At 38.6% G+C, this 144,179-nt stretch overlaps 1 protein-coding gene and 1 pseudogene across 2 annotated transcripts; both read left to right on the top strand.

Annotated features, from left to right (window-relative positions):
* Window positions 1-57,702: 57,702 nt before the first annotated feature.
* Window positions 57,703-143,510, top strand: LOC126971102 (transient receptor potential cation channel subfamily V member 5). 2 transcript variants are annotated; one of them, XM_050817250.1, is made up of 16 exons: window positions 57,703-57,793; window positions 81,115-81,293; window positions 85,932-86,060; window positions 87,795-87,933; window positions 89,938-90,127; window positions 90,683-90,836; window positions 92,866-93,120; window positions 102,797-103,034; window positions 103,689-103,820; window positions 103,924-104,018; window positions 105,299-105,423; window positions 120,447-120,581; window positions 121,826-121,935; window positions 127,388-127,569; window positions 140,120-140,362; window positions 142,883-143,510. In XM_050817250.1, exons 1-16 carry the CDS (start codon window positions 57,703-57,705, stop codon window positions 143,027-143,029), a joined length of 2,544 nt encoding a protein of 847 aa, XP_050673207.1. In that variant the 3' UTR covers window positions 143,030-143,510. The 2 variants fall into 2 exon arrangements, with proteins under 2 accessions (XP_050673207.1, XP_050673208.1); XM_050817251.1 differs by lacking the exon at window positions 103,689-103,820.
* LOC126971123 (uncharacterized) lies at window positions 114,397-117,610 on the top strand (annotated as a pseudogene).
* Window positions 143,511-144,179: the final 669 nt, after the last annotated feature.

The following is a 144,179-nucleotide window of genomic DNA, read 5'->3' as shown; positions in this document are numbered from 1 at the left end:
AAATCGTTCTCAGCACCCTCGAGAACCTCGGAAACGATACCCATAATGTAGTTATCATACTTTTGAGCGGCGGACATCTGCGATTTGAAAAATGATCACAAAATCGTTCTCTGCACCCTCGAGAACCTCGGAAACGATACCCATAATGTAGTTATAATAATTTTGAGCGGCGGCCATCTTGGATTTGAAAAATGATCACAAAATCGTTCCCAGCACCCTCGAGAACCTCGGATACGATACCCATATTTTTATGATCATAATCTTGCACGGCGGCCATCTTGGATTTGAAAAATGATCACAAAATCGTTCTCAGCACCCTCGAGAACCTCGGATACGATACCCATAATGTAGTTATCATACTTTTGAGCGGCGGACATCTGCGATTTGAAAAATGATCACAAAATCTTTCTCTTCACCCTCGAGAACCTCGGATACGATACCCATAATGTAGTTATAATAATTTTGAGCGGCGGCCATCTTGGATTTGAAAAATGATCACAAAATCGTTCTCAGCACCCTCGAGAACCTCGGATACGATACCCATATTTTTATGATCATAATCTTGCACGGCGGCCATCTTGATTTTTGAAAAATGATCACAAAATCGTTCTCAGCACCCTCGAGAAACTCGGACACGATATCCATATTGCTAAAATCACAATTTAGTGCGGCTGCCATCTTTGATTTGAAAAATGATCACCAAATCGTTCTCTGCACCCTCGAGAACCTCGGGTACGATATCCATATTGCTGAAATCATTATTTTGTGCGGCGGCCATCTTGGATTTGAAAAATGATCACAAAATCGTTCTCAGTATCCTCGAGAACCTCGGATACGATACCCATTCAAATTCAAATTCAAATATTTTTATTCAAAATAGGATTTATAATCACTTATTTAACGTCAAAATCTACCACCCATTCAAAAGAGACTGCCTCAGACCTGTGGAGAATGGGCGAAAGAAACTCAGCGGGCTTTTTTTTTATAAAAAATATGGATTACAATGTAATATCGCACAATAAACATTAATAATTAAAGAGCCTGAGGGTGTTCGCTTTAATCCCAGTCCGTGGTGTCATTAAGAAAATCGTTTATGCTATAATATTGTTTCCCACACAAACGTTTTTTAACAATTCTTTTAAATTTCGTAACACATTTGTTTTGTACATTTTCTGGGATCATATTGTAGAAGCATATACATCGCCCAACAAAAGACTTACTAACTCGACCCAACCGAGTAGTAGGCATAACAAGTTTATGTTTGTTCCTCGTGTTAACATTATGAATGTCACAGTTTCTAGAAAATTCCTCAATGTGCTTATGAACATACAAAACATTATCAAAAATGTATTGAGAAGCAACAGTCAAAATGTTTATTTCTTTAAATTTTTATTTCTTAATGATTCTTTAGGACCTAGGTTATAAATCGCGCGAATAGCCCTCTTCTGCAGCACAAACATAGTATTAATATCGGCCGCACTGCCCCATAACAATATACCATAGGACATAATACTATGAAAATAACTAAAGTATACTAATCTCGCCGTATCTATGTCAGTTAACCGTCTGATTTTCTTAACCGCATATGCTGCAGAACTACCCCACTGAAATTTGGAATCAAGAGTAATGCCAAGAAATATAGCAGATTCCACTGGTTTTACCTCCTCTCCATTTAATAAAATATTCGCATCTACATTTTTGACATGACACATAATGTAGTTATCATACTTTTGAGCGGCGGCCAACTTGGATTTGATAAATGATCACAAAATCGTTCTCTGCACCCTCGAGAACCTCTGATACGATACCCATAATGTAGTTATCAAAATTTTGAGCGGCGGCCATCTCGGATTTAAAAATGATCCCAAAATTGTTTTCTGCATCCTCGAGAACCTAGGACACGATATCCATATTGCTAACATCATAACTTTGAGCGGCGGCCATCTTGGATTTGAAAAATGATCACAAAATCGTTCTCTACACCCTCGAGAACCTCGGATACGATACCCATAATGTAGTTATCATAATTTTGAGCGGCGGCCACCTTGGATTTCAAAAATGATCACAAAATCGTTCTCTGCACCCTCGAGAACCTCGGATACGATACCCATAATGTAGTTATCATAATTTTGAGCGGCGGCCATCTTTGATTTACAAAATAATCACAAAATCGTTCTCAGCACCCTCGAGAACCTCGGATACGATACCCATAATGTAGTTATCATACTTCTGAGCGGCGGCCATCTTGGATTTAAAAATGATCCCAAAATTATTTTCTGCACCCTCGAGAAGTTCAGACACGATATCCATATTGCTAAAAACATTATTGTTTGCGGCAGCCCTCTTGGATTTCAAAAATGATCACAGAATTGTTCTCTGCACCCTCGAGAACCTCGGACACGATATCCATAGTGCTAAAATCATAATTTTGTGCGGCGGCCATCTTGGATTTGAAAAATGATCACCAAATCGTTCTATGCTTCCTCAAAAACCTCGGGTACGTTATCCATATTGCTGAAATTATAATTTTGTGCGGCGGCCATCTAGGATTTGAAAAATGATCACAAAATCGTTCTCAGCACCCTCGAGAACCTCGGATACGATACCCATAATGTAGTTATCATACTTTTGAGCGGCGGCCATCTTCGATTTGAAAAATGATCACAAAATCGTTCTCTGCACCCTCGAGAACCTCGGATACGATACCCATAATGTAGTTATCATAATTTTGAGCGGACACCCCATACCGACTAAAACCTCCTCTGTGCTGTTAGCAGCCCTGGCTTTCACAGCGAAGTAGGACGTGGGCCGTGGAGGCCGCAAAGACTACGCAACAACAGTCGCGGGGCGTCTCCTAAGGAGACTCGAACCTTAGACCGGCTGTGTGCTTGTGGGAAGGAGAGAGAATGAAAATGAAGATGAAATGAAGATGAAAGATGAAAAGGTGATAAGAATACACTCGCCGGCGAGTGTGGTGATGTTTTGTGTAATGTATGTAAGTGTGTATGTATGTGTTTATGATTGTGTGTATGTGTGTTTGTATGTATGTACGTAGTGTAAATGTTTGTGTGCATGTAAGTTTGTGTTTGTGTCTGTTTGTGGAGTGTGTTTGTGGTGTGTGTTTGTGATTGTGTAAGTGGTGTATGTCAGTCCGTCAGTCAGTCCGTGTGTGAGTGAGTGTAGTGAAGCGATTACAGGACGAGGACTAACGTCTCGTCGGGTATCAAAACAATGTGTGGTGTATCTAGGGTGCGGGCCGCTGGCCATCGTCAGAGCGACGAGTGCCAGTGGTTTGCGGTGGTTGACCGCGCCTACGCCTGCGATGGCGGTGTGTGCGTGTCTGTGTCGGTGTTTGTGTGGGTGTCGCGTTCGCGATGGTGATGTTGTCATCCGGGTCTACCGTTACGTGTCTGGGACGTCTTATTGGGTTGAGACTATGGTGAAGGGTGGTGTACCCGCATGCCTTCCTAACCAAGATGTTGGGATGGTTAGGCGCCTTGTCAAAGAAGCGTCGCAAGATCTCTTTAAAGTGTTGAGCTATCGTCGGAAGCTCTAGGTCGCGGTGAAGGTCAACGTTTCGGATGAACCACGGAGCTCCGGTTGCCATGCGCGTGAATTTATTTTGAACTACTTGCAAACGACGTAAGTAGCTCGGTCGGGTGTGCGCGAAAACGACGCTTGCGTATGACAGTATGGGCCGTACGATGGTTTTGTACAGCGTCACTTTGTGTTTGAGCGGAAGTTTGCTTCGCCCACACACAAGTGGATAAAGGCGACTGAGGACAAATCGGGCTCTATTGCATACCGTATCAATATGTTTCTTGAAGTTCATATTGCTGTTGAACGTGACTCCTAAGTATTTGTAATCCTTCACCCATGGTATGGGTGTTTCATACAATTTAATGACGTCGGTCGGTCGTTTTTTAGCGCGGATGCTATTCGCGTTACCGAAGAGTACCGCTGCACTCTTGGTGGGGTTCACTTCAATCCGCCTTTTCTGAACCAGTTGCCTAGTTCATCGACGGCGGCTTGAAGCACTTTAATGTTCCTGCTCAATGTTGAGCGGTTCAATAGAGCGGAGCCAAAGTAGAGTGCCGTATCGTCAGCGTACTGAGCGAGCTGGACACTCAGAAACTTGGGAATTTCGCTCGTGAAGAGCGAAAAAAGAGTGGGAGAGAGGACTGAACCTTGTGGCACGCCAGACCTGATGGGTCTGGGTGAGGATAGGGTGCCCTCTACTCGATATCGGAAGGAGCGATCAGTAAGGTAGGCTCGTATGATGCGCACGAGCCTGTCTGGCACTCCCAATTGATACAGCTTGAATACTAAGCCGTTGTGCCATACCTTGTCGAATGCCTTCGCGACATCGAAAAACACGGCTGCCGTGGTAGCGTGAAGTTGACGCCGTACGAGAATGTACTCGGTGAGTCGGTGAGCCTGCTGGGGACACGAGTGAGCGGTTCTGAATCCGAACTGTATGTCGGGTATCAGGTTGAGCTCCGCGATGTAATGATTAAGACGCGCGAGAATTAATCTTTCGTAAAGTTTCCCGATCGAGTTATTTAAGCTTATAGGCCTATAGCTACTCGGATTAGCTTTAGGTTTATTGGGTTTTGGGATACCGATAACAATGGAATCCTTCCATTGTTCGGGGAACGCGCTGTTAGACAATAGAATATTAAAAATGGTAACCAATAAAGTAATAAGAGTCGAGGGTAGGATTTTAAGAACCCTATTGTTTATTGCCCCTTAAACCCCTCTCGAAAAAAAAAATTAAAGTTGGTTATGAGGAAATATTTGCTAGTTTGCTCTTTTGAAAACTTTAAATGTCTTTATGACAAGATTTGTTGATGCTAATGCTATTTGTATTTATCACGGACACTTTATCATATTTACTATGTACAAGTAACTATACTTCAAACTTAATACAATAACACTGTTGCACTAATATTACTTATATTTTATATATATTATTCTTTTTTTATAACTTTTCTTATTGTTTCTTATATATGTATGATAATCCAAATAAAACTAATAACAATTAAGTTTAGTTAGGTAAATAATTCATAAGATTAAAATTTTAGATTAAATTAGAAAACTTCAATATTTTATTTTTTAACAATTGGGCCGAGGACTTTTGGACAGCCCTAGCACAGGCTTAGGTCTAATTGGGCTGCCAGTTGCAATCACCAGCCTTAAGTTTTAGTCTAATGCTTTGGTCTATAAATTATGGTGTAAATGGTTTTCACTTTTTTAAGTCTCTAAATAAATAAATAAAAAAAAAACAACCGCATCCCAATCGCTAACTACGACACGCTAAAAACTTGGATATCATCTGAGAAATTTTGTGCCACATGGAAACTGTGGAATGATCTTCCTTGCGCGATGTCTGACCTCGCAGGACGATACGACATGCTTCTCTTACATACAATGAGTTAGTTATAGATGTGGCCGACTCCACTTGATTGTGGTGTGGATGAGGACAGCTGTTAGTTACTTAGGAGATGTATTGTTATCTATAATAATGTAATATTATATATTGGTAAGATTGTGTAAGATTTAGTCACATAGAGTACGAACTGTTGATGTGTGCCCAATTTAATACAAGAAAAAGTGTAAAATGTATACCTAATAGGAATGTAATTATATACCTACTACTACTTATAGTGTCGGGCCCCGGGGCCTTCTTGGAGTTAAGCTCCTTAATGATTAGCTTCACCTCTTCGTAAGAGGTGGGTTTTATTACATCGCCTGAAGGGCTCAGGGCGGAGCGACGTTCAACTTCACGATCAACTTCGTCAACGTGTGTCGGGTCGGCTGCTGCATTTGGAGAGCACTGACTCTCGAGACTATCGGCGAGGCATTCAGCCTTCTCATCGTCATCGAGCGCCGGCTGCAGTCCCGGTCTGTCCAAAGGAGGCATGACAGTGGGCAGCTCCTGTTTGAACGCGCGAGGCAGCTTCCAGAAAGCCACATGTGATGGCTTAAGGTTGCCGAGCAAGCGGTCCCAACGTTCGCCGCGGAGTTCCGCGATACGTTCCCGTACCACCCGCTGTAGGTAGCGGAGGTGGCGCCTTTTCTCGACCGACGGATACCTGTCGTAAAGTCTAGTGGCTCTGTGCTTCTGTGTGAGTAAGTTCCTGACCTCTGGAGGCAGGTTTAGGCGATGCGGTTGCATCGTCGGAACCTACCTGGAGCAGGCCTTGATCCTATTCTGTATATGTGACGTCACATGAGAGATAGCACTGTGAGCCGTGTCGACCGAGTCGATGACGTCCGGTATAAGGTCAAGGTCGTCGGACTTGATAGACTCGAGTTCCTTTTCCAGCCGTTGCCAGTCGATCACTGTTTTCGTTGGTGGTTGAAAGTTAACCGGTGGGCCTAGATTTAGGACGACGGGCCGGTGGTCTGACTCTAATTCGTGAAAAACCTCGATTGAATTTACATTGAGCGTTACGTTCTTAAGTAACGCAACGTCTAGAATGTCGGGTCGGTGCGCGACGTTATCCGGATAATGTGTTGGTTCGTCGGGTGCTATTACTGAAAAGTTCAGCGTGTCTGTCAGCGAATCTAATAAGATTCCGTTTCTATTTGTGGCTCTACTGTTCCAGCTGGAGTGTTTGGCGTTAAGATCGCCGCCCACTATGACTGTGGCCCCGTGGCCGAGTAATGCTTCTATATCTGTGTATAATACTTGTTTGTTGGGCGGAAGATAAGCTGAAATAACAGTGATCGGCTGGTGATTCGCCATACTGACCCGGATGGCAGAGGCCTCGATGTTAGTGAGGACCGGAGGATCTATAGGTATACAGTGTAGAGACCTTTTAAAATAAATGAGGGTGCCGCCCATACGGGTGGTGTGATCATTCCTGACTAAGTTATAATTAGCGATACGCGGATCGCGTATACGTGGTTTTAGAAATGTCTCTTGCACTTGTGCGCGGCACGAGAAAACGTCGTTAGAAAGAGTAGGACAAGATTATCCCTCAGCAGCGCGACATCGAAGAGCTCAATGAATACATCGACGCTCACTGATAGAACCCGAAGACTCGCGCAACGTACCAAAAGGCAAGCAGCAGCAGCCGAAGTACAAACTAAACAACGACAATGCTCTCAAGCGGCAACAGGGTTAAGTGGGAAAGAGCCAACACTAGAACCAGTGGCAACTGTTACTCAACAGACGACTCCTTGTGACAAATCCGACCGAAACGGGAGTGGTGGGCCACGAAATTTGGTGGTGAGAGCTAAAACGCCAGAATTGGATTCTGTCGAGGATTTGAGTGATGGAAAGTGGGAGCAACCGCGACACCACAAGCGTAATCCAAAACGTCAACTGTTAAAGTAGGAACTGGTAGCAATAATAGTGAACTTCAATCGGTTGAACGTTTGAAATACATTCAAGCTTGGTCATTTAAACCAGAAACTACAGAAGCTCAAATCCACAACCACATAAATAAAATTCAACCATCAAGTGATTATTTTGTTGAAAAAAGAAATATTAAGACCGAAAGGCACGCCGCTTTTGTTATCGGAATGCCAGAATGTTTATACCCGCTATTAACCGCGCCGACTTCGTGGCCGCCGGGGATCCACTATTCAAACTGGTTTCGAGCCCGTCCCCGCAGCGAGCGGGGCAACCACGCAGCTTCGGCAATCATCGACAGCCAGTGAGTACTTGCCGCCGGCCGTGGCAACACATGCGACGATCACTTATGATGCAAGTGTATGTATGACAAACACCACACACAAGAATACCCTGACTCAAAAACGTACTGATTTCGTACTATGTGTACAAAATATTCAATCCCTAAATTCTAAAACACAGCGACTTGAAGTATTATTGGAAAGTGACCTTAGATGTGATGTGTTAGCAATAACCGAGCATTGGCTAAAAAGTGACGAACTACGTTATGTGCATATTTGTAACTATACTTTAATATCTAGCTACTGTCGCGCGAACATGGAACGCGGAGGTTCTTGCTTGTTTGTGAAATCACACATAAAAGCAGTAGAAAACGTAAGGATTTGCAATTTATCGGTGGAACGCGTCTGTGAAATCTCCGCGGTAGAATTAGTAGATTATCAAATTTCAGTTATTTGTTTTTATCGATCCAATCATCACACGATAAAGGATTCAGACTTTTTAAATGTATTAGAACGAGTACTCAATTTAGTTAATGAAATGGAACTTGATTGTATTATAACTGGCGATGCCAACATCGACAGCTTGGTGACTAGTCCGGGACGTAAACAACTAGAGGATTTGCTTATCGCTCATAACTTTCATAACGAAGTTACATTTCCTACCCGCGTTACACCTACCTCTTCGTCGTCAATCGACCACATTTATACAAACATAGTTTGTAAAAACGTGTTGCCAGTAAAATCTAAATTATGCGACCATTATGCGGTCACTGGCTACTTTGAGTGGGAATCACCTACACCTAGCCGTCAGGTATCAGTTGTTAAAAGATGTTACACAACGGCCGCTCGTTATGACTTCATTTATGCCATTAATAGTATTGATTGGAATAAGTTATGTGAAAATCAGCCAGACACAAATGACTTTGCGAAAGCTATTATTAATTTAATCATACAAAAAATTGACATATGCTTCCAGCTTAAAAAAATTCAAACGAAAAAGTATAAAAATTGGATAGATGATAAAATATTTAACTTTAAAGTATTGCTTCATGACCTTATTGACATTCGAGACAAATTCCCAAATGACATCTATATTAAGAGTAAAGTTGACGAATATTCCGATTATTATAATAAATTATTGCGTAACAAGAGGACCTCATTCTATACGCAGATTATTGAGAGTAGCCCCAACACTAATAAAACGATGTGGGGCATCGTGAACACAGAAATGTGTAAAAGCAACAAGTCCAACATAGATTTTACCGACATTATAAAAAAACCTGATGGTACTTGTTTTGCATCAAAAAAAGAATTGGTTAATTGCTTAAACAAACAATTCGTGACGGCGGCGGATCAATGCGGCGCTCCGATTGCAAACTCACAATTGTATACTCTTTATCTTAAGCATACTACACCATCTGCTGACCGTTCAATAAAATTACCCTGGTTCACACCTAACGAGGTGTACAATATTATTATGAAAAAAGTCGCTAATAAACCCACAAAAGACATTTACGAAATATCGGTAGAGTTGCTGCGATCAATTGCTGACCCACTATGCACTCCGTTAGCTATATTGTTTAATAGGTGCATAAGAGACGGAATATATCCGGAATACTTCAAAAAAGTAAGAGTCGTTCCTCTTTATAAGGGTAAAGGCAAAAAGACGGATTCCAACTGCTATAGACCTATTTCAATAATACCAGCTGTTGCAAAAATATTCGAAAATGGTCTCACCTCTCGAATAACAAATTATCTTAGCAGCGTGGCAGCTATCTCAGATCGGCAATATGCGTATCGCGCGGGTCATTCAACCACCATGTTGACTCGTAAAGTAGTCGAATGCATTTTAAATGCCCGCGAGAAAGGGCTAGAGGTCGCACTGCTTTTCTGTGACCTGTCTAAGGCATTTGACGTAGCCGATCATTGCGTACTAGCTACTAAGTTTCAGCACTACGGTATTGATCACCGAACGTTAAAACTTATGTTAGATTTCATGAGCAATAGAGTTCAATACGTTACGGGTAGCGGGTGTGAATTAAAGTCAGACGGTCTCTATACGACTGTAGGAGTACCTCAGGGTTCCTCATTGTCTAATCTCGCCTTCTCTATTCTGCTGAACGACTTACCGAGAATCGTAGAGAACGCCGAAGTATACATGTACGCTGATGATGTGGCTACTGTGATAACTGCGCCGGGACTAGATGCTCTCGAACAAAAGCTCAACTCGGTAATAAATCAATTGGCTGAATGGTTCCGCGGAAACGGTCTGGTGTTAAATCTTACAAAGACCCAATTTATATGTTTCGATCTCTCTGGTCGGACTCGGCGGCAGCTGGTTGTAAATATCAATGATGTTCGTTTACAACAGGTTAAAGCAGCGTCCTTCCTCGGTTTTCATTTAGATCAAACTTTGTCATGGGATCACCACATCGAAAATCTATCTGGTAGATTAGCCCGTAGCTGTTTCGCACTAAGTAGACTTTCCTCGACATTGTCAAAGAAAGCGCTACGTACCTGTTACTTCGCAACCTTTCAGTCACAGGTACAATATGGAGTTGAATTTTGGGGACGCGCCGCGGACTTTGAACGAGTTTGTCGCCTGCAAAGGCGAGCCGTTCGCATACTAGCTGGTATACCGTCGGACCAATGCGTAAGACCTTTCTTCGTTTCTCTAAAAATATTAACAATACCAAGACTCCTGATACTACAGGTAGGCTTATACGCCCGAGCTCAGTTACACCAGTATAAAAAAAGAGGCGACACCAGCCAGTACCAGCTGCGACACGCAAATCGCCTAAATACAGTCCCACATAGCCTGGAAAAAGCTTTCCGCACAATACATGCTATGAGCCCTCGGGTTTATAATAAACTCCCGGACTATATCACAAGCGTGTCAAATTGTAACACTTTTAAATATAAACTCAAAAGGTGGCTCATTGAGCGCTCGTTTTACTCATATAATGAATTTATAAATTAATAATTGAATTATTATGTTAAGTATGATATAATTATAGTATGACGTGTAATAGTATTTACGAATAAAAACTTGAACTTGAACTTGAACTTGAACTAAGAATAGGTCTAATTGATGTTCGTGAGCGAACTCCGTCACCAAGTCTAGTTGAGGCTTAAGGCCTTGGGCGTTAAAATACGCTATACGGAGCGTATGTGGTTTAACCCGTCCGCTTACGTAATTAGGCATCGCGAATGTTTTTATACTTTCGCCCTATATCGGTGAGGGCACGGAATATTTTGCCGTTGTCTGCCATAACTTGCAGGAGCGACGGCGGGTCGTCCCGGACAGCCTCGAGCCTGCTGGCCAGGGCTATGATTTCATCTATGTCGAACAGCTCTGACAGTTTGAACATGAAGGCAAAGGTGCTGCCGCCTTTGTTACCTGTTGCCGCGGACGCGGGCGCCGGTGGCCTCGGTCGCGGGACAGACGCCGCCGGGCGGGACGCTAGCGGTGGCCGGAGGGGCGCGGGGGCCGCGAGAGTGGCCTCTGTGGCAGCGTTGGCAGCCGGAGGAGACCTCGCCCAGGCGTTTACCTTCGGAGGCGGCGCAGGTTTGAAGATCGGAATGAACTCCACCTTCTCTGCTCTGCCTTGCGGCTGGCGGCGCCCTGGGTGACGCTTGTGTTTGGGTGCCTTGGGACACCCGCGATAGCTCGCGGGGTGCCCCTTCTCCCCGCACAAGACGCAGGCCGGGGGCTCCGCGCATTGCGCTGGTCGAGGGCACTCCGGCGTGCCGTGTTTGCCGAGGCACTTCACACACCTCGGGGTGTGTTCGCAGTTGCGTGCCGAGTGCCCGTATAACTGGAATCTGTGACACTGACCAGGCCCCCCGCGGTTGCGAGGAGCTTCGGCCCGGATGCCCTGAAGGGAACAAACCGATTTTATGTTAAAAATTTCATTTCCCTCTTGCGTGAGGTCGAGGACGACGAGAACCATGTTAAATGGTTGTTTGTTTGTGGTTCCGCGCATACGGTGCACCTCGTGTGCAGGGTAACCCTGCTCTTTGAGGTCCGACAGAATGTCGGCCTCGTCTAACTCTCTGGGGACGTTCCTAATAACAACCCTCAGACGCTTCTCCTCGGGCAGGGCATACGTGTGGAAACCCACACTCAGCTCTCTAAGAAGGGATGTCAAGGCGCGGTGGTCCGCTACCTCTTTGGTCTCTAATTTGATGAGAGATTGGTACGCCCTCGCCTGGAAGGAGAGCGTCTTCGGGGTCCTATTTTTGATAACCAACCAGCGGCCTCGGTCTCCTATAAAAATAGGAGGCGGGCGCTTGGTCGGAGGCGGTACGCGGGCTTTAGCGGGCGCGGGCGCGGGCGCGGGAGTGGAGCCAGTCGTGGCCGCGGCTTTCTTGGCGGGTGTGCCATCAAGAGAAGGCGATTCGCGACCGCGCTTCTTCTTGCGACTGACGGTGATGAAGCCGTCAGCATCTGACGCAACACTCTCCGCTCTCGACGGTAGAGCGGTTTCGGGCTGGGCCGGTGAAGCACTAGAAGCCTGAGGGGCTTCCGTGCGGTCAGGACTGACCACGGAGACCTTAGGGGTCACCTGCGCGTCAAAGAACGCCAGAAGGAAAGGCGGACGGGCTGATCGGGTGATCACTTTCCTTGGTTTGACCGAAGCTACGGAGGTTGCGTCGGAGTCATTACCTAGTTCCATTTCGGATTCCCCGTCGGAACCCGAAACGTCAGACGATGAGTTATATTTGTTGGATTTCGCTTTGACAGCGGCATCCACTGTCTCGTTGATTGTTACTTTCATTAGCGGAGCGATCTTCTCCGAGAAATAACCTATCTAAGAGAGCGCTGAAGAAGCTCTCGTCGGGAACCAATGGTGAAACCATGGTTGTCATATTTATTAACTAGGTTGGGCGGGCAACAACCCCCGCTGCCCGGGTCAGGCAGAGGGGGAATATAATAATTAAGTGGACAACTATAGTTAAGTTGTACACTTGCACATTAACAAATAATATTAATAATAATAAAATATGCAAAAATTAAAAGAAATTAATAATAATAATTAAGCCTAAGACTAAGCTTTTGGATGAAGACTGGCTGGGCCGGAACCCCGATGCACGCTGTGCAGGCCCCCGCAGAGAAGACACACACGGCACGAACTGCAACTCACAAACACACACGATTAGCGTGCAGAATCAAGAACACAGCACAGGTGATAACTAACACGATCGTAAAACCGGGTAATTAACACAGATAATAACTAAGCTACGTTCCGCGAAGGAACGTAACAGGTGCGAGACTCAAAGAGTCCCGAACAATAGCGCGCGATAACAATAGCTAGCCCAGGTGGCCTGAGCAGATAGTGCGATAACGCAGGTAATAAAAATATTCGAAGGAGGACAGATAACGCGGCACGTGTGCTCGCGTTGCCTGCCTGAATCGAACTGACCTCTGGTAAGATACGCATAATGTAGTTATCATACTTTTGAGCCGCGGCCATCTTGGATTTGAAAAATGATTACAAAATCGTTCTCTGCACCCTCGAGAACCTCGGATACGATACCCATAATGTAGTTATCATAATTTTGAGCGGCGGCCATCTTGGATTTCAAAAATGATCAAAAAATCGTTCTCTGCACCCTCGAAAACCTCAGATACGATACCCATAATGTAGTTATCATAATTTTGAGCGGCGGCCATCTTGGATTTGAAAAATGATCACAAAATCGTTCTCAGCACCCTCGAGAACCTCGGATACGATACCCATATTTTTATGATCATAATCTTGCACGGCGGCCATCTTGGATTTGAAAAATGATCACAAAATCGTTCTCTGCACCCTCGAGAACCTCGGAGACGATACCCATAATGTAGTTATCATTATTTTGAGCGGCGGCCATCTTGGATTTCAAAAATGATCACAAAATCGTTCTCAGCACCCTCGAGAAACTCGGATACGATACCCATAATCTAGTTATCATACTTTTGAGCGGTGGCCATCTCGGATTTAAAAATGATCCCAAAATTGTTTTCTGCACCCTCGAGAACCTCGGACACGATATCCATATTGCTGACAACATAATTGTTTGCGGCAGCCCTCTCGGATTTCAAAAATGATCACAGAATTTTTCTCTGCACCCTCGAGAACCTCGGGCACGATATCCATATTGCTAAAATCATAATTTTGTGCGGCGGCCATCTTGGATTTGAAAAATGATTACCAAATCGTTCTCTGCACCCTCGAGAATCTTGGACAAGATATCCATATTGCTGAAATCATAATTTTGTGCGGCGGCCATCTTGGATTTGAAAAATGATCACAAAATCGTTCTCAGCACCCTCGAGAACCTCGGATACGATACCCATAATGTAGTTATCATACTTTTGAGCGGCGGCCATCTTCGATTTGAAAAATGATCACAAAATCGTTCTCTGCACCCTCGAGAACCTCGGACAAGATATCAATATTGCTGACAACATAATTGTTTGCGACAGCCCTCTTGGATTTCAAAAATGATTACAGAATTGTTCTCTGCACCCTCGAGAACCTCGGACACGATATCCATATTGCTAAAATCATAATTTTTTGCGGCGGCCATCTTGGATTTGAAAATGATTACCAAATCGTTCTCTGCACCCTCGAGAATCTTGAACACGATATCCATATTGCTGAAATCATAATTTTGTGCGGCGGCCATCTTGGATTTGAAAAATGATCACAAAATCGTTCTCAGCACCCTCGAGAACCTCTGGTACGATACCCATAATGTAGTTATCATACTTTTGAGCCGCGGCCATCTTGGATTTGAAAAATGATCACAAAATCATTCTCTGCACCCTCGAGAACCTCGGATACGATACCCATAATATAGTTATCATAATTTTGAGCGGCGGCCATCTTGGATTTCAAAAATAATCACAAAATCGTTCTCTGCACCCTCGAGAACCTCGGACACGATATCCATATTGTTAAAATCATAATTTTTTGCGGCGGCCATCTTGGATTTGAAAATGATTACCAAATCGTTCTCTGCACCCTCGAGAATCTTGGACACGATATCCATATTGCTGAAATCATAATTTTGTGCGGCGGCCATCTTGGAATTGAAAAATGATCACAAAATCGTTCTCAGCACACTCGAGAACATCTGGTACGATACCCATAATGTAGTTATCATAATTTTGAGCGGCGGCCATCTTGGGTTTGAAAAATGAACAAAAAATCGTTCTCAGCACCCTCGAGAACCTCGGATACGATTCCCCTTATTTTTATGATCATAATCTTGCACGGCGGCCATCATGGATTTGAAAAATGATCACAAAATCGTTCTCTGCACCCTCGAGAACCTACTAGATACGATACCCATAATCTAGTTATTATACTTTTGAGCAGCGGCCATCTCGGATTTAAAAATGATCCCAAAATTGTTTTCTGCACCCACGAAAACCTCGGCGACGATATCCATATTGCTGAAAACATAATATTGTGTGGCGGCCATCTTGGATTAGAAAAATGATCACAAAATCGTTCTCAGCACCCTCGAGAACCTCGGATACGATACCCATAATGTAGTTATCATACTTTTGAGCGGCGGCCATCTCGGATTTAAAAATGATCCCAAAATTGTTCTCTGCACACTCGAGAACCTTGGACACGATATCCATATTGCTAAAATCATAATTTTGTGCGGCGGCCATCTTGGATTTGAAAAATGATCACCAAATCGTTCTCTGCACCCTCGAGAATCTTGGACACGATATCCATATTGCTGAAATCATAATTTTGTGCGGCGGCCATCTTGGATTTGAAAAATGATCACAAAATCGTTCTCAGCACCCTCGAAAACCTCGGATACGATAGCCATAATGTAGTTATCATACTTTTGAGCGGCGGCCATCTTCGATTTGAAAAATGATCACAAAATCGTTCTCTGCACCCTCGAGAACCTCTGGTACGATACCCATAATGTAGTTATCATACTTTTGAGCCGCGGCCATCTTGGATTTGAATAATGATCACAAAATCGTTCTCTGCACCCTCGAGAACCTCGGATACGATACCCATAATGTAGTTATCATACTTTTGAGCGGCGGCCATCTCGGATTTAAAAATGATCCCAAAATTGTTCTCTGCACACTCGAGAACCTCGGACAGGATATCCATATTGCTAAAATCATAATTTTGTGCGGCGGCCATCTTGGATTTGAAAAATGATCACCAAATCGTTCTCTGCACCCTCGAGAATCTTGGACACGATATCCATATTGCTGAAATCATAATTTTGTGCGGCGGCCATCTTGGATTTGAAAAATGATCACAAAATCGTTCTCAGCACCCTCGAAAACCTCGGATACGATAGCCATAATGTAGTTATCATACTTTTGAGCGGCGGCCATCTTCGATTTGAAAAATGATCACAAAATCGTTCTCTGCACCCTCGAGAACCTCTGGTACGATACCCATAATGTAGTTATCATACTTTTGAGCCGCGGCCATCTTGGATTTGAATAATGATCACAAAATCGTTCTCTGCACCCTCGAGAACCTCGGATACGATACCCATAATGTAGTTATCATACTTTCGAGTGGCGGCCATCTTGGATTTGAAAAATGATCACAAAATCGTTCTCTGCACTCTCGAGAACCTCGGAAACGATACCCATATTCTTGTGATCATAATCAAGCACGGCGGCCCTCTTGGATTTTAAAAATGATCACAAAATCGTTCTCTGCACTCTCGAGAACCTTGGATACGATACCCATATTTTTATGATCATAATCTTGCACGGCGGCCATCTTGGATTTGAAAAATGATCACAAAATCGTTCTCAGCACCCTCGAGAAACTCGGATACGATACCCATAATGTAGTTATCATACTTTTGAAGGGCGGCCATCTTGGATTTGAAAACTGATCACAAAATCGTTCTCTGCACCCTTGAGAACCTCGGATACGATAACCATAATCTAGTTATCATACTTTTGAGCGGCGGCCATCTCGGATTTAAAAATGACCCCAAAATTGTTTTCTGCACCCTCGAGAACCTCGGACACGATATCCATATTGCTGAAAACATAATTGCTTGCGGCAGCTCTCTTGGACGTAAAAAATGATCACAGAATTGTTCTCTGCACCCTCGAGAACCTACTAGATACGATACCCATAATCTAGTTATTATACTTTTGAGCGGCGGCCATCTCGGATTTAAAAATGATCCCAAAATTGTTTTCTGCACCCACGAGAACCTCGGCGACGATATCCATATTGCTGAAAACATAATATTGTGTGGCGGCCATCTTGGATTAGAAAAATGATCACAAAATCGTTTTCAGCACCCCCGAGAACCTCGGATACGATACCCATAATGTAGTTATCATACTTTTGAGCGGCGGCCATCTTGGATTTGAATAATGATCACAAAATCGTTCTCTGCACCCTCGAGAAACTCGGATACGATACCCATAATGTAGTTATCATACTTTTGAGTGGCGGCCATCTTGGATTTGAAAAATGATCACAAAATCGTTCTCTGCACTCTCGAGAACCTCGGATACGATACCCATATTTTTGTGATCATAATCTTGCACGGTGGCCCTCTTGGATTTTAAAAATAATCACAAAATCGTTCTCTGCACTCTCGAGAACCTTGGATACGATACCCATATTTTTATGATCATAATCTTGCACGGTGGCCATCTTGGATTTGAAAAATGATCACAAAATTGTTCTCAGCACCCTCGAGAAACTCGGATACGATACCCATAATGTAGTTATCATACTTTTGAGCGGCGGCCATCTTGGATTTGAAAAATGATCACAAATTCGTTCTCTGCACTCTCGAGAACCTAGAATACGATACCCATAATCTAGTTATCATACTTTTGAGCGGCGGCCATCTCGGATTTAAAAATGATCCCAAAATTGTTTTCTGCACCCACGAGAACCTCGGCGACGATATCCATATTGCTGAAAACATAATATTGTGTGGCGGCCATCTTGGATTAGAAAAATGATCACAAAATCGTTCTCAGCACCCCCGAGAACCTCGGATACGATACCCATAATGTAGTTATCATACTTTTGAGCGGCGGCCATCTTGGATTTGACAACTGATCACAAAATCGTTCTCAGCACCCTCGAGAACCTCGGATACGATACCCATAATCTAGTTATCATACTTTTGAGCGGCGGCCATCTCGGATTTAAAAATGATCCCAAAATTGTTCTCTGCACCCTCGAGAACCTCGGACACGATATCCATATTGCTAAAATCATAATTTTGTGCGGCGGCCATCTTGGATTTGAAAAATGATCACCAAATCGTTCTCTGCACACTCGAGAATCTTGGACACGATATCCATATTGCTGAAATCATAATTTTGTGCGGCGGCCATCTTGGATTTGAAAAATGATCACAAAATCGTTCTCAGCACCCTCGAAAACCTCGGATACGATAGCCATAATTTAGTTATCATAATTTTGTGCGGCGGCCATCTTGGATTTGAAAAATGATCACAAAATCGTTCTCAGCACCCTCGAAAACCTCGGATACGATAGCCATAATGTAGTTATCATACTTTTGAGCGGCGGCCATCTTCGATTTGAAAAATGATCACAAAATCGTTCTCTGCACCCTCGAGAAACTCGGATACGATACCCATAATGTAGTTATCATACTTTTCAGTGGCGGCCATCTTGGTGTTGAAAAATGATCACAAAATCGTTCTCTGCACTCTCGAGAACCTCGGATACGATACCCATATTTTTGTGATCATAATCTTGCACGGTGGCCCTCTTGGATTTTAAAAATGATCACAAAATCGTTCTCTGCACTCTCGAGAACCTTGGATACGATACCCATATTTTTATGATCATAATCTTGCACGGTGGCCATCTTGGATTTGAAAAATGATCACAAAATCTATCTCAGCACCCTCGAGAAACTCGGATACGATACCCATAATGTAGTTATCATACTTTTGAGCGGCGGCCATCTTGGATTTGAAAAATGATCACAAATTCGTTCTCTGCACTCTCGAGAACCTAGGATACGATACCCATAATCTAGTTATCATACTTTTGAGCGGCGGCCATCTCGGATTTAAAAATGATCCCAAAATTGTTTTCTGCACCCACGAGAACCTCGGCGACGATATCCATATTGCTGAAAACATAATATTGTGTGGCGGCCATCTTGGATTAGAAAAATGATCACAAAATCGTTCTCAGCACCCCCGAGAACCTCGGATACGATACCCATAATGTAGTTATCATACTTTTGAGCGGCGGCCATCTTGGATTTGACAAATGATCACAAAATCGTTCTCAGCACCCTCGAGAACCTCGGATACGATACCCATAATGTAGTTATCATACTTTTGAGCGGCGGCCATCTCGGATTTAAAAATGATCCCAAAATTGTTCTCTGCACCCTCGAGAACCTCGGACACGATATCCATATTGCTAAAATCATAATTTTGTGCGGCGGCCATCTTGGATTTGAAAAATGATCACCAAATCGTTCTCTGCACACTCGAGAATCTTGGACACGATATCCATATTGCTGAAATCATAATTTTGTGCGGCGGCCATCTTGGATTTGAAAAATGATCACAAAATCGTTCTCAGCTCCCTCGAAAACCTCGGATACGATAGCCATAATGTAGTTATCATACTTTTGAGCGGCGGCCATCTTCGATTTGAAAAATGATCACAAAATCGTTCTCTGCACCCTCGAGAACCTCTGGTACGATACCCATAATGTAGTTATCATACTTTTGAGCCGCGGCCATCTTGGATTTGAATAATGATCACAAAATCGTTCTCTGCACCCGCGAGAACCTCGGATACGATAGCCATAATGTAGTTATCATACTTTTGAGCGGCGGCCATCTTCGATTTGAAAAATGATCACAAAATCGTTCTCTGCACACTCGAGAACCTCTGGTACGATACCCATAATGTAGTTATCATACTTTTGAGCCGCGGCCATCTTGGATTTGAATAATGATCACAAAATCGTTCTCTGCACTCTCGAGAACCTCGGAAACGATACCCATATTTTTGTGATCATAATCTTGCACGGCGGCCCTCTTGGATTTTAAAAATGATCACAAAATCGTTCTCTGCACTCTCGAGAACTTTGGATACGATACCCATATTTTTATGATCATAATCTTGCACGGCGGCCATCTTGGATTTGAAAAATGATCACAAAATCGTTCTCAGCACCCTCGAGAAACTCGGATACGATACCCATAATGTAGTTATCATACTTTTGAAGGGCGGCCATCTTGGATTTGAAAACTGATAACAAAATCGTTCTCTGCACCCTTGAGAACCTCGGATACGATACCCATAATCTAGTTATCATACTTTTGAGCGGCGGCCATCTCGGATTTAAAAATGACCCCAAAATTGTTTTTTGCACCCTCGAGAACCTCGGACACGATATCCATATTGCTGAAAACATAATTGCGTGCGGCAGCTCTCTTGGACGTAAAAAATGATCACAGAATTGTTCTCTGCACCCTCGAGAACCTCGGACACGATACCCATAATGTAGTTATCATACTTTTGAGCCGCGGCCATCTTGGATTTGAATAATGATCACAAAATCGTTCTCTGCACCCGCGAGAACCTCGGATACGATACCCATAATGTAGTTATCATACTTTTGAAGGGCGGCCATCTTGGATTTGAAAACTGATCACAAAATCGTTCTCTGCACCCTTGAGAACCTCGGATACGATACCCATAATCTAGTTATCATACTTTTGAGCGGCGGCCATCTCGGATTTAAAAATGACCCCAAAATTGTTTTCTGCACCCTCGAGAACCTCGGACACGATATCCATATTGCTAAAATCATAATTTTGTGCGGCGGCCATCTTGGATTTGAAAAATGATCACCAAATCGTTCTCTGCACACTCGAGAATCTTGGACACGATATCCATATTGCTGAAATCATAATTTTGTGCGGCGGCCATCTTGGATTTGAAAAATGATCACAAAATCGTTCTCAGCACCCTCGAAAACCTCGGATACGATAGCCATAATGTAGTTATCATACTTTTGAGCGGCGGCCATCTTCGATTTGAAAAATGATCACAAAATCGTTCTCTGCACCCTCGAGAACCTCTGGTACGATACCCATAATGTAGTTATCATACTTTTGAGCCGCGGCCATCTTGGATTTGAATAATGATCACAAAATCGTTCTCTGCACCCGCGAGAACCTCGGATACGATACCCATAATGTAGTTATCATACTTTCGAGTGGCGGCCATCTTGGATTTGAAAAATGATCACAAAATCGTTCTCTGCACTCTCGAGAACCTCGGAAACGATACCCATATTTTTGTGATCATAATCTTGCACGGCGGCCCTCTTGGATTTTAAAAATGATCACAAAATCGTTCTCTGCACTCTCGAGAACTTTGGATACGATACCCATATTTTTATGATCATAATCTTGCACGGCGGCCATCTTGGATTTGAAAAATGATCACAAAATCGTTCTCAGCACCCTCGAGAAACTCGGATACGATACCCATAATGTAGTTATCATACTTTTGAAGGGCGGCCATCTTGGATTTGAAAACTGATAACAAAATCGTTCTCTGCACCCTTGAGAACCTCGGATACGATGCCCATAATCTAGTTATCATACTTTTGAGCGGCGGCCATCTCGGATTTAAAAATGACCCCAAAATTGTTTTTTGCACCCTCGAGAACCTCGGACACGATATCCATATTGCTGAAAACATAATTGCGTGCGGCAGCTCTCTTGGACGTAAAAAATGATCACAGAATTGTTCTCTGCACCCTCGAGAACCTCGGACACGATACCCATAATGTAGTTATCATACTTTTGAGCCGCGGCCATCTTGGATTTGAATAATGATCACAAAATCGTTCTCTGCACCCGCGAGAACCTCGGATACGATACCCATAATGTAGTTATCATACTTTTGAAGGGCGGCCATCTTGGATTTGAAAACTGATCACAAAATCGTTCTCTGCACCCTTGAGAACCTCGGATACGATACCCATAATCTAGTTATCATACTTTTGAGCGGCGGCCATCTCGGATTTAAAAATGACCCCAAAATTGTTTTTTGCACCCTCGAGAACCTCGGACACGATATCCATATTGCTGAAAACATAATTGCGTGCGGCAGCTCTCTTGGACGTAAAAAATGATCACAAAGTCGTTCTCTGCACCCTCGAGAACCTCTGGTACGATACCCATAATGTAGTTATCATACTTTTGAGCCGCGGCCATCTTGGATTTGAATAATGATCACAAAATCGTTCTCTGCACCCGCGAGAACCTCGGATACGATACCCATAATGTAGTTATCATACTTTCTAGTGGCGGCCATCTTGGATTTGAAAAATGATCACAAAATCGTTCTCTGCACTCTCGAGAACCTCGGATACGATACCCATATTTTTGTGATCATAATCTTGCACGGTGGCCCTCTTGGATTTTAAAAATGATCACAAAATCGTTCTCTGCACTCTCGAGAACCTTGGATACGATACCCATATTTTTATGATCATAATCTTGCACGGTGGCCATCTTGGATTTGAAAAATGATCACAAAATCTTTCTCAGCACCCTCGAGAAACTCGGATACGATACCCATAATGTAGTTATCATACTTTTGAGCGGCGGCCATCTTGGATTTGAAAACTGATCACAAAATCGTTCTCTGCACCCTTGAGAACCTCGGAAACGATACCCATAATCTAGTTATCATACTTTTGAGCGGCGGCCATCTCGGATTTAAAAATGACCCCAAAATTGTTTTTTGCACCCTCGAGAACCTCGGACACGATATCCATATTGCTGAAAACATAATTGCGTGCGGCAGCTCTCTTGGACGTAAAAAATGATCACAAAATCGTTCTCTGCACCCTCGAGAACCTCTGGTACGATACCCATAATGTAGTTATCATACTTTTGAGCCGCGGCCATCTTGGATTTGAATAATGATCACAAAATCGTTCTCTGCACCCGCGAGAACCTCGGATACGATACCCATAATGTAGTTATCATACTTTCGAGTGGCGGCCATATTGGATTTGAAAAATGATCACAAAATCGTTCTCTGCACTCTCGAGAACCTCGGATACGATACCCATATTTTTGTGATCATAATCTTGCACGGTGGCCCTCTTGGATTTTAAAAATGATCACAAAATCGTTCTCTGCACTCTCGAGAACCTTGGATACGATACCCATATTTTTATGATCATAATCTTGCACGGTGGCCATCTTGGATTTGAAAAATTATCACAAAATCTTTCTCAGCACCCTCGAGAAACTCGGATACGATACCCATAATGTAGTTATCATACTTTTGAGCGGCGGCCATCTTGGATTTGAAAAATGATCACAAATTCGTTCTCTGCACTCTCGAGAACCTAGGATACGATACCCATAATCTAGTTATCATACTTTTGAGCGGCGGCCATCTCGGATTTAAAAATGATCCCAAAATTGTTTTCTGCACCCACGAGAACCTCGGCGACGATATCCATATTGCTGAAAACATAATATTGTGTGGCGGCCATCTTGGATTAGAAAAATGATCACAAAATCGTTCTCAGCACCCCCGAGAACCTCGGATACGATACCCATAATGTAGTTATCATACTTTTGAGCGGCGGCCATCTTGGATTTGACAAATGATCACAAAATCGTTCTCAGCACCCTCGAGAACCTCGGATACGATACCCATAATGTAGTTATCATACTTTTGAGCGGCGGCCATCTCGGATTTAAAAATGATCCCAAAATTGTTCTCTGCACCCTCGAGAACCTCGGACACGATATCCATATTGCTAAAATCATAATTTTGTGCGGCGGCCATCTTGGATTTGAAAAATGATCACCAAATCGTTCTCTGCACACTCGAGAATCTTGGACACGATATCCATATTGCTGAAATCATAATTTTGTGCGGCGGCCATCTTGGATTTGAAAAATGATCACAAAATCGTTCTCAGCACCCTCGAAAACCTCGGATACGATAGCCATAATGTAGTTATCATACTTTTGAGCGGCGGCCATCTTCGATTTGAAAAATGATCACAAAATCGTTCTCTGCACCCTCGAGAACCTCTGGTACGATACCCATAATGTAGTTATCATACTTTTGAGCCGCGGCCATCTTGGATTTGAATAATGATCACAAAATCGTTCTCTGCACCCGCGAGAACCTCGGATACGATACCCATAATGTAGTTATCATACTTTAGAGTGGCGGCCATCTTGGATTTGAAAAATGATCACAAAATCGTTCTCTGCACTCTCGAGAACCTCGGAAACGATACCCATATTTTTGTGATCATAATCTTGCACGGCGGCCCTCTTGGATTTTAAAAATAATCACAAAATCGTTCTCTGCACTCTCGAGAACTTTGGATACGATACCCATATTTTTATGATCATAATCTTGCACGGCGGCCATCTTGGATTTGAAAAATGATCACAAAATCGTTCTCAGCACCCTCGAGAAACTCGGATACGATACCCATAATGTAGTTATCATACTTTTGAAGGACGGCCATCTTGGATTTGAAAACTGATCACAAAATCGTTCTCTGCACCCTTGAGAACCTAGGATACGATACCCATAATCTAGTTATCATACTTTTGAGCGGCGGCCATCTCGGATTTAAAAATGATCCCAAAATTGTTTTCTGCACCCTCGAGAACCTCGGACACGATATCCATATTGCTGATAACATAATTTTGCGCGGCGGCCATCTTGGATTAGAAAAATGATCACAAAATCGTTCTCTGCACCCTCGAGAACCTCTGGTACGATACCCATTATGTAGTTATCATACTTTTGAGCCGCGGCCATCTTGGATTTGAATAATGATCACAAAATCGTTCTCTGCACCCTCGAGAAACTCGGATACGATACCCATAATGTAGTTATCATACTTTTGAGTGGCGGCCATCTTGGATTTGAAAAATGATCACAAAATCGTTCTCTGCACTCTCGAGAACCTCGGATACGATACCCATATTTTTGTGATCATAATCTTGCACGGTGGCCCTCTTGGATTTTAAAAATGATCACAAAATCGTTCTCTGCATTCTCGAGAACCTTGGATACGATACCCATATTTTTATGATCATAATCTTGCACGGCGGCCATCTTGGATTTGAAAAATGATCACCAAATCGTTCTCTGCACACTCGAGAATCTTGGACACGATATCCATATTGCTGAAATCATAATTTTGTGCGGCGGCCATCTTGGATTTGAAAAATGATCACAAAATCGTTCTCTGCACCCTCGAGAACCTCGGACACGATATCCATAATGTAGTTATCATACTTTTGAGCGGCGGCCATCTCGGATTTAAAAATGATTCCAAAATTGTTTTCTGCACCCTCGAGAACCTCGGACACGATATCCATATTGCTGAGAACATAATTTTGTGCGGCGGCCATCTTGGATTAGAAAAATGATCACAAAATCGTTCTCAGCACCCTCGAGAACCTCGCATACGATACCCATAATGTAGTTATCATACTTTTGAGCGGCGGCCATCTTGGATTTGAAAACTGATCACAAAATCGTTCTCTGTACCCTCGAGAACCTAGGATACGATACCCATAATCTAGTTATCATACTTTTGAGCGGCGGCCATCTTGGATTTGAAAAATGATCACAAAATCGTTCTCTGCACTCTCGAGAACCTCGGATACGAAACCCATATTTTTGTGATCATAATCTTGCACGGCGGCCATCTCGGATTTGAAAATGATCCCAAAATTATTTTCTGCACCCTCGAGAAGTTCAGACACGATATCCATATTGCTGAAAACATTATTGTTTCAAAAATGATCCCAAAATTGTTTTCTGCACCCTCGAGAACCTCGGACACGATATCCATAATGTAGTTATCATACTTTTGAGCGGCGGCCATCTTGGATTTCAAAATGATCCCAAAATTATTTTTTGCACCCTCGAGAAGTTCAGACACGATATCCATATTGCTGAAAACATTATTGTTTGCGGCAGCCCTCTTGGATTTCAAAAATGATCCCGAAATTGTTTTCTGCACCCTCGGTTATCTTGGATTTGAAAAATGATCACAAAATCGTTCTCTGCACCCTTGAGAACCTCGGATACGATACCCATAATGTAGTTATCATTATTTTGAGCGGCGGCCATCTTGGATTTCAAAAATGATCACAAAATCGTTCTCAGCACCCTCGAGAAACTCGGATACGATACCCATAATCTAGTTATCATACTTTTGAGCGGCGGCCATCTCGGATTTAAAAATGATCCCAAAATTGTTTTCTGCACCCTCGAGAACCTCGGACACGATATCCATATTGCTGACAACATAATTGTTTGCGGCAGCCCTCTCGGATTTCAAAAATGATCACAGAATTTTTCTCTGCACCCTCGAGAACCTCGGGCACGATATCCATATTGCTAAAATCATAATTTTGTGCGGCGGCCATCTTGGATTTGAAAAATGATTACCAAATCGTTCTCTGCACCCTCGAGAATCTTGGACACGATATACATATTGCTGAAATCATAATTTTGTGCGGCGGCCATCTTGGATTTGAAAAATGATCACAAAATCGTTCTCAGCACCCTCGACAACCTCGGATACGATACCCATAATGTAGTTATCATACTTTTGAGCGGCGGCCATCTTCGATTTGAAAAATGATCACAAAATCGTTCTCTGCACCCTCGAGAACCTCGGACAAGATATCAATATTGCTGACAACATAATTGTTTGCGACAGCCTTCTTGGATTTCAAAAATGATTACAGAATTGTTCTCTGCACCCTCGAGAACCTCGGACACGATATCCATATTGCTAAAATCATAATTTTTTGCGGCGGCCATCTTGGATTTGAAAATGATTACCAAATCGTTCTCTGCACCCTCGACAATCTTGGACACGATATCCATATTGCTGAAATCATAATTTTGTGCGGCGGCCATCTTGGATTTGAAAAATGATCACAAAATCGTTCTCAGCACCCTCGAGAACCTCTGGTACGATACCCATAATGTAGTTATCATACTTTTGAGCCGCGGCCATCTTGGATTTGAAAAATGATCACAAAATCGTTCTCTGCACCCTCGAGAACCTCGGATACGATACCCATAATATAGTTATCATAATTTTGAGCGGCGGCCATCTTGGATTTCAAAAATAGTCACAAAATCGTTCTCTGCACCCTCGAGAACCTCGGACACGATATCCATATTGCTAAAATCATAATTTTTTGCGGCGGCCTTCTTGGATTTGAAAATGATTACCAAATCGTTCTCTGCACCCTCGAGAATCTTGGACACGATATCCATATTGCTGAAATCATAATTTTGTGCGGCGGCCATCTTGGATTTGAAAAATGATCACAAAATCGTTCTCAGCACCCTCGAGAACCTCTGGTACGATACCCATAATGTAGTTATCATACTTTTGAGCCGCGGCCATCTTGGATTTGAAAAATGATCACAAAATCGTTCTCTGCACCCTCGAGAACCTCGGATACGATACCCATAATATAGTTATCATAATTTTGAGCGGCGGCCATCTTGGATTTCAAAAATAGTCACAAAATCGTTCTCTGCACCCTCGAGAACCTCGGACACGATATCCATATTGCTAAAATCATAATTTTTTGCGGCGGCCATCTCGGATTTAAAAATGATCCCAAAATTGTTTTCTGCACCCACGAGAACCTCGGCGACGATATCCATATTGCTGAAAACATAATATTGTGTGGCGGCCATCTTGGATTAGAAAAATGATCACAAAATCGTTCTCTGCACCCTCGAGAACCTCTGGTACGATACCCATAATGTAGTTATCATACTTTTGAGCCGCGGCCATCTTGGATTTGAATAATGATCACAAAATCGTTCTCTGCACCCTCGAGAACCTCGGATACGATACCCATAATGTAGTTATCATACTTTTGAGCGGCGGCCATCTCGGATTTAAAAATGATCCCAAAATTGTTCTCTGTGTTGAAGCTATTGCTTAAATGTAAACGCAACCTAAAAGTTTATTTTGTCTGTGCTCAGTGTGACATATGTAATGTCAAATAGACGTCAGCCCTTTAACTTCCTGTTCTCTGCTAATGGTCATTGGTAATGTACGTACTTGTCTTGTTTGTTATCGCTCATAGTATTAAAATCAAGTGTAATCTCATCGCAGTGTTTTTATTCCTATCATTTTTCCTAACATGGTAGCAGAGCGTGGTTGGGAGAATAGGAAAAAATATTTATTTCGGCGAGATTACGCGTACCAATTTTTCATCACGCACGCGTTACTTCGTTGCTTCGGTGAACAACATGGCGTCCCCGCTTGCACAAGGTATGGAGAAACTAAAAGGGGCAGAAAACTACTCCACTTGGAAGTTTACTATGCGCATGCTATTAATTCACGAGGAATTGTGGGACTTCGTTGAAACCAATAACGAAAGCGACAAAAATAAAGGTGAGAAAGCGTTGGCGAGGATCGCGCTCTCTGTGGCACCGACGGTAATACCGTACATCCGTTCTGCCAAAACCGCGTTTGAGGCGTGGAACATACTGAAAAAGGCTTATGAAGGACGTGGTCTGAGCAGAAGATTGGGCCTGCTGCGGAGTCTTTTCAGCACCAAGTTGAGTGAAAATCCCTCGATGGAGTCATACCTACACAAAATTAAGGAGATTTCTCACCAACTGGAGGAAATAGAATCACCTCTGGATGATGAATTTGTTGCAGTGATAATGTTGAGTGGACTCACAGAAGACTACGACCCGCTCATCATGGCAATTGAGAATTCTAGTTCCAAGTTGACGACCGATACCATCTCCTCTAAACTATTACAAGAGGTACAAAGGCGTGAAGACAAGAACGAAGGTGGTACAGCCTTAGTCACCACACACACACAGAAACAATTCAAATGTTTTAAGTGCAACGGCAAAGGACACCTTTCTCGGAACTGTCCGGAGAGAAAGATTGCAACTGCAAGCAACTACAGTAGCAGCCTGGGAACGAGGCATCCACCGAGGAGCTCGCAGAAGAAGGTTCCTGTTAAAAACAAGGCGCTTGTGACGGCTCTCTCTGTGAATGTGAATAGTAACAAGTGGTACATTGATTCCGGAGCCACTAATCATATGTGTAACAGTGCAAAAGTGATGGTAGGATGTGATCCGAAAAAAACAGTGGATGTGTGCATTGCAAACGGTGCAAAGCTATCCACTGCGGGGTTAGGTCAAGTAAAAGTGCAGCTGAAAGACTGTGTAAGGACAATAAGTGATACTTATTATGTTCCTAATTTAAGTACTAATTTGTTGTCAGTCAGTGCCATGACCAAAAAAGGTTATATTGTTACTTTTGATAGTACATCATGTACTATCTATGATAATAACGAGATTTTAGCTACAGGTACCCATGTCAATGGTGTCTATCAGCTAGATACTGTGTCTGATAGCGTTTGTACTGCAGAGGAACAGGAGTGCAGTATGATGGCATCAGCTGCGGCAGACTTGAAATCCCAGGAAGTGTGGCACAAGCGGCTCGGTCACCTTAATCTAAGAAGTATGCAACTTTTGCAAAAAGGTATGGCAATTGGCGTTCATTTTAATACTTCTGATTTTCAGCAATGTGTGTCTTGTGTTGAAGGAAAGCAAAGTAGACTCCCTTTTCCTAAGAAATCAAGTAGTAGAGCGACAGAAGTGCTGGGTTTAATACATACAGACTTATGTGGTCCCATACAGGTTCCCTCTATAAGTGGTGCTAGGTACATACTTAGTTTCATCGATGACTACACAAGAAAGCAGTTTGTCTATTTTTTGAAATCAAAAAATGAAACTTTTGCTAATTTCAAAAAATTCAAAGCCCTTGTGGAGAATGAAACTGGGAAGAAGTTAAAAGTTCTTAGAAGTGATAGAGGCGGAGAATATATGAGTTCTAAATTTAAGGAATACCTAAAGACCTGCGGGATCAAACACCAGAAGACCATCCCCGACTGCCCACAACAAAATGGCGTCGCGGAACGGGCCAATAGGACGGTGATGGAGAAGGTTAGATGCATGCTGCGTGACGCTGGACTGGAAAAGAAATTCTGGGCAGAGGCAGTGAACACAGCAGTCTACTTAAAGAACCGCAGTCCTACCAAGGCCGTTCCTGGTGAAACCCCCGAGGAGAAGTGGACAAACAAGAAGGTAAATCTAAACCATTTAAGAATTTTTGGTTGTGTAGCTTATTCTATGGTAAAGAATAGGAGGAAACTTGATCCTAAAAGCAAACCATATATTTTTGTGGGATACAATGAAGAGTCGAAAGGCTACCGACTAATAGATACTGAGAACCACAGAAACTGTGTCAATTCTCGCAATGTTGTGTTCATAGAAAATAAATTTTGGAACAAAGACATGTCACATGATGATAGTTTCAAGCAACATCCTATTGTTGACATCAACAGTCTGATTTCTAATGAAATTCAGCAATCAGAATCATCCACTGTGAGTTCTGATCAATCTGATGACATGAGATTATCACAGAGAGAGGAACAGAGGATCAGCATGATCACACTGTATGATTCTGAGAGCGATAACACAAGTTCTGAAACGGAGAACTGTTTGGATTATACTTACGTTCCAGGAGATGACACGCTGGCTCAAGCAGAGCAGGAAGACACCTCCTACGAAGAAGCTGATGGGTCCTGCCTAATTGCTAATTTTGTGGCACTGGCTGATGGTTACCCTGATGATCCGCAGACTGCAACCGAAGCACTGAAGGGACCGGATTCAGACAGTTGGCGGAGGGCAATGACAGATGAGTATAATTCATTCATTAAGAACAAATGTTGGACTTTGACAAAACGTAAACCTGGCCATAAGCCCGTTCAATGTAAATGGATTTTTAAAAGGAAATATGGTGCTAATGGTGAGCTCATAAAATTTAAAGCTCGTTTGGTTGCCAAAGGTTATACCCAGAAATATGGTATAGATTACCAGGATACTTTTTCACCTGTAGTAAGGTACTCCACAATAAGAATGCTTCTTGCTCTAGCAGCAGAATACAACTTGGATTTGGAACATCTTGATGTGAAAACTGCTTTTCTCAATGGAGATCTTGAGGAAACAGTATACATGGAGCAACCAGAGTGTTTCAAGGTTAAAGGGAGCGAAGATATGGTATATAAGCTCGACAAGGCTGTGTACGGCCTTAAACAAGCTTCCAAGTCTTGGTACGATAAAATTACTAAGGTGCTCTGTGACAAATTAAAGTTCTGCCGCTTGACTTCTGAGCCATGCGTATTCTTTAAGTGTGAAAATGGATCAATGATGATCATAGCGTTGTATGTGGACGACTTGATTGTATTTTCATCACCAGATTTTCAAGGAAAGGATAAAATAAAGAAGGAACTACAGGAGGAATTCGAAATCACTGATCTAGGGCCAGCTCAGCATGTACTTGGCATGAAGCTGATGAGGGAAGATAACAAAATTTACCTAAATCAGTCGAACTACATCCAGAAGGTACTGAAAAAGTTTCGCATGGAGGACTGCAAACCAGCTGCAACACCCATGGAGACAGGTCTTAAACTTACCAAAGAACCCAAGCAGTACGAGACCTACGACTACAGAGGTTTGATTGGTTCTTTGATGTATGTGGCAGTTTGCACCAGACCTGACATCAGTCATGCAGTTAGCTACCTCAGTCATTTCAATGATTGTTTCGGCGAAACTCACTGGAAAGCTGCCAAAAGAATACTACGTTATTTGAAAGGTACAATTAATTTTAACCTTGTATTTTCCAAATCAGGTTTGAACATTTCAGCCTACGCAGATGCTGACTGGGCGTCAGACAACATCGACCGTAGATCGTTTACTGGCTTCATTTTTACCGTGGGCAAGTCCGTTGTTGCTTGGGAGAGCCGCAAGCAGCGCACTGTTGCTCTGTCAAGCACTGAAGCAGAGTACATGGCGTTGTCAGACACATGTAAGGAAGCTTTATTTATTAGAAAATTTTTATTTGAAGTTTTTGGTACCATGGCTAAAATCACGATTTATAATGACAATCAATCTGCTATTATGTTATGTAAAAGTTTTGTATTTCATTCCAGAACAAAGCACATTGATATACGTCATCATTTTATTAAAGAAATTGTTAATAAAGGTGTTGTTGAAATAAAATACTTGTCAACTGCAAATATGTTAGCAGACATATTAACTAAAGCACTTTGTAAAGAAAAGCATAATTATTTCACAAGTCAGTTGCTAACAAGTTCATAGGTTAACTTATAATGTTTGTGTTTTAACTGAACTAAGTTAGAATGTAACTTTGTTAAGTTGTAGTTTATGTTTAGCTTGCGTTTAAGGGCCAGTGTTGAAGCTATTGCTTAAATGTAAACGCAACCTAAAAGTTTATTTTGTCTGTGCTCAGTGTGACATATGTAATGTCAAATAGACGTCAGCCCTTTAACTTCCTGTTCTCTGCTAATGGTCATTGGTAATGTACGTACTTGTCTTGTTTGTTATCGCTCATAGTATTAAAATCAAGTGTAATCTCATCGCAGTGTTTTTATTCCTATCATTTTTCCTAACACTCTGCACACTCGAGAACCTTGGACACGATATCCATATTGCTAAAATCATAATTTTGTGCGGCGGCCATCTTGGATTTGAAAAATGATCACCAAATCGTTCTCTGCACCCTCGAGAATCTTGGACACGATATCCATATTGCTGAAATCATAATTTTGTGCGGCGGCCATCTTGGATTTGAAAAATGATCACAAAATCGTTCTCAGCACCCTCGAAAACCTCGGATACGATAGCCATAATGTAGTTATCATACTTTTGAGCGGCGGCCATCTTCGATTTGAAAAATGATCACAAAATCGTTCTCTGCACCCTCGAGAACCTCTGGTACGATACCCATAATGTAGTTATCATACTTTTGAGCCGCGGCCATCTTGGATTTGAATAATGATCACAAAATCGTTCTCTGCACCCTCGAGAACCTCGGATACGATACCCATAATGTAGTTATCATACTTTCGAGTGGCGGCCATCTTGGATTTGAAAAATGATCACAAAATCGTTCTCTGCACTCTCGAGAACCTCGGAAACGATACCCATATTCTTGTGATCATAATCTTGCACGGCGGCCCTCTTGGATTTTAAAAATGATCACAAAATCGTTCTCTGCACTCTCGAGAACCTTGGATACGATACCCATATTTTTATGATCATAATCTTGCACGGCGGCCATCTTGGATTTGAAAAATGATCACAAAATCGTTCTCAGCACCCTCGAGAAACTCGGATACGATACCCATAATGTAGTTATCATACTTTTGAAGGGTGGCCATCTTGGATTTGAAAACTGATCACAAAATCGTTCTCTGCACCCTTGAGAACCTCGGATACGATACCCATAATCTAGTTATCATACTTTTGAGCGGCGGCCATCTCGGATTTAAAAATGACCCCAAAATTGTTTTCTGCACCCTCGAGAACCTCGGACACGATATCCATATTGCTGAAAACATAATTGCGTGCGGCAGCTCTCTTGGACGTAAAAATGATCACAGAATTGTTCTCTGCACCCTCGAGAACCTCGGACACGATATCCATACTGCTAAAATCATAATTTTGTGCGGCGGCCATCTTGGATTTGAAAAATGATCACAAATTCGTTCTCTGCACTCTCGAGAACCTAGGATACGATACCCATAATCTAGTTATCATACTTTTGAGCGGCGGCCATCTCGGATTTAAAAATGATCCCAAAATTGTTTTCTGCACCCTCGAGAACCTCGGACACGATATCCATATTGCTGATAACATAATTTTGCGCGGCGGCCATCTTGGATTAGAAAAATGATCACAAAATCGTTCTCTGCACCCTCGAGAACCTCTGGTACGATACCCATTATGTAGTTATCATACTTTTGAAGGGCGGCCATCTTGGATTGAAAACTGATCACAAAATCGTTCTCTGCACCCTTGAGAACCTCGGATACGATACCCATAATTTAGTTATCATACTCTTGAGCGGCGGCCATCTCGGATTTAAAAATGACCCCAAAATTGTTTTCTGCACCCTCGAGAACCTCGGACACGATATCCATATTGCTGAAAACATAATTGCTTGAGGCAGCTCTCTTGGACGAAAAAAATGATCACAGAATTGTTCTCTGCACCCTCGAGAACCTCGGACACGATATCCATAATGTAGTTATCATACTTTTGAGCGGCGGCCATCTCGGATTTAAAAATGATTCCAAAATTGTTTTCTGCACCCTCGAGAACCTCGGACACGATATTCATATTGCTGAGAACATAATTTTGTGCGGCGGCCATCTTGGATTAGAAAAATGATCACAAAATCGTTCTCAGCACCCTCGAGAACCTCGCACACGATACCCATAATGTAGTTATCATACTTTTGAGCGGCGGCCATCTTGGATTTGAAAACTGATCACAAAATCGTTCTCTGTACCCTCGAGAACCTAGGATACGATACCCATAATCTAGTTATCATACTTTTGAGCGGCGGCCATCTCGGATTTAAAAATGATCCCAAAATTGTTTTCTGCACCCTCGAGAACCTCGGACACGATATCCATATTGCTGATAACATAATTTTGCGCGGCGGCCATCTTGGATTAGAAAAATGATCACAAAATCGTTCTCTGCACCCTCGAGAACCTCTGGTACGATACCCATTATGTAGTTATCATACTTTTGAGCCGCGGCCATCTTGGATTTGAATAATGATCACAAAACCGTTCTCTGCACCCTCGAGAAACTCGGATACGATACCCATAATGTAGTTATCATACTTTTGAGTGGCGGCCATCTTGGATTTGAAAAATGATCACAAAATCGTTCTCTGCACTCTCGAGAACCTCGGATACGATACCCATATTTTTGTGATCATAATCTTGCACGGTGGCCCTCTTGGATTTTAAAAATGATCACAAAATCGTTGTCTGCACTCTCGAGAACCTTGGATACGATACCCATATTTTTATGATCATAATCTTGCACGGCGGCCATCTTGGATTTGAAAAATGATCACAAAATCGTTCTCAGCACCCTCGAGAAACTCGGATACGATACCCATAATGTAGTTATCATACTTTTGAAGGGCGGCCATCTTGGATTTGAAAACTGATCACAAAATCGTTCTCTGCACCCTTGAGAACCTCGGATACGATACCCATAATCTAGTTATCATACTCTTGAGCGGCGGCCATCTCGGATTTAAAAATGACCCCAAAATTGTTTTCTGCACCCTCGAGAACCTCGGACACGATATCCATATTGCTGAAAACATAATTGCTTGCGGCAGCTCTCTTGGACGTAAAAAATGATCACAGAATTGTTCTCTGCACCCTCGAGAACCTCGGACACGATATCCATAATGTAGTTATCATACTTTTGAGCGGCGGCCATCTCGGATTTAAAAATGATCCCAAAATTGTTTTCTGCACCCACGAGAACCTCGGCGACGATATCCATATTGCTGAAAACATAATATTGTGTGGCGGCCATCTTGGATTTGAAAAATGATCACAAATTCGTTCTCTGCACTCTCGAGAACCTAGGATACGATACCCATAATCTAGTTATCATACTTTTGAGCGGCGGCCATCTCGGATTTAAAAATGATCCCAAAATTGTTTTCTGCACCCACGAGAACCTCGGCGACGATATCCATATTGCTGAAAACATAATATTGTGTGGCGGCCATCTTGGATTAGAAAAATGATCACAAAATCGTTCTCAGCACCCCCGAGAACCTCGGATACGATACCCATAATGTAGTTATCATACTTTTGAGCGGCGGCCATCTTGGATTTGACAAATGATCACAAAATCGTTCTCAGCACCCTCGAGAACCTCGGATACGATACCCATAATGTAGTTATCATACTTTTGAGCGGCGGCCATCTCGGATTTAAAAATGATCCCAAAATTGTTCTCTGCACCCTCGAGAACCTCGGACACGATATCCATATTGCTAAAATCATAATTTTGTGCGGCGGCCATCTTGGATTTGAAAAATGATCACCAAATCGTTCTCTGCACACTCGAGAATCTTGGACACGATATCCATATTGCTGAAATCATAATTTTGTGCGGCGGCCATCTTGGATTTGAAAAATGATCACAAAATCGTTCTCAGCACCCTCGAAAACCTCGGATACGATAGCCATAATGTAGTTATCATACTTTTGAGCGGCGGCCATCTTCGATTTGAAAAATGATCACAAAATCGTTCTCTGCACCCTCGAGAACCTCTGGTACGATACCCATAATGTAGTTATCATACTTTTGAGCCGCGGCCATCTTGGATTTGAATAATGATCACAAAATCGTTCTCTGCACCCGCGAGAACCTCGGATACGATACCCATAATGTAGTTATCATACTTTCGAGTGGCGGCCATCTTGGATTTGAAAAATGATCACAAAATCGTTCTCTGCACTCTCGAGAACCTCGGAAACGATACCCATATTTTTGTGATCATAATCTTGCACGGCGGCCCTCTTGGATTTTAAAAATGATCACAAAATCGTTCTCTGCACTCTCGAGAACTTTGGATACGATACCCATATTTTTATGATCATAATCTTGCACGGCGGCCATCTTGGATTTGAAAAATGATCACAAAATCGTTCTCAGCACCCTCGAGAAACTCGGATACGATACCCATAATGTAGTTATCATACTTTTGAAGGGCGGCCATCTTGGATTTGAAAACTGATCACAAAATCGTTCTCTGCACCCTTGAGAACCTAGGATACGATACCCATAATCTAGTTATCATACTTTTGAGCGGCGGCCATCTCGGATTTAAAAATGATCCCAAAATTGTTTTCTGCACCCTCGAGAACCTCGGACACGATATCCATATTGCTGATAACATAATTTTGCGCGGCGGCCATCTTGGATTAGAAAAATGATCACAAAATCGTTCTCTGCACCCTCGAGAACCTCTGGTACGATACCCATTATGTAGTTATCATACTTTTGAGCCGCGGCCATCTTGGATTTGAATAATGATCACAAAATCGTTCTCTGCACCCTCGAGAAACTCGGATACGATACCCATAATGTAGTTATCATACTTTTGAGTGGCGGCCATCTTGGATTTGAAAAATGATCACAAAATCGTTCTCTGCACTCTCGAGAACCTCGGATACGATACCCATATTTTTGTGATCATAATCTTGCACGGTGGCCCTCTTGGAGTTTAAAAATGATCACAAAATCGTTCTCTGCATTCTCGAGAACCTTGGATACGATACCCATATTTTTATGATCATAATCTTGCACGGCGGCCATCTTGGATTTGAAAAATGATCACCAAATCGTTCTCTGCACACTCGAGAATCTTGGACACGATATCCATATTGCTGAAATCATAATTTTGTGCGGCGGCCATCTTGGATTTGAAAAATGATCACAAAATCGTTCTCTGCACCCTCGAGAACCTCGGACACGATATCCATAATGTAGTTATCATACTTTTGAGCGGCAGCCATCTCGGATTTAAAAATGATTCCAAAATTGTTTTCTGCACCCTCGAGAACCTCGGACACGATATCCATATTGCTGAGAACATAATTTTGTGCGGCGGCCATCTTGGATTAGAAAAATGATCACAAAATCGTTCTCAGCACCCTCGAGAACCTCGCATACGATACCCATAATGTAGTTATCATACTTTTGAGCGGCGGCCATCTTGGATTTGAAAACTGATCACAAAATCGTTCTCTGTACCCTCGAGAACCTAGGATACGATACCCATAATCTAGTTATCATACTTTTGAGCGGCAGCCATCTTGGATTTGAAAAATGATCACAAAATCGTTCTCTGCACTCTCGAGAACCTCGGATACGAAACCCATATTTTTGTGATCATAATCTTGCACGGCGGCCATCTCGGATTTGAAAATGATCCCAAAATTATTTTCTGCACCCTCGAGAAGTTCAGACACGATATCCATATTGCTGAAAACATTATTGTTTCAAAAATGATCCCAAAATTGTTTTCTGCACCCTCGAGAACCTCGGACACGATATCCATAATGTAGTTATCATACTTTTGAGCGGCGGCCATCTTGGATTTCAAAATGATCCCAAAATTATTTTTTGCACCCTCGAGAAGTTCAGACACGATATCCATATTGCTGAAAACATTATTGTTTGCGGCAGCCCTCTTGGATTTCAAAAATGATCCCGAAATTGTTTTCTGCACCCTCGGTTATCTTGGATTTGAAAAATGATCACAAAATCGTTCTCTGCACCCTTGAGAACCTCGGATACGATACCCATAATGTAGTTATCATTATTTTGAGCGGCGGCCATCTTGGATTTGAAAATGATTACCAAATCGTTCTCTGCACCCTCGAGAATCTTGGACACGATATCCATATTGCTGAAATCATAATTTTGTGCGGCGGCCATCTTGGATTTGAAAAATGATAACAAAATCGTTCTCAGCACACTCGAGAACCTCTGGTACGATACCCATAATGTAGTTATCATAATTTTGAGCGGCGGCCATCTTGGGTTTGAAAAATGAACAAAAAATCGTTCTCAGCACCCTCGAGAACCTGGGATACGATTCCCCTTATTTTTATGATCATAATCTTGCACGGCGGCCATCATGGATTTGAAAAATGATCACAAAATCGTTCTCTGCACCCTCGAGAACCTACTAGATACGATACCCATAATCTAGTTATTATACTTTTGAGCAGCGGCCATCTCGGATTTAAAAATGATCCCAAAATTGTTTTCTGCACCCACGAGAACCTCGGCGACGATATCCATATTGCTGAAAACATAATATTGTGTGGCGGCCATCTTGGATTAGAAAAATGATCACAAAATCGTTCTCTGCACCCTCGAGAACCTCTGGTACGATACCCATAATGTAGTTATCATACTTTTGAGCCGCGGCCATCTTGGATTTGAATAATGATCACAAAATCGTTCTCTGCACCCTCGAGAACCTCGGATACGATACCCATAATGTAGTTATCATACTTTTGAGCGGCGGCCATCTCGGATTTAAAAATGATCCCAAAATTGTTCTCTGCACACTCGAGAACCTTGGACACGATATCCATATTGCTAAAATCATAATTTTGTGCGGCGGCCATCTTGGATTTGAAAAATGATCACCAAATCGTTCTCTGCACCCTCGAGAATCTTGGACACGATATCCATATTGCTGAAATCATAATTTTGTGCGGCGGCCATCTTGGATTTGAAAAATGATCACAAAATCGTTCTCAGCACCCTCGAAAACCTCGGATACGATAGCCATAATGTAGTTATCATACTTTTGAGCGGCGGCCATCTTCGATTTGAAAAATGATCACAAAATCGTTCTCTGCACCCTCGAGAACCTCTGGTACGATACCCATAATGTAGTTATCATACTTTTGAGCCGCGGCCATCTTGGATTTGAAAAATGATCACAAAATCGTTCTCTGCACCCTCGAGAACCTCGGATACGATACCCATAATGTAGTTATCATACTTTCGAGTGGCGGCCATCTTGGATTTGAAAAATGATCACAAAATCGTTCTCTGCACTCTCGAGAACCTCGGAAACGATACCCATATTCTTGTGATCATAATCTTGCACGGCGGCCCTCTTGGATTTTAAAAATGATCACAAAATCGTTCTCTGCACTCTCGAGAACCTTGGATACGATACCCATATTTTTATGATCATAATCTTGCACGGCGGCCATCTTGGATTTGAAAAATGATCACAAAATCGTTCTCAGCACCCTCGAGAAACTCGGATACGATACCCATAATGTAGTTATCATACTTTTGAAGGGTGGCCATCTTGGATTTGAAAACTGATCACAAAATCGTTCTCTGCACCCTTGAGAACCTCGGATACGATACCCATAATCTAGTTATCATACTTTTGAGCGGCGGCCATCTCGGATTTAAAAATGACCCCAAAATTGTTTTCTGCACCCTCGAAAACCTCGAACACGATATCCATATTGCTGAAAACATAATTGCGTGCGGCAGCTCTCTTGGACGTAAAAAATGATCACAGAATTGTTCTCTGCACCCTCAAGAACCTCGGACACGATATCCATACTGCTAAAATCATAATTTTGTGCGGCGGCCATCTTGGATTTGAAAAATGATCACAAATTCGTTCTCTGCACTCTCGAGAACCTAGGATACGATACCCATAATCTAGTTATCATACTTTTGAGCGGCGGCCATCTCGGATTTAAAAATGATCCCAAAATTGTTTTCTGCACCCTCGAGAACCTCGGACACGATATCCATATTGCTGATAACATAATTTTGCGCGGCGGCCATCTTGGATTAGAAAAATGATCACAAAATCGTTCTCTGCACCCTCGAGAACCTCTGGTACGATACCCATTTTGTAGTTATCATACTTTTGAGCCGCGGCCATCTTGGATTTGAATAATGATCACAAAATCGTTCTCTGCACCCTCGAGAAACTCGGATACGATACCCATAATGTAGTTATCATACTTTTGAGTGGCGGCCATCTTGGATTTGAAAAATGATCACAAAATCGTTCTCTGCACTCTCGAGAACCTCGGATACGATACCCATATTTTTGTGATCATAATCTTGCACGGTGGACCTCTTGGATTTTAAAAATGATCACAAAATCGTTGTCTGCACTCTCGAGAACCTTGGATACGATACCCATATTTTTATGATCATAATCTTGCACGGCGGCCATCTTGGATTTGAAAAATGATCACAAAATCGTTCTCAGCACCCTCGAGAAACTCGGATACGATACCCATAATGTAGTTATCATACTTTTGAAGGGCGGCCATCTTGGATTGAAAACTGATCACAAAATCGTTCTCTGCACCCTTGAGAACCTCGGATACGATACCCATAATTTAGTTATCATACTCTTGAGCGGCGGCCATCTCGGAATTAAAAATGACCCCAAAATTGTTTTCTGCACCCTCGAGAACCTCGGACACGATATCCATATTGCTGAAAACATAATTGCTTGCGGCAGCTCTCTTGGACGTAAAAAATGATCACAGAATTGTTCTCTGCACCCTCGAGAACCTCGGACACGATATCCATAATGTAGTTATCATACTTTTGAGCGGCGGCCATCTCGGATTTAAAAATGATTCCAAAATTGTTTTCTGCACCCTCGAGAACCTCGGACACGATATTCATATTGCTGAGAACATAATTTTGTGCGGCGGCCATCTTGGATTAGAAAAATGATCACAAAATCGTTCTCAGCACCCTCGAGAACCTCGCACACGATACCCATAATGTAGTTATCATACTTTTGAGCGGCGGCCATCTTGGATTTGAAAACTGATCACAAAATCGTTCTCTGTACCCTCGAGAACCTAGGATACGATACCCATAATCTAGTTATCATACTTTTGAGCGGCGGCCATCTCGGATTTAAAAATGATCCCAAAATTGTTTTCTGCACCCTCGAGAACCTCGGACACGATATCCATATTGCTGATAACATAATTTTGCGCGGCGGCCATCTTGGATTAGAAAAATGATCACAAAATCGTTCTCTGCACCCTCGAGAACCTCTGGTACGATACCCATTATGTAGTTATCATACTTTTGAGCCGCGGCCATCTTGGATTTGAATAATGATCACAAAATCGTTCTCTGCACCCTCGAGAAACTCGGATACGATACCCATAATGTAGTTATCATACTTTTGAGTGGCGGCCATCTTGGATTTGAAAAATGATCACAAAATCGTTCTCTGCACTCTCGAGAACCTCGGATACGATACCCATATTTTTGTGATCATAATCTTGCACGGTGGCCCTCTTGGATTTTAAAAATGATCACAAAATCGTTGTCTGCACTCTCGAGAACCTTGGATACGATACCCATATTTTTATGATCATAATCTTGCACGGCGGCCATCTTGGATTTGAAAAATGATCACAAAATCGTTCTCAGCACCCTCGAGAAACTCGGATACGATACCCATAATGTAGTTATCATACTTTTGAAGGGCGGCCATCTTGGATTTGAAAACTGATCACAAAATCGTTCTCTGCACCCTTGAGAACCTCGGATACGATACCCATAATCTAGTTATCATACTCTTGAGCGGCGGCCATCTCGGATTTAAAAATGACCCCAAAATTGTTTTCTGCACCCTCGAGAACCTCGGACACGATATCCATATTGCTGAAAACATAATTGCTTGCGGCAGCTCTCTTGGACGTAAAAAATGATCACAGAATTGTTCTCTGCACCCTCGAGAACCTCGGACACGATATCCATAATGTAGTTATCATACTTTTGAGCGGCGGCCATCTCGGATTTAAAAATGATTCCAAAATTGTTTTCTGCACCCTCGAGAACCTCGGACACGATATCCATAATGTAGTTATCATACTTTTGAGCGGCGGCCATCTTGGATTTCAAAATGATCCCAAAATTATTTTTTGCACCCTCGAGAAGTTCAGACACGATATCCATATTGCTGAAAACATTATTGTTTGCGGCAGCCCTCTTGGATTTCAAAAATGATCCCGAAATTGTTTTCTGCACCCTCGAGAACCTCGGACACGATATCCATATTGCTAACATCATAATTTTGAGCAGCGGTTATCTTGGATTTGAAAAATGATCACAAAATCGTTCTCTGCACCCTTGAGAACCTCGGATACGATACCCATAATGTAGTTATCATAATTTTGAGCGGCGGCCATCTTGGATTTCAAAAATGATCACAAAATCGTTCTCTGCACCCTCGAGAACCTCGGATACGATACCCATAATGTTGTTATCATAATTTTGAGCGGCGGCAATCTCGGATTTAAAAATGATCCCAAAATTATTTTCTGCACCCTCGAGAACCTCGGACACGATATCCATATTGCTGAAAACATTATTGTTTGCTCTTGGATTTCAAAAATGATGATGAAATTGATGAATTATACATTTTTTTATGTTTTAAAAATATGTCTACCGCATTGCAAACAGAATTAAACAACCATAGAATAACGTGGCGGAATATTCCTGCACGCGCACCTCACTTTGGAGGACTGTGGGAGAGCAACATAAAAAGCATAAAAACTCATTTATATCGCTGCATATGTCAACAGTTGTTATGTTATGAAGAATTGTTGACTTTAATAGTGCAAATTGAATGTCTCTTAAATTCGCGCCCACTGTGCTTAATGTCTGATGAACCACATACTAATCTAACTCCCGCACATTTTTTAAACACGACACCTTTACAGTCTCTGCCCACATATGAAATGGACGAATCTATGAGCCTCTCGAACAGAAAGAGACTCTTAGATAGTTTAGTTCATAGTTATTGGAAACGTTGGTATGTAGATTACCTACACACATTGCAACATAGACAAAAATGGAACACTCCAGATACTCTTGTTCTCATTCACCAAGATAATACACCACCATTGCGCTGGCCTACGGGTATTATTGAACAAGTATTCCCCGGAAAAGACGGAGTTGTTCGCGTTGCATTAGTACGCACTGCTACTGGAACTTTAAAGCGTCCAGTAGTTAAGCTGTGTCCGCTTCCATCACAATATTTTTTTCCGTAACTATTACATTTATTAATAATATAGCTTCTTAAGCATTTTTTTTTTGTATTCGCATTTAATTTATCGCATCACCGCTTCTCATATTATATATTATGCACCGCATTTTTTTAATATTAGTATGTTCATGCAAAATTTTCTGATCATAACCCTCACCTACTTTCTTACACCTTTTCCTTACCCGCGTTTTTCCTTTGAAAATCCCTTGGATTTCTAAGCCGGGGAGAATGTTTGCGCCGTTATTGTTCGCATTTAATAGCATAAAGCGCCACCTGGGGGGCTGATGTATAATCCAAGCATTGGCATCACCCTGGTCTTTGCATCGGGCACTGAACGACTCTCTGGGCGCTTACAACGCGACACTTGCCGATTGACCTTGTTCGAGTGGACACCGCTGACCACGCACGCTCCGCGTTACGCATTCGAGCATCATTGTCGCACGTGGTTTTTATACTACTTCTTTCGCATCATCGTAGTGCCAAGTGAAGTGCTTGTCTGAGGATAGGGCTGACCAGTATCAGGTGAGTACTTCAGCCACTTGGCGTTTTATGTTTATTGATTGTGAACAGGCCAAACCAGATTACCCGCAACATCACTCAACCTAGACATCTAGCATTACACCGCACCCCATTTTGACTCCCTCGCATCATCAATACCCTTGGAGGTCGTCAGCATAAATATGATATTTACAGTTCCGGAAACTACTTGTTATATCCGTGCAATACAAATTAAAAAGGATTGGACCCAGAATTGAGCCTTGCGGCACTCCTCTAGTAACCGAAGAAGCTCTGGAATAATGTTTAGCACCAGAGGAATCAGTGATTTCGATCCGTTGAGAACGCCCACTTAAGTAACTGGAAAACCATTTTAATGTGGCGCTGTCGACACCGTAGTAAGCTAGCTTGGAAAGAAGTATTGGATGGCTTACAGTTATAACGCGCGAGAAAAGTCTAGTAACGCAAGAAGAGTTCCCTCCCCCACATCCTGCCCCGCCAGAATATCATCAACTACATCCAAAAGTGCAGTAGCTGTACTCCGGCCTGCCCGGAACCCCGATTGTTTTTGAGGCAAGATATTATTATTACATAAAAATTCTGACAATTACATGCAGACTACCTTTTCAACAATTTTGGATATAAAACATAGGATACTTATTAAAGTCAAAGTCTTTAGATCTTTAGGTGCAGTTGGATGATTAATTTTAGGGAGAGGTTTGACCAAAGCTTCCTTCCAAATGTCCAGAAAAACACCAGATTTAATGGACTTATTCACGATAGCAATAATTCCTAAAGTACGTGGTAAAGTCAACAAGATCATAATTCAAGCATTGTATCTTCCGTTAGCATATATTATCAGAATGCCCTGACATTCTGATAATATATGCTATGTCTTAATACAAAAGTAACTGAATTTTATAATAATGTAAGCATGAACGATTATGATGTAATTGTACTCACTGAGACATGGCTCCATGATGGAGTTTTTAGCACAGAACTCTTTGACGATAGGTACGTTGTCTACAGGCAGGATCGCTTTACATCTGGTTTTCATAAGCACAAGGGCGGAGGTGGTGTTCTCATAGCAATTATTTATTTATTTATTTAAGGAAAACCAACAGTTAACAAAAGTATCAAATCAAGGCAATTTAAAAATTACAAAAGTGATTGTGAAGACTTATGGGTAGGCCTAGATATCGTTGCTAATTGAAAAAAAGAACAACTTTTAATTTGTGCAGTTTACTTGCCACCGCCAGTTCAAAGTCAAATTCTGGACCAATTTATGACAAATGCGAATAAATCGCTTGATGATGCTAAGCATAAGTTAATATTGGGGGACTTTAACTTAAGTGGAATAAAATGGAATGACAATTCATCGACCCCTTATTCAAGCTCAATTCTGTGCAACATGTTACTCGACTTTGAGCACTTGCATGACCTTAAGCAATGTAATAATATTGTCAACAGTAAGTCAAGAATCTTAGACTTCGTATTGAGCAACGTATCTACTAGCGACATGTCTGATAACCCTAATGTTTTAACCTATATTGATCCGTTCCATCCGCCATTAGAGTTTTCCATTAAAATTTCAAGAGAAAGAGTGTCGGCACCAGTACATACTAGACCGAATTTTTTTAAAGCAGATTATATAAGAATTATTAATGAACTTATATGATAGATTGGAATAACAAATTTAGTGGTAATTTATCAGTGGATGAAATGTTGGATATTTTCTATGGTATACTAGACAATCTGATACGTCAATATGTCCCAATGTCAAGATCATGCTATAAAAAGTATCCACCTTGGTTTTCTAAAGACTTAATACGGCTATTAAAAGAGAAGTATACCTGGCATCTTAAAGTTAAAAAATACAAAAATCCATTCGATATCATATCAAATCGTTGCTCTAAGCTTCAAAATATCTGTAACAAATCTTTAGATTTACAGATTCAAGGTTATTTTAGAAGCTATTTCTAGTGGCCATAAAATTGATGCTGAAAAATATGACAAGTATGCGACACAGCAAAATTGTACGTAGAATAGTATGGCTGGCACCCAATGACGCCTACTATGCACAAGATATTGGTACATGGAAGCCAAATCATAAAAAGTTCGCTGCTTCCAATTGGACAGCTATCGGAAGAAGCTGCAGAAGCCCGGAACAAGCATTTCCAATCATACCGGCTAAACTTTGCCAGAAAGTTTTCTAGGGAAGAATGTAACTTAGATGTATATTATAGGCTTTTGTTAAGTTCAGATCCCTTCATTAGTTGCTTAAGACAAACAAGAAAACCTTCACGTAACGCATTTCTACCTGAAACGGTTAAATTTTTATTACCTGCTGACCCAAACACAGAGTCAGTAGAGACATCTGGACCTGAAAATACCGATTTTTAACGTAATTTTATATTTAAAGAAAACTTGTTGAATTCTGTTTCCATTCATTTGTATTTTTTTGTGAATATAGCTCTGTTATATATTACTGTTCTTTATAACCTGATAAATATTTGTATGTTTTTATAAATATATATATTTTCTTTATTTAAATTGTACTTAGAACTAAAATAACGACGAAAATAATTTTGGCCGTCTAAAACATTAAAATCTATGTATGTGCGTCGGGAATTGGAAATAGCCTTCTTAGATGGTTCAGTTCATACCTTGCAAATAGATCTGGTATAGTGGCAGTAAATGGATTCAACTCATCCACATATTCAATGACAACTGGTGTACCACAAGGCTCCCATCTCGGTCCTATTTTATTTAATTTGTTTATTAATGACCTAAGTACAAATATCCATCATTCAGAATGTTACTTATTTCGGACGATTTAAAAATTGCCAGATGTGTGAATTCTATAAGCGACTCTGAAAAGCTTCAGGAAGATTTAAATAGATTAGCTTACTGGTGTAAATGAAACCTTATGGTATTAAATGCTGAGAAATGTTTTCATCTGAGATTTTCAAGAAAAAGGCTAAATAGCTGTAAAGATATAGTGTACAAAATAAGTGATACACCTCTTAAGCAAGTTGAGCAGATTCGGGATCTTGGAGTGATTTTGGATAGCAACCTAAGATTTGACCAACACATTAATAACATTACTTCCAAGGCTTTTAAGATGCTCGGGTTTGTTCTGCGGAATACCAAGGAATTTAAAAATTCTGAAACAATGATTGTACTGTATCATGCGCTGGTGAGAAGTTGCCTTGAGTATTGTTCTGTTGTTTGGAACCCTTACTATAACAAATATATACAACGCGTTGAGAGTATCCAAAAAAAAATTCTAAAAATTATTAGCTTTCGCCTAAAAACGAGACATCTCGACAGCTATAGTAGCAGGCTAGCAAATTATAAAATGATATCCTTGGAGGATCGTAGGCAAATCCATGAACAGATATTTTTATATAAAATCATTAATGGGATGTTGGATTGCCCGCAGCTATTGATCAAGATAAATATTCACATGCCAACTAGAGCGCCTCAACTGGCAAATTATAAACCGTTTATAATACCTGATCGAGAAACTCTAATCTCGGATTTAACTCCCCACTGAATAGGCTGTTGCGTCAATACAACACTATAATTTCAAACAAGCGATCTATAGATGTTTTTGGAGATACAATAGCACAATTTAAGAGAAACCTGACACTCTGATTAATAAAATGTAATGACCTAATTTATAATACAAACCGCATTGACAAAATATATTGTACCTATATAGTATTTTAGTGATTATATTGAAGTGACTGTATTGTGGCTTGTAATGATTGGTGGAATTAATTTATCTTTTTATATTGTTTTAACATGTTAGCGTTATAGGATTTCAATTTACTTTTATATAATTAACAACTAAATTGTGTGTATGTTAATGTGCATGATGTGTTCACCTGTAATTGCAGGAACACGATTTTTTTAATTTATGTTACAATCTTATGAATTGTCTTGTGTATTCTGTGTTGGTGGACCTTGAATAAATCAATAAATCAATAAATATCACGTGAAATACAGTCAACACCTTGAGCATTGGTAGAAATTTTTAGAATTATCTTGGAAACTACAAATTTATCCACAGTTTTTAAAGTGAAGGTTGCACGAGAGAAACGACCAAGTAAAGTAGAATCAGAAATACTAACATCAACATTGCCTGGAACAATTAAAAAATGATCATTAATTTGATCAGGATCACTAAGGTTAGTTGCAATTCCGTTTCCGGCTGTCTTACCGTAACATCATAGTTGTGAAGCTCCTTTGTTTATAATTATAATAATGCATCAAACACCACTTTTTATATATATATAAAGATTACAGAACGTAAATTAAAGTACCGCGAGTGTTGTGGAAATATAGATTGCATGTATAGAAGACCTGAATATGGTAGCATTTTGAGCAACAACATATTGCAGAAAAGAGGTTAGAAATAATAGTACCGAATATGCACGACCAATAATTAGCAATTTGACAATAATTAACACCTGTCAAATTTCTTAATCGTTCAGAATGGCAAAGGCAAAGGCAAGGCATTAATTCGGCCAAGTCAAAAGAAGACCATAGACAATAGCGATAATCGTGATAATTGTATTTTATTAAAATATTGCTATTATAATTTAATTAATTAATTATAATTTTATTTTATTAACACAAAATAATATCATTTTATGTTAATGAAACTTGTATTAATAATTATTATTTTTTTTAATTTCTATAAAATCTGAGAGACGAGAAGAAAATAATTAATTTATACATGAGAACTTGAGATGTCGGACGTCAAAATATAGTGAACATCGTGGTTGTGCAGCTCCCGATAGTATTGTGCATTGTAGGGTATTTACGCTCACTTGTTGTTATTACAACATCATCACGTTCCATTATACACAGATAATTTTTTTAACAACAAACACAAAATGGATGATCAATTTCAACTTTTATTTGACAAAATGAAAAATGAAATGCAAAAACAAACCGCGGAGCTACAATTTTTAGTATATTAGTTAAACTCTAGTTAATAGTCAAAATGTGTTTTTAGATAGTAGTCATAAGTAAATTAATTTTAGGCACACGAAACTACTCTGTGTAAAAAATTGTTAACAACAATAAAGGCTTTTTATTTTATTATTATTTATTTTATTACTAAGTTTAGGGGGTAAGTCAGAGTGATTACCTTTAAAGTCAACAACAGTTCGCTTAACGTTCTTCCATAAATCACGAGAGTCCTTACATTTATCATTGATCTTATGTATAAAATAAGCGGCTTTTTCTTGAAACATGGCCCGATTAACAATACTTTTCAGTTCCTTATAATAAATTTTATCTGATTCGAGCTTTGTACCACGACTTTTGGCATATGCTTCGTCCCTTAAGGTCATCATGGACTTTATTGTTTCTGTGATCCATGGATAACTTTGATTTTTAATGTAAGAAGTTTTAATAGGAGCGTATGTATCAAAGATGTTTAAAACGTACGAATTAAAAGACTCAATTAATTGATTCATATCAGTATGAATGTAGAGAAGACGTTCCCAATTTGTGGCCTCAACAACAGAATTAAATTCAACAATATTCATGTTTTTAAGTGGTCTATAAGATATCCATCTAGGTATTGGTTTAGGCTTACTTACTTGAAGCTGGCATGAAATGAAAGCAAGATTGCTAAGAGTAGGGACGTAATCCACGACTGGGTTTAAAACTTTAGAAAAGCTGCAAATAACATCGATCAAAGTGGAAGAATGATCAGTGAAATGCGTCGGTTCCGTTATAAATTGGTGTAAATTAAAAATTTAAAGAAAGGACAATAATCTTTTAGATTTTGAGTCATCTATGTCGGGGAGATTAATATTAAAGTCACCCATAAGTAACACGTGATCAAAAGTAGACAATGAACAGACTGTCTCCGTCAGACCATCGATAAATAGATCAACGTTAAATCAAGGAGGACGATATGCAGCTCTGATTGCAATACTGAGACCATTTACTTTAACACTAAGCCACATTTGCTCAATAGAGTCAGCGATAGGGGGTTCAATTTTACGCCCATTGATACCGCGACGTATATAGAAGCCTACACCGCCGCCCGTCGAGCGTTCGCGAACGCAGCGCGGGACATGCCGCAGCTTGTAGCCGGCCGGGTCTGGAGCGCGCGCCTCTTCGCCAGCGCTTAGCCAGGTTTCATATATGGCCACTATGTCCACTGCGTGCTTTTCCAATGTTACCAAAAACTCTTCATGTTTATGTTTATGATTATTACTAAGTTTTTGAACCCAAGTTATTGAAATAAAAAGTTAAGGCTTAGGTCGAGATTATAGGTAGAAATGTGATAAAAAAACGCACCGAACACTTAGTCTCTTCTGTCTTCTTCTTCTTGACACTTCCACTTTTCACTACTTCTTCTTTTCTTCTTCTTCTTTACACTTTCAAGTCAGAACTAGAACTGCCGTAGGCCACGCTTAGTACGGCTTTTATACCCCCGGATCCGTTCTGTTGTCAAAATGATTCTCCCATTCCATCTTTAAATTTAAATTATACTAGAAAATTGTTTTAACTTATTTTATCCTGCTTACACATTTTCCATCCCTTTTTTTCTGTTCGATTTGATCCTGAACTTACTAGAAATTTCCATTAACTTTACAAAACCCAAAAAATTCCATACACTGGTAGGTGTATCGAACCCGGCGATGACGGTTCTATCACACCATTTTCTTTCATATCCCGAATCATGTCTTCCACTTCTTGTTCGCGTGCAAACGGAATACGTCTTGGTCTCTGCGGTATCGGAACAGTTTCTCCTGTGTCGATTTTGTGTTTCACCAAACCATTTTTTCCGATGTCCCCGGCGTTCTTCGAGAACATCACGGCGTACCGTAGCAGGATATTTTTTACTTTTATCAACTGTAGCTTGGTAAGATTGTCCTTACAGCCATCCAGAATTTTCTGTATGTTCAAATCCTGGCTTGCAGCTACGGTCCTTCTCCCTTCTTCACATTTTCTTAACCAAGCTATCTCCTCACAAGCTCCGATCACTGTTCCCTTCCTAACGATTTGCTTGTCCTCATGAGGATTAATTAACCATCGCAATTTGGGAGTTTCCCATAACAGTCCTGGTTGGAATCCATGTCGTGTCCGATGTCTCTCTTTCTATTATAGCGCATTTACAAGGTCTTCCTCTGTCATCCCTTGGCAGGACTACCGGGACTACGGTCTGCGATATCTGATTTAAGGTAGTCTCTTAAACACAGCACTTTCCCAAAAGTTCCGCCTTTTATTAGAATTTCTTCACCTCCATGCTTCAATACACCATGTTTCATGTCAATTTATCATATACACTGATGATTTCGAAGAAAATCAAACCCAATGATGCAGTAATCTGTGATTTCCGCGATTACCACTTTTTGCCAGTACAACGTATCTCCGATTTTCATGGCCACGATCTTCTCTCCCTGGACCGGTATGCACTGGCCGGTAGCTGTTGTGACTGTTAAGTTTACATTGTCTCGCATATGTCGTCTTCCGATGCTCTCTAGTCTTCTTTGGCTAACGACTGTACGTGAGGCTCCCGTATCCAAAGTGAAATGGCAAGATTTTCCATTTATCATTCCTTCTATAACTAAAGTGTTTCCGTCACATGTCTATTAACGAGGATCCTTGGGGCCATGCTTCTAACGGCCAGCGCCCACCCCACTGCCCTGGCCTTTTCTAGATTTCCTGCTGCTCCAGCGGTGATGTTGAGACCGCCGCATCCTTCCTACCTTGCGTTATGCTCTCACGCCTGGGGCAAGTGCTCCTAATGTGTCCTTGCTCCCCATACCCATAGCATACTGGGTTATATGCTTGCCTTCGGCTGGAATCTGCTGGTACAATTTTGCGGAGTCTCGACGACCGAGAATCGTGGCGAACCGCTTCCACTTCCAACGCATGTGTCACCGCTTCCTTCAAGCTAGTATGATGACTCAATCATACGGCTGCTCTTACTTCGGAGTCCCGTATTCCATCGATGATTTAAATTGTACTAGATTTTTTTTTTAACTATTTTTATCCTGCTTACACATTTTCCATCCTTTTTTTCTGTTTGATTTGATCCTGAACTTACTAGAAATTTCCATTAACTTTACAAAACCCCAAAAATTCCATACACTGGTAGGTGTATCCAACCCGGGTCTACAGCGTCTAAAGTAAACACTTTTACGCTAAAGCTACGAGTATTGCTGACGGAGCTGTTGAAATTATCAATGTCTTGATGTTTGACAACTCTCGTCATGTACGTTGCTGCACGATATGACGTTTGACAACTCTCGTCATATACGTCGAAGCGTTGCTACGCGACACTTGGAGGCCCCGGCGAGATTCGACTCACGATCTCCTGTTTTGAGGTCCTTAAGTTGCGCCCGGTACACATGCTCGAGGTGTTTATCACCATAGTGAGGACACCTCAGGAGCACTTGCCCCAGGCGTGAGCGCAGCACGCAAGGTTGGGAGGATGCGACAATCTCAACGTCACCGCTGGAGCAACAGGAAAAGGCCAGAGCAGTGGGGTGGGCGCTGGCCGGTAAAAGCAAAGCCCCAAGGATTTTCGTAAAGCGGACAAGACATGGATCCCAGCCAGGACTGTTGTGGGACACTCCCAAATTACGATAGTTCCCCGCGTTGAATCCTCATGAAGACAAGCAAATCGTTAGGAGGGGAAAAGTGATCGGACCTTGTGGGGAGGTAGCTTGGTTAAGGAAGTGTGAAGAAGGGAGGAAGACCGTAGTTGCAAGTCAGGATGTGTACATACAGAAACTTTTGGATAGCTGTAAGGACAATATTATCAAGCTACAGTTAATTAAAGCGAGAAATTTCCTGCTACGCTATGCCTGGATGTTCTCGAAGAACGACGCGGTCATCGGAAGAACAGGTTTGGTGAAGCACAAGATCGACACAGGAGACACCGTTCCAATTCGGCAGAGACCAAGACGTATTCCGTTTGCACGCGAACAAGAAGTGGAAGACATGATTCGGGATATGAAAGAAAATGGTGTGATAGAGCCGTCGTCGAGTCCATGGTGTTCTCCAGTGGTTCTGGTGAAGAAGAAGGATGGATCAATTAGATTTTGTGTGGATTATTGGCGTTTGAATGATTAACTAAGAAGGACAGTTATCCATTGCCAAGAATGCAATGAAGGAAGCAATGCAAAGCATGACGTGGTTCTCTACACTGGATTTGAAAAATGGCTACTGGCAAGTCGATCTGGACCCTAAAGACAAGAAGAAGACGGCTTTTTCAACAGGAAAAGGGTTATGGCAGTTAAAAACAATGCCCTTCGGATTATGTAACGCCCCAGCTACTTTCGAGAGGTTGATGGAGCGTGTGCTGGCAGGTATGTTGGGAGAAACCTGCCTTTTCTACTTGGATGACATAATCATTATGGAACGAAATTTCTTCGGTAAAAATTCTTAAAAAAAGTCTTCGCAAAACTGCAGAGTGCCAACTTGAAGTTGAGTCCAAAGAAATGTTCCTTCTTTCAACGACAAGTGAATTACTTGGGGCACGTTATCTCGGAGCAAGGCGCTGCGACGGATCCTGCCAAGATAAGTGCTGTCAAGGACTGGCTGACGCCGACAAAAAAGACACATGTGAGAGCATTTCTAGGACTATGCTCTTATTATCGACGCTTTGTGAAAGGGTTTTCGGATATTGCTAAGCCCTTCCATCGACTGACGGAGGAGAAAAAGAGCCTTTTCCTGGGATGAAGAATGCGAACAAGCTTTCTTAGAGTTCAAGAAACGTGACTATGTGAATCACCTATCCTCGGATATCCTGACACGGAGGGAAGATTCATAGTGGATACTGATGCTAGCAACACCGGAATTGGTGGAGTGCTATCTCAGAAGAGAGGAGATCAAGAAGTTGTAATTGCATACTTTAGCAAATCTTTATCGAAGCCGGAGATAAACTGTGTAACTCGTGGGGAGTTACTGGCTGTGGTAAAGACATTACAACATTTCAAAAAGTACTTGTTGGGTCACAAATTCCTCGTAAGGACTGATCATGCCGCCTTGAAGTGGTTACTAGAATTCAAGAATCCGGAATTACAAGTGACCAGATGGATTGAGCAACTTCAAGAGTATGACTTTGAAATCGAGCATCGAGGAGGAAAAAGTCTTGGAAACACAGATGCGTTATATAGAAGACCTTGTCCGACGGAATGCAAACATTGAAACTCGTACATGTCGATAATCGGCTAAGTACTACGGAAGCAACGATCGGGACGATCATGTCTTGGAAGGGGGCAGTGTCGCGTAGCAACGCTTCGACGTATATGACGAGAGTTGTCAATCGTCATATCGTGCGGCAACGTACATGACGAGAGTTGTCAAACTTCAAGACATTGATTATTTCAACAGCTCCGTCAGCAATACTCGTAGCTTTAGCGTAAAAGTGTTTACTTTAGACGCTGTAGACCCGGGCTCGATACACCTACCAGTGTATGGAATTTTTTGAGTTTTGTAAAGTTAATGAAAATTTCTAGTAAGTTCAGGATCAAATCGAACAGAAAAATAGGGATGGAAAATGTGTAAGCAGGATAAAAATAGTTTTTCTATCAAAAAGAATTTTCTAGTACAATTTAAATTTAAAGATGGAATGGGAGATTCATTTTGAAAATAGAACAGATCCGGGGGTATATAAGCCGTACTAAGCGAAGTAAGTGGTTGCTGTCAACGTTCTCCGACAGCCACGTCTGCTACCACCTCCATTTGATCTACAAATTATTAAATAAACACATAGAATTATATTACGATTAAACAATATTCTTCCATATTATTCCATAAAAAAATCACTAAAACAACTTCAATGTGGTTTCCATTCATGAATTCATTCGTGTTGTGGCAAACTTTAGAAATATTTTGTGCTTGCTTAGTTTCACTTATTTGACTACCAAAAAAATTACTACACTGAAAATTACGCGTGCTAAGTCTCGACCGCTCGTTCGGTGTATATTTTATATTTACTTACAAATACTTATGATATGAAATACTCACTGTTGAATCTGCGACGGTTCGCCGCTGGTGCATTGGCCAACACTCTCTCGACTCTTAGACCTAAAATATTAATACAAAAGTTCAATTCTTAATTATTAATATAATGAATAATCATGCTTTTAATAATTGCAAGTTTGTATCATATGTGAAATTTTAAACATGTTGAATAGTGTTAGTTCATGCTTATTTATTTTATTTTCATTAATAACTTTTTTTCATATAATAATTTTATTTTGTTTTAAAGTAAAACGTAAAAGATTAAAAAAAAATTGTAATGCATAATAATTAATATAAGATGAAGCAATATAAGAAAAGGGTAGACACAATATAAAATAAAATGACCATGATTGACTAAATAATACATGCACAAATCGTGTTTTTTTTGTTTGAACAAACCCTTATTTCAACTTTGTTCAAACGATAAAACGGCCGTTTAGTACGTGCGTATAATATATCTGCGGAATGCACAAGTAAAACGTGAAATACTTGGTTGTCTCAATACATCCAGATTGTTGAATATTATAAACATTATATTTATGATATTTTGTCCCTATTACAAGCAATGATTTACTGTTAATTAATTGGATTACAATAAAAATTTGAGTATCATGAGGATTAATTTCATATATAAAACAAATATAATACGTAATTAAAATATTACTCTTACGTGATACACAAAACACTTCATACACAATTAACAATTCCGCCCGCAAAGCGATTTTCAATAAATTATTTCTCTAAATTTTTACTCGGATACCTGATTTTTAAAAGATAAGCCTTACTTACCATAGAGTTTTAAAGTATCGTATTTGACAAGCGAATTCACTCATACTACAGATTAAAACACAAAATAAATACGCAGGTCGACTGGGCCACTCTGGTTGCCTGGACGTTTGACTGTCTAAAGAAATAAGCCGTAAAGAATAATAAACGTTTCAGTGTTTAAGGTTAGATTTAAATAAAGTCAGATCCATATTATGGAGATATCGCTTGAACTTAAACGTTTTGTTAAACCTTGGTTTCTTAATATTAAAATATGTCCACACCATCGTGTGGTCGCTTAGGTCTCTATTATGAATTATATCAACTTTCTGACATTTGGATGGAGTGTCAGTTAAGATAATGTCAATCAATGTTTCCGAGTTATCCGTAACACTAGGCGGATAATAAGGATGAATAAGAATGATAATAAGGAACGATCTCACGATTTCCGGGTATCCTCTTGACAATTCCTTAACTGTTGGCTGTTTTTGATTTCCGATCATGTCAGCTGTTATTAATAATGATTCAGCAATGTTCACATCGGGAAACCAAGTCTAAGTACAACACAATAATCTTTACTATTCTTGATCCGTATGGCGTATTTAAAGTTTAACTGGGTTGTCGGAGTCTTGATACCGGTACACCATTATCCATAAGAATCCACTATCCTTCTGTGCCAGTATCGCCATATTTTTCTTTAGTTATTCGTCTAACAGTTCGTTTTCCAATATTAAGCGCATCAGCTACGCGTTCCAGCACTGACGTTTTAGGGACAAATTGGCCCTCTGTTTTGAGACTCACGATCGAAATAGTTACAAAAGCGTATAACGAACTCACGTGTCTGACTGTTTAGAACAGTTCTCGGCATACGTTCGGCCATATCGACGAAATCCACAGCAAAAGGCGTAAAAAGTCCTAATTAACGAGCAAGGGTCAACAGTATTGCAGTATCAATATCCGAAATCCAAAGCCAGGTCAAAACTATATCACAATCGCAGTGCACTCACAATTTGTACTTTTCGAAGCAACGTCAAGTCGAAACTGCTTTGTTTTGCATTGAGCATTGACGCGAGTTTGCCGGTGGTTGTAGTTGTGGTGGCCAGAGATCGTATGTCACGATCGTATTAGATTTAATTTTTTTAAATTTTGAATATCGAGAAACAAAGCAAATCATTACACCAATAATTAGAATCTTATTAAATAAATAAAAATGTTCGCGGGACCCTAATATAGTTCAAAAATCAATATAATAAATAAATTTTGTGTCCTAAAATTATACATTCGATAAATGTTTTATGACTAACTGCACGTCACTATTGACAATATAGAACAGTAAGTTGCTCCTTCAATGTTATTATTATTTAATACCAAACTTCATGAGTGGACAAACGTCAAAACGGTCATCATAGCGTGCCGTACGTATAATGTAATTAATAATAACTAACTGCCACAAGAATCCAAAACAAAATATGGGACCACCATTGACGCGGTATATTCCAGATATTTAGAGGATATCAAGTCTAAAACATATGTTTCTTATTTCAGTAACCATAAAACTATAGTTTCAATTATAAAAATTCCTGAAAGAATAACCTACGTGTATTGTATGATAATAAAAAAATTTTAAACGATATTGATTTCTCATTTATTCAATAAAAGAAAAAAAATGTTTTATTATCGGTCACCACGCTCAAAAAGTGTAACTTGAATTACTATCAAAGAAAAACTGTGAATTAATATCAAAGAAAAAAAATACTGCGTAAATAAAAATAAAAAAAATTATTATAATTGCATAAGTTGATAAAAAATGCTATGCAATAGCTTTACCGCGGCAGTCCCCGAGTGCCACACGTCTTTTTTTTTAAGAAAATTTTAATATCCGATAAATAATTATTTATATATTATGTACACAAAATATACTCAGACAAAGCTGTATCCAATAGTTTCTACTCTTAGCAACGAAATTGTTTCGTCGATAACTTCTTGTACTGCTAAGCTCAGATTAGACGTAATAATATAAAGTATTCAGTTACGAAGTTTCTAGAACAATACTAGTAGCAAAGGGTGTGTGATTGGTCTTCAATTCGTTCAAGTTTTAACCTGGCCCGTTCACCTTGTGTCTTCATCTCAGTTCAGAATTGTTGAGGTTTAACGATGGGAAACACAGAAAGTAACGTTACAAGTGGAGTTAAGAAGCAGGCTGGTACGTCAACACAGAAGTTGTACAAACTTATTGATCTTAAGGGTGAGTACTAACCAATTTTGTTATATAAGACATATAAGGGCAAACGGACAAGAGGCTCATGGGATGGGGAGTGGTGAGGCAACCAGCCATGGACATCCGCAACAGCAGCTGTGCTACTCACGTTATTTCAAAATCTAATTTGCTGTAGATTAGTATTCTCCTATCATTTACCTACGTCAACGATATTAGAACGGCAAGCTCGCTTTCGAGCGATTACCAATATTGTTCTACCAAATGTAAAATATTTAACTATTAGAATACTATCAGAAGGGTGACATAGGTGTTATGCTCAAATATATTATGATGTTTTAAGTTGTCAACTCAACCAAATGTAAAATTTTGCAAAATACGCATCTTCCAACAATTTACGTTCGATATAATAAAATAATCTGAACATAGATATGATACTGTATAAGATGTAATAAATAAAATAAAATAATCACTCTGTGTAAAAAGCAATAATACTTTTAGTGTTAATATTGAGGGTAGGTATTTGTAAATTATTTAGTTTGTAATGTTTTTCATATAATGTCTTAGCACCAATGTTTAGGCTTTTGTTTTGTTTTTTTCTGTATAAATAATATTTGTATGTTGTTTTAAGTTGTTTCCTTTTACTTTTATAACTAATTAAGTATTAAACTTACGGCCTTACAAATAATCGTGGTATAAAGTTATACTTGAGTATAAAACAAGAATATGCAGAATCCTTACTAATAAACTGAAAATATTATTTTACAGACTATATTGTCACAAAAAAATTTCTTAACAAAAAACAGCCGACTTCAAAAGCACTATTCCAAAACAATAGATTTAATGTGCACTAAAAAGTATAAAAATAATTGCGTATTTTTATAGAATCTAATTCTAGTTACGATTATTGTTATTTTTGGAATCGTTGTCCTTCCGCCGCGACCCGCTCTCGCCTGAGGAGGCGAAGGAGGCTATGTAGTAACAAACCTATCTTGGATGACACCGACTTTTTTATCACGAAATATTCTTGTTTTATTCTCAATAACACACCAGACATAAACTTGTTTAACACAAGTTAACTATGGCACCATATTTAAGGCGTGCCACATTTAGCAGCCCTATTATTTAAATTCAAATATTTTTATAAATCACTGATTAATAATTATAAGAACATTTTACTTTCATCATCATAATGCAAATTGTATGGATCCAACAGTGATATATTGATGAAATAATTTTCGAGTTAAGCTAGCTTTGACGACCTTAAGGATTGAACAAGAACCGTCGACTACTACCTAAATACTGCGCCCAGTAGGGAAGGTGGTGTACCTCTTCTCCCTTGCTTTCAATAGCCATCAACCTACCATAAGTTAGGTATACAAACATCTCCAGCTGTTCAACCATGATAAAGCTGTACTAAAAGCATAGACATGGCAGGAGCTTGTGTTTTATAATGGTCTATATTTTGGCTAGCAAGTAAATAAGCCTTTAGTTTTTGCATGGACAATGGTTGACTTCCATATTTCTGTGAATATGCCTCTTAAGTACGAGTGCTAAGATAAACGCGTTAAAATCCCACCGATCTAAGAAGACCAGACGCAAGAAACACAACGTGTAACTTTTTTTATATTCAAATTGTACTAGATACAAAAAATATACTTCATGAAAACTCCCTATCCTAAACTTTGTTTTCGTTTGTAAAGTCACTTTTTGCTTGGTACACTTATCACATATGTAAATGTATTTATCTACACCCATGCTTTAAATCCTCTATTAAACATTCTAAAACAGTTAGCTTATTGCCAACATTAAAACACCCAATGTCCTAATAACCATTACATCATGCAAAAGAGTGTTGTAATGTTGTACTGAATTTCATAACAACACTCCTATTTTTTTTCATTCCATTCATGCTCAAAGAGTTTTACCAGACAGCCACGTTCTTATTGCTTGATGCGTGGCATCTGTATAAATTTCACAAAAAGAACATTTTGGTTTACGCGCATTCCACACCACCAGAACGTCGCTAGCCGTAAAAAAAAGTAGGTTATTCGTATCCCCGCCATTTTTCTTCGATATTTTTATTGTTTTGAAAAAAATTAGCGATTAATTTCCAAAAGAACAATTATCAACTATCAATTATCAATTACAACAATATTCAAGTGAATTTTAATTATTGCACTACACAAAATGTAAATTACTACTAAAATAAATAATTATTTCATTAATACTTAGTTTATTTGTATATAATCAGTAATGGATGATATTAGGTTACTGCTAGGACTGGCTGTTTTAATGTTATCAGTAAGCTAACTGTTACAGAATCGTTTAGAGGATTCATATTTTAGGTGTAGATAAAGTCTTGTATGCAACTGTTGATAATTAGGTATTAAAACACTCATGTGATACTATTGTCACACTCGGCTTCGCCTCGTGAGATAAATTCACATTCGTGTTTCAATACCCCTTATTACACAACAGTTGCATTAATAACTATTAATTTATTTTTCCTGCACATATTGTAGGTAGGGTTGAGTGGTTGACAATGAACCAGCAGTACAGAGTTAACCATGCAAATAATTCAGAAACGCGACGTTGCCGTTTGGTGCAAACTGCATTAAGTAAGCGTCTTTGGCCCACCTCCCTCGCCAGTTGACACCGAGCTAGCGGCGCAGGCGGCCGCGCGCGTCTGTGCTTTGTGTTTTTGTAGCGAAAATTGCGTAAAAAAAAAAGTAAGTAGAATTTCGTCTCGTCGGTTTTGTGTAAATAGTAGCCGAATATCAATTGGATTAATAAATTAATTGTTTTTTGGGCTTTTTCTTAAGATAGTTTCGATAAGCACCTCGTGTTTGTGCATCAGGCTACTTAACCTCAAAATTTTTAAGTATGGGGTGGTACAGAATGAACCACTTTGAGAGAGTAAACAATGAACCAGTGATTCATTCAGTACCATCCTTGGTTCATTGATTACTACTCTTGGTTCATTGCGTTCCAGCTTTAGTAGATTGAGTATTAACCCAGAAAAATTGCTTTGTACACCTAGTTATTTTAGAAAAAAAACCTAATAAAAATTCAAAATTTTAAGATGGGCCGAACAAAATTAGATAGATCTGCGAGGAAAAAAGGATCCCACCTACCTCAAGCAATGAAGGCTGCTGTCAATAAACATCTTAGCGGTATGAGTCTGAGAAAGGCTGCAAAAGATAGCAACATACCATATCCAACATTAAGAAGATATATGATAAAATATATGAAAGATCAGTCTGCTTCCATGGAACCAAATTAGAGTGTAAATTAAATATTCACGGAGGACCAAGAATTAAGTCTCAAGATATATATATATATAGGAATATAGAAAACTTGCCTTTCAAATGGCGGAAATGAATGTGGGGACAGCTGTCGACGTGTGCAAATGACGAGTCGCGAGTCTGTTGTCTCCGGGCCCCGTTGCGCATTAGACGAGTGTTTATTAATAAATAATGGACGTGTAATTACTCGTTTGATTTAATCATGGCCCTTGAGGAGATTACTCAATATTGGTGACCCCGAAGAACACCGACCCCAAAAAAAATCTTTTCGGTGGTGCAAGTGACTTTGGTGAACTATTCAGTGGACAAATTACGTACCAATTTTGATGATGAATCCGGTACCAGGATAGTTATCTCAGACTGCTGCCCAGCAGGGGCCACTGCAAATCAAGCCGGAGCTTAGTGACGTGTCGGCAATTTCTGTCACTAACCGTTTTCCCGAATTTTGGACTGACCAGCCAAGAGCGGAAGCGGTACTAGGTCCTCAAAAGATTGCTGATGAAGCTCTGTTCCAGATTGCTGTGTCAAAACTGGGTAAAGAGGCTATACAGCAGGTAACTGATTTACTGATCAAGCCCCCTGACTAAAAAATATGAAGCTCTTAAGAGTAGGTTGCTGACTATTTATGAGAAATCAGAGAATCGCCAGATACAAAAACTGATTGGCGAAATGAAGCTAGGTGACCAAAAACCGCCGCAACTTCTTCGTCGTATGCGCGATCTAGGACGGGAGAAAATACCTGACAATATGCTAAGGATACTGTGGCAGGGCCATCATCCCACTGCTGTGCGAGCCGTGCTAGCCGTAACGGAAACTAAGGATATGGATAATCTGGCCACTGTGGCCGACAAAATCATGGAGACTTCGCAGCAGCCACAAATTTCTGAGTTATCCTCGCCTCAACCTATTAGAGTGGACGATAAGATTTTGGCTGAAATTGCGAAACTGAGCGTTAGGTTAGCCAATTTAGAGAGATCTCGCAGCACTTCGCGTGGGAAAGACTCCAGTCGTTTCCGTCAACGTTCCCGGTCTCACAGCCAGACCCGTCGCAGCCCTCAAAGCGAGGACTGGCTCTGTTTCTACCACTCCCGATTCAAGGAGCACGCCAACAAGTGTGTGCAGCCCTGTTCCTGGAAGAAGGAAAACTAGAATGTGCGCAGGTACATGAGGCGGATATCTGTGCAGTTTCCCCAACGCATCGCCTACGTGTTATGGACTACAACAGTGGTTACAATTTTTTAGTAGACACAGGTGCGAATGTTTCTGTTATTCCGATAAGAAAACGTTATTGTAATAATTATTCTAAGTGATCCGATAACTATACGCAGCTAACGGTACTGAAATTCGAACCTTCGGTATTAAGTCATTAGAGCTCAATTTGCGTTTACGTCGTCCGTACCACTGGGATTTTATCGTAGCCAACGTAAGACAGCCGATTCTCGGTGCCGATTTTTTAAGCGCATATAGTTTATTAGTGGTTATAAGGTCACGCAAGTTGATAGATAAGGTAACTAATTTGAATATTTCAGCATCTATTGTGAACTGTAACGTAGCTTCTGTGACCACTATTGACAAAAGTCATCCATACTGGGATGTAATTTGTAAATACCCAGATATTACTAAACCTGTTAATTATAAGAATAGTCCTAAGCATAATGTGTATCACTACATAGAAACTACAGGTTCTCCAGTTCACGATCGTGCTCGACAACTTCCGCCAGATAAGTACAAACGTGTAAGGGAGGAATTCAAGGTAATGCAGGAGATGGGGATATGTGCCCATCGAAAAGCCCATGGTCTAGTCCGTTGCACGTAGTACCTAAGAAAAACGGCGAGATTAGGCCATGCGGAGACTATAGGCGATTAAACGCGATAACGAAGCCGGATCGTTATCCCGTGCCGCGTTTACACGATTTTGCTTATCTGTTGGATGGTAAGACTATTTTTACTCGAATTGACGTTATTAGAGCCTACCATTGCATACCTATTTTCCCGGATGACATTGAACAGACCGCGATCACGACACCCTTGGACTTTTTGAATTCCCAATGATGACTTTCGGTTTACGTAACGTAAGTCAACCTTTTCAACGGTTTATGGACCATTCGGTACTTCAAGGTTTTGATTTTTTGTTTACATTTATTGATGACGTAGTCACAGCTTCAGAGACGGTAGAACAACATCAAGAACATTTACACAAAGTTTTTGAACGTTTTAGTAAATTCGGTTTATCTATTAATCTCAGTAAATGTTGTTTTGGAAAATTAGAAATTGAATTTTTAGGGCATACAATATGTAAGAATGGCATTCGACCTTTAGTTAGCAAAATCGAAATTATTAAAAATTATCCAAAGCCTAAAACGATTGATGAGTTACGTCTTTTCTTAGGAATGGTAAACTTTTATCGTTCTCAAATTCGCAACGCAGTTAAGTATCAAATAGTTTTAAATAATTATTTACGTGGTGCGAAGAAAAGAGACAAAACACCCATTGTATGGACATCCTGTGCTGACGAAGCTTTTGATCGGTGCAAGGCGTGTTTACAAGAAGCGATCACGCTATCTGCCCCGCGTTGCGATCGAGGTTCCAATTTCATTATGACTGACGCTTCAAATTCTTGCGTTGGAGCAGTATTGCAACAATATGTAGATAATAAGTGGAAACCATGATCGCGAATTACTAGCAATTTACTTAGCGATTCGTCATTTTAAAGATTTAATAGAAGGCCGTAAGTTACATATTTACACAGATCATAAGCCCTTAATTTACGCTTTTAAAAAAACGAGGTGCGAAAAAGAAACACCTAGACGCATAAGACAGTTAGCATTCATTAGCGAGTATACTACCGACATTAGACATATTACAGGTTCCGAAAACGTGGTAGCACATTCCTTATCACGCATAGAGACGATACACTGTCCTTCCTCTATTAATTATGAGGAGTTGTCAGACGCTCAAGGTGCGGATGAGGAGCTCTCACACATCATCAATGACGTTAATAAGCGAACTCAATTCAAGAAAATAGTTATGCCCATGTGTAGCAAACCTATATTCTGTGAAATATCGACGAAAAACATTAGGCCGTACTTACCTAAGCATTTTCGTAGGTTAGCTTTTGACACAATACATAATTTAGGACATCCAGGCATACGCTCATCTAGAAAAATGGTGTCTAGTAATTTTCTTTGGCCATGTATGAATCGTGACATTGGGATTTGGTCTAAGAATTGTTTAGCATGTCAACGCACTTAAGTAGTTAGACACACCAATTCAGCCGTGCAAGCTTTTCCATCTTGTGGTAGATTTGAACACGTGCACATAGATCTTGTTGGACCTCTTTCAATGACGTCAGAAGGATTCAGGTATTGCCTGACTATGATAGACGCACACACTGGCCGGAAGTATTTCCTCTTAAGGATATTACTGCGGAAACTGTAGCCAAGTGTGTGTATGATGGTTGGATATCACGTTTCGGTTGTCCTTTAAGGATAACCAGCGATCAGGGACGCCAGTTTGAGAGTGACTTATTTGCTAAGCTTATGGTGTTGCTAGGTATTAATAAAATCCGAACGTATGCGTACGGTCAAACACTTCGCCTGCCGTCCGATATTTTTATTAAGGAGATAATCACAACAGGTGATGATTTTACCTACGTTCAAAAGTTGCGTGGCATTTTGAACGGTTTAAGACCTAATTCCAAGTCTCATAGTAATTCGTCATTTTTTGTTCATCCTGATCTGAAAGACTGAGAATATGTTTTCGTTCCTAACGAGGTACATAAACCATTAAAGCCAACGTATGATAGTCCGTACCGTGTGTTGAGTCGTAAATCTAAGGTGTATAAAGTTGAGTTTCCTAACAGAAATGTTCAAATATCTATTGAATGATTGAAACCAGTATATTTCTTATCGAATTTTAAGTGCGACAGTTAAACATGACGAAGAACCTGACACCTACGTACTATGACGACACGCTCAGGTCGTGTTACGCGGAGACCTGTACGTTTTGCTGATTTTAAGTTTTAAGTGCCCGTTGCACCAAATATTTTTAAGCTAATGTTTAAGCAATCGAATAACATTATAATTTTTTTTTTGATGAGTTGTGTGTTTCGCGCTAATAAATAGGAGTTATTGCGCAGAAAACATAACATTAAGTATATTTCATTTCAACGTTCAGTTAACAACTGTTTAGTTTTTGTTTTGCATTATTAATCAACATTACCTTTTTATAAAATGGGCAATTATAAGTCTAAAGAAGTTAACAATAATGTGGCTTTGGCCCAGGCCCAAGTAACTACGGTGCAAGAGAGTGTAGAAAAAGAACTGAATACATTAGGAATTGTATTAATAGTAATCACGGTGCTACTTGTCATCGTAGTTCTGTATGGAATAAAAAGATATTGTAGAGCCAAAATGCAAATTTGGTCGAGGAGACAAGTGATGCACGTTGCGCAACCGATACACGTACATAACAACAACCCTCTGTTGTATAATTAGTGTAATTGTATTTTTTATGTGTAATGTTTATTATGTAATACGTGTAATGTGTAAACAAATATATTAAGTAACGTTTATCATGTAAAAGTTTTTTTAAGAACGGGGTTGATGTGGGGACAGCTGTCGACGTGTGCAAATGACGAGTCAGTTGTCTCCGGGCCCCGTTGCGCATTAGACGAGTGTTTATTAATAAATAATGGACGTGTATTTACTCGTTTGATTTAATCATGGCCCTTGAGGAGATGACTCAATATGAACAAGCTCAAATATCCCACTTCTTGGAAAGAAAAGGGCATGGCGGGTAAAGATTGGTTGAATGAATAAGCCTTTATTGCAAACAATATAAGATTCATACAATATATATATAGTCTAATCTAATCTAAATAATATTGTAAACTAAGTAATATTCTAATCTAAGTAATATTCTAAGCTAAGTAATAATAATTTAAGTAATATTCTAATCTAAGTAATAATCTAATATAAGTGATATTCTTAATCTTCTACATCGTTCGCTTATCTTCCACCTAGGCTTCCTCCAGAAATTTCCATTGTGATCTGCCCAGAGCAGATCGTCTCCACGTTGGTCCAGCCACTTTTTTAAAATCATCTTCCCATCTAATGGGTTGTCCTCCTTGATTTCTTTTCCCTTGTCTTGGATACCAGTCTATAATATTTTTTGTCCATATATCAATATTGCTTCTCAAGGTGTGTCCTGCCCATCGCCATTTTAATCTTTTTATAGTGTTGTCTATCCTTTCTAATTTCGTTTTCTTCTTGATTTGTGTTAGTCGTACCATGTCTTTCCTTTTGATCTTTAACATGCTTCTTTCAATGCTTTGTTGACACACTTTCAATTGTTATATATTTTTCTTTGTTAAGGTCCATGTTTGGCACCCATATGTCATGCAAGGTGTAATGCACATATTGAAAACTTTGCTCTTAAGTTTCTGCGAGATCTCATTAGTTTTCATTATATTTTTAAAAGACCAGTATTTTCTCCAAGAACTTGCCACTCTTTGCTCTATTTCCTTGTCCATGAGGTTTGTGGGGGATATGATTTCGCCCAAATACGTATATTCTTCAACATTTTCGATTGTATTTTGGTCCACTGTTATAAGTTCATGTGATCTGTTAGTCATTATCTTGGTATTTTCAGTGTTAATATCCAAACCCACTATTTTGCTTTCTTGGGCCAAATCCTGTAGCATTTTTTGGAGCGTTCTAGGATCTTGGGCAATAATAATTAAGTCGTCCGCAAATCTTAAATGATGTAGGCGTTGACCATCTATGTTTATCCCCTGATCCTCCCATTCTAATTTTCGAAAGATTTGTTCCAAAACAGCCGAAAATAGTTTTGGTGATAGCGGATCTCCTTGTGTCACACCTTTGTTGATCATAAATTCTTGTCCTAATCATTCCAATTTAATTTTTGCTCTATTGTTTTTATAAATTTATTTTATTAAATTTATATGTTTGCCGTTAATTCCTTGTATTTTTATTGCTGTCAAGAGAGAGTTGTATTTTATAGAGTCGAATGCTTTACTGTAATCAACGAATCCTAAATAATATGGTTGGTTATATTCATTACATTTCTCTACAAGTTGTTTAATTACATGTATATGGTCTATCGTTGAAAATTTGTTTCTAAAACCAGCTTGTTCTCTTGGCTGCGACTCATCTAATGTTGTGGTTATCCTATTCAAAATAATTTTAGAAAATATTTTGTACAAGTTGGGCACTAAGCTTATTGGTCTATAGTTTTCAATTAATTGTGTATCTCCTTTTTTATGAAGTAATGTAATTATATTTTCTGTCCACTGTTTTGGTATTTGTTCTGTCTTCATTATTTCATTATATAGATTAATTGTTAGTAGTGTAATTGTTTTAAGAAGAGTTCCTTTTATCACTTCATTATATATGTTATCCTCTCCCGGTGATTTATCGTCTTTTTAAGATCTTATAGCTTTGTAGTATAGGTGGTACTTGTTCTTCAAACTGTGCCGTTCTGTAATAACAATCTGTTGTTTCTATTTCTTGATCTTCGTACAAGGAGCTGTAGAAGTTAGTTGCGATTTCTAATATATGTTCTCTCGATGTTTGACACGTTTCTGTTTTTGTATTCAACAATCTAGGAATCCATTTTTTGTTACGATCCAAAAATTTTTGTGCCTTTTTCACTCCACTCGTTTTTTCTATATGGTCTATAATAGTGTCAGTAGCCACTTTCCTTTTATATTTTCTAATGCTTTCGTTTATTTTTTTACTGATGTCTTGAATTTCTTTTTTATGAGTTTTCCGATCAGCCAACAAATCTTTTCTCTTATCCAATAGTGTCAACGCTTCGTTTCCAATGTCATTCCTTTTTTCGTTACGTGTAATTAACTTATCCTTGAATTCAATTAAATTCTTCTCTAGAATATCATATTTGTTTTGTATAGTTTCATCTTTATTGTTGTATATTTCTTGTTTAAGTTACCTGGATCTTGTTTCTTTAGACTTCATAGTTCCTCTTAGAATTCTATGATCATAGCTAAAATTAAAACTATTGACGACATCCACATTCTCGAATGTTTGCGGTTTGTTTGTTAGAATAAAATCAATTTCGTTACAAGTAATTGCATCAGACCCATGTCCATTTTCTGTTTTTGTTTTTCTTAAAAAGTGTATTTGTAATAGTAAGATTGAATTCGAAAGCAAAATTGATTGATCTGTTACCATTATCATTCCTCTTGCCATAGCTATACGGGCCCATGATTCCTTTTTCTCGTTCGATATATTCTCCAATTTTACTATTGAAATCCCCCATTATAATAAGATTGAGTGTTTTATAAAACAAATTTTTATCTTCTTCTGTTGCTAGTTCGTGTGGCGCATATGTTTGAAATATTGTCTATTCTTTTTTGTAGTCGTAGAATTACGACCAATATTGCTATTCTATCAGAAATATCTATAAATTGCTTAATTCTTTATTTCATTTCAATTTTCTTCTTTCTTTCTTCCATTAGTTGCTCCTGTAGTATTTTCCTTTTTTCTAAGACATTCTTTGAGTAGTCATCTGTTAGATGTATAGTTTCCATCTTTTTCTTATTCTTCATAATGTGCTCTTTCTTCCATTGGTTCAGAAAGGATATAACAACTGGCCTAGATTTGTTTTCATCGGCACTACGTTTCCATATACGATACATATTATTGATATCGCTCGGGTTGATGGCTACTCTAGTTTTGTTTCTTATTAGTTCACATATTGCTTCTATAAGGTTATTTTGAGAGGTCTCCTCCTCTTTTATCTATTATTTTTTATATAGCTATTATATTATTTTTCCTTGACGTTTTTTCTAAAATATCTATTCTTTCCCGTAATTTCTGGTTTTCTGATTTAAATGTTTAAATTTCCTTTAGAAGTGGATCGAGTTTGTCATAAATTTTTTTCATAATTTGGTCCGTGTGTACCCGTAGCTCAGTTTTCATTTTTTCAAAGAATATTAGTAAGTTATCATTCATTTCGTTCTTAGTTTAAATTCCAAGTCAAGTCAAATATATAAACAGTGTGGCTTACTTGATTAATGATATTATAATTATAATATTATAATGTAGGCAGGCAAGTACCGTGCCAGTTGCGGTAAACGCAACACGGCGTAGTAAACGCAGCACGGTTATCACAGGTACGCGGCGATGATTCACACTAGCTACCGAATCAATGTTGAGGGTAGGCTTAAATTGCATGGTTACTGTCACTTGTTATTATGCTGATAACCTTTAAATTACTAAAATAACTTGATTTAAATTTATACCAAGTGAAGCTATGGTGTTTTATACTTTAAACTGTTGCCGTTGTCCCCATGGTGAGCGAGCTAGTGCGACACTTACGAATCACTTTTTACTAACTTTGCAAATGGTTTTTTGCGGAGCAAAATACAATACGTCTTTCTTTACGATCGTCCGGATACTCATAACTAATATAGACCACTAGATAACTCATAAGGATTGGTAACGTGCATTTAAAAAAAGGCACCCTGATTTGTCCATAAAAAAACCAGAATCATGTAGTATTGCACGAGCAACATCATTCAATCCTACGAATGTCAAATCATTTTTTAACAATCTTCAAGAAGTGTATGAAAGATTTCCACAGTTTGGTGACGGCACTCGAGTTTACAATTAGGACGAAACGTCTACTTCCACAGTACAACGGCCTGGAAAAGTGATAGCCCAAAAAGGTAGAAATATCGCTAAAATTACTAGTGGTGAGCGTGGGATTTTAGTAACTACGTGTTTAATCGTTAATGCAACTCGACACGCGCTCCCACCTGTCATGATTTTCCCCCGCAAAAAATATGTAGCGCACATGATTAGGGGCGCACCTACTGGAACGTTAGGATAGGCTTCTAAGACAGGTTGGATGAATAGTGACCATTTTGTTGATACGATAAAACATTTCGTAAAATTCACAGCGTCTACTAAAGACAATCCATCATTATTAGTGATGGATAACCATGAAAGTCATCTCTCGATCAAAGCACTTGACATTGCAAATAAATCTGGAGTACTGACGCTGCATCCGCATACTACAAACAAGCTCCAACCACTTGATGTTGGTGTGAACGATGAACCTTTCAAATGCTATTATAACGCTGCTGTTGATTCATGGCTATTACGCAACCCGGGGAGACCTGTTTCTATATATGATGTAGCAGAATGTGTTGGAGAGGCATACTTGAAAGCGTTAACCCCAAAAAACATAACAAATTCTTTCAAAAAATGTGGTATCTTTCCGTTTAATAGAGAAATTTTTTCGGAGTTAGACATTTTGCCAAGTAACGTCACAGACAGGCCAGAACCGATACTAGATAGAACTATACCAACAAATGTAAATGACGGCACTACAAGCTCTGCTACAACCCTGTCGGATGTTTCAGTACTGAATACCGTTCAAGACCCGGGTGAATGCAGAACGCCTTCACCCTCTCTGCTTACGCTTCACAACAACTATTACCAAAATACGGTTGAACCTTGAAACTTACCTTCACTATCTCTTGAAGCAACATCTATAGCAACAATGAAAGATATTTTTGAGTTCGAAAATGCTTCTTCTGCATCCATAATAGATTTTTGTGAACCTACAAGATTGTGTTCCACTAACACTCCGGAGAGATCTCAACCTTGTCTAGGAAATTTTGTTTCACCGAAAGATTTACGACCAATTTTAAAAGGAGGACCACGAAATATTAGAAAAAGTGGTAGAAAAGCTGGCAAAAGTATGATCGCCACCGACACACCAGAAAAGAATGCACTGGCTGAAAAGAAAAACAAGAAGTCTCAAATAACAATAAAGACTGAAGCTGTAAAAAAAGTAACACATAACTTATTCAAAAGAAAGGAAAATACTTGTAAACGACGAAAGAAAAATGTGACCCTAGTTGAATCTTCGGTTGACGATCAAGAAGAATTTCAGGCAAGTGGATCATCTTCTGGCGGTGAAATGAATGAGATTACAAGTGATTCTGATGAAGATGAGATAGTTCTAAAAGATGATTTCCCACCACTTAGACGTAGTCCCCGTGAAAATGACTTTTTAAAACAAAAAATGAAAAGATCAATTGCATCGGTAAAATTCTGGAAATTTTATATGATGAAGAAGATTGTGATTTTTATGTATCATACTTAAAACTAAAAAGTAAGATTCATCAGAAATTTACTGATCCAAAAGAACCTGATACAGCTGGTGTTAATATTGCAGATATTAAATATATTCTGCTATTTCCAAAAATTTAAAATTCTAACAATCGACGTCAAACTACTTACAGATTTCCTGTTAATATCTCTCTTTTAAATATGCGTTATTAAACTTTAATTTTTATGTTTTTGTTAAAAAAGTCTGAAAGAAATTAATTATTGTGATACAAATAGGAACATTATGACTGATTAGGATTACTATAGAAAATTTATTGTTAACAAGATCTCATTTAGATTTAGGAATTTGTTAATTAATGATAATGAAAATAATGTTATAAATGTTACTTCTTCTTACTTACCAACTTGTTGTCTGTAATTGATTAGTACCTACGTAAAAACCTAATTGTTGATATCTAAGAAATTAAGGTTAATTTCATTAATGTTTACGATATTATCTACCTTTTTTACCAAAAATGACGCTTTTTGATTGTAACTACAAATATATAGGTACGTTAAATAGATTCCTGAGTTTTATTTAATAAGATTTATTATAATCTAATAATTTGAATGCTTTGATTATCGGCATGGGTCATTGTTTGCACACATGGTTCACTGTGTACCAGCTCCCGGTTCATTGAGTACCATTAAGTGTACACAGAGAATCATTTTCCGACAAATAAAAAAATATAAAACATAAAAAGTTATGGTATTATAACAAAAATTAAGTTCTCCACAATGTAGCCAGTTATATTATCTACAATTATAAGTAAAAAGTATACACAATTCCACCTTCGCACGACACGCCACAAGTTAGGATATCATCCTCACCACCTGGATGTGTGGCGGTCCTCCACAGTGCGGTACAAGGAGCTTTCTTCCACGTACTACAAAGCTGTGGAATGAACTTCCTTGTGCGGTGTTTCCGGGACGATACGACATGGGTACCTTCAAAAAAAGCGCGTACACGCTCTGGTGTTGCAGGAGAGTGTGGGCGGCGGTGATCACTTAACAACAGGTGACCCGTACGCTCGTTTGTCCTCCTATTCCATAAAAAAATGCACTTAGGGCTCCCAGGAGTAGAGGTACAGGTCTTGAAAATTTAAGTGGTTTACTGTCCACCACCGATATACTATAATTTAAATCCAAACAGGCATAACAGGTACACAGATATATCGAAGAGTTTGTGGTAGGGCGACAATCTCACTATTTTTAGGCCCACATGGGTTACAAAATGAAAGATTATATTGAATTTCACGCAAAAACATTAATTATATTATTTTCACCAAACGGGTGATATTTTATAATATTTTTTCCTCATTTTAATCACACTAGAAATCGTATCTATATCGTCTGACGATGATTTCAAATGGGTGGAGTACAAAATAGCACTGCTTTACATGAAAGCGATATTTATATATATAAATATATATAAAAACATTGCTTGCTTGTTACCAGAGTGCCAAGAGTGAGATTATTTACCTACGTATTCGATCACGTAAAAATTACCTACGATATGTATGGCGTCTATGATGTTTTCCTCTACTTTCACTAGATGGCTCTCTTTCAAATAAAAATATGATACAGGGGTCCAGAGATATTGTGTTTGTTGTTGCCTTTAAGTTGGGAGTGCACTTGGGAGCTTGAAAGTCGTTAGGCTGATATTTATAATAAGAGCGTAGGTACTTTGAATTTTACTCTGACTTTGTTTAGACTAAAACATCATTTTGACTTTTGCATTGGACTGTCTTAGCTTAAGTTCAGCATAACTTTAAATATAATACGCTCTATAGATCTCAGCCTAGTCCGGCAAAAATGCCGTCAGACGACAGACGTCAACGAGATGTGGGTGGAACATTGTATTGTAAACAACTGAATATATGTAAAAAAGTATTAATCATAATAATAATAATACACTTTTGATTGTAATTTCATGTTGAATAAGAATTGGTAGTTTAAACTGATAGTGAATGTGTCCCGTTACAGAATTTGTGGATAACCCTGGTATAAGCCATCGGTTTTGTAGGGATAGACGCGTGTGATGCGTCATTTATTTTTAAATGCCACGCCCCTATCGTCATTTATTACTGCTTACATTTCCACGGGAAGATATATTATATTATATCGGTATTCTTTGCTCTGGAAAGAAGACCGTCGCCAGAGCTACTGCTTACTGGCATATGACATATTGATTGGGAAGTGTAGTAACACGTACAGAACTCGCGCAAGTTGAATACACTTAAGTAATTAACCTAGCCTGTTTGCATCGGTTATCAAGCAACAAGAGACTCTATCTAGTCGTACATATAAATGATCATAGTCTGAGCCATTCCTGAACTATACGTCATTCAACTCGCCCGTTATCTGTAAGTAATGTTTTTCAATAATGATTGCAGCAACCATTAACATCCTAGTCTTAAAGTGGGGTTCTTCATAAAAGAGCCGAAGTAAACTCAATTTGATGACTGGCCAAGTCACATAAGGTGACGAGCATGCGAGTAAACTATTTTTACATGGATGTAGGTGCTAAAACAAAATATATTAAATTAGAATTCGTTGTTTAATTATTATTTATTTAATTATCTATAACAAAAACTATAGCAGCTAAGAGAATTTGAACCTGCTAAGTCATATTTATTCGTTTTTATGTCTTATAAAATATTTTCACTGTTGTTCATTTAATTTATAGAATAAGTTGTGAGTTGTGACGTATTATTAAGTGTTATTAGCATTAGTTGTTAACCTTTGTGTTTTTTTTAGATGCTAAGTTGACCTAGTTTTATATCGGTATATGTAATATGATAAATAAATAAAAAAATATATATACTAAGCCTATTTTTGCAACAAATGCAGTATTGCTTTTTTACCAAGCACATTGTCTCAAATTACAAGTATGGGTTTTCTCAATAAAAGGTATAAAATCAATCAATAAAATTTTTTTTTGGTTAAAAAACATGGTATATTACGATGGCACAATCTTAAAGTTTCACATGTTTCGCCAGGTTTAACTAGGCATGCAAATTAATTTAACACAGTAAATGGTATAAGTCATTAAACACATAACAAAATTAGATTATGAAATATATCTGCATCAGGAGCAATAAAATTTTAATTAACATAATAATAAAAAAATAAAAATAAAAATTACAGACTAACATCATAATAAAATAATTAATAAATATTGCTTAATTAATTGTTAATAAAAAGTTTCACATTTATTCATGTCATCACATAACTCGCATTCAAAAATTCATTAGTCGCATAAAATAATCGCTCACTAAACCAGTGTTTTTTTCTTAAAAAGTCTTTTTTTTAATAATTTTAAATTAATGGGCTGTTTATTGTATATTCTGACACTCATAGCAAGACAGCTTTTGTCATACTGCAAGGTCAATGGAATTTCGTCGAAAATTAGTCTATTTGGATCCCGGCGTTTTCTTTGAGTGTTAGTGTCACAAACATTCTTGAATAAATCACTATTGAATTTTACAAATACACAAAGTTCGTAGATATAAAGACAAGCAAGTGGTAATAGTCCAAGTTTTCCAAACAGGGGTCTGCAAGACTCATCAGGTGGGACGTTGCAAATAGCTCTCACACATTTTTTTTGCGATATAAAAACTCTAGAAATACTTGTACAGTTACCCCACAAGCAGTCCGTAACGTAAAACAGATTCAACGTAAGCGTGGTAAGCTAATAATGTTGTTTGTAAACATGTAACTTTTTTTATTTGCCGAAGAGCGTAAACAAATTTGTTAATCTTGTTTCAAACGTCAGAAATATGTGATTCCCATCTTATGGTGTCATCCAGGAGAAATCCCGAAAACTTAGTTTGATTTGCTGTGTTAACAGTGGTGGTATTATAATTAACATTTATAACTGGGATTTCGCGTTTAGTTGCATTAAATTGAACATAATTCGTCTTTGTCAGATTTATCTTAATGTCCAATCCATTGACTAATTGAATTCATCGTCATGTTTATGTCAGCTTCATGATCACGTACAGAGGCATTTTGTCAGAAGCCACAATAATGGAAATATCGTCCGCAAAGAGGACACATTTGTATTTTGTTACGTTTATAATGTCATTAATATAAATTAAAAATAGAAACGGGCCATGAACACTTCCCTAAGGGACCCCGTATTTAGTTAATTTATGGTCAGATACATATGACTTCATCTTGTTATATTCGTCAAGTTTCGTGATGACAACATATTGAGGTCTGTGTGAAAGGTATGAAGCTAACCATTCAAGAGTGGTTCCTCTTATACCATGATCTTCAAGTTTTTTAAATAGTATAGGATGAGATACTCTGTAGAAAGCCTTTGAAAGGTCAAAAAATAGCCCAGAAGTCCAGTTTTTCTTATTGAGATTACATAAGATATTCTGTAGCAGTGAAAACATTGCTTGAGTTGTCTTCTCTTTCTGGAATCCATACTGATCAGTATTAATTACATAAAATTTGAGGCAAAGTTTGAGATTAATGTTATTGGACGATAATTGCTTATATCAAACTTATTAACATTCTTAAATATAGGCTTTATCACCGATAGTTTAATTAAATCTGGGAATGTACTACTGCCGAAAGATAAGTTAATTATAAATGTCAGAACAGTTAATAGACTTCCACAACATGCCTTTAAACCTTTGTACACACCTCATCATGTCCTTCGGAGTTAGTATTTTTAATGACATAATCTCGTTTCTAACCTCAACTTCCAACATAGGTCTTAAGAAAATAGTTCGCAAAGAGCTTTGCTTGATAGGTGCTTTCGGATGTCCATTTGTAGTCAGACCGTCATCAATCAATTCGATAAAGTAATCATTAAATTCATTTGCTATTCTGTGGGGGTCAGATACGGAAGTATTGTTAATATTAATGTTGTCTATAATCTTATCGTTGTTTGCAGTGCTTATTTCATTGTCAGTTACAGCCCACGATGCTTTGCACTTATTTTTACTTTTTATTATACGTATATTTAATATTGACATTTCTTTTTGAATTATAAATACAGTTTTTTAAAATTTTAGAATAGGTTAGGTATTTACTTTTGTCTCTCTTGGTTTTCAGTTTGTAGTATATGGTGTTGCGGAATTTTGTGGACTGTATGCGCTGGTTCAAATTATTCTTATTAGGAAATAACTATATACTTACTTAAATTAGGATTTTATTGTAATATGGCGGAAGGAAGGCAACGTACGTACCTTTTTTGATGAGCTCGTTCTGTATTTATTAATATAGTAGAATTTATATTTTGTGATTTTATATTTTATGTGAAATTTCAACATTTGTGCTGTTATTTGCATATAAGACATTTATTTTCTCAAAATTTATTACTTTAGAGTTCTTTTTGATGTCTATTTAAATATACTGGATACTACTACCGCTTCGAAAAGAAATGGTGCTCTGAGAGAGAAAAAGCGTCGTAAGAAACTCTCCCAGCAATCTCTTTTTGCGCTCTTTTTAATGCAATATACAATATTATACTGTCATTGATATTGCTATAAAATAATCATCATCTAGTCCCAGGCTATCCTATCACTTAAATATTCAGCTGTGGAGTAGTTGGATTTACGACAGAGGAGGAGGAGGTTATTAATTCAATCGGTATTTTGTTATGTACACCGATTAGTCTGAGATTTATGATCCGATTTACGTAATTTTACATAGTTTGGCCCAGTAGTTTTCATTTTATGAACATTTTTTATGAAAATTTTGGTTTATCGCGATGATATAATTATTGTTTTTTGTGTACGGCTTTTTTAGGAGATTTCATTCAGGTTGATTTTTTTTTATATGATAGGGAGCAAACAGGCAAGAGGCTCACGGGACGGGGATAGGTGAGGCAACCACCCATGGACATCCGCAACAACAGGTGTGTCAAGAAATGCGTTGCCGACCTTTAATGCCTTTAAGGCTTTAAAAAAGCATACTCCCAGTATGCTTTTTTGTTGAAGGCCCCTAAGTCGTATCTGTTCGGGAAGACCGCTGCCGGTAGTTGATTCCACAAAGTGGCTGTGCGAGGCAAGAAATTTCGAACAAAACTCGCGGTTGTGGAATGCCAGTCTACGTGATGCGGATGGTACTTTGCACGTAATGTCCGGTATTGGAATTCGCTGGAATCAACCCGAACAGCTCCTCTGAGCACTCCCCGTGATAAATGCGGTAGAAGATGCAGAGAGAACCCACATCTCTAAGCAATGCTAGAGAATCAATACTAGGATACGACAAAGGGAGAATTTTTAGTGGTGAACGCACAAACTTGTGTCTTCTTGGGGTTGAATTGGACTAAATTTTGTCGGCCCCATTCCGAGACTTTGCAAAGCATAGTCTCGATTTCAGATACAAGTTTGTTCCGGTTCTAGTCGACGCTATCCCGGGATTTGTTGGCACGGCCGGTGTAGGAAGCATACCCTGTGCTGTCGTCTGCATAGCAATGAATATTGCTGATTTGCAGCATATCATTGATATGCAGAAGAAACAACGTAGGGGATAGCACGCAGCCTTGCGGGACACCAGCGTTTATGGGTTTTAAGTCGCAGCATGCACCGTTGATAACAACCTTGATGCTCCGATCAGTCAAAAAGCTAGTGACCCATTTGCACAACTTCTCGGGAAGCCCATAGGATGGCAGTATCTCTATAAGCGCTTTATGCCACACCCGATCGAAGGCCTTCGCTATGTTCAAACTCACCGCCAACGCCTCTCCCTTCGACTCAACCGCTTGCGCCCATTAATGGTTGAGGTATGCAAGAAGATCACCAGCTGAGCGACCGTGACGGAAACCGTACTGGCAGTCGCTGATCAGCTGGTGCCCTTCTCGGTATCCCAAGAGTTGGCGGTTGATGATCGACTCCATTACTTTGGAGAAAATGGAGGTAATGGCAATGGGGTGGTAGTAGGTGTACAGGTCACCTTTCTTAGGGATCGGGTGCACTAAAGCCGCCTTTCATAATTTCGGGACTACGCCTGATGAGTAGGAGAGCCGGAAAAGACGGGTAAGGACCGGCTCCAGTTCCGGAGCTTACGTCCGCAGCACTATCGGGGGAAAGCCATCGGGCCCGCTCGATTTGTGAATGTCCAAGGTGAGAAGCGCCTTAAGCACGGATGCCGGATTTTTACCTCCGGCATATATGAGTCGCACCGTGGAATATGCGGTGGTGGTGCACCTTGGTCATCCAGAGTCGAGTTGGACGCGAAGAGGGAGCCCAGGAGATCAGCTTTCTCTTTCGCGTCATGGGCCAGCGTGTCATCATCCCTGTGCAGTGGCGGAATGGCTGGCTGACAGAAGTTTCCTTGGACAGCCTCGGCGAGCGACCAGAACGCACGAGTTCCCGAGGGAAGGCGTGCAAGTCTCTCACCAATTCTGCCAATGTACTTCGACTTCGCGTCTGCAATAACTCTTTTGAAGGACCTGGAGGCATGATTGAAGTGTTTTTTAAGTTCGCTGGAATTCACATCCTTAGATACCACCGCATTGACCCAAACCTGATAGCACTCCTGCTTTCGGCGAGAGGCCATTTTGCAAGAGCGGTCAAACCATGGTTGGGACCTGCCACCGATAGGCACAGAGGAGGATGGAATGACGAGTTCCATACCTTGCAGTACCACATCAGCAACAGCGTCAGCAGCGGCATCTGGACCTCCAAGCGAAAAACAGATCTGCCTCATTAAGATTATATATTATAATTATTAACTGACACTAAAAAGTAAACTGTCTTAAGAACTATCAATAGGTAGCACACATAAATAATAGTATTTTATTAATAATAAAGGTAGAGGTGTATAAAATTAAATTTTTAGTTATTTGATACTTTTCAGTTTTTGAGTCGGTTTTTTTAAATGAAGTTTTCTATTTAAAAAACATAAAAATTTATTTTATCAATGGCTGGGACTTTATTATAAAAGTGTATACATATACCCTTATAGCTATTATGTATCTTATGAAATAAAACAATCAAATGTATCAACACAAACACTTTGCCAAAAATTGTATTTAAATTAACATTTTGAATGAAATATGAAACTAATCTTTAAGTTATTAAAAATGTTGTCATGTTCTCACACTTTCCAATATGTCTTAACATCTCAGGGTAATTATTAATGACACAATATTAATGACTAATATGAGTTAATTAGTTATAAGCAATGTTTAATATGTACCTACGGTAATTTATGTCCCATTCAAAATTAGGAAATAATAATTATTATAAACGCTGTCATTTCATTTTGATATAACATTAATAATTATACAAAAGACAAGTTGGCATTTGATTACCACAGTCATACATAAAGTAATATTAGAATGGGGTAATTTATTCACTTTTTGATGGAGGAGCGAGCGTACGGGTCACCAGATGTTAAGTGATCACCTCCGCCATCAGAGGAATCATAGGAGCGTTGCGGGAATTTTATTGAAGGTACCCATTTCGTATCGTCCCAGATACACCACACAAGGATGCTGATTCCACACCTTGGTTGTACGTGGATGAAAGTTCCTTGAAAACTGCACTGTGGGGGAACGCCATACATCCAGATTGTGCTGATTATACACTAATTTGTAGCCTGTCGTAAGGTGGAATTCGGTGGAAGGAATCGGGTGAAACAGTTCTTCGGAATATTCCACACGATAAATGGGGAAGAAGATATACAATGAGGCGACATATGTACGCGATGCCAAGTGATCCATTGTGTCATCCATCGTGACCGTTCACAGAGCACTAGATCCCGACAATTCGAGCAACTGTGCGTTGCACGCGGTCAAATTGTTAGAACTGATACTGGTAGGGCGCCCTAGAGATGACAGCAATACTTCTTATGTGGCCGGACCTGCACTTAGTAGATTAAGTACTAGAATGTGGGCCGGCTTGAAGTATTTACTTACTCTATTTATGACGCTTCTTCGAAGCCAATCTGGCTTTGCCTTCCAGAGAACCGCGGAATTGGCAATTCCTCGAGATTTCGAGACCCAGTATTCCGATACTATCTATTATTACAGAAAAAAATGAATATGATTATATATATCCTAAATCAAAGATAAATATTTAAAATAAGTGTTAAAAAAAAATTAAATTTCTTATTGATAATTGAATTTTAAATTAATAATTTAACGTCAAAATATGTCTACGTCAAATATGAAGAAATGGGTGCAAGAAACTAAGCGAACTTTTTTTTAAATATAATCTCGTTATAATAAAGTTTGTTAATTAAAAAAAATAACGTTTTATTCGAAGTAGTTGTTATAGAACTTGACGATCATCAGATATCTACACATAATATAAAATGTCAGATATATACAAACACTAGCTGATCCGATAGACGTTGTTCTGTTAATAAAAAAATACTCATACAGGTGGAATTTCGTAATATCTGTTCTTAACTGACCTCCACTCGGCAAATTGGGAATATTCCTACTAAATTTCAATTCTCTACGTCTTATGGTTCCAGAGATATCATGGTGAGTCAATACATTGGTGAAAATCTCTTTTAATATTAAAAAATATAATTAATGTCATTACAAAAAAACTGACAAGGCTATTTAATCATTAACATAATCTTGTATAATTATTATGGTACGCCTTAGAACTTAACACGTTTGAGAAAAATGTATTAATATAACAAAATAATTCTTAATAACTAATTAACCAACATATAAATAATACAAGTAAAATAATATACAATTTATATGCGTTTTTTCTCTGGAATCAGGCAAAAGTATCCCCTAGGGCCTAGACTTTACCACAACGTCTCTGTCAGTCTCATCTGTGTCGTTGCCTTCTACTCATTTTTCTGTCGCGAGGATACAACCCAGTAATATTTGAATTTCTTACTCTTGTGTATGTACTTATGTAGTAATGATTCTATTATCTCAAAGGTGGCGGGCTCCTGGTAGATATGATGAAACGGGCTGTACAGAACAAGCAGTATGCTGAAATAGACCACGCTATCAAGACTAAGGTGGAGCCTTTTCTCTACAACAAGGGGAAGGGCCGCTTCATACCTATATCTCATCTCGTGCTGCTGAGGAACAAAGAGAGACCGCGACATAAACTGGTATTCTAGAAGTACAAAATACTAAGCCTTAGTCGATATGTTTTATCTCATTCATTTAAATTATTTCTGAGACGACAACTGACTTTGGCTCGTTACAACTTCTCCCCTTTAATTTACAAAACACTAAACTTATTTAATATACAATCCGCCAACATATGGAAACATTAAATATTACAATTAATTATAATGAACTTATATATCTAAAAACTAAACTTATATAGCTATAAACAACCCAACACCATATGAAAACATTTAACATTGATATTAATTATAATACCTACTGCAAGTAGGTACGTTTGGCCCGGTTGAAAGCACGCAGTGTTCTAGCCGACGCAACTGGTGGTGGAGCCGGCTCCAGAGGCCTCTGCCGGCTCGGGGATTGTGTACTAGCCGGACGAGGGGAGCCCGGCTCCGCTCGGTCTGGCTCGTCACCGGCACCAGATGTATCTCCCGGTATCTCTTTGTTGGACGCAGAGCCGCTGGCAGGAGATTCCTTCTCCACCAACCCTGAACTCGTCCGAATCTATTTTTATACCCGGAAGCTACGATTTGATCTGCGTGCCTACGCCACTGAGTACCGAACCCCACGTCTACATTGTACGACACCGGACCCGTTCTTTTGCTCACTGTGCCTGCAGCTCACTTCTCTCCCCTTGCCATGTAGTCTCGAGCGAGCACTGCGTCACCCACTTCAAACTCTCGGCTACCGGTAGGTCCGTTGCGTATCTGTCGTTCCTGCGCCGCGGTGACCACGGCTCCGGTGTCCGGGCGCAGCACGTCAAGGCGACTGCGTAGCCGTCGGCCTTGAAGCGCCACTGCCGGGGATACACCTGTGGTGGCATGTGGGCAGTTACGATATTTCAAAAGGAACTTACATAATATCGCCGCATTTACGTCGTCGCTTTCGTACTGTGCTCTTTTAATAACTTTTTTAATTGTCTTAACTGCGTTTTCGGCAGCGCCGTTCGCCTGCGGCCTATATGGGGACGAAGTGATATGTTTTATATAATTTTTTATACAAAATTCCTTAAACTAGAATGATGAAAATGGTGGTCCATTGCCCGTCACGAGTTGCGCTGGTAATCCAAACCTTGCGAAAACGCCTCTAAAGGCATTCAAAGTCGAACGCGCCTCTGTGCTTCGCATAGGTAAGGCCTCTATCCACTTCGAATGAGCGTCTACTATTATGAGATACCGTACGCCAGCGGCGTCCCCGAAATCAGCGTGCACGCGTTGCCACGGGTGCAGTGGGAACTCCCAGGGATGCAGTTGTGCCCGCGGCGGCGCATCACGCACTATTTTGCATGTATCACAAGCCCGGCAAGTATCTTCAATGTCTTGATCAAGACTTGGCCAGTACACGTAGTTACGCGATAGATTTTTCATTTTATTCATTCCTAAGTGGCCGTCGTGTATTTCGCTTAAAATGGATTTTTGCAATGCTCTAGGAATGATAATTCGGTATTTATACATTAAACAACCTCGATCTAGGTGTATATCGGATTGCCTTGCAAAGTACGCTTTCTCCTGTTCGCAACTAGGGGCTGGCGGCCAGTCGAATAGCGTGTAACCCTTTATTTTGCACAAAACTGAGTCGCGCTCTAACTCACGTGCGATATCTTTGAAGGACACTGGGAGAGAGTCCTAAACTAAATTCAGGCAATTAATTACCTCTCCCATATGACCTTCTCGAGCTAGAGGTAATCTCTATAATGCATCGCCCGGACCGTTGTCCGCTGATCGAACAAACTCGATCGAAAAATCGTAAGCTGCTAAGCGTGCCGCCCACCTCTGGAGCCGGCTTGCAGCCGTTTGCGGAATGCCCCCCTTTTTCCCAAAAATATGTGTTAGGGGCTGGTGGTCTGTACGCAACGTAAAGACCTTCCCAACTAACTAACATTCCTAAAAAGCTTTTCAGCTGGGATACTTACATAACATTTACTTAATTTTACTGTAAGTCCTGCTTCCCGCAACCGTTCGAGCACTAACTTTAGATTTTTCATATGGTCTAAATCGTTTGAACCGGTATCGCAAATGTCATCCAGAAATACAACACATCCCGCGACGCCCCGCAATGTTTCCTCCATAATTTTTTGAAATTTTTCCGGAATGCATGACAACCCGTATGGCGTACATCGGTATGCGAATGTCCCTATGTGAGTCGTAATAGCGGTGTATATCTGTGAGTCCTCAGAAAGTAAGCACTGTTCAAAGGCGTGTTTGAGGTCTATTTTAGAAAAAAAATTACCGCCACTCAGCGTTGCAAACAACTCTTCAATCGCGTTTTAATTTTGGGTTGATTGTAATTTTATAATCACCACAGATCCTGATGTCACCGTTTCTTTTAACTACCGGTACTATTGGCGTGCCGTTATCGGAATAATCCACTCTATAAATAGAACGGTCGCCCTCAAGCCGTGCCAGCTCACGCTCGACACGCTCGCGCAGAGCCAGCGGGACGGGGCGCGCGCACATACACAGGATCCTAATCCGTCAACTGCAATTTAATACTGCGCTTGCAGGTGCCTAGTTGTTCACAAAATACTTCGGGAAATTCCTTACATAATTGGTTCTCAAATACGTCCTCTACGATTTCATTAAAGTAGATTTGCTTAATATTTAAAGCATGCATCCATTCTCTCCCCAATAACGGTCGTACTCCCCCTTTAAACACATATAAACGTAGTGAGTTAACCGTTTTATTTTCGTACACTACTTCTACCTCAATGTAACCGAGTGATATTATTCGTGAACCCGAATAACTACGTAAAATTAAATTATCCGGTCTAATGTCTTTATGCGGAAGCAACTTTGAGTACATAGCCTCACTTATTGCTGAGATTCGGCTTCCGGTATCGACCTCGCATTGCACAGAAATATTATCTATTAACATCTCAATAAACCTGTACACTCGATGCCGTCCAAGTTAAACAAATCTTCTTCACTGTCACCTATGTAATTATTCCGGCCGCCACTAGCGCGCGGGTGTGCATTTTTACACATCACTCTTAAATGACCCTTTTGGCCGCACTCATCACAACTATAGTTTTTAAACCGATACTTGTCCGCGGGGTCGCCGCCGCCACACCGCCAACACGGCCTGAAGCCGCCGCCACTGGACGTGGTCGCTCCCCCGCGCCGTCCCCGCGAGTAGTGCACCCTTCCGCCACCGTGCCGCTCGCGCCCAGGCCGTCTGCCGCCGCGGTCGTGGACGCGCTCACCTCGGCTTGTTTCTCCGCTGCCTCCAGGGCCAATGCCAACTCCACCGCCGCCTTGTATTCTATTTTCTTTTCGGCAAAAATACGCGACCGCATCGCGTCATTCGCTAAACCCGACACAAACTGGTCCCGCAAATTCTCCTCTAATGTCGACCACGCCCCACATTTCCCGAAGTTGCAGGTGGATGCCAGGTGCTTTAGCGCCTGTAAATACTCTACGAGTGTCTCGCCAACACGTTGCCGGCGCAGTCGGAACACGTGGCGCTCTGCCACCTCGGACCGCTGTGGCTCCAAATGCTCGGTGACTAACTTAACCAACTCGTCAAATGATTTGTTTTCCGGATAGCTTGGAGCACACAAATCGCACATTAATGCATAAGTAGCTTCCCCGACCACATAAGGGCACTTTTAAGTCACTATAAACCTCATTAAGCAAAATTTATTGATTAACTCGGCTTATGTACGCTGGCCATTGTTTAGAGTTTAAATTAAAAGGTTCAAGTTTTCCAATAGAAGGCATGGTACTTTTTAAATATGTAATTTGTAACACTAAGAGATGCACACGTGGTATACCGATTTACTCGTCGCCAGTGAGACGTCAATGAAACGCGGCAGCTGGCGTCAAACTGGTTTATTAGAACAACTGACTTTGGCTCGTTACAATTTCCATCCTAAGTTGAAGGTTGTGGACACTCCTCGGGTGGATCTTACAATTTAGTAAAAACCTTAAGCATCGGATATATTATCATAAAAATTCATAACATATTTTCTCCAAATCTATTTTTTTGGTATTCTTTTCCACGTCAATGTAATTTAACCTATCTGCAAAGTATGAAACTAGTATTGCAAGGGGTGTACAAAAACGTCAAAATAAATAATCAACATCAATTTTTTTATCGAATGATAATACTCTGTATCTTCTAAGGTTTTGTATAAAAAAGTCTATAAAGTACAATTCTGTACTTTATTTGTATATTATGTACAAGCGCATAATTTTTTTTTTTTATGAAAATAGGGGACGAGACGAGGAGGACGCACAGCTGATGGTAATGGATACGCCCTACCCATTACAATGCAGTGCTGCTCAGGATTCTTGAAAAACCCCAAAAAATCTGAGCAGCACTACAACTGCGCTCGTCACCTTGAGGCATAAGGTGTTAGGTTTCATTTGCCCAGTAATTTCACTAGCTACGGTGCCCTTTAGACCGAAACACAGTAATGCTTACACATAACTGCTTCACGGCAGAAATAGGCGCCGTTGTGGTACCCATAATCTAGCCGGCATCCTGTGCAAATGAGCCTCCCCCTGGTATGAAACTCTGCTGGTAGATTTAGATAACCTGCGTTAGGAGAGAATCGCTTATTACAAGTTATCGATTACTAACTTAAACAAAGTAATATTTATTATAATATTTTCCAGCTGCCACCGTTGAGAGGAATGGAAAATCCTGACGAAGAGTTTGACGTGGAGAAAGATTGGCCAGCTGTTACCCAGGAGGAGTACGATGCCAACCCTTCAGCCTACAGGGAACTTTGTTGGGACCTAAAGGTAAAAATTATACATTCTAATCCCAACTGATATAATTTATGGATACATTGTTTTCTTAACGTTTTCACGCCTTAACTTCTTAATAAATCATCATGAAATTTTGTTCACACGTTAACAGGTGTACCAAAAAAGGATAAGACGAATATATATCATTCCGAAATTGTGAAATTTGACATGTATGAAGGTTCGGGCAGAAGTTAGTTTACCAGGCACCAGTTGTTTTTAATTAGCAAAAACTGTCTAAAATATGTAGAATAGTTGAGAGATTGTAAATTAAAGTTAAAGTTTTTTTTTGAAATATAATGGAATTATTATAAATTTAAACTGTTGTCTTTTAATTCCTGCCTAAAATAATGGATATGATTTTAATTAATTAAATTTTACCAATATAGGAATCATTTTTTTTTGTGTCGTTTTGTTTACTAATTGTAAGATCTTCATAGGAAATTGTTAATTTCAAAATATAAATACTTCCAAAATCAATATTTGATGAAGCGACGTGTCAAGTGATTTTCCTAATATTAAAAATGATCAGATGTAATATATATTGTAATAACTAGTACTTATTTATAAACTATTTAAAATTAATGACAATTCAATGCTGTAAGCATAAGCGCAGATATCACTCATGGATTCATCGTTATGATGAAGAAGATTGGTAAGAGTGAAAAGCCAATGAATACAACTGAAAGGCAAAATCTACAATCAGCAGACCCGCCATGATTCAGCATTTGACGGCTTCTAACATATACATGAACAAGAGATGAGCTCAAACTAGATATAGATATACGAAATACATCGCCCCACAAAAGACTTACTAACTCGACTTAGCCGAGTAGTAGGCATTATAAAAAATTGTCGAAAGCAGTAGCAACTTCCTGCTGAGATTGAATTATTGTTCTGTTTATTGATAGATTGTATTCAATTTCGCGGTCTTTTAATCTTCCAGATTCCCAGTTAATTACATTCCAAGTCATCTTTATTTTATTCGGTGCATTTTCAATTATTTGTCTGATATGCATAGACTTTAAAATAGAATAAACACTTCTAAATAATTAACAGTATTTTTAACATACTCGAGAAAAGATGCATCATGATTATATAATGATCTCTCGCTATATAGTTCATATAGCCTTTGTCTGCTCCTATGAATGCCAGCTGTTGCCCAATCATTAAATGACAAGAGACCACCTGATTTGACATACCTTCAGAGACTGCAACACAACCCCACAACCACTGCCAGACTTCTTCATACTCTTACTGACTAACCTCACAGATCTCTCCGAGACATAACATTCTGCCTTCACGTTATTGACACTTTAGTTTAATATTTAAACCGGCAGAAATCAGCCTAACACAAAGAAGGTTGTGATGGGGATCCTGGTGAGGCCTGTCATATTTTTATACGTAATAGCGTAAAGAAATAAGATACAGATATAGAAGAGATATATTATCTACGAAATAAATTCACACACACTTACACAATAACATAATAAAGTCTTCCGGGTGAAATGGGAATGGGGATGCTAATTTCATAAAGTAACATGAAGCAAATTTTTGTTAGTTGTAATTATTTCCTAGCACAGATATTTTATGCTATTTTCACCCTGCATACATTTTCAAGAATAAAATTGTAGCGACTTTCGCTGGTCAAGCAATTAAAGTGTGGCTGATTACCGCAACTTAATTCTAAAATATATGATGGTTTTAAATAATGTCAGTATTTTCTTGCAGGAGAGAGGTGCGGTGGGGGAGACAATAATGCACCTCTGTTTGTTGAACGCTACGTCACTGCTTGCAGATTTAGCTAAAAGACTTCTGAGATTTTATCCGAAGCTAATTAATGATATCTATATGAGTGATGAATACTACGGTAAGTATTATCTTGTCATTCATCATAGCAAATGACGTCATATAAGCGGAAGAAGATGAATCATCATTACCATCAGCTGGAAGACGTCCACTGCCGGTAAAAGCCTCCCCCAAAGATCTCCTCGACGATCGGTCCTGCTCTGTCTTCATCCTACATACTCCGGCGATCTTGGCCAGATTATCGGTCCATCCTGTGGGGGGCCTACCAACCCTGCATCTTCCGGTACGTGGTCGCCATTCGAGGACTTTACTGCGCCTATGGAAATCTGTTCGTCGAACTATATTATCTGCCCACTGCCACTTCAGTTTTGCAATCATTTGAGCTATGTCGGTGACTTTGATTCTCCTACGGATCTCCTCATTTCTGATTAAATCTCGCAGGGAAATAAATCTCTGGGTGGCCATGAGCTTCCTCATCAGGCACAGAGTTAGCAACCAAGTCTGCGTACCGTAAGTTATCACTGGCAACACATACTGGTTGGAAACCTTCGTCTTCTGACGCTGTGTAAATGTTGAAGAAAATTGAGGTTGACGTTTAACCTCTATTATGAGCATAGCACGCACACCACCACAAAATAACATACGTATCGCGAGTGTAAGACTTAGCTTATCATACACACTAAAGTAACAAACCTGATATGTGTTGTGTTTCCTAACAGCTATTTTTATTCAAAATAAGATATGATGTCACTATTTTTTTATGGAATAGGAGGTCAAACGAGCATACGGGTCACCTTGTTAAGTGATCACCGCCGCCCACAATCATTAAGGAAGGTGTACACGCTTTTTTTGAAGGTACCCATGTCGTATCGTCCGGGAAACACCGCACAAGGAAGTTCATTCCACAGCTTTGTAGTACGAGGAAGAAAGCTCCTTGAAAACCGCACTGTGGAGGACCACCACACATCTGATGGTGGGGATGATATCCTAATTTGTGGCGTATCGTGCGAAGGTGGAATTCGGCGGCAGGAATCAGGTTAAACAGGTCTTCGGAACACTCCCCGTGATAAATGCGGTAGAAGACACACAACGAAGCGACATCTCTACGCAACGCCAAGTGATCCAGCCGTTCACAGAGCATGGGGTCACCGACAATTCGAGCTGGTCTACGTTGCACGCGGTCAAATGGATCGAGCTGATACTGGGGTGCGCCAGACCAGAGATGACAGCAATACTCCATGTGTGGCCGGCCCTGCGCTTTGTAGAGCGTTAGAATGTGGGCCGGTTTGAAGTATAGCCGTGCTATACTTCAAACCGGCCATTAATGACGCCCAGTTTCTTCGAAGCCAATTAGGCTTTGCCCTCCAGATGGCCACGAAGTTGGCAATCGCTCGTGATTTCGAGACCCAGTATTCCGATACTAGCCGAGGCTTCAAGGAAAGTGTTGTCAAAGAGCGGTGATACTAATAATGGGGTTTTTTTTAGTGATAAACGCGCAATCTTGAGTCTTCTGGGGGTTAAATTGGACAAGGTTCAATTTACCCCGTTAAACTATTTCTACCGTGTTACAAGAATTTGATTTATGAAAAGCAATTCATCATAATTAGTATATCGAACGGAATATTATTATAAACAGTAATAATGTTTTCTTTATTATGATAGAGTGTCGATAAAATAAAGTAGATCAGCCTTGATTTATTTATAAAACAAATTTTCTCTGTGTGGGTTAAAATAAATTGCTTTTTTATTAAAACTTATGATCGCATTGACCTCGCAGATCGTTCACAACACACAGTACTGATGTATAATTCAGAGTAGCTATCTATAATTAATTATTATTAAACAATGTATGGCTTAATTAATCTCTGAAAGGGTTTAAGTATAAATTTTTTAATATTTTTTTTATTTACATGAGTGTTAGACATTTTAATAAAGTTTTTTTTAAAGGATTAACATGCGTGTAATTGTAACAATTTTGTATTATTATTGTTATTATTTACAATGATAGAAACCTCAATAACAGAATTAAAAAGAGTATTACAAACGACCAAACTTGTATTTGAAGGTGAGAGCGTTCTTCATATGACAATAGTGAACGAAGACCCAACGATGGTGAAATTTCTCCTGGATGCTGGTGCAAATTATCACGAGAGGTGCTTTGGCAACTTCATGTGTCCTGAAGATCAGAAGGCGTCAAGAAGCGACTCGTTAGACCACGAGTGGGTCAACGTCCAACCAGATACCAACTATAATGGGTAATGGATTGACACACTAATAATTAATTATTCATGTTACAGATATTTTAACGTTATTTTTTTTATTTGTTTTTTAGTTGTGGTTTATACAATATTATTATTATTATGTACGTAAGTACCTATTCATAGTTGAAAACTACTTCTTTTAAATAATTCTTATGGCATGGTTTCACTTTTTACAAAATGCTTAAAGATTGCAGATCATAATAGTTTAGTCCCTTGTATGTATTTTTTTAAGTCTTTGGGAATAAAAGAAGGCACAGGTGATATATCTGGAAGGGGGGAAGAGGGAAATTAGGGGAAGTATTTGAGAGTTGAATTCATGGACGTCTGGTCGCAAATAGTAAAACGAAAGATTTTAGAATGGGTGGTAGTTTTTGACGTTCAATAAGTGATTTTAATTTCTATTTTGAATAAAAATATTTTAATTTTAACATTATACTTGACAAGATTCTTGCACCAATAATGATTATTTCTACAGCCTTTTATGAAGCAGTACCGGACTTAGTATTAGGATATTAAATATTCTAATCAGTCTGTATTAAATACTTCTAGGTATGTGTATTGGGGAGAATATCCCTTGAGTTTTGCGGCTTGTCTTGGGCAAGAGGAATGCTATAGACTGATTCTGGCAAGAGGAGCTGACCCTGACAAACAAGACACGAATGGCAACACTGTTCTTCATATGCTGATCATATACGACAAAATGGTAAAGAAATTGGGGAATACTCAATTTTACCGTCTTATAATCCTATGCTGTCCTCATCCAACCTATAAGGCACATAATCAGTATATTATGTCAAATTATTTTTTTTATGTGAAAAAGTATCGAGACGAACAAGTGAGCTCCATTAATGCAGGCACCATTAAATCTGGGGATCCTCTTCATGGTCCATGGATTTAGTTCTACAGCTACAATGAAGATTAATATACTAATTAGTCCGTCAATTCAATTCTAACTTTATGAGCGTATAAATTACTTGCGTAGAAGTACACTAGCTTTTCTTTAAACAGAGAACCAGACAGAACCTAAGCTCAATTTACTCGGTCCTGACCAGTACAAAGAACCTCATAAATTATTATCAATACCTACCCCATTTTTGTTTAGCTTTAAAATCTAAATTAAATTTGCAAATAGTTAAAGTTTGAGAAAATGTCACCAACTAAGTCACCAGTTGTCCCGGACAACAGATACTATCCGTCAAACTTCATTCCATGTTCCAAGCTCCTCTTGGAATGGCAAGATACTAGCTCGCATTACTAGAGTCCATAAAGTACTGACCTACAAGGATAATACAAAGAGTAAACTATCGTATAAGGTATATCGTATAAGTAAACATCCACTGCATAATTAAAAATTGAAATTTAGTTTAGTATGAAACGTGCAGTGAGATTTGACATAAGTTTGAAATAGTAATTACAATATGGCGACGAAGTATAATCCAACTAAGTTTCAAAGCGAATAGTTGCTTAAATCGTAGTGGATTTTGGCTATCTCCGTATTTAATAGATAATAGCCGTCATCTATCAATCTATCAATCACTGCACGTTTCATACAATCGCTTTTTTCTTAGAGAATTTCGTAGGCTGGATAATCATCGTAATATTATTTGTTAATGAGTAATGACGAGCCGAGCTAGACATGTACCTGATACGTGTCCCCCTTACAGTGTCAATCAGGATTCTTGATTGAATCTAAAATTCATAGCGGCATCACAATATCGCTCTTTACGTTAAGTCTTATAGCCCAGTAATATCACTAACTACGTCACCCTTCACGTTGAACGCATTTATTTTATTTATCGCGGGAAGTGTTCTGAAAAGCTGTTTCACCTGATTCCTACCGTCAAATTACACGACACACAGTTAGGATATCATCCCCACAAACTGGATGTGTGGCGGTCCTCCACAGTGCAGTTTTCAAGCAAATATCTTGCACGTACTACAAAAGCGCGTACACTCCTGTGATTCCTCTGGTGTTGCGAGAGAATGTAAGGTCGCCCGTACCCTCAAACTTTTTTTTGTGAAAAAGAGGAGGACCTTTTTATAAGAAAAGTTCAAAGATTCAGAGATATTTATTTTACCCGTTGGACGCAAAGTGCCACTTGGGTATGTCAACAACAAAAAAAAGGCGAAACTACATCTAATGCTTTTACCTATGACAGTTCATAATAAAACTTAATGTCAACTGGTAATGGAGGTAGTGGTAATAAGGCCCAGTTCCACTGTTTGTTCAGGTTAGTATTGCATGTATAACAATGTTTGTTGGTTGCCAATGTTGCGCTGAGCAGTTTACTTCCATGCTTGTTTGTCATTCAATGGTATGATAGTAGACTTGGTTGCATGTTTGTTTGATGGTTAACTTCAATTAGTTCAAAGGGAGTCTTATAAAGTAGTGCACCTCACCTCACAAACGAGTAACTGTACACAGCCTGCTGACAGCAGCCCATTTATACTTGAACAATCGCAGTGCCTGCAATACTTTATACCTATAATACTACTTCACGGCCTTCACGGAACACATTGAACCGGCATTCTGTGCTGTCAAACTGTTCACGCGAATATATAGATATACAGATAGCTGTCCTTGTCCTTCTCCCATCATGCTCTCTCTCTTTCCTATTCCTCCGCACAGTCCACTCCACAAAAAGTGCGATGAACTACGGCTGTATTGCTCGGTCGACATAAACATAAACCTCCCACTGCTCAATATAATAATATGTCTTACTATGTTACAGAATACATTTGATATGGCGTACGAAGTTGGGGCGTCCCTGAATCTACGTAACGTCCAAAACCTAACGCCATTAACTTTAGCTGCAAAATTGGCAAGGACTGAGCTGTTCTTCCATATCCTTAACATCGAGAGGGAGATATACTGGCAGATAGGAGCGACGACCTGCGCAGCCTACCCACTGGGACAAGTGGACACTATTGACACTGAAACTGGCTTGATAAGTAAAGACTCGGCGTTGAATTTAGTCGTGTTTGGGGTAAGAGAATATATCCATAAAAATCTATACATGTAAAAAATCTATAAATATAATCCCTAAATAATTTATATGTCTAGATAGAGCCTCTTGCTGCTAGACAAGCGATGAAAACAGGCGTGGTTTATTACTTTAGTGTGAGTGACAAGTTACGTCTTCCACTTGCGATTTGTTTGTCACTTTCTGCTAGTGTACGTGTATTGCTGAAAATAGAGGTTAACTGTCAACCTAAGTTGTTTTTCGACGTGTTCACATCTGTCACAGTCTGTCTAAACGTATAAATAGCTTAAGATATAAATCATTAAGAAACAAACATGTCTGTTTTTTAGAAGCAAGGTACCTACAGAGGTTTTGACTTTTGAGTGTCAAATTCAATGATGTGTAGTCGCAAATAATTGTTAGCATCCACGGACGAGTAAAAAATAAGGACTCCGTGTCACATAACAGTGAGGCACCAAAACACTTACACTACTACAAGCCGATCGACCGCCATTATGAGATTTCCTTGTTGAGATGAGATTTTCATTTGTAGTGTAAGCGGACACCAACATCTTTGTGTGACAGCTTTTGTCAAATTATAAATGTTGCTAATTGGACTTTTGTGTGTGCGTGTTTTTTTTTTTATATGTGAGGGGGCAAACGGGCAAGAGGCTCACGGGATGGGGAGAGGTGAGGCAACCGCCCATGGACATCCGCAACAACAGGTGTGTCAAGAAATGCGTTGCCCCCCTTTAAGGTTTGTTTCTTGAAGGTCCCTAATCGTATCTGTTCGGGAAGACCGCTGCCGGTACTTGATTCCACAAAGTGGCTGTGCGATGCAAGAAATTTCGAACAAAATGCGCGGTTGTGGAATGCCAGACGTCTACGTGATGCGGATAGTACTTTGCACGTAATCGCACTGTCGGGGGAATGCCATCGGGCCCGCTCGATTTGTGGATGTCCAAGGTGAGAAGCGCCTTAAGCACGGCACTATGCCGGATTTTTACCTCCGGTATATATGAATCGCACCGCGGAATATGCGGTGGTGGTGCACCTTGGTCATCCAGAGTCGAGTTGGACGCGAAGAGGGAGCCCAGGAGATCAGCTTTCTCTTTCGCGTCATGGGCCAGCGAGTCATCATCCCTGTGCAGTGGCGGAATGGCTGGCTGGCAGAAGTTTCCTTGGACAGCCTTGGCAAGCGACCAGAACGCACGAGTTCCCGAGGGAAGGCGTGCAAGTCTCTCGCCAATTCTGCCAATGTGCTTCGACTTCGCGTCAGCAATAACTCTTTTGAAGGACCTGGAGGCATGATTGAAGTGTTTTTTAAGTTCGCTGGAATTCACATCCTTAGATACCACCGCATTGACCCAAGCCTGATAGCACTCCTGCTTTCGGCGAGAGGCCATTTTGCAGGAGCGGTCAAACCATGGTTGGGATACCTGCCACCGATAGGCACAGAGGAGGATGGAATGAAGTGTTCCATACGTTGCAGTACCACATCAGCAACAGCGTCAGCAGCGGCATCTGGATCTCCCAGCGAAAAACAGATATGCCTCCACGGGTAGGATGCAAAAAAGCACCGCATCTCGTCCCACTCTGCTGACCTATAGTGCCACACGCGGCGACAGCCTAAGAAGCGGGGCCGTGTTAGGCGCGTGATCGGCACAGTGCTCCGGATCAGGCAGTAGTCCGACGATCCCAGAGGAGGTTCAACGGAAACTAGGTAGCCGTCCGGATGTGAGGTCAACAGAAGGTCCAACAGTGAATCTTGCACATCTGGGATTCGCGTTGGCGCAATAACCAGTTGCGTCACACCATATGCTAAGGCGAAGTCGTGAACAGATCTCCCTGCATGATCGGTGGTACGCGAGCCTAGCCATTCGGCGTGGTGGGCGTTAAAATCGCCAAGAAAACTCAGGCGTCGAGAACAGACATCCTCCCTGACGTAAACGCACACGCCAGCCCGTGGTATAAAGGAGTGTTCCAAATTATACCCCGGGTAGGAAAGGTAAGATGAATCAGCCAGGGAGGATATCTGTGTGTCGGTTAAAAAGAGCAGGGCCGGCTTCGCCGTCTCCAGGTGAAAGTGGACGGCATTTAAATTTGATCGAAGCCCCCTGATGTTGCAAAAGTCCACAGCGAGTGTGGAGGAGGGTGGTTTGAGCCTCCTGCTCTGTTTGCCCCGAGTCAGCGCAGATTTGCCCCCTCCAGAATACGCGGGGCAGCCTGGGCAACCACTGTTAGGTACAGGCCCTAATTGTGGACGCCCAGGGACGGATTCTCCAGGGCTGCATAGCCTGGTATCGTACTGGAGTAGTCTCTTTTTAGTCTGTGCTGCCATTTGTATTTGGGAGGGGGGGTGTAGGCCTCCAGATACCCCACTCACCGGACGAAACACAGCGGCATAGCCGCTATTTCACGCCGGTTTCGAGTGGGGGAGTGGTATTTCTCCGGGCATGCCGGCCCAATTCGGTTGTGTCCATGAGGACCCAACATAGCACTACCACTCCTAAACTACCTCCTGCGTGTTGTGTTTGACTAAATTGACAAAACATTATATTGACTTTCGAAAGAGATTTCAATACTTTTTAATGTAAATAAGTTTAATCATACTTTATGGGCAGGAATTTTTAAACGCTTAAATCCTTTAGTGGCGATAAATCAGACTCGAGGAAATGATTAGAGCAAATGAGACACGACTTATGTGCTTTGTAAAATTCTTCACATTTCCTCTTGTTACTACTACGGAAAAGCTGAAAAAGATTAGCTTTTACAGATTTGCGGTATAAATAAGTATCAATTATCACTAGATACGTCTGTGATAATAGTGTAAATAGCACCTGTTTGTAATTGTTTACGTTCTTGTAAGCTTCATATTCACCGGCTGTGACTTCTTGTGCACAAAACACAATATTGCTAATCATCATAAGCTAAGCTAAGTGCCTGTAAAAAATTTGGAAAACGGTTGACCCTAAAGTCCATCCGTGCAACTTTCCGATAATTCTAAACCTAAAAGCTTCATATTGTACTTATGAGGATTTTTAGCTCTTCAAGCTCTAAAATATAATTTGAGTTTTTTTGAGCTCTGTTGTCTTAAATAGTTAGCTGTTCTATGTTTTTGAGCTCTTCGAGCTCAAATGTCTGGTGAAAGCTTAATAATACAGTATTTTTTGGATTTTCAAACGGCAAAAACTTTTGAATGAATGAAGCTTTCCCGCAATTGGGCGGATTCGACGCAGTATTTGAGCCTCATAATCTTTGAGTTTCAATTGATCAAACTCGGAATTTGGAAGTAGTACCTGTTTTCGGTTTTCTTTCATGAACGATAACACACGAACGAATTAACCGATTTTGACCGGCTTTGAATTTGAAGGCCGGTTGAATCGATCCGTAAAGTAGTTTAGAAGTTTGTAACATAAGGAATTCTCTAGAATTCAGGTTATAGATGGCTCTAATCACCTTTTTTTGCAAAACAAATATTGTTTCGATCATCTTTCAAGCTCGCTGTGTTACTATCAGTAAGATTTTTAGTTCTTAAGATAGCAAAAGTAGCAACACTTGAGTTATTTAAGATGGCCTCAATATGAGCGCCCCATTGTAGTTTTTCATCTTATACTATTCCAAGAAATGAAGTAGAATCTACAAGTTTTAAAATTTCCCCATTTAATATCATACTGACAGTGACGAATTATTCACCCCGAGTCAGACGTAGCTTGTCAGTCACACTAAGATAATAAACCTGGCCTGATGTCATGCGTTGTCTAGTAGCAAGAGACTATCTATCGTATAAATTACTTAAGACAAATACTGAGTAAATTTGGCCATTAGGCAGAGCTACGTTGGGGTGCGGTAATGAAGGAGAGCAGCGTCTGCTATCATACCGATTCGTTCTATTGCAAATCGGTACTCGTATTTAGGCGTGTCACGTACACGATATGTATAGAACGCGTTTAGTGTTCTCATGCCAAACACCGTTTTGCTATGTGATATTTATTATCAAATTAATACATTTCTTTTTTAAATATGCTCTCCACCTACGCTGTTAATGCCATTATACTAAATACAAATACAAAATGTTTATTTTCTTTATCAAGTATGTACATAAATCAATATTCATCATTGGACCCTCCCTTATAGCACTATAGCGCCTGTGTTAGAAGACTCTGCTCTTCCATAGCTTATTAATACTTATTTCATTATATAGACATTCAAACATATTCTAATTACTAAGAAGTAAGATGTATGTATACTAAGAAATAAGATGTATGTGTGCGTTGGGTGTGTTGTGAGTGTGTATTTGTGATCAAATGAATGAATCTTTTATAAGAATGTCTATAATAAAATGTTTGTGTTACTGTTAAAATAATAATAATGATTCTGTTAAAAGTTCTTCAGTTTCAAAGTGAGTGAATTTATCCAACTTACTAGCATTTTTTTAACATTCATGAAGTTGTTTTGAATGGATATTTATTTCCTTACTTACCCTATTATAAAGCATGGCTGAGAGCTTGCTGTACTGGCGATTGGCAAATCCTGTTTTGGTTGTAGGAATTCTTGCAATAATATCTAGTCTTCTTTTTGATAAAATGCTTGCATCATAGGGAAGACTTTTGAATGTTTTTAGAACTGTGGCAATAATATATAATTATAGCGACTACTAATCAGTTGGACTGCTAAACTAGCTACCGGGTACACTTTGGAGCAACCGCCACTATCACGCCACATCGTATGATCAAGCGACTTAGGGGAAGCGTGAAAACCGCGGGGAACAGTAGAGGCTTCACGCAGGTGCGTCGGCGCAAAACCCATCGCCCGCATATCTGCACGAGAAATAGACCTAGTTAGTCGCGATCATTTTCACTTAAATCTTTTTGTTTGTAAATTTGTATGTACTTGCGATATACATATATGTCGGAAATATGAGGGTACAACACTAACTATTACTCAGATAATGTAATAATGTAGGATAGAAATTGAATTAGGGAGCTTAAATTAATGCTAATGAAAGGCAAGCTAACCAGATAAACAAATTATAATTTTAGAGACTTTAAAAGTATCGAGCAGCTAGTTTAACAAGTTAATCACATTATCATTTTGAGATAGTGAATTTAAAGCAAGTTTACAAAATTTATTACAGTTTTTAGTTAAAACCGACAAAGCTTCTACTTACAATGTTTTCTTTCCAAAATCTCGAGCCAAAGTGCCGTCCCGTCGCAAAGCCCTACCTTTCCCAAGCACTTACCCCACCACCGGACGCTAAGTCATGGAAAATTACCGGTGGTGGGAGCAATGCCTGCAGTTGCACAAGTAATCATACAGATGGCGTTATAATTAATTCAACGTACATGAAACCTCCGATAGGTGGCGCTGATTCTAATAACAATATACATATCCATCGCCTCCAACGGTTTTCAATGCAAACGATGATAAGTAATTTGAAATTAAATCCTAACACATAATATCAAACTTAAATGTTAGTTCTTGTCGGAAGCTCGCGGCGACACGGCCATTCTGCAGCGCAATGCGTACCCTGCATCGCTCCCGGATCCCTTCCAGGAACGAATTCCTCGAGAACTTCGCGGCGACATATATAATTCATAACTCATTTAATTTATCTTGCTTGTTTAAATTAGTGAAAGATTGGCGAATAGGCTTAGTTTTGCAGCATAAACGGTTAAAAAAAAATAGACAATTTACTGACATAGATATTTTCATAGCATTATGTCCTATGGCATATTGTTACTTATTTTTTATTTTTCGAATATTTATGGCTACTTTTTTTTCGAATTCCAATGTTCCTTCCTTTAAAATTCGCCCAGCGAGGCGGGCGGGAACGGCTTGTGTTCTATATGTTCATAAGCACATTGAGGAAATTGCTAGAAACTGTGACAATCATGATGTTAACACGAGGAACAAACATAATATACTTGCTATGCCTACTACTTGGTTTAGTTGAGTTAGTAAGTATTTTATTGGGCGATGTGTATGCTTCTACAATATTATCCCAAAAAATGTACAAAACAAATGTGTTACGAAATTTAAAAGAATTATTAAAAAACTTTGTGTTGGAAAGGTTACTATGGCATAACCGATTTTCTTAATGATATCACAGACTGGGAATGAAGCAAACCACCCTCAGGCTCTTTAATTATAAATGTTTATTGTATGATATTACATTGTAATCCATATTTCTATAAAAAAAAACCGCTGGGTTTCTTGTCAGTCTTGGCAGTCTATTTTGAATGGGTGTGGGAATGTAGTTTTAGACGTTCAATATGTGATTTTGATTCCTATTTTGAATAAAAATATTTGAATTTGAATTTGATCAATTCATTTTGTAAATATAACTTCATCTTACTTAATTAGCCTACCTCGCTATAGTATAGCCTATAGCATGCTTTTCAAATCAAATCAAAATCAGTTTATTCAAGTAGGTCACGAAAATGACACTTATGAATGTCAAAAAAATTAAAATATTTTTCTTATTGAATCTACCGCTACTTCGTAAAGGGTTGAGCTAATGAGAAGAAGTAGCAAGAAACTCATTGCCACTCTTTTATATCAAGATTTACAGATCATTTCAATTACAATATAACATGTAAAATGTAAAATGATACAACAAACATACTCAAACGTCAAATAGTCAATGTCTTACACGAGTAAGTCAAAAAAATAAATGTAAATTAATACAAAAGTTATTGAGTACAGTAGCTGCATCATCCACACACACCATAAATCAATAAAGTTATTCTGTGAGCATTTTATAAGCGATAATAAATAAATAAACATGTATATATCCATACATATATATATACACAATAACTTTTAAGAATCTGAAACCGAGTCCCTGGCAACAGGATCATCCCGCCACAACAAGCAGCGCCCGTTCACGAGCATGACGCATGAGCCAGCCATCGCCTCCCTCAACTATATTTTAGGGAAGGGGACGACCCGTCCCATGTCGCCACCACAAGCAGTGACATTTAAGCGAGCATGATGAAACCTGTTACGAGAACTCAGCAAACAACAATAAAATAATCCTAATACATCCATATAATCCTACATATCATGCAATACTCGCCAAATACCTCTACTTACAATTTGACAATTCTGCTTAAACTTCTAATTAATATTATATTTTACTAACAGTAATCAAAAGCTCATTCCTTTAGGGTAATCTAATCAAAATCACCTTATTCAGGCAGGTCAAGGAAATGACTTTCTTTTTATATCCACCTCCTTTGAGGGTTGAACTTTAATAAGAAGTGGTAAGAAACTCTTTGTGGCAATCACTCACAAATCATTTCAGTTACAATATATGTAAAGTGATGCAGCAATAATACTCAAACTACAAATACTCAAGAAAAAAATGTAAATTAATACGTAAAGAACAAGAGCTATTGAGTAAATTCACGGCCGACTACTACTGTATCAACAATGATACCAGGCCATGGTACAGCAGATGCATCAATTCACACACACCATAAATAAATAAAGGTATTTAGCGACCATTTTATTAGCAATTATAAAAAATATAAAATTTTTAATTTTAAAACCAAGAGGTAGAGTTTCCGGCTACAGGATCATCCTGCCACCGCAAGCAGCGCCCGTTCACGAGCAAATCAAAAAAAAAAAAAAGATGCATGGGCCAGCCATTGCCTCCCTCGACCATATTTTAGGGAAGGGAACGACCCGTCCCACGTCGCTGCCCCAAGCAGTGACATTTAAGCGAGCATGATGAAAACTGTCACAGGAACTCAACCAAATAACAAAAACAAGAATGTTCATCTAAAATATATTCAACAACACTCACTAAACACCTCTATTTATAATTTGACCATATTGCTTTTAGTATAAATTATCATTTTTAAAAAATTATTGATCATTATAAATACTATTATATTTAATAAAGGGTAACTAAAGCTCAAATCTTTTAGAGCAATTCATACCCATGCTTTCTTATCACCTAAATAATCATTTAAATTGTAATATGATTTTTCAATAAGTTTCTGTTTAATATAGGCTTTGAACTTGTTGAGGGAGGCACCTTTTGTATTATACAATTTAAATAGGAGGTCATTAAATCCAATGCTTTATTTTTAATACCGTAATGGTGAAGTTTTCTAACTAATGTTTCGTGTTCAACACAATCGAACGCCTTGGACAAGTCACAAAAGACGCCAAGTGCATCACGAGACTCCTCCCAGGCTTCAAATATATTATATATCAAGTCAATACCAGCATCGGTAGTTGAACGACCCTGGGTGAAACCAAACTGTTTTACAGTTACAGTACAGATATTGGTCTATAATTAGTAGGGTCACTGGTACAACCTGATTTAAACAGTGGAACTACTTTACTATGTTTCATTAGGTCAGGAAATTCACCATATTCTATACAATTGTTAAATATTATAGCTAAATCTGGCGCAATAATATCAATCAAAGACTGGACAAGTTTAACTTATATGCCCCAAAGATCATTTGTCCCCTTATTTTTAATAGATTTAAAAGCTTTTATGACATCAGAGCCAGAAACATGATCAAATTTAAAGATTTTATCACATTCAAAAATGTTGTCTTTCAACAGTGAAAGAGCGGAGTAAAGAATGTTTCGAAAATTGTTGCAACTTCGCAATTCGACTTTACGGATCTGTTATCAAAGTTTAAATTGAACTCGGATATTTTATGGGTCACCCTTCCAGTTTCTTCATTTATTATTTTCCAAGTCGTTTTTATCACGTTAGAACTATTGATTATTTTATCTCGTATATACCTTGACTTGGCAATAGAACAATCTTTTTTAAAATTTTTAGAGAACTGTTGAACATATCTTTTGAAGTCATCACTACAGTTATATTGTCGCTCCGCATATAAATCGTACAATTTTTGCCTGTTTTTGTGTAATTCAACTGTTTCCCACTTGCTAAAAACTATTGCATCAGTTTTGAGGACCGATTTAGGAGTGAAAATAGAATTTATTAAATTATAGAACTTATTAAAGATACATTTCATTTGGTTTTAATAAAAATGGGAGGTCTCTAACAAGGATGGCCCTCACTCTTTCTATGCGGTCTGATGTAACTCACACAAAAGTTTTTTTGTGTTTAGTTATATTGGGTTTTAAAGATTCAAACTGAATTAACTGACCACAGTGGTCCGAATCTAATTTACTAATTATGTTTTTACTAGTAGCCCTCACATTCGTAAAAATATTATCAATACATGTGGCACTAGTAGAAGTTATTCTTGTGGGTTCCATGAACATATTGGATTAGGTGTATGATTTAAATAGATTTAATAATTTAATACTTAAAGCACTATTTTCTAAAATATTTATATTAAAGTCTCTTTTGATGTACTTTTACATATATGTACGATACGATACTGGCTCTCGAAATATCGAGCAAATGCCAATTCCGCGGTCATCTAAAAGGCAAAGCCAACTTGGCTTCGAAGAAGCTGGGCGTCATTAATAGAGCACGGCAATACTTCAAGCCGGCCCACATTCTAGCGCTCTACAAAGCGCAGCTCAGGTCCGGCCACACATGAAGTATTGCTGTCATCTCTAGTCTGGCGCACTCTAGTATCAGCTCGATTCATTTGACCGCGTGCAATGTATAGAGCTGCTCGAATTGTCGAAGGTCTGTTGCTTTTTTGAAATAGTCAAATAGTTAATGATTGCAATGAATTTGTTTTAGGAAAAAGATGAACATCTTGAATTACTGGAGGGAATGCTGATCGATCTTCTAAAGACAAAATGGAATACGTTCGTGAAGTTTCGTTTCTACCGTCAATTTATACTGTTCTCGTGTTACTTCCTCGTGTCTCTGGTTTGTTTTACTCTACGACCGGGTCCTCCTGATAGAGCTGTTAACGCCACCGTTGTAAATACAACTGTGGTATCTGTAATCAACGATACAGCTTTGGTAGATGTTGGTTAGTTTGATTATTAGTATACTAACATATAAAATAATTTTCGTTCTATAATCAAATTTTACCTTGCTACACTTATTTCTGTTAATTGTTTTGAATATTTTCGTTAGTTAGTAAATATACATACATTTAGTATTGATTTTAATAACCTCAATATATTTTATGGGCTATTTAGTCATTTAAAACGGACGTCATATAACAAAATCTTTTCAATTTTCTTATTAAATGTGTGTTTTGAAGTGATAACTACTTACGTCTCGTAAGTAGTTATCACGTAAAGTTAACTTCATTACGTAAAGTTATACTTCCGTCTGAAAACGTTATAACAATTTAAGGGCTTTAAAATAGTTTTAAAATTTTTGTTTCAAATTACTGAGTAATATTTTTTTAAATCTTTTAGTTTATTTGTTTATTTATTACAACTTTTCAAAAATAATAAATTAAAGTTATCAGATTTTTTTTATTATTTTTGCAAATTAACACTTTAATGGTTTGGAAATTATGATTTAAATAAAAAAGTACTATTAATTAAAATATATTTTAAAATCATATTGAATTTGAACAGTTTTGCTATAAATAATATAGCAAAACTGTTCAAATTCAATATGAATATAATTTGAATAACAAATTGGTTCAAACAAACTGGTTTTATACCAGTTAATGTTTCAGATAACTGCACAGTACTTCACAACATGACTGGTGCAGCAGGAAACTCTGTCGAAATTTTTAATGGTTCAAAACCAGAACGTTGTGGAAGATTCAAGAGCCATCCCAAAGATAAAGAAAAACGTAAGATAAATATTGTGTGATTGACCGACAGACGACAGAATAGCAATGTTATAAGGATTTGTTTTTATTAATTATTGAATTAACATTGATTTTAATTTACCAGCAACAGACGCTCCTAAGGAATCCGATATGGAAGGTTGGTGGGAGGACTTAACTGAAGATTGTCGCTTGATGAACTTTGATACCACCCAAGCAAAAGTATGTTGTTGTTAGATAAATATTAAATATATCTTATTTTTCACATGTTTACAACTTATTTAACTATATTTATAGCCTTATAATCATTACTAATGCAATCTTGTATACATATACAAAATAACAATGATCTTCAATTAATCTCCTGCGGATATTTCGTCAAAATACAAAATACTACACACATCATGTTACGTCTGTCATTCTACAACTACGCGTTTTGCGAGCATTTTTGCCTCGTACAGCCACTTTGTGAAATCAATGACGAGCTGCAGTTTTCGCGAACCGTTAGGTACGACTAACGCCCGTTCCCAATATACTATGTACAGATAAAGATAAATTACCACCTTTTACTGTCAGTAATTAGCTGTCAATAATCTGAAGCTGTCCCAACATACCCGCTAAGTCATTCTTATCGCTTTATATTGGGACGCGTGAATTACAATTTCCATATAAATTTCTATCGCTGGTAAGGTATACATCGTCCCATTGACAGACAGCGTGTACGGATAAGGTGAGTTACCGTCGATAAGTTTATTGGCACAGAAAAGTCAACGATAGTTACGATTTTTATCTCAAGTAAGAAATAGACTGAATATTGGGAACGGCCGTTAGACCTTCAAGATTAGAGATTATACCTCCAAATTTAAGGCCGGCAACACATCTATTGATCTCTAGTGCCTAGTTGCGGATGTCTATGGCCTCACTTCGTTCCATCACTCTTGCCCTCTCTTATACATAACACAAAATAATTTTCAGCTCTACCTCATCTGACCAATTTGGTCCTGAATTCTTTTATGCTTATCTTCCCATCTGCGATGCTGCATGCCATATTTTCTTCTGTTTTTATTGGTATAAAAACAGCGTGGTCGCTGTCACGTCTTTTGCCCAAACATTAACTATTTATTAGGGTCCTCATTCCTCCTGCACTTTTCACTTTAAAGCTTTAATTTAAAATCTTACATCCGGAAGATTTATTCTCTTCGTTTCTATAATTTGGAGTTTTTTTTTTATAGTTTATGCTTACCTGATGGAAAGTATAACACCAACTTCCGCTGGACATTAGCAATACTGGAGTGGGTGTATGCTCTAAATTTAAAGGCCCTTTGTCGTATCGAAATACAGAAGGTGACAGACAAATCCTAAAAGTGGCTTTGCATGGCAAAAAGAGTTGTACTTTATCTTGTATTTCAATATTGAGCATGCTTCTTTTTTCTTTTGACTGTGGCATTGCTGTACGTTTCACGTTACTGTTAGTGAAATGACTTCATATTTAATCATTTTAGGTGCGAATATCGTCGGAATTGTTACTCTGGTTTGGAGCACTAATTTACATCGGAGCTGCTTTACGTGAAGCCAAGTTCCTTGGTCTCAAAATGTTTATCGAAAACCTCAGCACAGTGCCATCGAGGTTTGCTATTTATATACATTGTAATGTTTTTTTGCTAACTTAATTTGCGTCATGACAGTAATATGTTTTATGCGATGTATATTATTAGTATATTACTGCAGCGGCCAGGAAAAGAGGCATTTATGGACGAACATGTTAATATGGGCCGCGGCTTCGTTTCGGGTCACAAATCGATGGCTCCTACGTAAATAATCGTATCCCACAAAACAGTCATTTTTACTTTTTTGTATTTTCTTAATGAACTAAATGAGTACTATAAACTGTGTAAATTTCAAAATGAAATAATAAAGAATAAGGCTTTTATGTTTTAGTTTTCTATCGTATGTTGTTTTTCCATGCGACGTAACTGATTGTATTTACTCTGGCTATACTTTACGCGGGAGGAGTGTGCGGATGAGGTGAAGCGCTGCGTATCTTATGTATCACTTACCGGTTAATACGTTGAACTTGCACATGCTCTAGTCACAAATTTTTATTTAATTTGATGTGATAATTATTGATTGGTTTTACATTGAGCATTTAGCATCGGGAAAGTTGAATATTATAAAATATTCCCGAGCATAAAAACCCTATGATATTGCTTGTGGATCGGTCTAAAATGCCTTGAATGTTTGTGACGTACATAAAACTGAAGAGGATCACTGCATTTCAAACAATAACACTGGAAACAGACTATTGGATAAGTAAATTTATTGAATAAGGCGTTACTTTGCGGAAATCCATAATTATACAAATTATTTAAGTTTTCTTTAGTGTTAATTCCGCCAATATTTGTCTTTAAAACAATTCGACACGTGTTTCGCCTCTACACGAGGCATCCTCAGGACGTGTTGTCTCGCCAAAATCTGGCACGAGACTGAATCAAATGAGCCGGAAGCCGCTCTTTTATACCCTCGCCCCATGAAATGACGCGCTGTGATTGGTCGGCTGTTGTGACGTATTACCCCCGGAAGAGACACGTAACAAAGGTGATGGGACTAAATTTGTTTGTTCATTCAACAATGTAAACATATTGTTATTTTTGTGTTTTATTATTTCTAATTGCTCTAACACATTTAAGCGAAATCCTTTTTCACATGTATGCAAAATATTAAAATTATTATTGTTTCCGAGTGAGTGACCTGTATCAATTAAATGTTTCGCGAAGTTTGATTTTTCGGGATGATTATTCGTAAATGCGGCAATATGTTCCTTTAATCTAATTTCGAAATTTCGACCTGTTTGACCTATATATACCCCGTTACAAGTGTCACAACTTAGTTTATAAACGCCGGATTTTTCGGAATTATTTAATCGATCTTTGCCATTACATATTCGACTGACATTGTGATTCGTTCGGAAGGACACATTAATATTGTTTTTCCTAAATATTTTAGCTATTTTATCCGATATTGGACCAATATATGTCAAACTACCCACATATTTAGTATTTGATTGTGGTGGGACGGGATAAAGTTCTGAATTAATTAAACGTTTTTGTTTATTTTTAATTAATTTGTTCACTAACTGTTTTGTATAGCCGTTGGAAACCGCGATTTGGTATATTGTATTAAGTTCTTTCGCGAAGCTGTCACGGGACAGTGGGACTGACATTAATCTGTGAACATAGCAGCGGAAGGCCGCTAGTTTATGTTGTACGGGGTGGCAAGATGACGCGGGAATAGCAATATCTGTATATGACGGCTTTCTATAGATTTTGAATTCTAATTTATTATTTACTCTTGTTAATGTTAAATCCAAAAAATTTAGAGATTGGTTTGATTCGAATTCCAATTTAAACTTTATTTTTGGGTGGATCTTATTAATTTTATTAATGAATAGATTGATTTGACGTTCGGTGCCTGTCCAGCAAATTATTATGTCGTCAACGTATCGGTAATAAAACAGGATATGTGGGTCTCTCACCACGTAATTACACTCAAAATTATCCATAAATATTTCAGCCATAATTGGACTTAATGGTGATCCCATTGCTTATCCTTCCTTTTGGCGATAGAATTGATTTTTAAATTTAAAATAATTTTGTTTCATACATAACCTAGTAAGATTGATGATGTCATCCTTTTCACCGGGATGTATCCTCTGTTTTTCAAAGAGATCATCAAGGATAATTAAAGTTTGTTCATATGGAACATTGGTAAATAAACTATCTACATCGAGAGACAATAATTTGGCATTTGGTGGAAGGTTGGTATTTTTTACTTTATTTATCAAATCTAGACTATTTTTCAAACTATACTGAGGATTGAATAATGATTTGTTTTTTATTATTACGTTAAGTTTTTTGGCAAGGTCGTACGTCGGGGCACCGATATAAGAAACTACTGGACGGACAGGATTATTTTCTTTGTGAATTTTAGGTAAACCGTATAAGATGGGAGGTCGCGGATTCATGGGAACTACGTATTTTAATTTACTTGGAGAAATAAATGACAAATTTTTAATGGACTGGATTGAAATGACTAGTCATTTCAAAAGCCGATAAAGGTAATTGCATTGTTATTCTAAATAAAAACGATTATGAACAGAAAGTAAATGATATAATACAAACCGACGATTTTGAACGTCTGAACTCGGAACCCACTAAAAACTTTACTTCAGAATTAAAAGAGTCCATTAAAAATTTGTCTAATGACTAGTCATTTCAAAAGCCGATAAAGGTAATTGCATTGTTATTCTAAATAAAAACGATTATGAACAGAAAGTAAATGATATAATACAAACCGACGATTTTGAACGTCTGAACTCGGACCCCACTAAAAACTTTACTTCAGAATTAAAAGAGTCCATTAAAAATTTGTCATTTATTTCTCCAAGTAAATTAAAATACGTAGTTCCCATGAATCCGCGACCTCCCATCTTATACGGTTTACCTAAAATTCACAAAGAAAATAATCCTGTCCGTCCAGTAGTTTCTTATATCGGTGCCCCGACGTACGACCTTGCCAAAAAACTTAACGTAATAATAAAAAACAAATCATTATTCAATCCTCAGTATAGTTTGAAAAATAGTCTAGATTTGATAAATAAAGTAAAAAATACCAACCTTCCACCAAATGCCAAATTATTGTCTCTCGATGTAGATAGTTTATTTACCAATGTTCCATATGAACAAACTTTAATTATCCTTGATGATCTCTTTGAAAAACAGAGGATACATCCCGGTGAAAAGGATGACATCATCAATCTTACTAGGTTATGTATGAAACAAAATTATTTTAAATTTAAAAATCAATTCTATCGCCAAAAGGAAGGATAAGCAATGGGATCACCATTAAGTCCAATTATGGCTGAAATATTTATGGATAATTTTGAGTGTAATTACGTGGTGAGAGACCCACATATCCTGTTTTATTACCGATACGTTGACGACATAATAATTTGCTGGACAGGCACCGAACGTCAAATCAATCTATTCATTAATAAAATTAATAAGATCCACCCAAAAATAAAGTTTAAATTGGAATTCGAATCAAACCAATCTCTAAATTTTTTGGATTTAACATTAACAAGAGTAAATAATAAATTAGAATTCAAAATCTATAGAAAGCCGTCATATACAGATATTGCTATTCCCGCGTCATCTTGCCACCCCGTACAACATAAACTAGCGGCCTTCCGCTGCTATGTTCACAGATTAATGTCAGTCCCACTGTCCCGTGACAGCTTCGCGAAAGAACTTAATACAATATACCAAATCGCGGTTTCCAACGGCTATACAAAACAGTTAGTGAACAAATTAATTAAAAATAAACAAAAACGTTTAATTAATTCAGAACTTTATCCCGTCCCACCACAATCAAATACTAAATATGTGGGTAGTTTGACATATATTGGTCCAATATCGGATAAAATAGCTAAAATATTTAAGAAAAACAATATTAATGTGTCCTTCCGAACGAATCACAATGTCAGTCGAATATGTAATGGCAAAGATCGATTAAATAATTCCGAAAAATCCGGCGTTTATAAACTAAGTTGTGACACTTGTAACGGGGTATATATAGGTCAAACAGGTCGAAATTTCGAAATTAGATTAAAGGAACATATTGCCGCATTTACGAATAATCATCCCGAAAAATCAAACTTCGCGAAACATTTAATTGATACAGGTCACTCACTCGGAAACAATAATAATTTTAATATTTTGCATACATGTGAAAAAGGATTTCGCTTAAATGTGTTAGAGCAATTAGAAATAATAAAACACAAAAATAACAATATGTTTACATTGTTGAATGAACAAACAAATTTAGTCCCATCACCTTTGTTACGTGTCTCTTCCGGGGGTAATACGTCACAACAGCCGACCAATCACAGCGCGTCATTTCATGGGGCGAGGGTATAAAAGAGCGGCTTCCGGCTCATTTGATTCAGTCTCGTGCCAGATTTTGGCGAGACAACACGTCCTGAGGATGCCTCGTGTAGAGGCGAAACACGTGTCGAATTGTTTTAAAGACAAATATTGGCGGAATTAACACTAAAGAAAACTTAAATAATTTGTATTGGATAAGTATTTTTAACGTTTTTTATGATTTTTACTCGTAGATTACAAAAATACCGTTTTTAGTTATTACTTATACTTATCAATGAAATCAAGTAAGACTATGGTTAGTATCACTTACGATTATATATGTACGTTGTTTTTATCTAAAATTATATCGTATGTAACTCAAACAATTTTTTACTTCGTTCATTATAAAAAGTTATTTATAGTATCTAATACTTACACTTTTTTACTTTGTTCGCATAAGAGTGTTTACTATCGTATTTATAACTTAACATAATTTACGTTGCTTTATCTCTTATCGTAACTAGCAATACGATAGTATACATGGGACTCTATAAAAATAATGGTGTCGTAAGTCAGATTTTCTTTTGTTTCAGACACTCCATTTCCAACCTATGATGTACTCCACCATTATTGATGTGTCTAACTATTTATGATAATGGTCAATATGATGTTAGTCTTAATTTAGGTATTAATTTATTTTTTATTTTTAGTAAATATTGTGTGGTGATTGTTATACTCTGATTTAAGATGAAGAATCATTCGACGTTATTACATCGTCTACGAGTAGGTAGCACCTAGAAGGTACATCAGCAGAAAATAATACGGCTGTAAATAATAGCGTAACACCTTCTTCTTCTCCGAGCTGCTCTATTTCATATTTATATATTTTATTGAGGGCCCTCTTCACTTTCTCTCATATGTAAATGATATACATAAATGCATAAATTACTGCATGTGTTATCAATTTGCAGATGATACATGCCTTCTGATCGCTGATAAAGATCTTAAATTTGCTCGCGACCACCTGCAGGCTGATTTTAATTCATTGAATAAGTGGTGTCACGATACGGGTTTAGTTATTAACCCAGGTAAAACTAAGCTAATAATCATAAGATCACCAAACCTCGCAAAAGGTCCAATGGATGACATTCTTGCCCACGACCATAGTTGTTTGCACTCAAATAACAGCATTTGTAAATGCCCCGCTATCGAAGTAGTCGACTCTGTTACATATATAGGCCTACATATAGATAGTAAATTTAATTGGAATAACCACATTGAATACGTCTGCAATAAGCTTAGGCAATTTTTAGCTAATATGACGATTTTAAGAAATCGTTTACCCTTTAATGTAAAATTAATGTTATATAATTCTCTAGCTCAATCTTATATACAATATGGTTTGAGTAGTTACGGACGTACATATAACTCCTATTTGAATGAAATATTTAAGCTTCAAAAAAGAATATTAAAACTTTTGCCTAACAAAAATCATAGTGACTATCCCGAAACTGAACTTTTTAAACATTGCAAAATTTTACTGGTGCAGGTACTGATGAAATATTCAATGTTAAAAGAAAACTTTCAATACTAAATACTGGGATAAAGTACAACTCCGAGCGCGCTCAATAGATATGGCGAACGAACGAATGCTTACCTAGTTCCTCGCCTAATTAATGAATTACCCACTGATGTACGGAACTGTATAAATCCTTGTAATATTAAGAAAAAACTGAAGTCATACTTTTTAAGTCACTTAAAATAAATACATTTACACAATTTATCTAACTGGCACTAATGTTCTGTAGTTAATGTACCTAGATTTAACTCTTTGTTAGCATATATTACAAGCCCGTGTCGTTTTCTGATGCTAGCTTTAAGTATTTTCTTTTGTAAACTTTAATGTAAATAAATAAATAAAAAAAAAAATTAATCATTACTGATTGCACGAACGAATTTTTGTCCGTACTTTATCGAAGCTATTGCTTTACAAGAACCGCTGTCCCAGCATTCCGTTTTTTCCTGCTATTGAGCACCTCAAGCAAATACAACACTGTGTCAACTTAAGTCAAAATCTTAAGAGGAGAGTTTATATCCATATTGAATTTCGTCGTAAATACACAATTCAATGTAAATTACCTTTACCTGGTTGTGAAAACAATACCATAGTCTATTGACTATTCCTCACGTGACTGAGGTATTCCTCACGTGTGTAAAAAGCAGTTTCTAGTAACACTTGGGATTCATGAGTAATTCGTGTATACCACAATAAGTAAAACCAACTTACCAAGTGGAACTTTAGAAAACGATGTATGATGATCGGAGTAAGAACGAAAACCACCCCCACATAGTTATAGATGACGTTAAGAAAAGTATTATCATTCATTAAAGAACTCACTGTATAAGAAAAGACACATAAAAAATGTATTTAGAGGGTGATTGAAACTTTCAAAAGTTTTTCGTTATGTATAAGGAATGGTTCAATCCTTTGTTTGAAATTGAGTTTCTTTATCTCAAAAAATTACTAATGTGACATATGCCATAAACCCACGTTTATAATTTCCACAAATAAATAACGTGAGGTCATAAAATTCATATTTCTAATAAATCATACGACGGGCGCTAAAAACAGCAAACAAAAAAGAGGCAATATCATCTGAAGGCAAAATTATAGCAGCCACGTTTGATTTTCAAAAAGTTTCAATCTCGCCCTGTGGGTTAATTAGTGTATTTTATTATAAACGAAAGTTAGGGACTACTAATTTTACCGTATTTGATCTTGTGGGTGAAGGAAAAAGAGGAGTAAACGAAGTGGCTAGTTGTTTAACGGATTTTGTAGCAAATGGTATTGTTGCGTAGCAACGCTGCAACGTAAATGACGAGAGTGTCAAACTTCAAGACAATGTTAATTTCAACGGCTCCGTCAGCAATACTCGTAGCTCAGCGGAAAAGTGTTTACTTTAGACGCTGTAGAACCGGGTTCGATACACCTACCAGTGTATGGAATTTTTTGGGTTTTGTTAAGTTAATGAAAATTTCTAGTAAGTTCAGGATCAAATCGAAGAGAAAAAAAGGGATGGAAGATGTGTAAGCAGGATAAAAATAGTTAAAAGAATTTTCTAGTACAATTTAAATTTAAAGATGGAATGGGAGAATCATTTTAAAAATAGACAGAGGGTATATAAGCCGTACTAAGCGTGGCCTACGGTAGTTCTAGTTCTGACTCGAAAGTGTAAAGAAGAAGAAGAAGAAAAGAAGAAGTAGTAAAAAGTGGAAGTGTTAAAAGAAGAAGAAGATAGAAGATACTTACTGTTCGGTGCGGTGTGACGCGTTGAAGGTACCGCCGCCCACAAGAGGAACAGCGGCAGACCGGCGAAGTGTAAGTTCAGAATAAGTGAACGCAAATAAAGACTCGTTCCTATAAGCGGAGTATTATTTCCAATCCCTGACCCACTCCCGTGTCAGTATGCAAGGTGGGGCAGTGGAGTTTCGGTGTTTCTCACACAACTGTATTGGCCAAAATTGGAACCGCATGATCGCTGCATAATATGTTTTTGGCAGAAAAGTATAATATAACGATCAAACACACCTTTCAAGAGAAAGACACAATCAGCAAGAAGGAGACAGCGTGCATTAATTAGAGGAGAATTTAAAAAATAAATGACTATATAAACTCCTTTTGAATGGTTTACATTTTTTCGTTGGGATAAAACAGATGAAAGACTCTACAAGGTAAAAATAAGGGAAATAATTTACAGGGTGATACTGTTCGGTGGACTAAGATTACGAGATTGAAAATACTTGCTGGAGAACCTAATTATATTCTGTATAAATATGATTTGAATGAACAATTGAAGGAGTATATGGTACTTGTGAGAAAAATTAATACCCGGCGCCGACAGCAAATCAACATTTCAGTAAAGCCACTTTACAATAATGTATTTCCGATAGCTCTAGCAAAAAACTGATTTGATTAGTGCTAGCGGTGTTATTCCGGCCTTCCAGTAAAAACTTCAACCTTTAGAAATACTTATGAAATGGATTCAGACTAAGATATTTATATGTTCTCTTAGGTTTATAGGAAATACCGATTGATCCTCATGAAACTTAAGCGATCTCTTTTAGTCTTGATTATCCAAAGTACAAGAAATCCTTAAATTATGTTTTAGATTATTGTGTGATACTAAATAAGCATACATGTGCTCTTCTATAGTTTTTACTACTTTTGTAGACACCTACAAACTAAATGAAACTCAATTTAACTACTAGATCTCTCCTATAAAATATATATGTTAGTAAAAAACTTATAATAAATGCTTAACATAAAGACTATTATATAAAAATGTGATGCTAAATTGTAAGACTAGAACTCTATTGGTAGAATATCTAGTATTAACATTAAGCTCTTATACTATATTATCATATTCTTACTTATTCATTACTTCGCAAAAAAACGTAAACAGTGCAAACGTGCTCTTAACATTTTGAATTATTTAATTTAGTTATAGTTCGATATTTTACTTAAATCTTGTTTAACTTAATTACTTGCATATAAATTAATACTTTGTGATAATCAGTGCAGTGCAAAATACTTGGATAATATTGAAAATTGATATAAAATATTTTCAAGTGAATATTAATAACGACGGTGATTCAAAATTCTTTCGTTGCGACACACAATGAGTTCGTGCTTTGGTTGTCAACATCTCATCAGTGTTACTGATAAAATCTGTTGTTTGGATTGTAAAAATAACTTCCACTACAGCTGTGTTGGATACACAAAGACCTCTTACGGTAAACTTACAGGTAAAGCTAAGACAAACTGGAAGTGTCCAGCCTGTAAGTTACCTCGAAAAAACGACGACGTCAATACTCCTGTGAAGTCAATGTTCGACAGTCCTCCGCCCCCCGCAACCTTACCGTCGACGGCGAGTAACTTAGATGAATATTTTAGAAAAATGGAATTATCGCTTTTATCGAAACTAAAGACTGAGTTGGCCTCTTTAATTGAAGAAAAAATACTTCATCCAGACAAAGGAGGACATCCAGAAAAAAGTAGGTGCAATACCGCAAGTAAAAACACACCTTGATGAAATAACGCAAAGTCTGAGCTTGTTATCAGATAAGTACGATCAATAATGGCAGAAAACCAGCAATCACGGGAAAAGATCAGTAAATTGGAGAAGACAGTTGTAAATATAATAAATAATAAGTGTGTGTATTTAGAGAAGTGCAACGTTGCGCTTGAACAGAAGATCCATGAATTCGAGCAGGCTTCTCTAAATGATCGCATAGAAATAATGGGCATCGAAAAACTACCAGGTGAAAATCTCAAGGAGCTTATTTCTAAGGTTGGGGACACAATCAATGTAAATACTTCAGAAATCGAGTGGGCCAGGCGAGTCACTACCACCCGCCCTCTGAAAACAAGCGCAAAACCGGCACCTATAGTGGTGAAATTCAAGGCCTCAGGAGCTAACTCCCGTGACACCTGGTTGGCGCAGCGCCGTAAAATGATGGAGGTGACGAGTGACAAACTAACAGGTGGATCGGCCACCAACAAAATATACATCAACGAAGCACTTACTAAGGTAACTCGAACCCTGTTGTGGAACACGAAGAAGCAGCTACATGGCGTATACAAGTACATATGGATCTAGTGGTAAAATTCTAGTAAAAAAAAGTGAAGGTGAAAAGTCAATATGCATTCGTAATGAAAGTGAAATCGTGGCCTTACTTAACAAAAACTGAAGTTTTTACTTTTATTTTTATTAATTACCTAATAACTGGTATGTTTGTGTCTAACTATTCTTATAAAATTCAACAATTCATTTCCATTAGACTTAATAATTGATGATGAATCTATTAATTATGTATGTACTGATAGCATAGATAAATGGATAAGTCAAAGTATCTACATAAAAGAACTCTGTATTATTCACGTAAATATTCGTTCAATAAAAAAGTATTTTTCAGAACTTTTAGGAGTTCTTAACGACCGTCTAAATTATATAGATATATTAGTAATAACCGAACCTAACATCAATTATTCTTTGTTAACATTTTATAGCATTCCTGGATTCGATGTTAATGTACATACTCGTTGTGGGCGAAGAGGTGGAGGAGTGTTGGTTTACTCTCGCACGGGGTTGTGCGCGCGGCTTAATCAGAAACCTCTCCTTGTGAGCGGCGAGCGCGCAGCCGAGTTTGTTTCCATTGTTTGCGACTGGCAAGGTGAGCAATTACACGTCATTTCAATATATCGTCCACCAAGATACAATAATAAGAATAAAATCCAAGAATTTTTAACCTACTTTGAAAAACTTTTACAGTCATTATCTACTAGTAACAAAGTAATTATATGCGGGGATATAAACATAAATTTATTAAGAAATACAGAAAAATATGTAAAATATTATGAAGATTTATTAGCCGAACATGGTTTTACAAAATGTATTAAAGACGTGACGAGAAGGGCAATTTTAATGGGTAATGTAGTCGAATCATGTTTAGATCATATATTTATTAAATCATCCTCGGCATTTATCGATTCTGCAGTAATACAACATAAAATATCTGATCATTATTTGGTCGCGGCATCTATACAATGGAAACAGACGCCGAAAGTAACTCACTCGGGCGAGATGTGTGAATCACGCGCTGCGCCCGCCATTACCGCGGCCCAGCGCCGCCGCCGTGTGCTTGATAATAGATTAGTCAGAGAAAAATTATTAGAATCTAACTTCGATTATCTCTTAAATATTGATTGTCCATCAAAATTATACAATGAGCTATCAACTTTATTTAGTGATATATACAACCAATGTTATACAGTGAAAAATATGACTGGAAACAGGGACTTTAGAAATGAAAAGTATTGGTTAAACAACACCTTAAAAAATATGGTTATTGAAAAAGATAGATTATTCAAAATATAATGCAGCAATCCAAACAATATGGTAAAAAGACTAACTTATCTAGTATAAGTACAAGTACAGAAACAAATGCCAAAAGGCAATTTTTAAATGTAACGTAGAACATGACAAAAAAACAATTTTAGATTGTAATAATAATATTTAAAAAATTTGGGATAAAATTAATGAGTTATTGGGTAAAAATAAGCCGTCTTTGGATAATCTAATCATAAGTAACATTACTAAACAAGGCGGCACGCAGGCTGTATGTAATGAATTTGCTGATACATTCTTAAAGAAAATTGATCAAATAAAGCACTCCTGTGATGAAAAATGGCTGGAAAGGAAGACTTATGTTAATTTATCAAATGTGTGTATGAGATGGCAACCGGTTGATGACAAGGACATAAAACTGATAATTAATAAAATTAATACAAATAAATCACCAGGCAGTGATCTTATACGCATGTCTGATTTAAAAATAATTGTTGATAAAATTAGCCCTGTTTTAGCTAAGTTGATAAATCTATCTGTAAAATATCACAAATTTCCACAAAAATTAAAGGAAGCAATCATTCGTCCAGTCTATAAGAGAGGTGATCGTAAAGTATTTTCAAATTATAGACCGATAGCTATACTATCAAGTATTGATAAAATTATGGAAAAATGTGTTGTCAATCAAATAGGAACTTTTTTACAAAAAAATAATATCTTAACGGAATGTCAACATGGCTTCCAGAAAAATAAAAGCACCAACACCTTATTATCAAATTTTACAGACGAAATTAATACACATTTGGAAAATAAAAAAAATATTGCAGATATTTTTTATGATTTTAGAAAGGCTTTTGATACCCTACAGACTGAAACCCTCTTAAATGGAATGGAGGAGTGTGGCATGGGACAGCCGCTGAACCCTTGGTTCAGCGACTATCTCAGGGCGCGCTCTTACCGTGTTAAAGTCGGCGACACGTTTAGCGAGGAGAAACAAGTAAACTGCGGCGTCCCCCAGGGTTCCGTGTGTGGGCCCGTGTGCTACCTGATGCACGTAAATAGTCTCTGTGGAGTATTACGTCACTGCTCCGCCCACATGTTTGCCGATGACCTTTGTACTCTGAGCGCTAGTACCGACCTCGCGGAAATGTGTCGCCGGGTTCAAGAGGATGTGGATGCGGTAGTTAAATGGTCACATGATAACGGCATCATAATAAACGCTGACAAAACAAAGATGATAATTATTCACTCCCCGTATTTACGATCTATTGATAATCCACCTCCTCTGATTGCACACGGCTTTAATTGCTTCCATAATAAGAAAATTAACTGCACATGTAATCCTATCGAAAAAGTTAATTGTGTAAATTACCTGGAGTAAAAATAGATACCTCTTTTTCCTAGGATTCCCACATAGAATACGTATGTAAAAAATTAAGAATATTACTGGAAAAGTTTTATCATTTAAGTATTAAAGTCCCCTTACCAATACTAAAATGTTTATATTTTGCACTAGTGGATTCTATAATAAGTTACGCTCTTGATTGCTATGGATTAACATTTAAAACATATATAGATAAAATAGAATCATTGCAAACAAGATTTTTAAAACTACTCGTAAATAAAAAGACAAAGAATCAATGTAAAGGAGGTTACTCTAAACTATATAAAATATGTAAAATTTTACCGGCTAGCCTGAAACATAAATATCTTCTACTTGTAAACAATTATAGTAAACAGGATCGTTTCACTAATTTGGTGCAACATAAGACTGGCACAAGGTCATTGTCTAAAGGTAAATTTGAAATACCCATGGTACAAAATTACTATGGAGATAGAACATTAAAAAAACGAGTTCCATACTTACTCAACAGTTTACCCGAGGACATAAGACGTGAGCCTACACTTGTTAAATTTAAAAGTTTACTAAAAAAATATTTGTTAAATACGTTATAACCATTTATGTAAATTAATTGTATCAATAACTTACTTAATAATTTATAAGCTATGTTTATGTAAAGCGAATTACCTGCAGTCAAACTGCGTAAGCAGTTTTGCGGGGCATGGTAAAAAATAAATTGTAACTTTCATGATTAAATATATTACATACATACATTATCACCATATAAGAAAACTAATAGTAATTACATAAATTAAAATAAATTTTTATTAGTTTGTTAAAGATGACATTTACACAAAAAATATTTGTTTTCTTTTTGACCTATAATTGTTTTTATTCTAGTTATATTCATAGAAAATAAAATGATCGAAAGTTATTTTTGGTCACTAACTATTATTGTATAAGAAACGTTCTCTTCAAAATAAATATTGCAAAGTAAACTTGACTGTTTTTTATGAAAATAAAAAACGAGACGAGCAGTACGTTCAGATTATAATTGATACGCCCGACCCATTACTCTGTAGTACCGCTTGCAGGATTCTTGAAAAACCCAAATATTCTGAGCGGCTACTAATTACTTCTACAATTGCGCCCGTCACCTTGAGACATAAGATGTTAATTCTCATTTGCCCGGTAATATCATTGGCTACGGCGCCCCACAGATGGAAACACAGTACTGTTTACAAATTACTGCTTCACGCCAGAAATAGGCGCCGTTGTGGTACCCATAACTAGCTGGCATTCTGTGCAAAGTAGCCTCCCACTGTTTTTTACAATCTTATTTTAACTATTGAATTATGATACTTCATATCCAGCTGTCAAATTTAAAGATTATTATAATTATAAATACAATTTTAAAACCTAATCATCACTTACAATATCAAAATAAAATACTATGTACGAAGTAAATCATAGCATGTGTATGTTACGTCTAAATTTATTTAAATAACATCATTGTAAGCTACCGCAAGTTTTATATATGATATTTTAATAAAATTTCAACCAGGCGTAAAAAATCGTAAGTATGACATACGTTCCTTTACCATATGCATATCCAATGTAAACTGTCGTAACTGCAATATTTAAAAAACTACAAATAATTAGTATTTCATTCCCACTTCATATTGTAAATTCCTATGTTATCTATGCATATTGTAAATTTCAAAACAAAAGATATAAATTCAACGTTACGATGCAAGATAACATCTTTAAAGCTCTGTCCTGAAAAGTTTGCATATCAAACATACGACTATATACGTAGGAGCCATCGATATGTAAGTCCATGGTTGCCTAGTTGTGGCCAAACCTTGTTAATAAGTACTTTTCTCAAATAATGCTCCGAAATTAAAACTAAACGGCTCTTACCACCTCTTAAACTTCAGCTGGTGTTAAAATAAGTTGATCACACTCATCGTGTTCACCTGAACTCCTTTTGTCACATACAACAATAATTGTGTTAAAACCAATAAAGAATTTTATTTGTATTATTTATATACAATACAATTTTCTATATCTTATGTTACTAAAACAAATACCATAATAATATAATAAAAAAAGGAAAAAGTACCAATTATAGATTTTACGTATTAATTGAAATAAAAGAAAAACTACTAATTTGACTAACGCAGATTGAGTACCAGTTAAGTGCTAATTCATAATGGTCCGCTAACTTTAAACAGGCGCTTAGGAGTGTTTTTTCTCATTCTGACTTAGGTCAATAAGAAGAAAACTGAGTGAGAATTAGCAATGCTTTAAGTTAGCAGACTATTATGAATAAGGGGGTAAGAATATATCAAGCTTTTTTCAATCAATTAGTGTTAAAGTATCAAAAACATGCAATTACATTGGAATATAATAATTATGCAGTATTAATAATAACTTGTTTAAAATATATAATAAGTGCATATAAAAACCTTTGTAGGGTGATGTTCTTATTCTCGTGCCTGCTCATGGTTGCGCTCCCAACACTACGACTGTGGTGTGCTGAAGAAGAAGAGGACCATCTAGCCGTCATCATCATGCTAACGACTGCACCATATTTTTTATTCTTTTGTCGGTAAGAGGATTACAGCATTATTTTGAGGTAGAAGATTATTACTAGGGATGATACGGATAGTGGTTTGACCGGGTACCGGATATTCGGCAGCTACGAGGTAGGAGCGCCTGATATCCGGCTATTAGCTACCGGTTCCACAACGCGATCAGTATCTGAATATAGGCGCGGTGACCGAGATCCAAGATGAAACTACATTCAAATACACACGTGTAGCTCAGGACAATTTTTGAGAGTGTTCAATGAAGTGGCGAAGGATAATAATAAGTAGTAAGATATTGGCGATCAATTAAAACAAAATACAATTACTAATATATGACCCATATATTTGGTGTGAAGTTAATTTGAGTCAGTATCCGCATTTATAAAGTTTGCTACAATTGATCTTTCACCACCTGACAGTAGCGTTGACACCAAAAGGCTATTTTCAGAAACTGGTCGAAGCCACGCTTTCGCCACAAATAAAATATGAAAAACAAAATTTTATGAACGATGTGGGACTCGAACCCACGACCTACGGCATAGGACCGTGCCGGTGCTCTAACCAACTGAGCTAACCGTTCGAGTGACGTATCGTTATAAAATCTTGTATGCTTTGTTCAACTCTCAGGTTGTGTCTTCATGAGATTAGATTTACAAGAGCTACATCTCAAGTCAATTTCCTAACATGCAAATATTGTGGTTGAGCAGGTTATCAACTGTAAAGTAGATCCTGTAGATGAAGCCACAACCTGAGAGTTGAACGAAGCATAAAATATTTTACAACGATATGTCACTCAAACGGTTAGCTCAGTTGGTTAGAGCACCGGCACGGTCCTATGCTATGATCCTGTAGATGAAGCCACAACCTGAGAGTTGAACGAAGCATAAAATATTTTACAACGATACGTCACTCAAACGGTTAGCTCAGTTGTTTAGAGCACCGGCACGGAACGCCGGAGGTGGGTTCGAGTCCCGCATCGTTCATAAAATTTTGTATTTCAATTTTTATTTGTGTATTAATCATAGAAGTGAGGGTTATCACTTTAAAAACATAATAAATTACTTATAGTGATATTAATTGCCTTGTGTATAGTAATGAGAATTCTTGAATTTTACCAGTATTTTGATAGCTTCATCTCCAATTATTACTTCTGATTGCAAGAATATTATATTACAATTAAATTTAATTCCAGTACCTACTTGTATAATAATAATAAATTGAAGTTCAATTGTTTATTTTATACTCAATACAGTTTTAATTTCAGAGGATTCAAGACAGTCGGGCCTTTCGTTGTCATGATATACAGAATGGTGATGGGAGACTTGCTACGGTTTGTGTGTATCTATCTAGTGTTTGTGATGGGCTTCTCTCAGGGTAAGTCTTATTTGTTTTGTTTTGCTTGTATACTAACACTCTGTTTGCGAAGTATGTTATGAAGAGTTTTAGAAACAAAACTGTCGCTCAAGTATCGTAGTCTCTATGATATGTCGCGTTGTACAATATGTGTTTGGTAAGAGGCACGCAGCTGTTGTAAAGCGCAAAGCGCCAGTACCTAAAGTACCCAAGATACCTAACGTACCCTAGGTACCTAACGTACCCAAGATACCTAACGTACCCTAGGTACCTAACGTACCCTACGTACCTAACGTACCCAAGATACCTAACGTATCCTAGGTACCTAACGTACCCAAGATACCTAACGTACCCAAGGTACCTAACGTACCCAAGGTACCTAACGTACCCTAGGTACCCAACGTACCCTAGGTACCTATCGTACCCTAGGTGCCTAACGTACCCAAGATACCTAACGTACCCTAGGTACCTAACGTACCCAAGATACCTAACGTACCCTAGGTACTTAACGTACCCAAGGTACCTAACGTATCCTAGGTACCTAACGTACCCTAGGTACCTATCGTACCCTAGGTGCCTAACGTACCCAAGATACCTAACGTACCCTAGGTACCTAACGTACCCTAGGTACTTAACGTACCCAAGGTACCTAACGTACCCTAGGTACCTAACGTACCCTAGGTACCTAACGTACCCAAGTAACCTAACGTACCCTAGGTACCTAACGTACCCAAGTAACCTAACGTACCCTAGGTACCTAACGTAACCTAGGTACCTAACGTATCCTAGGTACCTAACGTACCCTAGGTACCTAACGTACCCTAGGTACCTAACGTACACAAGATACCTAACATACCCTAGGTACCTAACGTACCCTAGGTACCTAACGTACCCTAGGTACCTAACGTACCCTAGGTACCTAACGTACCCTAGGTACCTAACGTACCCTAGGTACCTAACGTACCCTAGGTACCTAACGTACCCAAGATACCTAACGTACCCTAGGTACCTAACGTACCCAAGATACCTAACGTACCCTAGGTACCTAACGTACCCTACGTACCTAACGTACCCAAGATACCTAACGTATCCTAGGTACCTAACGTACCCAAGATACCTAACGTACCCAAGGTACCTAACGTACCCAAGGTACCTAACGTACCCTAGGTACCCAACGTACCCTAGGTACCTATCGTACCCTAGGTGCCTAACGTACCCAAGATACCTAACGTACCCTAGGTACCTAACGTACCCAAGATACCTAACGTACCCTAGGTACTTAACGTACCCAAGGTACCTAACGTATCCTAGGTACCTAACGTACCCTAGGTACCTATCGTACCCTAGGTGCCTAACGTACCCAAGATACCTAACGTACCCTAGGTACCTAACGTACCCTAGGTACTTAACGTACCCAAGGTACCTAACGTACCCTAGGTACCTAACGTACCCTAGGTACATAACGTACCCTAGGTACCTAACGTTCCCAAGGTACCTAACGTACCCAAGGTACCTAACGTACCCAAGGTACCTAACGTACCCTAGGTACCTAACGTACCCAAGGTACCTAACGTCCCAAGGTACCTAACGCCATTCCTAGATTAAAAATTAAGGTAGCGTGGGGTTATTCTCTTTGGACATCTTTATGTCGCCGATTTCAAACTCGAAGTTGAATTTTAGTAATAATAATCAACAACTTTACCGAAAAAAGTTGTTATAGTTTTTACAAACAAAACTTTTGCTCGAGTAAGTTTAAGGACTTTATTAGAATCATCTCCGGTATACGTTATAAATATTAACGGTTGTGATTAGATAGATTAGATCAATTAGATCTACGATTCAATCATCATCTTATTATAATCTGTGGAATAAAAAAAAAACTATAGAATTACTTTTTTTTTTTTTTATGGAATAGGAGGACAAACGAGCGTACGGGTCACCTGGTGTTAAGTGATCACCGCCGCCCACATTCTCTTGCAACACCAGAGGAATCACAAGAGCGTTGCCGGCCTTTAAGGAAGGTGTACGCGCTTTTTTTGAAGGTACCCATGTCGTATCGTCCCGGAAACACCGCACAAGGAAGCTCATTCCACAGCTTTGTAGTACGAGGGAGAAAGCTTCTTGAAAACCGCACTGTGGAGGACCGCCACACATCCAGATGGTGGGGATGATATCCTAACTTGTGGCGTGTCGTGCGATGGTGAAATTCGGCGGCAGGAATCAGGTTAAACAGCTCTTCGGAACACTCCCCGTGATAAATGCGGTAGAAGACACACAATGAAGCGACGTCTCTACGCAATGCCAAGTGATACAGCCGTTCACAGAGCACTGAGTCCCCGACAATTCGAGCTGCTCTACGTTGCACGCGGTCAAATGGATCGAGCAGATACTGGGGTGCACCAGACCAAAGATGACAGCAATACTCCATGTGTGGCCGGACCTGCGCTTTGTACAGCGCTAGAATGTGGGCCGGCTTGAAGTATTGCTGTGCTCTATTGATGATGCCCAGCTTCTTCGAAGCCAATTTGGCTTTGCCCTCCAGATGGCCACGGAATTGGCAATCGCTCGAGATTTCGAGACCCAGTATTCCGATACTAGGCGCGGCTTTAAGAGAAGTGTTCTCGAAGAGCGGTGATACTACAAATGGGGTTTTTTTAGTGGTAAACGCGCAAACTTGAGTCTTCTGGGGGTTAAATTGGACAAGGTTCAATTTACCCCATTCCGCGACCTTCTCGAGAGAGGACTCGATAGAAGACACAAGTTTCTCCCGGCACTGGTCGACGATTTCCCGAGAGAGACCTGCATGGCCCGTGTATACGGCATCACCAGTGCTGTCATCTGCATAGCAATGCATGTTGGAGGTGTCCAACAATGATATATTGATATGCAGAAGAAACAGCGTAGGAGATAGCACACAGCCTTGGGGCACTCCAGCATTCACGGGCTTCGGGTTCGAGCAATATCCGTCGACAACGACCTGTATGCTACGCCCAGTGAGGAAGCTGGAGGTCCACTTGCACAAGCTCTCGGGAAGCCCAAATGATGGAAGTTTTGAGAGGAGCGCCTTGTGCCATACACGATCAAAGGCCTTCGCTATATCCAGGCTAACTGCCAGGCCTTCCCCCTTGCTTTCAATAGCCGCCGCCCATCTATGTGTTAGGTATACCAGAAGATCACCTGCCGACCGTCCATGGCGAAAGCCGTACTGTCGGTCGTTGATCAACTGGTGACCCTCTAGGTATACTAAAAGCTGGTGGCTAATTATGCTCTCCATGATTTTGGAGAGCAGGGAGGTGATAGCAATAGGCCTGTAGTTCGCCGGATCCGAACTGTCTTCTTTTTTTTGGATCGGATGGACAAGGGCTGACTTCCATGAGTCAGGGACTACGCCTTTGGAATAAGAGTGCCGGAATAAACGCGTTAGCACCGGCGTCAACTCAAGGGCACACGTTCTAAGCACGATTGGAGAAATGCCATCCGGCCCGCTCAACTTCCTGACGTCCAACGAAAACAGAGCTCGCCTAACAGTTTTCTGTCTGAACTGTACTTCAGGCATGGAGCTCTGACACCGCGGGATGGTCGGCGGTGTTTTTCCATTGTCGTCAAGAGTCGAGTTGGAGGCGAAAAGAGCGCACAGGAGCTCGGCTTTCTCTTTTGCGTATGGGCCAGGGTGTCATTCCTCATGTGCAACGGCGGCATGGACGGCTGGTTGAAGTTACCAAGAGCAGCTTTCGACAACGACCAGAACTTGCGTGTTGCAGTCGGGTAACTGGAAAGCTGCTCGCCGATTTTGACGACGTGCTTAGACTTCGCACGGGCGATTTGCCGCTTAAAAAATCTGGAGGCACGGTTATATTTCCTCTTAAGAACTTTGCAATTCGGATCCTTTGTGCCCAGCACCGCAACCCAAGTTCGATACGCCTGTTTTTTGCAGTCAGATGCTGCTTTAACTGACGCATCGAACCAAGGCTGTGATCTGCCACCAATCGGTACTACAGAGCTTGGTATAAAAATATCCATGCCCTGCAGTATCACATCGCCTACTGCAATGGCGCAGGCACTAGGATCATCTGAAGGGAAACAAACCTTGCCCCAAGGGTAGGATGCAGAAAAGGAACGCATCCTATCCCAATCTGCTGACTTGTAGTGCCAAACGCGGCGGGTCGCTGGTGATCTGCGACGTTGGCGTCGGATAGACACTACACTCCTGACCAGGCAATGGTCGGACGTTCCGAGAGGGGCGTCGACAAAGACCTGGTAACCATCGGGATGTGTAGTCAGCAGAAGAACTAATAAGGACGGCATGTGGCTATCCACATCCGGAAGCCGCGTTGGCGACTCAACCAATTGGGACAGACCATACGCCAATGCAAAATTATGCACAGATCGCCCTGCGTAGTCTGTGGTACGTGATCCAAGCCATTCGGCATTGTGCCCGTTGGAATCACCCAAGACCACGATTTCAGCGGAGGGGATCTGTGCAAGCACGACGTCAATTGCCGCTTGAACGCAGCCCATAAGATGATCGGTTTCTGCGTTACCACTATGGGACCTGTAGACACACGCATAGATACGGACGCGGTCGTCTAAATCTACGCGGAGCCAGAGAGTAGACAGGTCCCTACCCTCAAAATTGCCGAGACGGCGACAGCAGATATCCTCCATAACGTACACACATACCCCGGCATGAGGCAAAAAGTTGTGCTCAATTTTGTACCCGGGGTACGTTAAATATGACGTATCGCTAGGTCGAGATATCTGCGTCTCCGTAAGGAAACACAAGGCCGGCTGCGCCGTCTCAAGGTGGTGGTGGACGGTGATTAAATTGGAGTGAATTCCCCTGATATTGCAAAAGTCCACGTTGAGCGTGGAGCAGGGTGCCGTGGTGTTACTGCCTCGTTTGTCCTCGGTCATGCGCGGTTCTGTGCCCACCCCAGAATACGAAGGGCGGCCCGAGCGAGAGTGCTCGGGGAGGGATTCTCCTGCTCTGGTAGAGCCGGTACCCTCCGGGGTTAATATCTTTTTACGGACCGCTCTCATAATTTGTGGGGGGAGGGGAAGGGCTGGCCTCCGGTCCTCGACACTAACCTATGCGAAACATAGCGGCACTAGGCCGCTACTTTACGCCGGTATTCTGTGCGAGTGTGGTAATTAACCCGGACGAGTCTGGCCCGATTGTGCTGACGTCATAAGACGGCAGCGTGACTCTCCCACTTCTAAAAAGCCCTTAGTCGCCTCTTACGACACCAATGGGCCTGGGACTCCCCTATTCTTTTTACGCCCCGGGGAAAGTACAGGGCAAAGGGGTACTTGTTTTATATATTTTAGCAATTATTGTAGAAAGAGCGATATATATATTTTAATTACTGTCATCATTACTTAATTATATATATTGATCATTTTCCATGAAATCTATAGTACAATTATTATTTAATAAGTAATCCTATAATATCTGTCGAATATATTTTTCCAGCTTACTACATAATATTTCTTTCATTCGACAACCCTAACACACCGGAAGGGGTCGATGACTCTATCTCGAACCCAATGCCCTCACCAATGGAAAGTATAATGGCCATGTTCCTCATGTCTCTCACTTCTTTCTCCGACTACTTCAGCGCGTTTGATAGAACAGACCACGAGACTGAAGCTAAGGTATTATATTAACTAAGGTAATGTCTAAAATAGCAACGGTTTATCATTGTTTTGTTACTTTCGTATATTTCATGTAACATTTATAAAAGAGCGAAGACTTAGATATAGACAAAGTCAAATAACCTTGATTCAATTAGGTTTTGAATCGTCACTGTAAATATTTCAATTAAAATACTGCATTTACCATATGTTGGGAAAAAGTGGGGTCGTGAGAAGAACATATATGAATTCAACGGTAACTCTTTTCAATCAATAGAGTATTTTACAATGGCTGCATTAAATAGGGTATGGACGACCTGACAGCCAAATAATACGTCACCAATTTTTACACGGACAGACATACATTATATATATTATACATACACATACACATACATACAAACATTACACTATATACAACACCGTACTCAACGGCGAGTGTGTTGTCTCTATTACCAAAAAAAATTACGTTTAAAAAACCCGACTTCAAAAACTGAAAGGAAAAAATTAACTTCAATAAATATTTAATTTAATACCCGTCTTGTGCAAACTTAATACGTTTAATATTAATATAATACTTACTCTTGATAGGGTTTAAGTCGGTGCCTGACCGCTTGGGTTGTTTTGTTCTAGACGAAGCTATCCCGCTAAAGTCACGCGTGGCGAGTGTATAAAGGTTACCTGCTTTCACATTTGCCTTGGCAACGACTTCAAACCTATCAAAATGTAATATTTAATTAATATTAAAGGCTTTGCATAAGACGTGTATTAAATTAAATCTTTATTAAGTTATATTTTACTTTTCAGTTTTTTAAGTCGGTTTTTTTAAACGCAGTGTTTCTTATTTTTTAATGTTTGTAATAGATTGTACTGTAATTTACAGTAGGTTTTTTCTAGATTACATCAGGTAAATCATCCAACCATCTACTGTCACGTCGTCTATACCCTGATATATTCTTAGTGAGGTTCAAACACTAGCCTATCTTATGTCACGATGACATAAGCGATGTCATTATTAGCCATTCTTTAGCCATGTGCACATTCTTAGCACTATCATTACCGGTGTTGCAATCAGAAAGTCTCATAAACAAAAGTACAAACGAATGCAATGATCAATAGATGGTTGTTCTCAATAGGATGTATTGAATGTTATTAAGTGCTTCAAAAAGAGATACAGCCTTAGCAAATAACAGTGGTCAAGGATTTGAAATTGGGTATAATTTAATTTAACGACTTGCGAGTATTTGAGTACTTGCAAGAAATCAGATTATTATAGTGCGACAACATTATAAGACATTGATATTATCCTCTGCTTAGTATACTAAGTTTATGATACCAACACCGCTGATTTTCAGCAGCCCCTTGGTGACCCATTGAGTAATTACTATTGTTAAATGATGTAAATGATATTTTTAAACAATCTGCTTCATCTTTAAAACGACAATTTAAAATTGTTCAACGGCTAGATATTACTGTTTTTAACCGACTTCAAAAAGGAGGAGGTTCTCAATTCGTCGGTATGTTCTTTTTTTATGTTTGTTACCTCAAAACTTTCGACTGGGTTAACCGATTTTGATAATTCTTTTTTTATTTGAAAGTTGGTGCTTTCCGTGTGATCCTATTGGTCCAGATCTGATTATGGCATCCATGAGAAAACCATAATAGTCTTAAATTTGCTATACATACGTGGATGATAAATTTACGAATTTCCGATTCAATGATTCCCTTTTTTATTGGAAAGGATATACTACAAAGATAGTTGGGCGAGTGTTTAGTTAGTTTCTCATTACGGAATCCATGACAAAGTAACGGAACTCTTCCACTCTTAGGAGCAAATTAACGATATTCGGCCGAATCTTTTTATGCTATCGTTGTATATATTACATTCATTGCTGCATTGATAAATTTAATATATCTACACATTTTTAGACAAATTGTTAGTTTGTGTACTCCAAATAAAACTGAAATCTAATATATATAAAATTCTCATGTCGCGGTGTTTGTAGTTAAACTCCTTCGAAACGGCTTGACCGATTCTCATGAAATTTTGAGTGGATATTGAGCAGGTCTGAGAATCGGACAACATCTATTTTCCATCCCCCTAAATGTTAAGGGCGCCATATTTTGATTTTTTTAAATTTGTTTGATTATGAGTCAGCATTAAAAAATTCATACAACTTCAAATTTTCATTCATCTACGATCAACAGTTAATTTTGCATCGCGATTTTAACATCGGCAATACAACGTTTGCTGGGTCAGCTAGTTATCTAATAAAATTAATTAATTACAAATAGAAAATATCATTAAGAACGCTGTCGGCAGGTAAGGTGCCCATGAAGCTGGCAACGTTACCTCTTTGTATAGCCAAACTTATCCTTTAACAGAGGTACGTACCAGATCTTGGGTCACCTGTTAAATTGGTTAGACGCCTGGATAACTCTTTTATGGGTTTTTGTGCCGATGAACCCAAAACCCAAGGACCCATCGTCTCCACCCCAAACGGAACAAATATGTAACCATCCGCTTTAGGTTTTCGGCAGTTTCCGCCGCTGCATGTCTCGCTCTAGATGAATGTTCAATATGAGAGGGGGCTAGCGTGTCCACACAAGTCGCATCCCATACCAGTGGCTTTACACCACTCCAAGGAATCAACGTCATGCCATCATCACATGAAATTCCATTCGGCTCTAGGATTGCCGGCACGTTGACGGTAGTAAAGGCCCGGCAAGACGTCGCTTAAGGCGGCATGGCGGGAGAGAAGGCCCGCACTGCGGCGGCAAGATAAGCCATGGTGACCAAGGCTGTCTACATTGCCTCCGCAGCGGCACATATGGGGAACTGTTTTTGGGATACCCAAGCGTATACCAACTGCGATTGAGAAGCTGGAATTATCGAGAAGCGTATGTTTCTCGAAGGAGTGGCCTGAAGCCAGTACCCTGAATCTCATTCGCTAGCAGCAATAAAACGATCCTCCGAAATATTGTGACTTGATAATAATATCCTTTTGTGAATGATTTTGTACTGTGGCTCATCGCAAAGCTTTTGTGATCGCATGTTAAAAGGTAAATTTTCACTTGGACTGGCAATTTTCCAAGCATTTTTAGCAGTTTCCGCATACACCAGTGGCAGGGACCCTAATGACGGGAAGATAATTTTATCAGATAAAGTGCAGATACTGTGAACAGAAGATAAGAATGCTGGTAAGGATATACTAGATATTTTTCTGATGCCAATTCCACCAAAATGAATGGGCACAGAAGCCTAGCACCAAGGAATATCAGAAAATGAACAATTTACTATTTTGATAGTAAATTTCGTAGAGAATCGACCAAACTTGACAAAAGTATCTCATGATTCCAAAGAGGGCAACATCGGAGAACATAGGTTAGCTTGGGGACAAAAAGACAAAACGGAATTATATGACAGTCCATGTGGGAATGTATGCATAGTAAGCGGTCTGAATATTGTTCAAATTCACTAAAAATCATAAAGTAAAAAAAATTTAAACAAAAAAACAACCGACTTCAAAAACACTATTCCAAAACTATACATATAATGTGCACTAAAAATTATAAAAATAATTGCGTATTTTTATGCAATCTAATTAATTAATCTAATTCTAGATACGATTATTGTAATTTTTGGAGTCGGTGTCATCCAAGATAGGTTTGTAACTACATACATAGTTATAGGTGAAATGTGGTTGAGTCGTGAGGAGGCGAGAGCGGGTCGCGGTCGAAGGACACTTATTACCACTATGGGACCTGTAAACACACGCTAAGATGCGGACGCGGTCGTCAAAATCTACACGGAGCCAGAGAGTAGATAGGTCTCTACCCTCAAAATTGGCAAGATGGCGACTTGCGATGGCGAATGTTGCAAAAGACCACATTAAGCGTATTGTGGTGTTGCTGCCTCGTTTGTCCTCGGACATGCGCGGTTATGTGCCCTCCCCGGAATACCACATTAACTTTTGCGAAACACAGCTACTTCCCGCCGGTATTCTGTGCGAGTGTTGTAATTAGCCCGGACGAGTCTGGCCCGATTGTGACCCTCCCACTTCTAAAAAGCCCTAAGTCACCTCTTACGACACCCTTGACGCTGGGACTCCCCTATTTTAATTACACCCCGGGGAAACACAGGCGAAACACGCGCTTATAGCGAAACTGCCATGCTATTGGCTTCCCGAGAGGTTGTGCAAATGGGTTTTTATAACACTAGCTTTTTGGCCGATCGGAGCATGAAGGTTTCATTATCATCAACGGTGCATGCGTGCATGCTCCAACTTTATACCCATAAACGCTGGTGTCCCGCAAGGCTGCGTGCCATCCCCGACACTATATCTTCTCCATATAAATGACATGCTGCAAATCAGCAGAATTCATTGCTATGCAGACGACTGCGTTTGAAATCGAGAGTATGCTTGCAAAGTTCTCAACTCTGGGCGGGTGCTTCCCAGTACCAGCTTCTTCCATTTGATCGCATACAACGAAGAGCGGCTCGAATCATCGACGATCAAGTTATCTCCGATCGGCTTGATTCTCTAGCATTGCGTAGAGATGTGGGTTCTCTCTGCATCTTCTAACGCATTTATCACGGTGAGTTCTCAGAGGATCTATTCGGGTTGATTCTAGTGGTCGAATTTCACCACCGGACATTACGTCAAATTTCAAGAAAAGATCATACTCCCACCTTAAAGTACGTAAGTAAAGTACAATGAACTGTTAGTTAAACATAATACCCTATCCTTGAGTAACCGTAGACGGTTAACTGACGCAGTGACGCTGTATAGAATTTGTAATGGCGAGATAAAGTCATCCCAATTGTTATCCCAGATTATTTTCCGTGTACCATCTATAGCCACTAGATCACAAAACTTATTTCACCTCTCTAAAACTAGGACCAATATTGGTAAACGTAAACACTTCACAGAATATGTACGCTACATAATCTCACGTTGAATAACATTGATATATTTTTGTGCTCCCTTTTTACGTATAAAACTAATCTTAAAAAATATTCAGTTCTAATCAAACTTAAATCTATTTATTTCTGTTTTCTACATTCTAGTTTTACAATTATATAGCTTACTTTTACCAAGTTTTACTTACCTTTGCTACGATTAACTTGTATTGTAAATTGTACGTGCACGTTTGTACCCAAGCAGATGTCGCTTTTATCTTTAACATTTATGTTCTCAGTGAGACGTTCCAAGGGAATAATTGTAATTATTTTAGTTAGTTATAATTTGTTTATGTATTTAATCTTTTGTTTCTGTTTTTGTCTCCAATAAAGTAAATAAATAAATAAAGGTTGGCAAAGCATCTTCATGAAACCAGCTGTTGTTCCGGATGTTCCTGGACGGTTGCCTCACCACTCTCCATCCCGTGAACCTCTTGCCCGTTCATTATAATGTATTAATAAAATGTATAGTTAAATTATAATGTAATACTATGTAATATTGTAAGCAACGTTGGCTTCCTATTTAATTAATAAATAAACAGGTTGCTCCGAGCTCTTGTTAATTTTCTATAAAATTTGGATTACATTTATTCAGTAGTTATTGTGCCATTTGCCCGGATACATACAGACAAACAGACAAAACGACCAACAGCCAAACATTTTATAAAGTCAATTATAAAGTACTGTTTTTAAATTTAAATTCAAAAACACTTTATTCATGTAGGTCAAGGAAATTACACTTATGAATGTCAAAATATTAAAAAAAATATTGTTTCTTATTGAATTTACCGCTACTTCGTAAAGGGTTGAGCTAATGGAAGAAGTAGCAAGAAACTCATTGCCACTCAATTAAGTCGTCAAGATTTACATATTAATTGTTTTACTAATCATTTCAATTACAATATATGCAAAGTGACGCATCATAAATACTCAAATGTCAAAAATGAAAGGCTTACACGTGTAAGTCAAAAAAAGAAAAAAAAAAGTAAATTAATACTTATAAACACAATAGTTATTGAGTATAGTAGATGCATCAATCCACACATGCCGTAAATAAATAGAGGCATTATGTGAGCATTTTGGATTCGGTATTGTTTGTAGAACATGTTTTTTTTATTGTGTATTGTTCTATTTTGTACTAAGTGGTGTTTAGTGTCAAGTATTTTGTTAAAAATATTAAATGAACAGTTTTTACTTTGTTACGATTTTATTGTAATATGTATAATGTCGTAGTGAACACAAAAAATTAGGCTTGATTACCAGGCATACATAAACGAGCAGGAGACGCTCCAGGGACGAAGGGTCGTCACTTTTTGTAGTTACAAACTATTTTAGCCTGTTAGGATTGAAAGAAACAGCACTAATGTACTTTAGGTAAAACGTGGTAGCTTTTAATTGGCCTTCAGAATTTACTTAGTTTTCAAGGATTTGTAAGATTTCTAAAAATTTAAAATATAACGACCCGGCCCACGATGTTTATACTTTAAATTGGTTTTGTAAACAAAATTAAAAGCTTAACTCTATGTAACCTTCTTAGTGACAGATGAATATAGTCACGCCACTTTTAGCGAGGTCGTGTAATATAATATATTGTGTACATTCAACACAAATATATAAGAAAATATTTAATTAATTGGCTTGATATAGTCGATTGCCTAATTCTCAATTCTTAGCTCTATAAAATTGACAAGCAATTACGTAAGGTTATTAATACAGCTGATGTGGTGTTGGAGGAGCATGTGACACAATATCTTGGACGGCCAAAGCCATCAATACATCGATCCTGAACCAGCTTCTAATTCGTTTGTCAACCACACGTATGCAGACAACGTATTCCTTCATATTTTGGCGACACAAACAACAACACTCAATCAACACTCATCTTCTACATTCTCATGGTTGTTAGAGATGCGCTGGACAGAACCCTGTGGAGGTAGTTTACGTTTGTTCTACGTGTTATAATATTATAATAATTCTAGCAAATTCGTTAATTGCCTCTGAACATGCAGAGAATATATTGAGATGCCACAGTTAAAAAATATTTCTTTAATTTTATCTCTTATTGACCTAGGTAATATAAGGGCTTAAAGTATAAAATTGCCGATTTGTACTGAAAAATTGAAATTGTTTTTTTCTTTAATTTAACGTGACTTCATAACATGCAGTTTAGAGGTTTAATGTCAATTTTGCATCGGATACAGCGATTCCATTGATTGAGTTTTTAAACACCAAATTAAATATGAAAATGTGCAACAGTTACTGGCACTGTATCGACAACGAGATTAAAACAGTAATTGACTGTATTATTCCAAAGATATATTGACCATATTAAGAACATAGTATTTGAGTCGTTATCGGTGTGCCGCTAGGTTTGCACGTGCGCGTATTAGATCGTTTACGTGTTTATTTAGTGTGTACCTTTTCGATTGAACTGCGCCCGCGCTCGCGCGAGGCGGTAAAGTGTTGTTGACAATAGATCCTTCCGTAGTTTCTGACTACAGTGACGATGGAATCTCAACCTAGTTACTCGTCTGTTACCCAAACTGTCGGTTTCCCCAGCAAAGAACAAGCCGTTAACATATATGCAGTTGACGACTCCCGATTAAAAAATACTCGATTCCACCCAAATAAGATTCCTAAGTCGAATGTCGAATAATAGTATCTGCGTTTTTGTATCTTCTAAAGATATCGCTGATGAGCTAGTAGATAAGCACCAGTGCATTATAATAAATTACAAAAAATTACCTACTCGACCCCTAATTACCAAAAATAAACGTAAAATATTCTCCAACGTTTGTCCAATTATTCCGCACGCCATACTGGAGAACAAATTGACAGAATTGGATATAAAATTAGTATCTCCAGTGACTTTTATTAATGCTGGCTTGAGTGATCCTGGTTTTAGCCACATTTTAAGTTTACGGCGTCACACATACATTTCTCCAGAGGAACTACCAAAAATACCTGACCGTATTCAAATAGACTTCAATGGCAGCACATACTGGATCTACACCTCTTCGGACTCCATGTCATGCTTCATTTGTAAAAAAGTGGGACATGTCGCCAGCAAATGACCTGATAAACACGGCAAATAAAATTATACCTACTGAAATAAATGATACAACAAGTATCGTTACTTCAGATTTTCTACCATTGGACTCCTTCAAAAGACCACACCCACCCACAGCTGAGTCGTCCCGCACTATTGATAGTCCGCAACCACAATTTACTGAAACTCTAAATTCGGAACAAATTTCAATGAGCGATAAATATTCAGAGAATATGTCTGTGAACACAACTTACTTAAGTGATACACTGTCATCAAAAGATTTGGCCAAGAATTCACGCAAAAAGAAGAGAACCTCCTCATCAACTAGTAACTTGGAGGTAGCTGATTGGGAGAAGATAAGTACAATTATCACTTCGTCGCCTCACAACTACCCAATGGATCAACTACAGTTTGAGAATTTTCTAGAAAACACCCATGGAGTTCAAGATATAAGTGTTATTTCTGATCAGTATTCCTAGTAGAACCCTTCCACTATATTAAGAATGTCAACGGACCTATATCCTCATTTTAATAATAGAAGTATTAAAAGTCGTATAACTCGCTTACAACGAAAACTTAAATTATTATATAAAAACAAAAATGTCTAGGTTAGATATACTTCAATGGAATGTCAACGGTTTTTATCGGCGTAAACAAAGACTAAAAATTTAATCACATGAATGGAACCCTAGTTGTATTTGTCTACAAGAATCTAACTTTAAAAATAATTATTGTCATTAATAATTATTAGGAGTGGTAGTGTCATGTATTGTCCTCATGGACACAACCGAATTGGGCTTGCACGCCCGGAGAAATACCACTCCCCCACTCGAAACCCGCGTGAAATAGCGCCTATTTGTTTCGTCCGGTGAGTGGGGAATCCGGAGGCCTACAACCCCCCCCCCCCCCCTCCCAAATACAAATGGCCAGCACGGACTAAAAATAGACTACTCCCGGACGGTACCAGGTTATGCAGCCCTGGGGAATCCGTCCCCGGGCGTCCACAATTAGGGCCTGTACCTAATAGTGGTTGCCCAGGCTGCCCCGCGTATTCTGGAGGGAGTAAATCTGCACTGACTAGGGGCATACACAGCAGGAGGCTCAAACCACCTTCCTTCACACTCGCTGTTGACTTTTGCAACATCCAGGGGCTTCGCCCAAATTTAAATGCCGTCCACTTTCACCTGGAGACGGCGAAACCGGCCTTCTCTTTTTAACCGAGACACAGATATCCTCCCTGGCTGATTCATCTTACCTTTCATACCCGGGGTATGAATTGGAATACTCGTTTATACCACGTGCTGGCGTGTGCGTTTACGTCAGGGAGGATGTCTGTTCTCGACGCCTGAGTTTTCGTGAAGGACTCTCCCCATCCCGTGAGCCTCTTGCCCGTTTGCCCCCTCACATATATAAAAAAAAAAATCAAATTTCAGGATATAATGCTATATTTAAAAATATAAATAGTATTTCCCATGCAAGTGGGGGAGTAGTGTCTTATACGAGGGCGGCACTGAAAATTTCGGGAATCGAGGAAGTGACACAACATTATCATTTAAAAATGTATTTATTGCTTTTCGAAGTATTCTTCGCGAAATTTGACACAATTTTTCCATACGATGGAACCAATCATTGAAGCAACCATTCCATTCGGAAGTTGGGGTCTCCAAAATGGCCGTTTTGTAGGCGTCCACACCTTCTTCAGGTGATGAAAATCTCTGACCACGCAATTTATTCTTTATTTTAGGGAAAGTATAGTAATCATTAGGGCTAAGGTCGGGGTTGTACGGCGGATGGTCTAATAATTCTATGTTTTCTTGCTCTAAGAACTATTTTGTTCTATGCGCGGTGTGAGAACTCGCATTGTCGTAGTGGAGAATGATGCGGCGGTTGCAGATCTCTTTACGGAGTTCAGAAACGACCTGTGGCAAACAAATGCTAGCATACCATTCTGCATTAACCGTTCTTTGTCCCTCAAGAGGAATAGTTGCAACATGGCCGGTTTTGGAGACAAACGTGGCCACCATTTTTTTTGCAACCCTCCGTGAACGAACAATTTTTGTTGGCTTTAACTCATTTTCGAACACCCAAACTCGTGACTGGTTTTTTGTTTCGGGTTCGTACGCGTATATTCAGGATTTGTCACATGTACATGTATACAGCATTTGAGGATCCTGCGTGGAACCTATCAATGGACATTGAGAAGGCTTACGAAATGGTTTCAAAAAAGGTAGCGCTTCGTACCTTACAACGTCTTAAACTTACAAGCATTGTTACAATGTTTATAAATAATTTTCTATCCAATAGAAAAATTAAAGTTAAAATTAACAACAAATATTCTGATCCTGTTGAAATCGATAATGGACTTCCTCAAGGTTCTGTAGTCAGTGTAATTTTAACTATCAATGATGTCCTTACTGTCAAAAAGTCTCCAGTCATGGGTTTGCTTTTCACTGATGATGTAACTTTGTATTGCATTGGTAAAAATATTAATACATCTATACAAATGGTTCAAAATGCTCTCAGTTCAATGCAGAAATAGTCTCACGAAAATGGCTTCAAGTTTTCTAAATCTAAGACAGAGTTCATAATATTTTCTAGACAAAACAATCCCTTCGATAATGTAACTATACATCTTGATGGCCATCTGCTTACTAGAACTGTTATTTATATATATTATGCTATCTGATAGTAAACATACGTGGAAACCCCGCATTAAAAAGTTAAAAGCCGACTGTTTAAAACATTTAAATATTATTAAAGTTTTGTCGTCTATTACGTGGGGTTCTAATAAAAATTGTTTGATAAATGTTTATCGTTCTATAATAAGATCTAAGCTTGATTATGGATCAATAATTTATGATTCATCCAATAAAAATTCATTAAATAGTTTAAATTCAATTCAAAATACGGCCTTAAGGTTATGTTTAGGGGCATTCAGAACTAGTCTCTCACAGCTTAATTGTAGAATCAGATTAACTTCCTCTGTGGCATAGGAGAATCAAGCTTTGTCTTTCTTATGCGTATAATGTTACTACAACTACCTTTAATCCTGTTAACCATATTCTTTCGGTCGAACATCTACAAAACTTACTTCAGACAGAAGTAAGACTGCCGGTTCCACTAGGATTACGCCTTAAAAAATACTTGGATACTTTAAATATTATTACCTACCTAAATTATTTGCTCGACATATTACCCAAAAAACAATGTTAGAGTGGATTTATCACTCAAAAATTTTAGTAAAGAATCCTCTGATGCTTTAGTTTATCGTAAAAATTATTTAGATCTACTTGAAAATTACCGTAACTATAAATTAATGTACACAGACGGATCTGTAACTGATATCGGAACCGATTGCTCCAATATTCTCGAATCTGTTTCCACCGCAATTAGTTTACCTAAACAATTTCTTATATTTCTCTGTGAAGCCTATGCAATTTACGGTGCCATCAAAATGATTTTAACAAATCCTGTAAGCCCAAAATATGTCGACTCGAAGTCGTCGTAGCTATTCAAAACTGCATTTCTGAAAACCCTCTAATACAATTAATACACTCTGTCGTTTTTCAGTTGAAAGAACTATCAGTTGATGTAATAATGATTTGATTACCCTCTCACCAGGGAATAGACAGTAATGAAAAAGTCGACAAAGTGGCCAGGGAAGCTAGTTTGATGCCCTACAATAGTAATGAAATCATACTTCTTGACGCCAACCGCGAACTATACAATGTAATAAATCTTACGTACGTGGAACCAAAATTGGAATACTGAAACATCTAAATTGCACTATTTCAGGCGAGATGTTTTTAAAGGTGAAACCAAATATATTTTCAAACTTAATAGAAAAGAACAATGAATGAAGAACACGTCTGAGAATAGGCCATACCAATGCATCCCATGTACATTATATCACGAAAAGCACTCCTAAGTCTTGTCTTAGATGTAGCTCACCAATTACAGTCAAACATGTTTTGTTCGAATGTGCTAGTTATATTTCTGAAAGAAAAATGTTTAACCTTACTAGTGATAATATTTAGTGATCCTGATATGTTATATATATATATATATATATATAACAATAATAATAATAATATATATATATAAAACCTCCAATTATCTTCTTCTCGAATTTTTACATTCGTCTCATTATCTTGGAGCCAAAAATTTTGAAGGTTTCACTTCTAGCAGGTGTAAACTGCAAACATGTTTTTTTTATTATATATTGTATGTCTCATTTTAATCTTTTATGTGTTTTTCTATTATGTACTAAGTGCAGCTACAAAGCTGCAAATAAAATATTATCTTATTATTATTATTATATAAGTCTATGTTCTCAGCTATGTAAAACTCGTTGGTTATAGCCAGCCCGACAAGGAGAGACGTATTCGGATGTTCACCGATCAAGTCTCCCTTACCAACTACTATAAGTATATTCTTTGCCCTTACTTGAGTTGTATGTTGTATTATTATACCCGACTGATGAAGTTTTCACTTTTATCGTGTGGCCTAACACACTGTTTAAATGGGTATCTGAATAAATTTGAACTCTTTTTTTTCAGTTATTATTTGTTATATACATGATAATCGTCGCCATTTTGCTGGTGAACATGCTCATCGCTATGATGGGGAACACGTATCAGAAGATCGCGGAGACGCGGAACGAATGGCAGCGCCAGTGGGCCAGGATCGTGCTGGTGGTGGAACGAGGAGTGCCCCCTGGCCAGAGGCTGCAGCAGCTGATGACGTACAGCCAGCCCATGGCTAGCGGCAGGCGGGCTCTTGTGCTCAGAATTAATCAGAAGGTTTGTACAGAATTGAACATACTCCTAAGAATGATCCTAGGTATCTCTCTCAGATAATATCGGTACAGCCACAGTTAAAGTAGAAAGAAAGAAAAATGTTTATTTATGATGTTCTAGTACAGTACGTCTATATATAAAAGACTAAGAAAATAGCGGCCAAGTGCGAGTCGGACTCGCCCATGAAGGAATTTCCGGAAGAATTTTCCGAAGCATTTAGTAACAGAATACAGAAGTTCTTGTAGTTCGTTGGAACTTTGATGGATGTTTTAATAATAGTGTATTTTTATCAATTAAGTTATTGATAATACGATTTACGAGGTATAAATTTTTTAGTTTCAGTTCTGAGTATAACCCCCAAAATTTATTGTTTTTTAACCGACTTCAAAAAAGGAAGGGGGTTCTCAATTCGTCGGTATTTTTTTTTTCTTTTAAGTTTGTTACCTCAAAACTTTCGACTGGGTGAACCGATTTTGATAATTCTTTTTTAATTTGAAAGCTGGTGCTTCCCCAGTGGCCCCATTGTAATTTGGTCCAGATCTGACAGTGGAATCCATGAGAAAACCATAAAAATCTTAAATTTTGCTATACATACGTATAGCAAAGTGGATAAATTTACGAATAACTCAATATCGCGCCAACCGATTTCGATGATTCTTTTATTATTGGAAAGCATATACTTTAAAGATAGTTTGGTGAGAGTTTGGTTAGGTTCTGATTACGGAATCCATGACAAAGTAACGGAACACTGTCTTTAATCAAATTGCAAAGTACTTACGTTGATTGCTGCATTGAAAAATTTTGTATATTTACATATATTTAGACAAATTGTTACTAATTAGTGTACTTCAAATTCACTAAAAAACATTAAATATTTTTTTTTTAACAAAAAAACAACCGCCTTCAAAAACACTATTCCAAAACAATATTATATATATAATGATTCCAAAAATAACATTAATCGTAACTAGAATTAGTATAATTAATTAAATGGTATAAAAATACGCAATCATTTTTATACTTATTAGTACACATTATTATTATATTGTTTAGGAATAGTGTTTTTGAAGGCGGTTGTTTTTTTGTTAAATTTTTTTTTCTATTTTTCTGTGAGAATCTTAATGCTTTTCAACTACTTACCAATTTTCAATAGCATAGTTCTTATAGTTTCGGAAAAAGTGGCTGCTTCGGAATACGGACGGACAGACAGACAGACATGACGAATCTATAAGTGTTTCATTTTTTAGCATTTGGCTACGGAAACGGAAAAAATAAACGTAAACAAAATTGAGGAATATTGTTTTCTATAAGTACGTCAGCATGTTTTTTGATTTGAAAACCAGCGCTGGTCTTCCGTTGGACCATTTGGTAACGTCGATTTAAAGATAATATAAAATTATTTAATAAACTAATTGTAAATTGTAACCTAAAACTATTCAAAAACAAATAAAGAGTTAATTAATTAATTACACGTTATTAATTTAATTATATTTAACACCGCAGTGTATCTCTTATATGTAGCACTTGCTTACTCTGTGGCCGAATTTGTAACTGTGACTGTATCTAAGCTGTATGTTAATATCTTAATTGTCAATTTTGATAAATGGCAAAAAGTACTGACTGACAAATCTGTCAATCTGAGATCGGACAATAAACTATAGAGTATTTAACAGTACTATGTCTATGATCACAGATCACTTTATATTATTTATTGTTTGTTTTGCAAAGAAAGAAATAATATTATATTCTCGCTGTAAAGTTGGTATAATTCATATACTTACCCCAATTGCGATCTGAAGATTTTCCGTTAGAGTCATCAGATAATTTTGTTTTCATTTAGCGCCTATTACTTATCTTATGAATAAGAAAAAGGCATATTACGGTATCGCAGACTGTTTTTAAAGATGCGCTAAAAGTCAGTGTCACAAACCAAAAGTCACAAATTATGTTACTAATAAAGTTTATTATTACTAAATCATAACGTCTAAATAAAAACTGTCAAAACCCATGACAATAATTAATTTATCACGGTCGGAAGAAAAAAATATTTAATATAATTTAATTTTCACATGTACCGCCATTGAATGTGTGAGAATTAATTCCTGTTGAGGCGCCCAAAAACTAGTCAATTTCAGACCAATGCCACTGTCGTCGAGCAGAAAATGAAAGCTTTTTTCCCACGGAACCAAGCTGCAGACCTGTTTTCGATCCTGTCAAAATATGTTTTGTTTATTTCAAACCTTTATAATACATGAGCATCCATCCCTATTCTATGGTAATACTTTATCATCCAACAACTGACAGATCTTCTCACAGATGTGGATATGGATTTATACTTACGTATGTTATTATTCCGCAATTAAAATAAATAAGAAATACAATTTTAATAAAAAAACTATTAAAATGAATACAATAATATAATAATAACAGATACACCACAACATCTCATTGATAAAGAAACAACTGCAACTTTGGATGTATAACATAGAAATACATTATTTAACTATTTCCTCTTTTCTACAGGATGAAGACAAGGAGGAAATGAAGGAAATATTGGAAATGAAACGTACTCATGAACGTATCGTCACAAAACGGAAGCAAAGGAATGCTGAATTGAACAATCAAATAGCTCCTTCTCAACCGAGTAGAAACTACCCTTTAAGAAAATAATTATTTGAATCATCACTGTACTTGAGACAACTCTTCTAGGGAAAAAATAAATTTACTGATACAAGCGTAATTAAATAGATATCAGAAATGAGGAGATCCGTAGGAGAACCAAAGTAACCGACATAGGCTAGATGGTTGCAAAACTGAAATGGCAGTGGGCAGGGCACATAGCTCGAAGTATACATGGCCGTACGGGCAGAAAAGATGGATAACGAGATTATCGTCAAGATCGTCGGAATAGGTTGGACGAGAGTAACGCAAGACCGATCGTCCTTTGTCCAGCTGTGGACATCTCCTTCTGCTGATCAGTAAGTGTTGCTAAACCTCATGGTAATACCTTTCCCCCCAACATCAGGTAAATGAGAGAGCTAGACCACAGTCTAAAAGTAATTTATGCAAGGGACATAAATTAAATTTACAATTTTACTTTAGTACCTACCTATTACATATTGAATTTTTTCATAGAAAGTTTTGTTAAACTAATAATCAGCCCGCTGTACTCAGTATTAACCTCAATATTAATTATTTAGTAGTTAATCGGTAGAACTCGATGGTCTATTTTTTATAGAGAATATCTTTATTAATATAGTCAAAAAATTATATATTAAAAATTAGATTTAGTATCAGCATAATATGTTGAAATGAAGGAAAAATAAAGAAAGCTTTAGATATGGTTTTAGTGATTTAAATAGCTGGTCAAGTTCACCCAAAAGGTTTTATTAATATTTCACGCTTAAGAGTACCACAACAGGCAAAATGTTGTAAGTTGTTATAAGCGATTGTTTTGTTATTAACTAGTTGGCTTAATAAAGTATATAAAAACAATGAAATTTTGTAATTTCACTACAAACTGTCCCAAACACTATGAGTACTGCAATTAAACAAAAGATCGTTCTAAGACCGATTGTATTTGTTATGTGTTTCTTACTTTATATCTAGGCCGTTTTTGCATCCATTTAAAAAGATTTAAATGTAATGAGTAAATCTCTTCAATATATCATATTTTGGTTTTATTCACAACAAAACCAATGATATTTAAAAGTATAGATAGGTGACCTAGACTATATTCGATGTTTAAAAATGATTCACTTACGCACACATTAATCATTTAACATTTCAATAGCACACTACATTACGATTATATCTGAAA

Source organism: Leptidea sinapis, chromosome 23, assembly GCF_905404315.1.
Source record: "Leptidea sinapis chromosome 23, ilLepSina1.1, whole genome shotgun sequence".
Taxonomy (NCBI): Eukaryota; Metazoa; Arthropoda; class Insecta; order Lepidoptera; family Pieridae; genus Leptidea; species Leptidea sinapis.
Note: the sequence above shows the minus strand (reverse complement) of the source record. Positions and strands in the feature narration are given on the sequence as shown.

Coding starts and splice junctions, on each gene's coding strand:
- LOC126971102 (XM_050817250.1), top strand. CDS start 57,703: ATGGGAAACACAGAAAGTAACGTTACAAGTGGAGTTAAGAAGCAGGCT. Junction 90,128..90,682: donor CCAGATACCAACTATAATGG/GTAATGGATTGA, acceptor AAATACTTCTAG/GTATGTGTATTGGGGAGAAT. Junction 105,424..120,446: donor CTCAGCACAGTGCCATCGAG/GTTTGCTATTTA, acceptor AAACCTTTGTAG/GGTGATGTTCTTATTCTCGT.